The following is a 130,829-nucleotide window of genomic DNA, read 5'->3' as shown; positions in this document are numbered from 1 at the left end:
GCTGCCCGCAGGCTCGCGGGCGCGTAGGTGCCGGCTTATTTTTTTCTTTTCATTAGCATGAGGATTATTTTTCGCCCTCTTTTCTTAAAACCCGACGAATAAACCTTTGAGCAAAGCTACCTTCCCACCCCCCCCTTCTTGCCGTGTCCCCCCACACCACGCATTTCGGGATAAGCCCGGCACTGGCTGCGGCCGAGCTCCCCTCGCAGCTGCCCGGGGCTGGGGGCGGTGGCGGCGGCCGCGCACACCGGGGCCCGGCCCGGCCCCAGCCCCGCAGCGGCCCCGGGGAGCCGGCCTGGCCCGGGCACCCCCGCCGGGGAGCGGCACCCCGGCCGCGGGGTCCTGCCCTGGATTTACATAAAAGCTCGGTCTCTTTTGCATCATCCCTCATCTCGAAAGGGTGCTTGAAAAACTCGAGACACTCTGCGGTCCTAATTAGTGATTTTTGTCCTCTTGTTACGGGGCTCAGCATCTCATGCAAATGAACTCTTCATCGGCGGCACCATTACCCCTGCGCCAGAATTAACTGACTCTTATCTTTAATGATATGCCGCTGAACTTCTCGGAGCCCGGCTAGCTTTTTATCTTGATTACTCTAATCAATAAGAAATGATAGAGTAGAATTATAAACTCTATTGGCTTTTGAATGTTGCCGACAAGCCCTCTAGATGCGCTCCCCTTTCATTGTTATTTATTAAAATGATCTTCAGCTAACAGCGGATGCAAATAGGGAAATGAGCCAGCGAGGGGGGCCGGCACGGAGGGGTCCCCCCCCTTTAGGGAGCTCTGCCGGAGGTGGGCTCAGAGGGGAGCAGTGGGGCTTTGTAAACAAATGGCTCTTTTTTACGAGGAGCGCGAGTCAAACCCCCCCCCCCAAACAACAAACAACACCCCCTAGCTCTCCCTCTTCTCAACAAATTAGGACATAACCTTCTCCCTCCTCGAGGAGAAGGGGATGGGCAGGCACGGGTGGGAGCCGGGGGTGCTGCCCCTGGCCCGCCGCTTCCCGTGGCTTGGACGACACACTCACCCAAAGGGCCCGATCCGCGCCGGCCTCCCCACTCCCGAAGGAGGCAGGGGTGCAGCATGCGGTCCGACCTCCCGTCCCTCCCGCATAGGCAAGCAAACCCCCGTTCACCCCGCCGGGAACGGGCCGTCCATGTGAAACCGGCAGCCACTCAGGTCGCCGTGGCGGAGGCTTCTCCTCTGCCTGGCCCGTGCGGGGTGGCCGGGAACGCGCCCCGCACTCGCCGGCCCCGCTCCGGCCCCGCTCCGGCCCCGCTCCGACCCCGCTCCGGCCCCGCGATCCGCACGGAATCCCCTTTTCTTCTCTGCCATCTGCCATTAGGTATCCTTGCGGTGGCAGAGAGCTGCACGGCACCAGCACTTTCTCTCAGGGGGAAGGAATACGCGGGTATGCGCTCCCGCACAAACAGCGAGCGCCAATTCTGCCGCCGCCTTTTTTTTTTCTTTCTCCCCCCTCCCCTTTTTTGCCTAAAAGAGTGGGACTGAAGGGGAGAGCCCCGGGAGGGAAGCGGGGCACATTCCGGGCTGGCAGCGGGGAGCGTCTCCCCGCAGCCGTTCCCCCGTTCCGCCCCGCTCCCCGCTTTCCGCTTGCTGCCAGTGCGGGAAGTTGGACCTCAGCTGTTCGGTGGGTGCGAGGAGCGCGGTTTAGACGCAAATGTCCAAGGCTGTCGAACAGCAAAGGACGCATTTAGTTATCTGCACGAAAATGAAACCTCTCTTAAACGAAGTTCTAGGGAAGAAACACGTTGGCTAAAATAAGAGAGGTCTGGGGGCCATCACTTCGTCCCTCGGTGAGAGGCGAATTTCACAGCATTTCCAAACCGCGGGGCTGAAGTTATTTCAAATCCTCGACTCTCTGCGATCACCCATCGGAGAAACTCCATATTTCTTTCCCTCCCGAGTTTTTAAGCCTGTCCGGCAGCGTACCAGCTCCTGCGGCAAATCTTTCTTTCTTTTTTTTTTTTTTCTTCCCCCTAACAGTTTAATTACTTTTAATACTTTCAGTATAAACCCGTACTTATCTCTTAGGGAGATAATTAATCAAAGAAGAGAAACAGTCGCCGGATGCAAGATTGAAGTTGGACGGGAAAAATAAAATTAGAAATCCATGAGGGAAAAAATTGGTTTTTTACCCTTATATCGGGCACGCGGTTTTTTATATCCAGACGACACACAGACACATAAAATATGTAATTGGCGTATAATGGAGCAGCATACAGGATAAGACTAACAAAGTAGTCGTAAGCACGAAAATTGAAGTTGTGTGCCACAAAGGCAGACCCTTTCATGGGGGAAGGGCTGAATGTAGCAAAATCATGTAAAACCTCCGTTCTCAGTAACATCTCGTTATTAGGAATGATGACTAAACCTCCAGGATTATTCTGGACTGTAAGTTATCAAGAGCCCACTAATTTCACATTAAAACCCATTGACTGCAACAGCGTGATTGAAGGGTTTTTAACAATTAACATAATCAGAAAATGAGCGGAGATAATTTTTATTCAACTCATTACTTTTTAATCATGTATTTCTTTTAATTAATATCTGCTCCGTGAAAATAACAAAAAGCCGAGTCCCAGCGCAGCCCCGGGCAGGGGAGGCGACCCCGGCGGCGGGGCCAGGGAGAGCGGGGGGGCCGGGGGAGACGGGGCGGGAGGCCGGCATCCCTCCCAAAGCCACCGCCGGGGCCTCAAAACACCCCCCTCCCCATGCAAAAAATAAAACAAAACAAAAGCCCCACCCAGCACCCTCTCACCGGGGGGGCACACGGCCCGTGTCCGGCTCTCAGACTCCCCGAGCCCCCGTGCCCGGGGGGCGCAGGACAGCCTGGGCACACCCAGACCTCCTGCACGGCAGCCAGCCCCTGCCTGCGGCCCTGCCCTGCCCAGGAGAAAGGGGTGGGGTGTTTTTTTCGGGGGTGGAAAGCCCCCCCCAGCCGCGGGCAGGCTGCCGGGGGCAACAGGTTGCTGCTGCTGCCTCCGTTTTCTGGCTGCCCGCTGGCTCGGGCGGTGGGCCGCGTTCCCGCCTGCGGGACGCTCTGAGCTCCCTATCGGAGTGCGTGGGGGTGCGTGGGGGTGCGCGCGTACCCTCTGTGTCTGTGTGTGCTGGGTTTCATCGGCTCTTATCCTCTCCTGAGCTGTTGAAGCCTCCCCTATGACAAGTTCAGGGCTTGCGGCGACGAAGGGAGTACCTGTCTCAGCAAAAAAAGCCACTCAAATTGTCACGAATCTGCTCTCCACGTTTTCGTGCCCCGTGGGAACAAAATCACGGCAGCTCCCCAGAGGTCTGTGGGGGATTGAAGCCCCAGCACTGTCCTCCTCAAGACAGAGCCATGGGCGAGGGGCAGGGCACACCTGAAGTCTGCCCAGTCATCTGTCCGTCTGGGCACCCATCTACCCTCACCCCCTACCCGATGAGCGCGAGGGCTGCGGGAGGAGAGCGCCTGCACTCCCATGGGTGGGTGCTTCCACGCATGACGCTGGGACCCGGCACTACCAGGTGTAGGGGAAGGAGGGTTCTTATGGCTCATCTCCAGTTGTCAGACGGAGCTCACGGAAAGCGGATGCTGGCCCCAAGCCGGTGCTGGGGACTCACCGGTGCCGGCATGGTCCCCCTCTTTTTCCTGGGAGCAAAGGTGATGAAAAACCCATGGGAAATTCCCAGAATCACCCATTCCTTATTTTTTTTTTCTATCATTTGTGATCAAAGATAGACAGGCTCTGAATAGTTGGGAGATGGCAGCACATCAGTTCACATTAGACAGTCCAAGTAGGTTTTTATTCTGTTGTTGTCAGTTGTTTTTTTTGGGGGGGGATGACAACGCACTAACATGGGGTTTTTTTTGAATGAAAATACTCTAAATGGAAAAAAGAATTTGAAAAAGAAGCTATTAAAAATAAAACATCTGTAAATATCATCCCAGCAGTATAAGATGCATTCTCCACTACATGTGATATTTATATCTGAGATACTATTTGTGGTTTTTCTTTACTAAATTCCATGTGAACCCTTGCAAGAGGGGAAGTGACTGTCAGGTCACAGCAGAGGGCCCAGGACTGAAACACGGCAATGAACACTGCGAGGTGTGACGGCAACTTCTTACAAAACTTCATTGAGAGTCTTCAACTGCCTGTAGCCTTTTGGAAGTGCCTGTTGTCTCTTGCTAGCATAAGGAAAGCCATCTGGTATTCAAAATTATGTTTATAGCCCCTTGACCAGAGCGTGCTCCCTCTCTTGCACACACGCAACCTCGGTGAACTCCACTGAGCAGACTTGAAAATTCACAGTTGAGAAAGTTTGGCTCTTTGTGGAAACCACAATGGGCCAACGCTGGTGACACATCCCAAGCAGTAACAACCCTTGGCTCTTCCCAGGTCCCTCGAAGCTCCCAACAGACCCAGCCCGGCCAGCCCACAGCTTTCCTGCGGCCTGAGGCTCAGAGCCCCCGGCCCGTTTTGGGTGTGTGGGGGCTGCGGTTGGCCGAGGCTGCGTCGGAAGCAGCCATGGTGGACTTCACCCCCCGTGCTCCAGGCTGTCCCCTCCAGCCATGCCTCTGCTGACTCCTCGCCAGCAGGCACCTTGCTGTTCTAATAACCTGAAATTGTGCCAAAGGCTCTTTTTTGTTTTTTTCCCCCACGATTGATGTAGATAGAGTACTTCAGGTGAGATTGCAGCTATGCAGGATAGTTGGTCCTTACATCCTGAGGAGACCTTTACTGAAATAATCCGTCATGCTTAGGGCCACTCTGCTTTTATGGTTCATCTTGCTGTGATCCTCTATCCAGAGAGGAAAGGAAAAACTTTTACCAGGGAATTATATCAGTAAATAGATAATTTTCTACTACTAAGGGCAAAAGGAACTACCGAGGTGCAATGTAAAGAAGAGATGTGAAGCGAAGAACTCACCAGGACAGATAGATTTGGAGACCCCTGTCAAAATGTTCTCCCTTAGCACGGTTCAGATTAGTTCAGATGTTCACACCAGCTCCTGCACCATCGCTTCAGTCCCAGCCATGTGTGTGCAGGAGGGAAGGAATCCTGCTTCTGTGGGACTGATGAGGGGTGTCCTGCCCCCCACCCCATCCAGGGGGGCTGCAGTATAAGGAGCAGAACTCAATGGGTGCACAAGCGGATCCAACATCTGCCGAAGCCTGGCCTGTCATTTCTCTATGAGCCGTGTTTTAGACCTGTGCTTTGGGAAGTCGATGAAATTCAGTGGGGATATATGAGTAGCAAGAAAGAATCTGTGCAGAAGAGAAGACTGGTTTTGGGTTGCTTCCTTCTGAAGAGGAGACTGGGGCAATACCACACTGACACCAGAGTAACTAAAAGCAGAATGTGACTTACTGGGTGTTTCTGAGCGTGGAGAATCATCCGCACTTCAGTGAGCTGTAAAAAGAACGTACCTTTCATACTGTTTGTGTTGATCAAGAAGATATTTGTGATAATTTCACTATTATGCTGCTTCTAATGTTTCTGCTGTGTTTTAAACATCATTATCTTCAAAAGTCTTTTTTTTTCCCCCGCATACTTCCCTTCTTTTTCTATACATTAGCTATTTCAGTATCATCTTGTTTTACTGTCATGAAAGATAGCCAGTCTAACAGTCTAACAGCTCTTCCTTCATTTCATAACGAATGGCACAATTAAGACTTAATTAGACACATATGAGTAAGGAAATGGCATGCCACCCAAGACCTTAAATGTGATATCATTCTATTGCTCAAGTGCAGCATCCTAAAAAAAAAAAGACAGACACAAAATATCTCATAAACTTATTTCAAGCTGGATCTTTTCAGACTTGGATGATTGCCTACTGACAATTAATTGTTTTCTAGTCATGATTCTAAAAAGATAATGTACTTTTTTTTTCTTTTCCACAGCAAAAATTCTGACAGGTGCATAGAAATGACATTTCTCTGTGCATTGGATTAGCAGACACTATTATATGCAAACATTTAATGTCTAAGCAAAGATCATATGGCACTATCTATGATTTCTCAAGCTGTTATGCTGTTATATGCTTACTGAAAATAAAAGCCTTCCAGCAAAGATGTGGGGCTGTTTTCCTTCTTCAGAAGTGCAATGGTGGTAAATAGGGAAGAGAGTTAGCTGATGGATGGCCTGTGTCGGTGTTCTCTGTATATCTGGTTGGAAAGGCGAAAATTAATGCTGGCTTTGTGGCTCACCATCTCAGGTAGCTTCAGTTCTTTCTGATACTTTAGCCCCAGGGACAGGACAGTGTCCAGGACTCCTCCACCCAGCTTGTTCTGGCTGAGGAGGCCTGAGTATCCACCAGAGGCTCACAGCCATAGGCTTTGGGAGCGGGTGGCTATGGAGAAATGCAGATGGGTCCTGAGCACGTCTCCATGGACAGTAGTCATCAGAAAAGTAACCTCTGATCTCTTGGAGATGTCGGGTGCAGGTTTAGCCTCCCCGCCACATGAACCAGCTAGGTGTAAGGAGGAGTGGGATGTACTAGGTGGCATATAACTCTGATTAAACCTTACTCGGACAGGGAGGAGGTTCATGACTCTCCAAAATGGGAATGTGGTGGTTTGGATTAGGGCGAGCAAATTGGTTGCTCACAATTTGCCATATAATTGACCAAGAGAAATACATTGCAGATCCTGGTCGAGTTGGCTAGTCAGGCTCAGTAAATCTAGTCAACAGCTCTTTGGAAAACTTTGCTGCTATTAGTCCTTTCTCATTTCATTCGGTAATTTCAGGGAATAAACCCTGAATTTGCAGAACATTCTAAAAAAGTGTTCTGTATGAGGCACTGACACTCATTTTCTGAAAGTCTAAAATTCCTGAAGTTTTAGTTGGTGACAGCAGTTTCTTGTACTGACCCAGAGAATTATGTTCCTGAGTCTGTCTTCACATTTCAAGTGTCTGACCTTCCTTGATTCCCAAGTAGCTGATGCAGCATTATTGCTCCCAAGTGCTTGAGGCTGAAGGACGGGATTTGGCATCTGATTTGCATAGCCGCTGATAAATTTGGGGGTTCTTTTGAATTAAAGACTGAAATGATTGTAAATCAACTGCTTTTTTTTTCCCCCGAATTGTTATTTTGCTCATTCTTCGTGGTTTAGTGCGGATGTGACTCTGTCTTCTTGCCCTGAGTGAAAGGCTTTCATATTCTTTGCTACACACATAGAAGAATAATGCTCCAACAGGACAGCACTAACAGGCACAGTGACTCAGGCTGGTCAGAAATAGTGCAGCTAGCCAAGTGTTTGTCAGTCCTTTTTAAACAAAGCTCACATAATCTTTTGAAAATAAGAATTGGCTCAGACCATTGTACAGTATTGCTGGGATGATTTTAATTTGCAACTAACCAAAATGTGTCAACATGCTGATAGTTTAACATATTTATTTCCTCACAAGTTCATTTTCTTGGGTGTGATGGGGATGTGTGTGTGCCCTTACTTAGTTACTTATGTGCAACTGTCTTCTGGACCTCTTTCTGATGCTCTGTGGAGTCTGGAAAACAATCATTGAATTGGGTGACCCACGGTTGGGCTTCGACGTCAGCCATGACCAGCACACGAAGGAGCCAGCATTGGCCTCGTGAATTAATAGGGACACGCAGAACTGTAATGGAGATGGGGAAGAAAATCTTTCTGTAGGCAGGGGACAGTTGTGCAAGGAAGATATAATATGCTGATCCTTTGTTTATGTTGAACTTTGCCATCTTTGCAAGGAAATTAGTCAACATGAAAAAAAAATTTCCATTTCCACAACCCCAGAGACACCTCTCCGTGGACAGCCCTCACACCTCCCTGCTCTTGCCAGCCCCTATTTCAGATGATGAGCAGCCTGTCTCCTGGGCAGCAGTTTCGGCTGAGGAGGGAGAGCCCCTTCTCCCCTTTTCTCCTGCCCTCTGAGCTGCTGCCTGCTCTAGTCTCGCTTCCCGAGGCCGTCCCACTCCCCAGGCACCCAGCCTCCCAGTCGTCCCTGACTCCTTTCCCTCTTTAGTCCTTACATTCAGGTTGTCACTTAATTTTCTGGCACTGCCTCGACATTTATGGTCTGTCCCTCCTTTTCCAGCCCTTTGGTTAAAAGGCTTTATCCAAGCCATCATCCTTCAAAGGCAACAAGAAAACTTGAAAAAAGGGTTGAGTTCTCAGCTCACAGTGGCATAAATCAGGAGAAAGAGCACTGAAGGCAGCAGGGAGACAAACAGAGAGGAGAACCAGGTTCACAGCTTCAAACCGCTCATTCTCCCTGGTTCGTACTTGCCATCTCCACAGATCCAGCAAGATGGCACAGGAAATCAATGTTCATTCGCTGTGCTCCGTTCCTACACTGTTAACGTAAGACTCTTCCTTCTGCTGAACAATGCACACTTTTTCCTGTAGTCAGGGCAGGTTTCAAAGTACTTGGATGTGCTTTCAAGAATAATTGGGACTATATAACCATACAAGATTCAGGTATTCTCAGAGTTGTTTCTGAGATTTGCTGGTCAAGGCCAAATCCTGCCTGTTTCAGCCGTGAGTACAGCCCCTCTGATGAGATTGAGCACAAAGGTAATGGCACCACTTGTGTAAGAAAGTTAATCAACTTGACAGCTGAGTTGTCAGTTCGGGTAAATATCCAAATTACTCATAGTAATAAAATTCTCCTGTTCTCAGAGAAGAGACCTATGCCTTCTTCAGGCTCTGTTTCTGAATCCCAGCTGAAAAAGTTAGTGACTTTCTAATTTTGCTTTGTCATGTCATGTTTATTACTGATAAAAAGGAGAAATACTTAATGACTAGACATCTTCCTTACAGGTCTGCCGCAATGAATTTATTAATGCCAGAAACTTTTATATTCTGGTTATGCCTCAGAGATTTAATCTGAAACTCTTAAGCTTTTTTCTTTATTTACTTTTTCCTTTTTTTTCCTTTTTCTTTTCCCTTTTTTCTTTTTCTTTTTTCTTTGTTCTTTATTATTTTTCTTCTTTTTTCCTTCTCTTTTTTCCTTTTTTATTTTTCTCTATTTTTTGTTTCTAAATATTTTTCTTTTTTTCTCTATTTTCCTTTCCCCCCCCCCCCTTTCACCCCTCCCCCCTTTCGCCCCTCTCTCCCGCCCCCCGCCCCCGAGACCCGTTTCCCACCCGCAGGAGGAGCACATTCCCTCGCAGGAGACTATCCGACTCTCTCCAGCCGTGGGGAAACGCACCCCCTTGACCCGCCAAGGCGAAGACGCAGCCTGCCCTCCGCACCCTCGCCGGTCCTTTCCCGTGCCCATGCGGGCCCACGGGAGGCCGAGCCCCGGCGAGGATGGCGAGCGATTGCTCTGGGGCTCCTTGCCCTCGCTCCCCGGGGAGGCAGAGGCTGTCGGGGCGGTGCGGGGCGCGCGGAGGGCCCCTTCCAGCCCCTCGCCGCCCCTCGCTGGGGCGGTGCGCGGGAGTGCTGCTGCCCTCTCCTGGGGGGATACGGGCAGGCCGCGCCGCCCCTGCCCGCCCGCCCGCCGCCCAGCCCGGGGCTGCCCGCGGTGCTGCGGTGCGGGGCCACGCCGTCCCCGGCGCCGGGCAAAGGAGGCTTCGTGGCCGCCGGCTTGGGCCGCAGGTCGCTTAGGGGAGGCAAGCGGCCCCTCGTCCCCGTCTCAGGGCTGCGCTCCCCCGGAGCCACCGGCCGCACGCCTTAGCTTCAGGCTGCCCATGGCGGCGGCCTTGCCAGACGCCGTCCCCGAAGCAGCAGGAGCCGTGCGGGAGGGGCCTGCCGGGCCTCGGCCGACACCTCGGCAGGGCCTGCCTGCTCCGAGGCTGGGCAGCGGGGCCCGGGGAAGGTCCAGCACCCAAACCAGGGCCCTCACCCTGACCAGTTTACAAGTTCAGGCCACGTGGTACATTTTTGCCCACACGCTGTCATTCTGCTGCGTTGTACTCACAACACGGTTTTCATTTGTTTTCACTCCTTGCTCTGAAAGCCATTTCTTCAGAACTGCAGTATTCAGACCACTCAGAGAAGTCAGATGCTCTCTGTTGGGCGCTCTTTGCCTGCCCGGTGGCATCTTCATCATCACCGTTACTGTTGCGTTTTCTCCTGGCAGCACAAATCCATCCTGGACCTGGCAGCACAAATCCATCCTGGACCTTTCCATGCTGTGATGCTGTGACGTTTACTGCACAAGCCAATGCCAGGCGGGCCAGATGACATGGAGCTGGCGGGGCTGGGTACGGCTGGGCGCATGGGGAGCCGGTTCAAGCAGTGCTGAAATCCTTGCGGCTGCCACAGCCGTCACACCACCATCAGCCAGTGCTGCCTCCCATCGCCAGTGCCACGTGTGCAGTACGGAATGAGCTGCAAGACATGGATGGGGCCGTTCCCGCCCGGCTCTCTTATTCTCGAAGACACCACGGTATGGAGTTGCAGGGTTCTGCTCTGCCTCTCTGATGTGTATCTGACCACAGCACTAAGAAACCCAGACTCAGTCAAAAGCCCCTTGAGATGACTGGAGAGGGCTTTAGTGACGTGAGACTGGCACAGGGTCAAGGTCCTTCCAGACAGAGCAGTTATTAGACAGCCTGGCACTAGAGCCCCCGGTGAGGGGCTAACCTTGCTGCTCTGTGCACTCCTCCTGCTCTGGAAGAGTTTCCCTTTGGTGGCTGTGGTTTTATTGAGACGTGGCCATGGGAAAGTTTGGGGCCAGGTGCCAGCAAAGGTGTCCAGCTTGAGATAAAATGTGGGAGGTGCTCTGACTGCTCTGACTGTTCCTCCCTCATCAACTCTGTCTTTGGTTTGAGGATTTTTTTCTACTTGTTGCTGTATTTTCAGCATATTTCAAAGTCACTTCCCATATGACAGATACTTTTAAATCCCATTTTCAGACAAAAAGAGTGTTATCTGGTGTCCTGGTTTCGGCTGGGATAGAGTTAATTTTCTTCCTAGTAGCTGGTATAGGGCTGTGTTTTGGATTTAGGATGAGAACAACGTTGATAACACACTGATGTTTTAGTTGTTGCTGAGCAGTGTTTACACCAAGTCAAGGACTTTTCAGCTTCTCATGCTGGCCTGCCAGCAAGGAGGCTGGGGGGGCACAAGAAGCTGGGGTGGGGCACAGCCAGGACAGCTGAGCCCAACCGGCCAAAGGGATATTCCACACCATACGATGTCATGCTTATATATAAACTAGTGGGAAAGCTGGCCAGGGGCCACTGCTCGGGAGCTGGCTGGGCATCGTTTGGCAGGTGGTGAGCAACCACATTGTGCATCACTTATTATTATTATTACTAGTATTAATATTAGTATTGGTAGTAGTATTAGTAGTATTATTATTTCCTCTTCCCTTTCTGTCCTATTAAACTGTCTTTATCTCACTCCACAAATTTTACTTTTTTTCCCCAATTCTCTCCCTCATCCCACTGCGGGAGGCAGGGAGTGAACAAATGGTTGTGTGGTGTTTAGCTGCCTGCTGGGTTAAACCACAACAGTCCTTTTTGGCGCCCAACATAGGGCTCGAAGGGTTGGCATAATGACAGACCTGACCAGAGCATGTTAAAACAAATTTGTTATAAGCATTTGTTACATTTGTTTAATAGTCGCTCGTCACAACGTTGATTCATTTGCTCTCAGAGTTGATGTGCTTGTTCTCAGGGTTGTGTTATGGAACACCTTACTTGCTGTGTATGTTCCCTGTTGTGCTGTTTATCACCTCTGGGGCCTGGATTAATGTTATCATTCCACTGTATTGTGTAGCACTGGTTTATGCTATGACAAAAATTACTGGTAATGAGACTAATCCGGTGTTTGTACTCAGCATTGCCATCATCTCCATACTTTGGGAACCATCTCTCGGAAACTATTAATGATCACAGTCTTTACCTTTTCTCCTTGGAGAGCCAATCTATGGGGGAGACAAGGAGGGACACTTTCCCCTGCTTCTTCACCTTCCCCTTCTCCTCCAGGCTAGTTACAACAGCTCTTGAGAATTTTGAATATCCTTGGGATGTTCAAACCAGCATGTTCCTATTGCTATGTCTCCTGAATGTGTTTCAGGTCTTGTTTAAGGTTAAACAATTATTTAAGAATACCAGACAGAGATCTGCCCCGAGGCTGGATAGTTATGAGTGGCAGGGTGTGTGGGATAGTATGGGCAAGTACCTAGGAGACTGGGCATCTCCAATGTTTTGGAACTTCAACCTCTGAACAATTGCAGAATCCTGAAAAACTAGTAAAATATTTGGAAAAAGTATGCTGTCACCCTGGCAATTCCAGAGACACACAAATGATTGCAATGTGCTGGGGCCTGGCCCACGCCTACCAACCCCTGTTCAACACTATTCAGTACCCTCAAGGGAAAGAGAAGGTCCCTGGATCTGATGGCAAAATGACAGGAACTGACATTGGTCATTGGTCACTCCAACCCCTGTGACAGGCACTGTGGCTACTCCAACCCCCACAACAGGCACTGCGGTCACTCCAGCCCTGGCGACAGGCACTGCGGCTACTCAAACCCCTGCGACAGGCGCTGTGGTTGTAGCTGAACTGGAGAACCAAACTGTGCCACTGTGAGTCACCCCTATACGCAAGAAGAAATACTGGAAGTCAGCTCATTTAGTAAAGAAAGAAACTCTTCCCTTACTAAGGGAAGAAGTGGACAAGGCAGACTATTCCAAAGCAGGGCCATCATCAGAACAGGAGGAGGAAGAGGCAGAACTCACAAATGAGGTGGTGACCACCCGATCCCTATCCCTGAGTGAGCTGTGAGATAAGCAAAAAGACTTCAGCCATCATCCAGGTGAGTACATTATCACCTGGCTGCTCTGATGTTGAGATAATGGGGCCAGTAGCCTGGAAGTAGAGGGTAGGGAAGACAGGCAGCTGGGATCCCTTTCTAGGGAAATGGACATTGACAAAGCAATTGGAAAAGGGGCACAAGTCCTCAGTCTCTGGAGGCGACTCCTGTCAGGTGTGAAGGAAAGGCATTCCTTCAAGGAAGATGTTATATGTCGCCCAAGCAAGTGGACCACCATGGAGAGAGGTATCCAGTACCTGAAGGAATTAGCTGTGCTGGAAGCGATTTATGATGATCTGAACAATGAGCAGTTATCCAAAGACCCAGACAAAGTCCAGTGCGCATGACCCATGTGGTGAAAGTTTATATGGAATGCACCATCGTTGTATGCCAACTCATTGGCAGTAATGACTTGGAAAGACAGAGAGGCAGCAACGGTGGATAAATTGGCTGGTCAACTCCAGCGATACAGAAAAAGTCTCTCTTCCTCCCTATGGGCCTGCATCTCTGCTGTGGAGAAACTGTCCTGGGAGTTCCAGCAATTCAGAGAGCCCTGCTCCCCACTTGTATGGACCAGTATCAAGCTATTAGGAGTAAGCATTCCTCTGCTCAAGTGAGAGGATATAGGGGGTACACACCACGGGCCACCCTGCGGTTTTACCTGCATGACCACAGAGAGGACAGGAGGAAGTGAGATGGAAAATCTGCGTAGACCTTAGAGGCAAGGGTACATGAGTTGCAAGGAAAAACAATCACAAAAGGAGGTCTTTCAGGAAAATTGCTGCTCAGGTTTCCAGTGGGCAGTTCCCGAGACAGAACAGAAGGGCTAATCTTACTCCTGATCTTAATAAAGGGACTTCTGATTCGTATTTGCAAGAAGTGAGTAACAAATACTTATGACCAGGACTAGAGGGGCCCTGCCTCCATCCAGGCAGAGGAAGGGGACAACTGATTTTATTGGACTGTGTGGATTCAATGGCCTGGCACATCAGAGCCACAGGAGTATAAGGCTCTAGTCAACACTGGTGCGCAGCGGACCCTAATGCCATCAAGCTAGAAAGGGGCAGAACCCACCTGTATTTCTGGAGTGACAGGGGGATCCCAACAGCTGACTGTACTGGAGGCTGAAGTGAGCCTAACTGGGAATGAGTGGCAAAAGCACCCCATTGTGACTGGCCCAGAGGCTCCGTGCATCCTGGGCATAGACTGTCTCAGGAGAGGACACAGTCCCAAAAGGACACTGGTGGGCTTTTGGTATAGCTGCCTTGGAGACGGAGGAAATTAAACAGCTGTCCACCTTGCCCAGTCTCTCAGAGGACCCTTCTGTTGTGGGATTGCTGAAGGTTGAAGAACAACAGGTGCCGATCGCTACCACAACAGTGCACTGGCGGCAATATCGCACCAACAGAGAATCCCTGATCCCCATCCATAAGCTGATTCGTCAATTGGAAAGCCACGGAGTGATCAGCGAGACTTAGTCACCCTTTAACAGCCCCGTATGCCCAGTGCAAAAGTCTAATGGAGAGTGGAGACTGGCAGTAGACTATCGAGGCCTGAATGAAGTTACGCTGCCGCTGAGTGCTGCCGTGCCGGACATGCTACAATTCCAATATGAACTGGGATCAAAGGCAGCCAAGTGGTACGCCACAACTGACATCACTAACGCGTATTTCCTCAATCCCTTTGGCGGCGGAGTGCAGGCCACAGTTTGCTTTCACTTGGAGGGGTGTCCAGTATGCCTGGAACCGACCGCCCCAGGGGTGGAAACATGGCCCTACCAGTTGCCATGGGCTGATCCAGGCTGCACTGGAACAGGGTGAATCTCCGGAACACCTGCGATACATCGATGCCATCATCGTATGGGGCAACACAGCAGAAGAAGTGTTTGAGAAAGGGAAGAAAATAGTCCAAATCCGTCTGAAAGCTGGTTTTGCCAGAACACAAAGTAAGGTCAAGGGACCTGCACAGGAGAGCCAGTTTTAAGAATAAAATGGCAAGATGGACGTCATCAGATCCCAAGGGATGTGATCAACAAAATAACAGCTATGTCTCCACCAGCTAGCAAAAAGGAAACACAAGCTTTCTTAGGCGTTGTGGGTTCTTGGAGAATGTATCTTCCAAATTACAGGCTGATTGTAAGCCCTCTCTATCAAGTGACCCGGAAGAAGAACAATTTTAAATGGGGCCCTGAGCAGTGACAAACCTTTGAACAAATTAAACAGGAAATAGTTCATGCTGTAGCCCTTGGGCCAGCCCAGGCAGGACAAGGTGTTAAAAATGTGCCCTACACCACAGCTGGAGAGAACAGCCCAACCTGGAGCCTCTGGCAGAAAGCACCAGGGGAGACTGGAGGTCAACCCTTAGGGGTTTGGAGTTGGGGATATGGAGGATCCAAGGCCTGTCATACTCCAGCTGACAAAGAGATATTGGCAGCATATGAAGAAGTTTGAGCTGCCTCAGAAGTGGTTGGTACTGAAGCACAGCTCCCCCGGGCACCCCGACTGCCGGTGCTGGGCTGGGTGTTCAAAGGGAGGGTCCCCTCTACACATCATGCACCTGACGCCACGTGGAGTAAGTGGGTCACACTGATCACACAGCGGTCTCGAATAGGGAACCCCAATCACCCAGGAATTTTGGAAGTGATCATGGACTGGCCAGAAGGCAAAGACTTTGGAATATTGCCAGATGAGGAGGTATGCATGCGGAAGAGGCCCCACTGTATAATAAAGTACCAGAAAATGAAAAGCAATATGCCCTGTTCACTGATGAGCCCTGTCGTATTGCAGGAAAACATCAGAGGTGGAAGGCTGCTGCATGGAGTCCTATACGACGAGTTGCAGAAGCTGCTGAAGGACAAGGTGAATCAAGTCAGTTTGCAAAGGTGAAAGCCATCCAGCTGGCTTTAGATATTGCTGAATGAGAAATGGCCAGTACTTTATCTGTACGCTGATTCATGGATGGTGGCAAATGCCCTGTGGGGCTGGCTACAGCCATGGAAGAAGAGCAACTGGCCATGCAGGCATAAACCCATCTGCGTTGCCGCATCGTGGCAAGATATCACTGCCTGGGTAGAGAACCTAGTTGTAAAAGTACGTCGTGTAGATGCCCACGTACCCAAGAGTTCGCCACTGAAGAACATCAAAACAACCAGCAGGTAGATCACGGTGCTAATATTGAAGTGTCTCAGGTGGATCTGGACTGGCAATAAGGGTGAATAGTTTGTAGGTCGGTGGGCCCATGAGACCTCAGGACATCAAGGAAGACATGCAACATATAGATGGGCTCGTGATCGAGGGGTGGACTTGACCATGGACACTATTGCACAGGTTATCCATGAACGAGATACATGTGCTGCAATCAAGCAAGCCAAGCGGTTAAAGCCTCTCTGGTGTGGAGGACAATGGCTGAAATATCAATGTGGGGAGGCCTGGCAGATTGGCTGTTTCACACTCCCACAAACTCGCCAAGGCAAGCGCCATGTGCTCACAATGGTGGAAGCAACCACTCGATGGCTGGAAACATATTCCGTGCCCCATGCCACTGCCCGGAACACTATCCTGGGCCTTGAAAAACAAGACTTACGGCGACATGACACCCCAGAAGGAATCAAGTCAGATGACGGGACTTATTTCTGAAACTACCTCATAGGCACCTGGGCCAACGAGCACGGCATTGAGCAGGTGTATCGTATCCCCTGTCATGCACCAGCCTCTGGAAAAATCGAACGATACAGTGGACTGTTAAAGACTACACTGGGAGCAAAGGGCAGTGGGACATTCAAACGTTGGCATAAACATTTAGCAAAAGCCACCTGGTTAGTCAACCAGGGATCTGCTGGTCAGGCTGCTCCTGCCCAGTCAAGACTTTTACGTACTGTAGAAGGGGTTAAAGTCCCCGTGGTGCCCTGTTGTGCTTTAACCTGGCAGGCACCTAAACACCACACAGCTGTTTGCTCACTCCCCATCCCCATCAGCAGGATGGGGGAAGAGAATCGGGAAAAATGAGTAAAATTCATCGGTTGAGATAAAGACAGTTCAATAGGACAGAAAAAAAAAAGTAATAATGATAACATTAATGATAAAAGAATATACAAAGCAAGTGATGCACAGCTCATCACCAAGTGACTGATGCTCAGTCAGCTCCTGAGCCACAGCACCTCCCAGGCCAACTCCAGTATATAAACTCCTCCAGTTCATATACTGGGCATGACGTCATATGGCATGGCATACCCCTTTGGCCAGTTCGGGTCAGCTGTCCTGGCCGTGCCCTCTCCCAGCGCAGCCCCCGCCTCCTCGCTGGCAGGCCGGAGCATGGGAAGCTGGACACTCCTTGACTGCTCAGCAACAACTGAAAACATCAGTACGTTGTCAATATTACTTTCATCCCAAATCCAAACCGCAGCGCCATACCAGCTACCGGGAGGAAAATTAACTCCGGCCGGTTCGGTCGGGAGTGACCGAGCGGCTGTTTGGCGTTTAGGTGCCTGCCGCGTTAAACCACACCACCTGGCTGAAATGTATGGCATAGAAACTGCGCTCCCCATGGAGCAGAACGTGTCCCGAGCAGGTACGACCCCCGGGCAGTGCAACCCCGCACCCGCGCCCGAGGAGGCCCCAGCGCCACTCCCCGCCCGCCCTCGGGGCCGGCCCAGCGCCCCCTTCCCCGCCCCCTCCCCACCGAGACCAATGAGCGGCGGTGCCTCGTGGCGGAGGCGGGTCGTTTCCCGGCGCGGCGCTTCCGGTTTGTCGGCGCGGCTGCCATGGCGCCGCTGGCTGCTGTTGTTCTGCTGCTGCCCGCGCTGGCTCTCGCCTTTGGCCCCGCTGTCGGGGAGGCGCGCCGGCCCCTGGCGTTGGAAGCGCTGGGCGAGGCGGAGGAGTTGGCGGAGGAGCTGTGGGGCGCGGGGCTGCCCGGCGACCTGCCCGAGCTCGAGCCGGAGTGCCGCCGCCTCCTCGCCGCCTTCGCAGAGGGAAGCGCGGCGCTGACGGGCTGCCTGGGCCGCCGCGCCCGCCCGGTGCGGCTCTGCCAGGCCTGCCACCGCCACTACCGCCGCCTCCTCGCACAGTACGGCAACATCGCCCGCGCCGTCGGGGTGCGTCCGCGGGGCTGGGGCGGGGCTGGCCGGGCGGGCGAAGCGGGGCTGCGAGGCTGCCCGGGGCGGGGGCCCGGCCTGCGGCCCTCCCCACACCGGTGCCGGGTTGGGGGGCCCGGGCTGTTTCCTTAAGGCTTCCAGTCATGTGAGTTCTGTACCAGAGCACGGTCGGGCCCAGCGCCAGCGGGCGCCGGGCGCTGGGGAAGGCAGTTGGGTCTCGCCCCGAGACACCTGCTGCTTCACCCTGCCCTGCGGCCCGACAGCGAGTGTCTCGCCCGGCTCCGTGCGGAGAGCAAAGAGAGGCAGTGTCGGTTAGGCCAGGCCTGGGTGCGGCTGGTGGTGTGACCTCTGACACAACTGCGGTGAGCGAGCCACCTGTGTTTTGGGTAAGCGGGTCTCCACCCTGTGAAGGTCAGTTCCTATGCTCAAAGCCCCACTGGACGTGTAAGGTGGTTTAATGGAGGCTGGGAATGTTTGGGAAGCACTGCTGCTGGTGATGGCTGCCTTTTGCTGCCTGGTGTTGTGGCATGGTTAGGGGCAAGTAGCTCTACTTGGAGAAAAAAAAAATCTTTGCTGCTCTTTGCAAGTGGAAAAACTTGAGTTGTTCTTGCTGATGGAGCAATACCTAAAGCAGCATTCTGGCTTGCAAGGTCGTTGTTGTATAGCACTAATGAGGAACACTGACAGGGCTTAGTTGCCCAGCACTTCTTGGAAAATCGATGGTCTCTGAAGCTGTGGCGAGTGATGCATGTTATCTGTGGGGAGCCATATCACAGTGTTCTTGGCTCCAAATCTGGTAGGAGTGTGTGGCAGCAAGCTAGCAGTCCTGAGCGCTGCTCTGTCGACCCCACCAGTGGGAAACCTTGACTGAAACCTTGACTGAAACAGGGTCTTCTGTTTACATTCTCCAGACTCTTGATCATATTCTTTTTTGTTGTTTCTTAGTGTTGGAGGTGGTTCATTACTAGTATTGTGTGTTCTCATCCAGTTTATCCATTTGTAAAAGTTAGTCCCTGGGGTGACATGAGGATGACAGTAGTGGATCAGACCATAGGACCTTTGTCCATTCTCTGATGATGGCTAGAAGTGGGAGCCCTGGTAAGAGTACAGGCAGAGAGCAAGTTTATAGCAGTGCATCCCCTGCATTGTGCTTCCAGTCTTGGGATTTCTGAATCTGTATTTAGAATCGATACTGACAAGAAAAGTCTAGTGCTCTTTAAACCCAGATAAACTTCTGGTGCAGCAATGTTGTGCTGCAAACCATTTCACCATTTGGTTATCTGTTTTGTGAAATAGTATGACTTTCTGGTTTTGATGCGTTGACCACTCCAGTGCTTGTATTGGAAAAGTGCATGGATGTTCATTTGGTAATTGTCCTTTCCAGGGTGAACATCTAGACAGTGGTTTAATTTGTTTTAATTAACCAAATTTAATTTGGTTTAATTTTGTTTAATTTTCAAACCTGTAGTCTGTTTGTTTGTTTCTCATTATGGAAACTGTTTCATACCAGTGACTAAGTAATATGAAAGTGAGGAATTGAGCATGTAATTTTCTTGGGCACTTTCAGGATGATGTTTTGGCTAGGATTAGGTTGCCAAACATATCCCAGTACTTAGAATGTGTATGAACTCATTGCAGCTGCTGTTCTTGAGTACTGGCAGCCTGGGAGGGCTGGTCCAGTGTGTCATCTGGAAGACACATCTGTATTAGAGAGTGTTTGGCTTTCCTTCTGTGTGTGTATCAACTAACCAAGTAAATAAAGAAGGTGACTTCTTGCAACCTCAATCCATGATTGCAAGTAATCAGATGCCTGATGTTTTTATCTTTGCCGTCCTGCAATAGTTAAAGTGCAATGTGAAAGAAGCAGCCAAGTTAAGTTTTGGATATCTCTGAAATGTAAAATCCTCCTCATTAGGCTTACTAAGTTAGGCAAGCAAAGGAACGATACAGGTCTACTTGATTCAGTTTTGGATTTTAAATGCTTTTTTCCTACTTGTGAGCCCAGCTGGTGAGGAAGTTTCACAGTTAAAGGCCTTCATGAAGCAACCAGAGAGGTTCCCGCTTAAACAACTTTCTTGCATATCTGTTTGTAATTTAGTAGAAATGAAAGCGGGTGAATGTAGGAGTTACCAGATGTGGCAATATTCAACTTCTGCAGTTGAGTCTCCACTTCTTATTTAAAAAGTAAACTTGTTTTAACAGAGAAGCAGAAACTCGATCTCTCATAAAACTCTGTAAGGAACATGTTTCTCGTTAAAGAGATTATGTTCTCATATCTCCTGTGTCCCTTATCAAAGAGGCATTTGGCAACTTTGGTAATTTTGAGGAGTGCTTAAGTCAATTTAGCAGACAGAAACCAGGACCTAGCGCACAGGAGTCAGCTGACTGGACGTCATGGTTTCATATCTGGTTTGAGCAAAAAAATAAAGCTTTGAAGGAGAAAAACTGTTCTGAATTCTGATAGGGGTATTGCCTGTTTATTCTGTAACTGCTTTTATAGTTGCTCTGCATTTTTCTTTTTTTATTAACTTAGTCCAAGAATAAGTTGTTGTAAGAGTTGTGCCAGTGCCTGCTTTGAGGGCGGGGTGCATTGGGTGGCTTGCTAAGACAGGTGAGCTTGGTACCTACGTATGGGGAGGATGAGAGCCTGGCCTCATCACAGGCTCGGGGAAGTGGCTGCGGGCGCTGCTTTGCAGAGGACTGCGTTCCTGGTATTGCTGCATCGCGCGGAAGTTTGCTGCTGATACAGTACGTTGGTACAGTGGTTTTGGATGTTGTTTTCTGTTGTTTGGGTTTCTTTTGTTTTGAGGCCAGTTTATTGGTTCAACTCCCTCAAATTTTCCTTCAGCCTAATGTGAATGACCCTGTCCTCCTCTCTGGCTGCACGTGTCTGGAGCTGGCTCCTGGGGCCAGGATAAGTGGCCATGGATAAGTATGAGCTACCTGGTAGAGGAGGCCTTCTCTCTCTGCTTGCACTTTTTTTTTTTTTTTTGCAGTCATGTATTTTTGACTGACTTGCATGCAGCCCTAGAAGGTCTTCAAAGACCATGTACAGTAAACTGTGTTGCTCAGAGTATGAACTGGAGGATCAAGAGATTTTTATTGTTCTGTAAATTCTGCTCAGCCTATTCTAGAAAAAACGATGTGATGCATTGTGATTGTTTAGCTGTACTTGCCTAAAATACATTTAAATATTTTCTCATTGTTTTTAACACTTGATTTTTGTGTGTGTGTATGTTGTTGTTTCCTTTTTCTTCTAGAATTCCTCTGAGAGCCACAATTGTGCCAAAAGCATCTTGACCTCAGACAGGCTGCAGATAGTTGTGACACTTTCAGAGTTCTTTAATGAAACCTGGGAGGCAGCCAACTGTGCAAGTACGTGACTCATTCTGTAGCTTTCATGCTACTGTTATGACTTAGCCCCTAAAATTTGCATAGATCAGAAATGCATGTATTAGTTTAAATACAGTCAGTAGATAACACAAAAATCCTAAACTAGAGCCACTCCAATGAAAGGTACAAGAGCTTTTTATTCTGTAACGGACACTGCCAAAATCTGAGAGCAGTAGTCTTGTTGGAAAACTTAGTTGTTACATTTCTTTTAGCCTGTTCTTTCAAAAGGTAGTATTGCTGGTTTTCTTTGTGATCTACAGACCTTGCTGGAGACTTTCCTTAGCTTCATTGTGGTTTCTTCTGTTTTTCTGTCTTCCCACTTTTTAATAAACTTAGATAAGAACCTTTCCCTTGTTTGTTAATAAAGTCAGTAACTCTGGGATGTTTACACATTGAACAGTATCTACCTCCACAACCATGCTTTTGATTTCATTTTACGGGTGGAGGGTGTCGAAGTCTGTCCCTGTATCCCACATGCTGATGGTGCTGTGCCATGCTTACAGCTGAACTGTGGCTTTTTGCCATTCCCCTGGTGTGGGAAGTGGGACCCTACGTGAGTAGGTGCACTAGAAAACAGAGGGAATAGCACTATGGAGTTGAGTGTGAAAGATCCTGGGTTTGTTGCAGAGCCCCTTGAGATCCCAGAAAAGTTTGTTTTCATTTGTGAATCTGGGCTCTGTGAGGGCTGGAAAGGTGGTGCAGGAGGAGCTCTGTGGTCTGTGCTGTCCTGAGCTTGTACCCTGTGTGCTGCCTGCCCAGGGTCCAGCTGAACGCTTGCCCTCAGCACCGATGGTGCTTCCTTGTTTCAGGAGACTTTTCTAGGATGTTGGCTTGCTATCCCGGTGCTGTTGTTGAACATCTACATTCCCAAGCCACTGTTTTCAAGGGTCTGTCTGGTTAGAGCACCTGAAGTGGGGTGGGATGGACAGAAGCAGTAACATGGTAGGGTTGAGCCTATGACTGGGAAGAAAGCCCCAGAGCTCCCCTCAAAGCTGGTGAAATGGTCAGCTCTTTTCTTAAACGGTAATAACCTACACTCTGCTTCTGCTGTTGTGTTTGTGGTCTAGCTGTTTTGTGGATGCTCTGTTTCATCTCCATTGCTGATGCTTCTGCTTTCACATAATGGCTGTTACTGTTGCTGGGCAAAGCCAGGTTTGTAGGGTAGAAAATAAAAGTAATGCCTTGTTTTACCTTGAAGTCCAAAGATAATTCAGACCCCCTCTTCAGAAAGCTCTTGATGATAGTCTTCATCTTTCACTTAATCAAGGCCAATTAATTCTGAAAGACGTTCTCGATGAAGAGTTGTCTCAGACCTGCTGACCTATCAATGGCAGGCAGATAAGGAAACCACAGTGTTGACTAGACCTGTCTTTTATAGTTGAGAGCTCTTTTTGCAGGAGTGGAGTGTCTGGGGCTTATCAGCTATAGAAATGTTAGAAATTAGAATATCCTGATGTTTTTCTTTCTCTTTGACAGATTGTTTAAAGAACAGCAGTGAGGGATTGTCAAATTCTACTGTAGAATTCTTGGATTTATTCAATAAATCTCTGACATGTTTTGAACATAACCTTCAGGTATTTATACTGTATATTTAAGAGAAGCACTAAATCCTCTAATTGCTAGCAAAATCGTATTTATGCTGAATAAACTGCAGATATGTATTAGGCAAACAAACTGCGGGTGAGTTTGTGAATTTTAGGCAGATAAAGCAATGATCTGTAAAACACAGATGTCTACAGATTGAGAGCCTAAAATGAATTCTAATTGATATTCACCTTGACTTCATTTTGTATGTAATTGCGATGTTACTTCATGTCAGAATTTCTGAATTCACAATACTTGATAATTATATAGTAAGAAACATATCTGCATGCTGCAAGTCTCTTTCTACCTCTTTGGAGAACCGTTGTCTTCTGACTTAACAATTCGGTCTTTAAATAGCCTTTTGATAGTATAGACTAGTTCAGAAAGACCAGTACCTTAAATAATTGTAACAGTTCTTTTGACTAATAAAATTATGGGTAGATGAAGTTTGGCAATATTGCAAAGGCACTTAGTGAAATAAATGTGGTAATTGTCCTCAAAGAAAATGCCCTAAGTAGCCTAAGAAACTGCGCATATTTCATTTTCAGTTGGAAACTGGCCAAGTTCTGGGATCATTCAACGGTAAAAATGGGAAATGATGGGTATGAGACAATCTCTGAGGAAACAGTCTGCTTTTTTTATTATTAATGATTTCTAGAAAATGTGCCTTTATAAGCCCTGGCTGGGAGCAGTGTGGGCTGGCCTATTGATCAGTTCAAGTGCCTGGACTAGAACTTAACCCAGTGGTCAGTGGGTAGCTAATACAACCATTACTGGGATGAAATACCTTTAGAGATTGTAGTTTTGTTTTCAGGTGTGTTGTATTTGCATTCAGGGGTGGTGAAGGCCACAAAGGACAAGGATTACTTAGTATAGCAAAGTCTGTCCCTGTCAGTACAGCTCAGCAGTAACAACAGTTACTTGTTAGGTATGGGCAAATGAAAAACAAAACACAGTATTAAGGAACCTGATCTCTGGCTCCAGAATAACATTTAATTACTAGTAACTCTTTTTTTGTCCTTCTGGGAACTGGTACTTTAAAATTAAGTGTTTAAAAAAAAAAAAAAAAAGCTGCTAGTTCAGGGAACAGTTTGAGATGCATAATCTGCAGGAAGTGGATCCTGTCCCTAGTGAATTAGGGTTGGTCCCTTTTCCTCCTACATTCTTATGTGAGTTGTCTGTCTGGGCCTCTACTCAATCTAGGATGCTAGAAATCTGGATTTTGGTTCAAACTTGACTCTATTTTTACTTTTTTTTTTTATAATGCCTTAAGGCTTTGTATGAATGCTGTTTTATAACCCTAGGGACAAACCACCTATCTGTCACCAAATAACTACACAGAAGTGTGTAAAAACTGCAATGAAACCTACAAAATGTTGAATGACCTGTATAACGACTTGCAAAGGCTGAACAGGCAAGGTGGTGAGTCTGGGCACTCCGCGCACTTGTGTATCGATGTGGAAGATGCAGTAAGTATTTATTAATACTCACCAGGAAGACCTTATCATGGGGGTCTTTACTAATTCCCTAGTTACTTCCCTTTCGGTGTGGGACAGTATGGGCAGCAGTGCCTTTGGCAGGCTGATGTCCCATGGGGGGGAAGTTAGCTTGGTGAGGCTGTCTTGCTAGGTCCTGTGCTCAGTCAGTGCAGCAGGAGCGTGGCTGAAGCTCCTGATCACCCGAGTGTATTCCAGTTTGCGTAGCTGCACTTTAATTTCTTGTTACTGTGAAGGGGATGGATTTAAAAAAAACAAAAACCAAAAAACTCTTTATCTTCTGGCTTTTAATGTGAAGCTTTACTGCTATTATTCTAGCCAGTGTAATAATTGATTCCTTATTACAGCAGCTGTTTCCAGGGGTCCTCAGAATTGGCAACGTATGTTTGGAAAAAGCTGTGTTATATTGTGGGGTTTTAAGCGCTTGGGCAAAAAGACTTCTGTCAAAAGTATGGGATTAGCCCTGTCTCCACAGGCTGTCAGTGAGTTCTCTGGGAAACAGGCATATGGCAGTGTCTGCAGTGTATCTGAGTATGCTCTGTTTTTGAAGCTTGTAAAAGATTTGATGTGAAATCTTGGCTCCGTTTAAATGGCCTGTTTTTACATTTCCAGGGATTTGATTGCTTTTGGGGTGAGATCTGTTAAAGTGTTGTTTTCTGAGGTCATATTTGAACACTTGAATGTCTTGAGGCCTGAGTGTTTGCCATGCTGTAGAGCAAAAATGCACGTGCTTGCTTTCACGGCTTGCTTATGTTTTTGTTTTAGATGAACATCACTCGGAAGCTTTGGAGCAGGACTTTCAACTGTTCTGTTCCCTGCAGTGATACAGTCCCAGTGATTGCAGTTTCATCCTTTATCCTCTTCCTACCTATTGTTTTTTATCTTAGTAGCTTCCTCCACTCAAAGCAGAAGAAACGGATACTCATTTTGCGTAAGTGATGGTGCTGGCAATTTCACTGTTAGAGCTGGGTGATGCCAGGGACTTGCTTGGCTCTTGTGGGAGGGGGGGCCCGGCTAGATCTGCCTGCAGCTGTGCTGACGGCGCTAATAGCCACTATTAGTCTGCTGCTGTCCCCTGAAGAAGGATAGTAAAGAGCTTCAGCCATATCTTTTCATTAAAGTTTCTGGACGTGAACAGAAAGCTGTTTGCAAGTCTGTGTCGGATAAATAGTGGGAGTGGAGAGACTAGTTTTGTGGAATTCTTTGTGTTTAATTTTCATATAATTTTTCCCTTTCTAGCCAAGCGCATCCAGTCAAATGCCAGTCTTGTGAACATCCAAGAAAAATACAGCTGAGCTGCAAAACAAAACCTGAGAACTGCTGCTAGTATACAGTGGGTACAATTGTATTGGAATGAGGCCGGCACAAAAGAGGAGTTAATTATGGTTTAGTGTAATGATACAGAGCAACACAAGTTAAACAAAATGCAGTCTGACTTCTAAGCGAGGATATTAACAAACATGACAAGGCAGGGCTGTGTGACACTGTATGGACTCTGGTTTGGAAAAATCTGTGGGTTCTTTCAGTCTCAGGCTGAAGCTGGTGTTTTTCTGTTTCTAAGCTTTTGTACTTCTCATCAATAGAATAGCTACACTTTCCCTGCATGTTTTTTTTTTCCTCTTTGATTTATCGTATTTGTTTCACAGAAAACTGAGATTCTGAATCTTTTTGAGGTGACTTTCATAGACAGACAAAACTTGAAATAGTATTTGATGTTCTTGCTTGAAACATTATGTTTAATTCCACATAATATTCAGTTTTGCCAGACTTGGGATGGACAGGAAACGTTTAAAAAGAAAAGTTCACATCTTTCTGATACCTCTCTCTAAACTCCTGCTGCTGGTCTCTGGAATGAAAAACAAGGGCATGAAATATGCGGAGGAAGTGGTAATATATAATGTCCAAAGCCAGCAACAAAAGCAACAGAACTGCCAGTGCTAGACAAGAATAATAATCATTTATGACTACAGTATTCAGTTATCTTTGAAACAGGCAGCATATTTAGTCCTTTGCACACTTTAGCCACTAAAGTCACTGTTTTTCAAATGTTAAATTTTCAGAGCCTTATTTTAGATGTCTGTTTGGGTAACTGAATGCTTCGCTATTTGTTTATTGTGTTACTTCCTTTCCTTTTTAAGGATCAAGGGTATTTTTTGTTATTTTTTTCTTTTGTAAAGGAGAACTGAGGTAAAGTCAAGTCACTGGAGATGCTGAATTTCCTGGTTTAGAGCTTGCTATGGCTTAATGCAAAGGTCTTTATAGGAACTTTGTAGGGAAAAAGTTATCTTTTCTAGATAGTATGTATTTTAGCAGTAAATGAACCAGGGGGTTCTCTAACTTAAAAACTGTCCTGAAGGACAATGAAGGTACTGTGTTGGGAACTGATGGCTTTCAAGAACTAGTTTCCAAAACTAGGCCTGTGAAATACGTGAATGTAAACAAATTCAAACTTGCAGGTTTCCGAAGTGATTGGAGAAATTTGTACAATAACTGCGGGAATCAACAGTGCTACTGATGGGCTGTGGGCACAATTCAACAGCTGCAGCAATACCAACGGTTCAGTTTGGTTATGATAGCCTTGGTTTGGGAGAGTGGTGGGGTTGAAACGATTTATGGCTGTGCTTGAGGTTAATGAATGCCAGAGTCTTTGCTCCTATTTTTAAATGTGTTTACTAACCATGAGATAAAAATGAATGGCCATTACAGCTAAAAAATTAAATGCTTGGAGCCTGTGTGTCTGACATCTGTCAAAAAACCCTATGAAATAGTCTTATGTATTTGACTTACTTTGGAGCCTCAAATGTTAAATATTTTCTTTGCACTAAGGCTCAAATAAATATATAACACTGTAACAAAACAGTCCTAAAGTTCTTCAAGTCATTGGTTGTCTTGTTTTTCTTGTTATTTTTTGTGTGGGGTTTTTTTTGAGTTAGGACATACTGTCAGTTTTAAATTCAAGTTGATGGTATGTGTAATAATTAAGTAAAATACTAATATATATAATTAAGTTAGCGATTGGTCCAACCCACATGATTGCCTTTTTGTGTTTTATCAGTAGGAAGTATTTATCTCCCTCTGTTAAACATGTGAATTACCAGGTCAACAGTCACTTTCTTCTAGGTGGTTTACAACAGTAACTTAAAACTGTGTTCCTCTTGCTTATTACATGAAGTTACCTTCTTGCGGCTGGGAGAGGCATGCTGCCTTTAATAAAAAAAAAAAATGTTTTATATCTGTTATTCTTAAACTTCAACTTTCTGGGACTTATTCAGCTGCCTGCTCTAATAGCATTACATTGATTTGGGACATCATATGATTGAGAGCTGTTCAAAGCAATCTTTCATTCGTGCAGATAAAGCCAGTTTGTATGTGCAGCATTTCAGAATGACAGCTTTTATACTGTAAGCAGTGGCTTTTTGAGCACATTCATGTTAAGTAGGTCTGAAAGTCATTACTTTTGGATATGGTGGTTAAGCACTTTAAAAAAAAAAATTTTGTTAAAAATCAGCTTTTCTTATTTTCCTGGCTGTTAAGCCAAACGGAAATACTCATGTGACTTTTGTTTTTTATTTTAAAGCAGCAGTAAAGTTTACACTTGAGATTTTTAATGTTACATCTGCTGCTTTCTCCCCTCCCCTAACTTTATACTGCTAACTTTCTTTACACAGTGTTATATTTTTGGTGGGATATTTCATATATAAATTGATTGGATTCTCTTTATACTCTATTTCCTAGAGAAATGTGGAAGCGCAGTCTGTGTTGAAGGAGAACTAGAATTCTTTTTGCTGCTAGTCTTTCATCTTGGTTTATTTTTTTTCCTTTTTGGTATGTGTACTAAATAGGATGAACTTTGAAATACTAGTTGTTTGTATCTTTTTGTGCAAATAAAAATTTCTTACCGTCGGGTAGCACTTTGATTTGTATTTATACTTACTAGGAAACCTCTAAACACAGAAAGTCAGCTCTAATAAAGATTATCAATAAACAGTGAACAGTGTGGTTACTTAATTGCTCCATGTATAGTAGTTTTATACTCCTGCTGTTCTGAGTTTGTGTTCAAAAGCACCTGCTTATTATTTTCATTATGCCTTTTGCAGGAAAACAGCATCAGATAGATGTTTTCAAAGCAGTGCTGCACTGAATTACAGAACAAGTGAACTGCAACTGCTGAGAAAGGGTGGAGTTTCAGCTTGGCCAGAGCCTGCTGAAGTATATGGAAAGGCTCCTCTTCGTTGCAATGGAGTTTCTTGTGTGGGTGTGCGTGAGTAAGGCCAGGGGGGATAACTTGCTGTCTTTGCGGGGAGGCTTTTGGTTGCCTGTGCTGGCCACTTTTCAGCTTCAGCAGGCACAGTGTTGGATTGCTGTTGAGCTGGAAGATTTCCTTAAAAATGGCAGTGCAGTGCCTCACCATGGAGAGAGCTGGGTGTCTCGCCTGACGAGAGTAGCCTTGTGCACCAGTGGTAGGATGTGGGTGTCTTGAAGGCAAATTTAAATCTTAGCGTGTCACTTTCTGCTGGTTTGGCTGGGATGGAGTTAACTTCATAGCAGCTAGTGTGGGGCTATGTTTTGGATTTGTACTGAAAACAGCGTTAAATACAGGGATGTTTTTGTTGCTGAGCAGTGTTTTCACAGTCAAGGCCTTTTGTGCTTCTCACCCACCAGTGAGAAGGCTGGGGGCGCAGAAGATGTTGGGAGGGGACACGGCCAGGACAGATGACCTCAACTGACCAAAGGGGTATCCCATACCATTGATGTCATGCCCAGCATATAAAGTTGTGGGAAAGAAGAAGGAAGGAAGGAATGTTCAGAGTGATGGTGTCTGTCTTCCCAAGTAACCGTTACGCGTGATGCAGCCCTGCTTCCCTGAAGATGGCTGAACCCCTGCCTGCCCATGGGAAGCAGTGAATGGATTCCTTGTTTTGCTTTGCTTGCGTGCGCGGCTTTTGCTTTCCCTATTAGAATGTCTTTATCTCAACACACGAGTTTTCTCACTTTTACCCTTTCGATTCTCTCCCCCGCCCCACTGTGGGGGAGTGAGTGAGCGGCTGCGTGGGGGTTGGTTGCGGGTGGGGCTAAACAACAACAACACTTGCAAGGGACCTCCAGGGAGGCTGGGAAAGTTGTAATGCCAGGTGTGATGTGTGACTTCAGCTGCAGAACTAGGAAAGTTCCGGTTGCCTGTATGCTTGGGAGAGGGACTTGAAAGGGAGTAAGCACAGAAGGGCAAGAGGGAAGAGCAGGGGAGCTGGAAAGGGGAGGCTCCTTGGTGGAGGTGAAGTTTGGAGACTGGTAGCAGGGAGATGGAGAAGCTGAGCCCAGGTCCCCCACTGGTCTGGGATGGGACATGCAGGTGGGCTGCCTGTGCGGGTCAGGAACGGGAGCGAGTAGTGGGATGGCAACAGAGACTTGCTTCCAAGTTATGTAAAAGCAACTGCTTTCTTCTGGGAGGGTACTTGAACTGTGTGATGTGGTGGACAGTGTTGAAGTAATCCTGGTTCAAAGGCTCTTTACAAAGCTCCTGTTTTATTTCAGGCTGAGTGAGGGTTCCTGTTTAGCACTAAGTGGGATTTTTTTTTCTTTAAAACAAGCAAAAAATACTTGGGTTTTGTGTAATGGCTGCTTTTTTTTCCATCTTTATTAAATGCCTGCTATAATCACAAAATGTCTTCAGTTTCCTAATGTTTTGCTTCTGGTGCTTACTGTCCAGTTAATTGAGTACTGTCAAATCTTCCTATATTTCTGCTGATTTATACATTAGTTTTCATGCCCTGAATATAGAGTTTCTCTGGAATGATAAGCTGTATGATCAGCAAAGTCACCGCACTCCTAATCAGAACACATGGGTCACTTACCAATTCTTGTTCATATTTTATTATGAATTTTCCTTCTGGGACTGGTGTAAGTATTTTTAGTCTGATCTTCCTTAAGTTTGTGCAGTGTTGTGGTTTAGCCCCAGCCGGCAACTAAGCACCACGCAGCCGCTCACTCACTCCCCTCTCCCCCAGTGGGATGGGGGAGAGAATTGGGAAAAAACTCGTGGGTTGAGATAAAAACAGTTTAATAGGACAGCAAGAGCGATGGAAACAACAATGGTAACAAAAATAATAATACCGACAAAGGAATGTACAAGAACGAGTCATGCCCAGTGCAGCAATGGCTCACCACCCAGTGATCAATAGCCTGTCCCTGAGCAGTGATTTCTGCCCCCCGGCCAACTCCAGTTTATGTACTGGGCATGATGTTACACGGTATGGAATATCCCTTTGGCCAGCCTGGGTCAGCTGTCCTGCTGTGTCCCCTCCCAGCTCCCCGTGCACCCCCAGCCTGCTCGCTGGCAGGCCGGCACGAGAAGCTGGACTGTCCTTGACAGCTCGGCAACAACCCAAAACATCATCACTTTATCAACATTTTCTCATCCCAAATCCAAAACACAGCCTCATGCTAGCTTCTGTGAAAAAAATTAACTCTATCCTGGCTGAAACCAGGACATGCAGGATGCACCTTCTGTATTTCTGCCAGCGTAAAAAGTTACACATCGGAAGAGCAGAGCCAATGAATTCTGCAACTTCTCTGAAGCGTCGCTTCTCCCGTGATCAGTGTCTGTTGTTGCTTGCTGGAGTCAGCCAGGCTGATTTATCTGCAACTAGTAGCCTTGTGTTGTGCTGAGAGTTGAAAGGTGGTTGCTATCTTGGAGACCCTGGTCTAATCTAAGGCAAAAATAACGTTTAAAGGAAGAAAATGGGAGGTGATGTGATTGATGACCGGAGTAAGTTGTGTGATAACCTTTTCCAAGCGCGGGTGTTTAATGCAGAGATACCAGCATCTCTGCTGGCCATCAGCAGGGTTTCTGACATGGTCTGTACCCGGGACTGGGTGTGGGCTTAGGGAGCTGCCAGACCAGTGTCTTCTGCAAAGTCACACAGCCTCAACATTTTGCACCTGCTCTGCTTGAAAGGTGATGCTGGTCCAAACGGGTTTCCCCAGCATCTGCTTCGAGGCTGGAGGAGCCGCCTGGGACACTTCTGATTTGTGCTGGCTAAAGTGAGCGTGTGGGAGCACCCACGAGCACACACATGTCTCCAGAGGTGCAGTGACTTCTAAGATGGACCTTCCCACCTTGCACAGATTAGAGGTGAGGGAAGAGAGAGGGTTTGTTACTTTCAGCCTTACACAGAGAAGAAAAAGCTGCATTTTTTCCCACCCGATAAAACAACTTCCCCACCCCTGTTTCCCACTGAATCCTTGCTTTGATGTATTGGTGTATGATGTGTGGGATGGGAGCTTGTCTACTGCAAATGTCACTGGTGTTTTACAGGGGATGTCCCCTCTACATGGACACAGACAAATTGCTGAGGCTGAGTGGAGTTGCACCAGGGGAGGTTTAGATTGGATATTAGGAAAAATTTATTTACTGAAAGAGTGGCCAAACATTGGAACAGGCTGCCCAGGGAGGTGGTGGAGTCACCATCACTGGAGGTGTTCAAAAAATATGTAGGCATGGCACTTCAGGGCATGGTTTAGTGGGCTTGGTGGTGTTGGGTTGATGGTTGGACTTGATGATCTTAGAGGTCTTTTCCAACCTTAATGATCCTATGATTCTAGGGGAGGCCATCTGGCATTGGGGAGCACTTTGATTTTTCACCTAAGCCGTAACTGTGTGTCTTCTCCTGTCAGTCCTACTCTGAGACCCCTGGAAGTCAACTAGTCCAGGTCCCTGCTCAAGCAGGGCCATCTCCAAAGTTGAATCAAGTTGCTCCTACTCATTTCTCTAGGCTGTGGCAAGGATAGCGCCAGGGAACTGGCACTGCGGGGAAGGAATAGGGGAATACTCTACAGTATAGTATAGCTTTGGAAGGAGCCTACTGCTTGAAGTGTGAGCTAGGCTTGGGCTTCTTCGCTTCTGTGCATCTTCCTTGCAAAGGTGATAGGGCAGAATAGGGCTGACCGGGTGGCAGGACAGCAGGGACACTGTTGCAATGTTTTGCAGTGTCAGAGATGCAAAGTTACATCAAGTAAACTGCTAATTATTTTTAAAAAATAACTTAATGGGTTGTGGTGGAAACAAGTTAAATAGTTAAATGAACTCTGAAATCTTCCCCTACTCCCATCTGAGGTGAAAATATTGGAAAGCTCTTTCAAACATTTAATGAGAGATACTCACTACTAGCTTGGTTGAAGTTTTAACTTTTCATACTGAAAATTCCCCTCTGGTGCCAGCACAGTAAGTATCATGGATTGCTGCAATTAAACCACTGCCTTAAGTTATTCATAATACTCTTTCTGGGCAGCATTCCCACCTGCTTAATCTGTGCTATACAAGCGTTTATTAGAACTGACTGTTGAAAAACGCCAAGCTAAATTGGACACTTAAAAAAAAATAAAAATCAATATGATGCCCTAAACTGGTTTAATATGTCTTTCCTCTTCAATAATCCTACATGTTACTGATTTATTTGCTGTAATGAACATGCCATTCAACCGAAACAAGATTAGCTGCTTAAACCGCAGCATTAAGCACGGAGCAACTTTAATGCTGCTTTATGTTTCATTGTAATGCTCGGCACTTACAGTTGTGTCTCTTTCTTTCCTCTGCAATAAAGAGTTCGTGTGAGGATCACAAAGGGCTCCGGAGAGGTGTTTTGTTAAAGCATTCGAAGCAGTAAATTTGAGTTGGGGTTGCAACGCGGCACCTCCTTCATCCAAACCTAAGTGGAACCAAACTGGTGAGCAGGATTAATGCATGAATTTATATTCCCTGCAGGATTTTTCCGGGGTTAACCATGAAGTAAATGGCTTATGTCAAACTGATCTAGGTTAAGACAGAGAGAACAGCCACTGGCAATCAGAATATTCCTTTGGACTTCATTCAAAAAAAATTTTTTTTTCAAACGTTTGAAACAGTAGCAATTTACTGTGCTGCAGGAAAAACAGGCTGCAGGAAGCAGGTGTCTTGGTTTTGCAAGGAAGAGTCCTAAGATAGAGGTGGTAAAGACTGAAGGTTTTCGAAGGACTCTATAGAAGGGGGCAGGGAAATATGAGTGATAGAGGTATTTTATACCTGCCCGGTATTGTATAGATTGTTTGTATAATCTATTGTATAATAGAAAGCCTGTTCTATTGCATAATACTGGCCAGGTCTGAAAAGTTGAAGCTCTCCGGTTTCCAGGTAAAACTGTGTGGTGTTCTCTTCCGTCTACAGGGGCAAGCCTCAAGCTGGGAGTCTCTAAAGTGGGTTTCAGTTACTGTTTTTGTTCTTTCCCTCTGTCATGAAAAGACTGCTTTAGATAATTACCTTCCATTCTCGCTGATTAAGAAGCAAGTTGTATTTGTTAGGGCATCTGTATGTTCTCCATAGTTCTAAAAATTGCAATGCGTTTTCTGCTTCAGTACAACGTTATATTTCTTTTTCTTTGGAAGACTATGATGAGTTGCCGATATATATTTTGGCGTCTTCTTAAGGTCCTGGAGTCAAACTTAGTATATACTAAAACCAGAGTGATGAGCTTCAAAGTATGGCAGAAGTCTGCTGAGTTGGAAGCAATTACTCAACCATGTAGAAATGGGGGAAAAAAATGTCGCAAGTAGCGCGTTTGCACTGTGCTGGAGCAGGTTTTCAAACGGAGGTGGTGGTTCTAACTCTGGCAAACGCCTGTTTCTTCTGGTGAATGCTGCTTTTCTGCAGGTGATCAAAAGAGAGGCTCGAAAGTGATCTGGCAAAGGGAGAGTCGAGGGGTTGAAGGCAGCTATTTCTGGCGGAGGAAATGCCCTCGGGAAGTCTGTTAGGAGGAGCAGCCTTACTTTGCATCGCTCCACTGGAAAAAAAAACATAGCCTGAAGATGCTTTCAGAACGAAGGGTGAGTGCTGGGATGCAAAGAGAGGGCTGGTGAGTGTTGGCAGAGAGATCAGTTTGCCACTTATATGACACTTCTTCCTAGAAAAACAGAATCTCAGAGTGAATGGGATGGAGTGCCCTGAGAGGAGCATGCATGCTTCAAGGGGAAAATGATGTCCTCAACAGCTGGTTCAAAGTTGGTAAGGGGATGAACAGAAACAGTCACGTTACTTCCATGAAACATGCATGCGGTGCGGTTTTTTTCTCAGTTGTCAGGAGCCCCCTCAGCACCGATGGCTGCTGTTGCCCAGACCGCCCAGCTCTAAGCGATGCTTGCACCTAGCCCCCGGTCCGATGGCTCTGCGTCACGGCAGGCCGTGTCCCTAGCGCGCAATATGCTTTTTTCTGTTGCACAGATAAGCAGCATATGAGGAGCTGCCTTTATTGCAGCCACTGACGTGAGTTACCTTAAGTCCACTCATAAGCTCCCACGGTCATGTTTTATTTAAAGAACAAGTGATTTGTGTGATCTAAATGATAGTGATGGAAGCACTTGGACCAACCTGTCTGGTGCCCAAGCAAGCATCAGGAGAAGGGACGGTGAGAAGGAAAGAGTGAGGGAGCAACAGCGAAACCGAGCAAGAGAAAGCAGGATTGAATAGTTCTGGGAAAGCCTCTGCCTTGGGTTGTATAACGGGGGCTTATACAACACGTAACCCAATCTGACCCTGACCCTGCCAGTGCTCAGGGACTATATTTTTACTAAGATTAAGCTTTTCTTTTCTTTCTTTTTCCTGGAACAATTTCCTTGGCTTTTAGCTTGCTGGCTGGCTGGCACAGCCAAGGCAACCCCACCTGTTTATGGCTATGATATTTAGCCAGCTGCAGCCCAGCTGTGCCCAGCTTCCCCTGTGAAGTCCCACAGCAGCGTCTCACCAGGGAAGGCCACTGGCAGGAGGTTCAGCTCCCACCAGCCATGGTGTCTGTTCTCTGCTGGTAACAGCGCTGTTGGGGAAGGAAAGAAAAACGCGGCAAGCGTAACAACACCCTTCAGTTTAGCAAAAGCAACTGTAAACTTCCTAAAGAAAATGGAAGAAAAATAAAATGGTCTCGCTGCTCAAAAGGCTACAGGACCTGCCAGAGCTCAGTTTCTCCAGGCAGCTCGGGGCTTTGTGCCGTTTGGATTTTCATTCACGGTAACGTGAGGGACTGGAGCCTCTCTGGCCTCCGCCTGCCGTCAGCAGCGCTGCCGCATCGTTGTGCGCTGGAGTCCGACCCGCTGACAGGCCCTGCCAAAGCCCAGCAGCCGGGTTTTACACTTGCAGCTTTAAAGCACCTTTCCCTGTGACTGTCCCCACCTCTGTGGTATCCACGGGGGAAGAGGTAGGGACTTCTGAGGGGGAAAAACAATAACGGTTTCCCCATTAGTGACTTGGGAGTCCAAATCCAGCCTTCAGAAGTGTGGTCAAACCCACTGGCCCACAGTGCAGCGTAGCATCCCAACAGCCAAGCTAATTTGAAAGCAGGACTTGGGCTCCTATGTGACTTACTATTTCTGAATAACATTCCTTCTTTTTCAGCTGTAAGGTATTTTTAAAATACTTCATCAAGTTCAGCATTCAAATGGTCTTCAGTTCATGATTGTCAACCTTATTTTAATTGATAGTCTCCTGTTTTTTCACTACTGGGGCTTTATCATAGAATGGTTTGGGTTGGAAGGGACCTTTAAAGGCCATCTAGTCCAACCCCCCTGCAGTGAGCAGGGACATCTTCAACTCGATCAGGTTGCTCAGAGCCCCGTCCAACCTGACCTGGAATGTTTCCAGGGATGGGGCAGCTGCCACTTCTCTGGGCAACCTGTGCCAGTGTTTCACCACCCTCATGGAAAATTTCTTCCTTCTATCTAGTCTAAATCTGCCCTCTTTAAGTTTAAAACCGTTACCCCTTGTCCTATCGCAATACGCCCTGCTAAAAAGTCTGCTCCCGTCTTTCTTCTAAACCCCCTTTAAGTACCGAAAGGCTGCAATAAGGTCTCCCTGGAGCCTTCTCTTCTCCAGCCTGAACAACCCCGGCTCTCTCAGCCTGTCCTCACAGGAGAGGTGCTCCATCCCTCTGAGCATTTTTGTGGCCCTCCTCTGGACCCGCTCCAACAGGTCCCTGTCTTTCCTGTACTGAGGGCTCCAGAGCTGGACGCAGGACTCCAGGTGGGGTCTCACCAGAGCAGAGTTGAGGGGCAGAATCACCTCCCTCGACCTGCTGGCCACGCTGCTTTTGGTGCAGCCCAGGATACAGTTGGCCTTCTGGCTGCGAGCGCACATTGCCGGGTCATGTCCGGCTTTTCACCCACCATCCCCAAGTCCTTCTCGGCAGGGCTGCTCTCCATCCCCTCATCCCCCAGCCTGTACTGATGCCGGGGGTTGCCCTGACCCCAGAGGCTGCTCCTGCACGCCCGTGGGGCACAGGGCTGATGACAGAAAAGCTGCCCACAACACTAGTAAGCAAACTTCAAGGAGGCAGTTCCTGAGCAGAGAGCAGGGAGGCTCCTTTCTCCTGCCTGGTGTTGGTTTAGAGGCTGAAGCCGTACTGACAGGTTCCTTTTCTCTGCAGAACCACCCGGCCTCCCTTTGCAGTTCACCTGGCCATAGGCTCCTTTCCCCGGAACGGCTGCGGTCAGGGACCTGCAGCCTTGCTGCTGTTGGGGCCGGCAGCGACGCTCCTGCTGCCCGTCCCTTAAGGAGGGTCACGGGCGCCAGGCGTCCATCGTGGGCTGTGCAGCACGTGGCGTAACGAGGTTCCGGTATGGAAGTAGATGTCCAGGGCGCTGATGACAACAGTAATCGTTGCCTTTACGTCTCTGCGCGGAGGCTTGGAGAGTCCCGAGGAGCAGTGCCACCAGCGCGCGCCGTACCTGCGTCCCCAAAGAGCCGCGTAGCGGAGGCTGCTTTGACCCCGCGCCTCGCTGTGCAGCAGCCGGCGGCTTTGCGTACAGGCAGGTAACCGCAAGAAAAAAAGCAGAGCGTATACAGACGTGCTCTGCCTCTGCCTGATCTCTCCTCTCCTCAGGGTTTTTGCTGCTGCCATGTCTAGAAGCCTGTAAGGTCACACCACGGGGGTTCGGATGCGTGGCCGCTCTGCACGGGGATGCGAGGATGTCACCCACCTGCCCTGTGCTTGAGCTAACTGTTCTGAATCAGCTGTTAAGATCTCGAAGGAGCTTAAGCTGGGCAAAACCGTGTTTTCTTCTCTGCTATGGTTTGTATTTATGAACATTGCAATTCAAGATCTGCACTTTTTGTTTTTCCTGAAAATTTATGTTGGCCCCGCTGTGAGTGCTGAGTAAAGGAACAGCACCATCTTTTATGTGAGTGGGACAGAAATTAAGCTCTATGTTATCTTAATGGTCTGACACTACAAAACTCTTATATTTTTACAATAGAAACTCATTCCAAGGGGACAACAAGCATAAGACAACATGGGTGGGTAGAGAAGTGACAGGTAAAATTGCCTAAAATAGGTTTTAAAATACATGTATGTGTTTCTTTTTCTGTTAAGTGCATCATCTTGATTTCAGAGTGTATTACTTCTTAGCTCCTGTACCATGAGTTAGACAATCTGTGAAATGGGGTTGCACAGACTGTCTAACGTACTCACTTCCAGCATCTGAGAGGGAAGGTGAGGGAAAAGGGGACAAAAAAGTAATGCTTATTAGACCTAAGACTAAGAGACCCCATCTTACTCATTGGTAGAAAAAAAACATACATGCTGCTAAAAGGGGAGAAAAAGAGCGTAAATTCCAGTCAGATGTGCCTCTCGTGAAAAATGACTAATTAAATGACATCGGTAGCTTAAAAATAGACCTGGCTTTAATAGGAAAATATTTTAGAGGTCACTTAAAAAGAAATGGAGAAAACAGGAAAGATGAAGAGGGTATGACTGCCTGCCTGGCTTTTGTTATTTCTTAGAAGTAAATCTCATTTTGGGGGCAGCTTTTGAGGGCAGCAGTAAAGCCTGGCACACATACAATAGCTATGCTCATCCAAACAAGTTCCATCCCGGGCCCACAAAGGGGCCGCAGAGGTCAGAAAACATGTGCTGAGCGGTGGGTAGAATGAATTCAGCCTCTCCCGACCCTCAGGCAAACCCTCCTGTTTCGGAGGGACCCACCCAAGGTTTGCCCTTGCAGAAGCAGGAGCCTTTTCTGCCCTCGCCCCTGCTCGGAGGACGCTCCGGGAGGAGGACGGCCGCAGGCACCGGCGGACCCACGCCTGCCCAAGCCTGCCGTGGGCCCAGGAGCGGGCAGGCAGGGACCCGGCCAGCATTGCAGCTAACGAAACCGGGCAGCTTCAATTCTTGTGTTGTTGCAACACATGTCCTGGGCACCCGCAGCTCCACAGGGATGAGCTTTGGGGTGGCAGCTGGGGTGAGCAACCTGCTCTAGTTGGAGATGTCCCTGCTCATTGCGCGGGGGTTGGACTAGATGGCCTTTAGAGGTCCCTTCCACCCCAAAGTGCTCTGTGATTCCAACTGCGTAAGAGCAATGCCAACTGAAGAACATAAGAGCTGCCATAGTGGGGCATCTCTAGTCCAGGAGCCTGTCTCTAATGTGCTTGCCACTTCTAGCGTGATGGGTAGGACTCATCCTTTTCCGTTCATGTTCTCCATGATTTCATAAACCTCTGCCTTTTCTTTTCTGCCGTTGCCCCAGTAGCACATATGCCCCGAATATCTATTTCTCAAACCATGTGCCTGAACACCTGCAGAATGAGTTTTGTTTAAAAATCAGTTTATATACTGAAAACATGAAAAGAATTAATGCAAAGGGGAAATGTTTGATCTCTTTCACCAAATAACCATATCAAAAGCTCTTTTCAACGTCTTTTGTTGAAACATATAAAAGTCATGAACTCCTCGGCTGCTAGCCAAATACATCAGAGCATATGGGCCAAACTGTTGCCCAGTGTAAGCTAATGTCCCTCTGCTGATCTCCAGGGACGTGAACTGACTTTTGCCGTGCCTGGATTCAGCTTCTGGGGATTAACAAGGTGTTTGTATGACTGATAATGCTGTATGTTCTGCAAAGAAATGGGATGTGTTTGAAAAATCTGTGAATGTATTTGAGAAGAAAAGCTATCTCCTGAAAATACAACACATACTATCTCCAAGAGAAAGAGACTGACAGACTGTCTGTCTTTGAGATGATTAACAGGAAAAAACTAAACGTATCTTTTCTCAAAACCTGGGAAACTCACTTTGCTCTGAATATTCTGATTTTGACTTCCTGGTGTTCGCCAGGGAAGGTTGCTCCCTGGTAAATAAGAAGTTCCCTTCAGGTCTCATTATAATAACAACAAAGCTTGATTATGGGAAATTCTCCCTCTCCTCACCTGAACTGATGGTTCAAAGAGAAAGGAAGAGGCTTCCTACTTAATTTTTCACCCTGTATTTTACTTCAGAGCTTTTCTGGCTAATTTGGAGGGGTACTGAAAAAGGCAAAGTTGAAATTACGAGGCTGCTTTGCAGCTGCAGTGATGTTTATTACCGGGAGCAGGGCTGGCACGAACGCTTGGTGAACACCAAGGAAGCTCCAGGGTGCAGCCAGGAGGAGCTGGTGGGAGAGGTTAACACCAGGGGTTTTACAGGTCCCCAGAACAATCACAGCCACTCACCACGGTTGGGGCCTCACTGACCAGGAACCAGCAGGGAGCTGTGATGCCAAGGAAATCGCTGCCGAAACGGGCAGGCACGTGGAGGAGAAGCAGGAGCTCAGAGTGGTGTGTGGGTCGCTTAGGGTTGGGTGTCCCAGCAGTGGTCCACCTCTTCACGGATGTGTGCCCAGAGCAGGACAGCTGGCACAGCTCTTGGAGTCCACAGGCTGGAAGAAACTCCTCACTGTGTCCTGTAAGTGGCTGCTTCTGCCTGCTTTTCACACAACAAGTCCTTGGTTCTTCCCCCAAGTGCTTCCTTGCAGCATTTCAGGACGTCCGCAAGCAGCCCTCTACTTGCTGCCAGTATGTGAGCCTGCAGGGGTGGCTTTGAAAATTCATCCATCATCACTCCAATGGTGGTTTGATTCCAGAATCATAGTCCTTACTTCATGCAAGCTATGAAATGAATCCACATCTCAGTATTGTTATATACGTCAAATACACGCTGGTCTACCTCACAGTATCATAGAACCACACAATGGTTGAGGGGGGAAGGGACCTCTGGAGGTCATCTGATCCAACCCCACTGCTCAAGCAGGGCCACCCAGAGACAGTTGCCCCAAGGTGAGTCTATGCTGAACTTCTCAGTTACCCACTCTCGCAGAGGCACCTCTGGAAGTGAACCCAGTGGCTCCAGAAAGATGCTGAGAAAGGGCTGCTGGGCATTGGACTCCGTGCCCAGCTCCTTGCTGGGGCAGGATGGTGTCCAACATCATCCTACAAAAATCTCTTCTTGGCCACCCTGTGTCCTCCAGGGGCTGTGGCTCCTTCTCCTGATGCCGTGGCTGTCCTATGGTGTGCTTCTGGTGGCACCTGACCCCAAACACAGGTGTCTCCAGGAGGAACGTTCTGTGGATTTGGTATCTAAGCTCCTGCTGTGGTCCCTGGAGGTCAGGGTGGTCCCCATCAGATGTGGGAGCCCCCCATCAGATGTGGGAGCCCCCCATCTGTGCCAGGGTGAGCCGAACAGCTCCTTAAATGCTGCTGAGCCCAATCTAGGGTGAACACGAGGGCACCTGCATGGCAGAACTCGCCCATTTTGGGGCCAGCCCTAACCCGAGTTTTGACTCAGCTTGCTGTTTTAAATGGTGTTCATTCCATCAGTCTCTGATTTATCACCACATAATAAAAAAGAGACAATAGCAAACCATTCCCGGCTTGTCTGTGCCCCGTCTGTGACACAGCCCACCACTTTTGGCTCTCTGTGATCTTGGACTGTGAGAACTAAATATGCATTTCTGTCCCCATTCCTGCCATCCTCTCTTCTCAGGTCTTTTGAGGTCACTTAACCATGGGAGAACCTGCCGCTGCTATTGCTGCCGCTGTGTGACACTCGATGCCTGTGGGATGGTTAACGTGGGATGGTTAAAAGTGTGTTCTCAACACGGTGTTTAAAAACAACCCTCAGTGAGCAAGAGGGCAAGCACATTTCTGAGCTTGGCTTCCTGGGGAAAGCAAGCTTGCGTGCTCACGGGGTGTGGATGCAGATTACACCCTCTCAGCTTTTGAATCTCTTGGCAAATCTTAATCAAAGTGGACCTGGGGGGAGAAGACACAAAGAGAAATGAGTTTCTACGAGTTTCATGATAAGGGTAGCTGAGAAGAGGAAAGAAATTACCTAGAAATAACCCCCAGAAAGGCTGCAGCCTGACCTCACTGTCGGTTAGATATGACAAAATCCCATATGATGGAGCCTGTGCAAGTCCCAGCTGCAGGGGAAGCATTGGTCAGACTTTGCATCGTCCTGGGCACCACAATCAACTGGCCACGGGGCACAAAGGTGGCTTCATTAGTTGCAGTCCGCGGGGGCTACCTACGCCAGCCTGACGGTTCTGGTTTACGCCCCGGTCTTTCTGCGTGCTGGGGCCCTCCTGGCCCTGGTGTGAGGGCGAAACAACCAGCCCGAGGCAGTGGTGGAACCACCTGTGTTCAGTGGGACCTCGGAAAGGTGCGGTCCAGCAGAAATGTATGTGCCCACAGTGCTGACTACTGTTGTGTTTCTCGAATACAAGAGGATTTTCTTTCCCCTTGGTACCAAGGATTTTTATGCTGAGTTGACTGAATAAGACTTTCCAGCAGAATAATTTCCCTGGAAGATTAGGAAAGTCAAATATTTCTTAGGATCTCTATCATGTCCTAAATCTCTTTATCCTGCATATGAATTGCTGTTTTCCTTTTAAACTGACAAACACACTAAAGCTGAACCCAATGCTTTCCCTCAAACTGTTGCTGTTTAGCTGCTCCCCTCTCTAAATAAAACCTTTTAATTTTTTTTTTTTTTTTTTTTTAAGGCAAGAGCCTGAGAGAGGTCAGCTGGAGCACAAGTGCTCTGCTTTTCCCTTTCATTAGCACAAGTGATGGCTACCCACAGATTTCAAATTTGTTTCAGCTCTTACTGGGAGCTCTTTGCAACCTGAAGCGGGGACTGATTGTTGGTGAAGAGGCTCTGCGGTAACAAAGGCAGAAGTCAGGCAGGGAAGGTCTGACACGTGAGCTGTCAGAGGTGGTGTCACCGCCAGCTGACCCATCATAAGACCTCTGGGGAAAGCCAACGGGCGCCCTGCTCGGGAGGTTCTAGTGCCCTGCTCCCCGCTAGTTTGTGCTTGGAAACAGATTGACTAACATAATAGAGTGATTTTGTAATCTGTCATAATACCATAAGCTACAGATCCACAGACTTTGACCCCTCGCAGGTATAATGAGCTCCTTTATTCAGCTGCACATGCTCTCTCGATGGGGGAGAAAGAGGGGGGCTTTTTCTAATTATATATCCAAAGCATATGTTTTGCCCAGAAACAAAGCATTATATTCATTAGTAAAATCCTATAAGCTAGGCTCTTTTTATTAGCCAGTTAACTAATTGACAGTTAAGAACATGTATTAATATCATGGTGTAACCATGCAGTCACTTAATCTGACAGCTTTCTTAAAATCATAGCATTGCTCCTCTAAGTTGCTACAGTGAAAGGCTGTAGCATTTGCATTAGAAACCCTGGTGTTTGGAAATATATAGCTCAGCTTAAAAAAAGTCAATATAACTTCATACAAAGTCTCAGCCTAGACGCGGTCTCTCTTAATCCTTTGACAGAGTTGGAGAAGAGCGCTCAAGGTCCTTGCGTTGGCCTTTAAAAACCTGCTCAAGCAATTTTAAGTAGGTTTTAGGAGCACACAAAAACATATATTAGTACTTTTTCCTTTTTCCTTACTAAATCAGAAAATGATCTCGTAGCAAAATGCACCTCTGAAAGAATAATCACAGAAGCGTTACGGTTGGAAAAGACTTAAGATCATCAAGTCCAACCATCAACCCAACACCATCATTCCCACTAAACCATGTCCTAACGTGAAACGCCCAGTGCAGTTTGGGCAGGGGGTGTGTGCTACGCCAGGGAGAAAGGGGAGCCCAAGTACAGCTGCAGATCGGCCACTGAACTTCCATTTGCTATGGTAGTTTAAAAAGGTACATGACCTGTATATGGAAATCTTAGAAAATAAATACTGGTAATGGAATCAATGTCATCATGGTACAATGACATTGTACAAATCAATCTTACATCCCCACCTAAGTAATAGCTCTCTATAGAAGCCCATGTTTGAAAAGGTTGCGGTCACAGATTTATGTCACAAAGTACACTGCTTTCATGAGGAATCATTATAAAAGCTCTACAGAATTACATTATTCCCTTCATTATGCATGCACAGCCTCTGCATTTGGTTTACAGATCTTTATCACCTGGTGCCTGACTTATAAGATGGAGAATTCAATATGACTTTGTGTTTGTCAGCCTGAGTTGAAGAGAGGAGAAAAAAAGGCAAACTGGAAATCAGTGGAGGAAAAATAAATATGAAAACATGTAATGGTGTTTTTACAGGTTTTTACTTTGTCCAGATTGGCAGATATCAACGTTAAAAAAAAAAAAGTTTTAAAATACACCTCCACTGAGCAACAAAGCCGCCCGTTGTCTGGGCATGCCGTCCCCATTGCAGCTGTGAGAGTTGTGTTTAGCTGGGCTGAAGCTATTTGGTATCTGCTGACCTGGTGTGAATCACTAGGTGGCCAGGACCTCCTGGAGCGATGGCCTGGCTCTCTCCATAGCAGAGGTGCGCATGTCCCTGTCCTGCCTAGGTTAGGCTAAATCCCTCCGATTCAAACATTTACCTGTGCTCCCTGCCTTCTGTGCCTGACTCTCTGTCCTGTTTTCAGCCAGGACAGAGTTGATTTTCTTCACAAAAGCTGGTGTGAGGCTGTGTTTTGGATTTGGGATGAGAAAGTGTTGATAACGTGCTGATGTTTTGAGTTGTTGCTGAGCAGCCAAGGACAGTCCAGCTCCTCACGCTGGGCTGCCAGCGAGCAGGCTGGGGGTGCACGGGGAGCTGGGAGGGGACACAGCCAAGACAGCTGACCCAGGCTGGCCAAAGGGATATTCCATACCGTATGGCATCATGCTCCGTATATAAAGCTGGGACGAAGAAGAAGGAAGGGGTGGAGGGACGTTTGGAGTGATGGTGTCTGTCTTCCCAAGTAACCGTTACGCGTGATGCAGCCCTGCTTCCCTGGAGATGGCTGAACCCCTGCCTGCCCATGGGGAGTGGTGAATGGATTCCTTGTTTTGCTTTGCTTGCGTGCATGGATTTTGCTTTCCCTATTAAACTGTCTTGATTTCAACTCACGAGTTTCCTCACTTTTACTCTTCTGATTCTCTCCCCCGCCCCACCGCGGGGGAGTGAGCGAGCGGCCTGCGTGGGGCTTGGTTGCCGGCTGGGGCTAAACCACGACACTCTCCCACGATGGTTATTTTAGCTCACCGAGCAGGAGATCAGAGTCTAGCACCAAAGGCTGTCTTGGCCCTGATGCTCTGAGTACACAATTCAGTTTGTTTTTCTTTTTCACGAGCTGTCCCACCTCCTCACCAGTGAAGCTTTGGAGTGTCACAGGCTGGGCTGCTGCTGTGATGCTCCAGGACAGTTTCAGATCGCTCCCTGGCTCCACCGCTTACAAAAGAAGCTTCACTCACGTTTTCATTTATTGCAGACTTCCTACCTCTTACCACAGGCAGCATTGAAGTACGTGTCATGGACCTGTGTGGCCAGGCTCATCCTGCAGCCAATTCCAGTTGCATGAAAGGTCTCAGCTGGGATGGTTGGAGCCAAGTGGAAATCACCTTGGGTTGGGCAGCTCTGACGCAGAAGCGGAAAGGTCAATGTGTCCTCAGGAGGTTGTTGATTACACTGCAGACAAGAACACTGTTCATGAAAAAAAGCAGCTGTTTGAAACAAAGGAACCTCTCTACCAGAGGGAGGGGGCTGAAGTCAGTGGGTATGCGTGAATATAAGCACGCGTCTTGCTGCTTTCACCGGGCAGAGGCCATAGGAGAGGCTATCCAGTGGGAGCAGGTGAGCCTAACCCCCTCCCTATAGCCCACTGACCCCTTTCTCTGCTGTGTCTAGCGTGGCTGTGCGAGGGTTGTTCAGGGGAACGTGCTGGCTTAGTCCTTTCAGTATCCATCCATGGACCTATTGTCCATCTAATCCCCTTATCAACTTGCCGATACCGTCTGACTCCCCCAGGCTTGCGTAGCTGCCAGCAACAGAAGTTCGCTACCGCCTGTATAAAGAATGTCTCTTTTAAACCAACCTTCTGCTAGTTTCCTCCCGTTTCCCCAACGCTGCTGCTGCAACACTTGCGAGCAGCTCTTCCGCTTGGCCGTTGTTGCCAAAGCTTTGTAAACCTCCAACACCTCCTTTCTCGGCCACCTCCTCTGCAGAGCGCCGGCCTGCCTCCCTGCTGCCTGTAAGACAACCATAAGAGCTCCTTGGTCATTTCAGTCGCCCTTCCCTGCGCCTCTCGCTCCGCTTTCTATAGAAAGGTATATACCAACAAGCGCCTGCTTTAGCCACAAATGTGAGGTGTAGGTCAGTTCAGCCAGTAGATACTGTTTTTAAAGTTCCTTTATTTTTGCTATGACTTCTCTTTCATATTAATTGCTTTTTAATCTTAATGAAAAACAGTGTTTATCCTTTGCCTTCTGACACTTTAATGTAAACTCAGACACTCTTTTCCCTTAAAAATAAGCAGAGGACAAAGCAAACCAGAGAACTGTAGTTAATCACAAATTGTTAATGAAAGCTGATAAAAGCTCCCTGGAAGACAGCACAAGCCCCTGTGCGTAACGTTGCATTCGTGGTTTTGCAACTATTATTTCTTGGGCAAATCTTGCATCGGTGTCAGCCGGGCAATGGTGTCAATGGGAATTTCGCCTGATCAGTGGCAGCATGATTGAGATTATTGAGGAACAAATAAAATGTCAGGGAAAGCCCTTCTTAAACATTCAAACAATATTGGTTAACAAAGCCCAGCCACGGTGAACAGACGGCAGCGTTATGCTGTGCTAAGCTGCTGTACCTTGGAGCAGGCTTGTGGAGTGGACCATAATATCACACTTCCTGAGCATTTTCTGAGCAGCAGAGGAGTAAACAATACCTCTAATGCGAAATCAGAGGTAAAATGAATTAGGTGGTGATAACCCTTTAAAAAGAAAAGGTATTTTGTGAGTTTCTGTGCAAAGACCATTTGAGCTCTAAGCTTCATAATCAGCTTGGAAAACAGTTTAACCCACAGGAATCTTTGTGACTTGCTTCTGTCTTCCCCAGTTTGCAAGGTCAACTATCAAAACAGATATTGTTTGAAGAGCTCTGAAGGCCAAGTAGTAAGCATAATTTACAAATTATTTCCTGTTCCTACTGGCAGTGCTGTTGCATCATTTTTAGGCCATGTTTAAAATGATGCCATCGCTAATTTAAACAAAAATGGGAAACCCGGAGGAAAAAAGCAGGGGAAGGACTTTTCAGATAATCCACTTACTGCATCTTTGTTGTGCCTATCCTCATAATACCCCCGAGTCCCAGTTGCTGGATTTAACCACAACACTTACTAATTTCCAGAGAAGCAGCAGCCGCACTCCAGCTTTGGTCGTTGGTATTCCCGACATGAGTGCTCTCTTGTGGTGCCTGTGAAGCCCTGCGGCAAAGCTTGCACTTCCTCCACGGCAAAACCCTCGCTGCTGCTCCCTGTGTGAGGCTGAGGGAAAGGTAGAGAAAAGGAGAAAGAAGAGCAAGAGAGAAAGAAAGAGAGGAAGAGAGAAACATGAGAAAAGAGAAAGAGGAGAAAGACAGAAAGGAGAGAAAAAAGAGAAAGAGAGAAGGCATTTATATTCACCAAGGACCTAGAAAGACTGGAGAGAGACCTCCCTTGGACAACGTGCTACAGATCAGCATTTTGGACCTAGGTCAGTGGAAACCCTCAACCCCTAAAGCACTGCTCAGCTTCAGTATTGCATCCCCACAATTCCTCCCTTGCACCCAACAGGAAAGAAGAATGTAGGCCAAAATGCCAACTGCATTGAGTAACTCAATCGTCATTTCTTCTGCTAAGAGTAAAACTCTGGGGAATCACAGCCCAAACGCCACAGATGAGCTTACGAGGTGCATAAGCCCTTCCCGCTCTCCTGGCTCTTCTGGCACCGCACTTTGTTCAGGAGCGTTGTGGGGTTTTGAGCTGCCATTAACTTCTGCACAACTGAGATACAAGCTGACAGCAGCTTGCTCCAGTCCCTTTTTCCTCAATTTGTCACCTCTCAGCAGGAAAACCCCTCAATTTCCTGGCACCTGTAACTACTCACCGCATGAAGTTCTGCAGCACTCAGCACACTGCCCAGGAAAGCTCCATTTCCCCATCCTGCAGAGTTCCCCATCCTCCCACTGCTCTTCGGTGCTTCTCCCCTACCTCCCCTGTCCCATTGCTATCGGTCTGGCCCAATCCTTGTGCCTAGTCAGGAATGGATCTACAGAAGTTTTTGTGGAAATTGCACCAAAGTGTTAAGAAGTATGCCAAGGAAGATACGATACATATTTTTTTTCACCCCTGTTTGGAAGCAAATTGGACATCGGAGGATGCAAGAGTGTGGTAAAGCCAACCAGAGGGAATTACACTCTTGTGGGCACCCCAAGAAAAGGTTAAAACATAGGACCTTTCTTCCTTGTATGCTCAAGTTAGATGTGTTGTACAGCTCAACTCCTCTATGGTCCTGGGAAACTGCTAGTTTTATTCCCATCAAAACCAACATGCAAATCTGAAGAAGACAGGTCCACTGTGGTCCCTGGGTGGATCACTGGGCCATCAATTTGAATCTGGCTTCTCTGTCAGAGAAAAATAAAATAGCAGCAATAAAAAGCACTAGCAAGAAGGGTAGTGGTGTTTGCAGGGAAGTGGGTGTGAGCACCCACCTGCCCTAGTGGAACTAGCTGCAGGCACCTCCCCTCCCATACTGTATTTCTCTTCATGAGAGTCTTTTTTCGGTTCACGGCTCTTCAGGTTGATCACACGATTCTTTTGCAGACGGGAATTAATAGAATGGACCATCTTGTGTCACAAGACACACACAGAGGAAGAAGGTTTCTAAAATAGCTGGGCCAAACACAAAGGCTCCTGTGTGACACTGCCTGCAGAGTGGACCAGGAGCAGAACAAAGGCAGGGATCTGGCTGGGCACCCAACACCACCGGGCAGCCTGAGGTGGATCCCAGCTACACACACAGTGCAGATCCTGCTGCCTTTCTCATGCCTGTGTCTTTTCCATGGCCACAGGTGCTTCTGAAGCTCTTACAAAGAGCTGTTTTGTTAGCCATGCCCACTTCAGTGAAATATGCCACGCAAACCTGTTATCTTCTTTCACACCTACACACACTAAGAACCTTCTTCCTTTGTTGGTTTAATGACCCAGATATGCTAGACATTATATAAGTCACATTGCATTTTGCTGGAAACTAATACACCTATAAAACTGGCAAATTGTTGGAAATCCATCACCTTCTTATCAGACTTGTTTGGCAGCGTTGTGAGCTGGAGAACTTCCCAGGGCTGTGTTGGGTTGCCATTGCTGCAGAAAAAGTTGAAACTTGGCACTAGCAGCTTAAACATTAATAGCTAGAGTAGACAAAGCCTATAGATTGTGGTATATGAACTGACACAGCCATATTACGACATGCCAAATAACTGATTACAGAACCAGCCAAAACCGACCTAAGAGGGTGTGAAACAGGATATAGAACCACTGTATATCGTATAAGAAGATGACCACGTAGCAACCTCTTAGTAACAAACCAGAAGGAAATCAAACCACTAAAAAGCAAGATGACCCCAGGCCTTAATATGCCTGTTGTGTGAAGGGTGGGGAACTTAGATCATAAGGGTATAATTGCCCAGGGACTTCTTTGTTTGGGGTCCCTCTTTGGAGGCACTCAGCTTGAGTTGTAGCTCTATTAATAAAAGGGACTTTGTAGAAGAATCTCTTTTCGGCTTATTGATTCAGAGGAAACCTAGAGTGAAACCCTGTTATGATGGCTGGTATGCGTAATTTCCGTAAGAGTTTGGCGACCCAGATGGGACTCTAGGCAACCACCACTGGATGTTGGACCCTCTCATCTCCAAATGTCCAGCTGCCGGCAACGGGTGAATTCACCTGGGAATTTTGGGGACAGCAGACGCCAACTGGTGAGTGTTAAAATTCCGCTACTAAGTTCTGGATATTCTTGGTTTGAGTGGGTTCAAGTCCTATATAAGAAGTGCATGAGGAGATGTGTGTGTGGCCTGATCGGTGTAAGGCACACAAACTTGGCATATAGCAATGGGGAACGTACCCAACATAGAGAGGGGGATGCCCTCAGCCAAGGTACTAGAAAATTGGGGAAAAACAGATGGCACTGCAAGACTATAAAGAAAACAAGCAACAGCATTGTGCCAGGTGGAATGGCTGATGGTGACTGGATTGGAGGGGTGGCCCCATGAAGGAACCTTTGACCAAAAGAAATTAACTTTACTCCAACATATTCTGGAAGATGAAAAACCTTATCAAATGGATTTTTGGTATGTATGGGACAATTGTGCATATGACTACCATGAAGAAGGTGGTTGGAGAAGTTCACAGAGAACCTGCGTTACGACTCCAGCTGCAGCAGTCGCAAGGGAGCCAACAGATATGCTTGAGGAATCTGCTGCATCCTGTGCACCCCCCTCTTCTAACCCATCTTTTGCTACTGCTTATGCTAATGTTCTTCCAAATCCAGCTGTGATGCAGCCTGTAGTGGGGACAGCTAACGCTCTTTCTCCAGTATTGCATGTATTTACTAATCAACCCTGGAATCCAGCAGATTTAGCTGTGTCGGGGCGTAAAATGCCTAGACTGAGGGAAGATGTGGATCGGTGTGCCCAATTATTTTCAAACATTTGTATGGGATATAATCCATCATGGGCGTATACTCAATTATTATTGAAGGAGTTATTTCAATCTGATGAAAGGGATAAAATAATTGAAAAGAATGCAGAATTGATGCAACAGGCTGGGAGAAACAGGAATCCTTGTCTGGCAAATGATCCAAATCGGGATTATAATAATGCAGGAGACAGAGCCAACTGTCAGAGAGTGATTTGGAATTTAGTGGAAGCTATTACAACTTGTGGAGAATTGGGAGTGAACTGGACGAAAGTACAGGAATGTAGGCAGAGGCTAGATGAACACCCTAGTGACTACTGGGGACAATTATGGCGGGCTTTATTAAAACATGGAGGAGTGACCATGCAGAACTTCAACAATGACCTAGCGGCAAGTGTATGTGTTGGTCAAGGCGCCCCAGGTATACGGAAATATTTTAAAGAACGTATGCCTGGGTAGCAAGGGAAGACATTACGAAAGATCATAAGTGTAATGGTGTTTATGTTCAACAGACAGGAGGCAAAATATAGAGCTGAACTCACAAAGGAAAAGAAACAGGAAAAGCAACAAGAAGCTAGTCTTTTAGCAGCAGCACTGGCACAGAGTTTACACCTAAGAGGGTGAGAGAGGGGATTTCCCCCTCCAAGAGAACAAAACGGGGGACAAGGTAGTCAGACCAGACGTTTGAAAGAGGAATGAGAAGGCTTAGAAATAACTGGGGGAAAGTGTCATTGCTGTGGGAAACTTGGTCATTGGCAAAGAGAATGCTCGCTTCATCCGAGGGCGCCTCGAAGGGAGCTGGACATGGGAGGTGTAAGACAGGAATCAAGAAGTAACCTGCAATGACTGGAGACAGGGGACTCAGAAGATTCTGTGGAAACTGGAGTCTACGGGATGTGGGAAGCTCAGCTGAATCATAAGGGACATATAATTGGGAAAACAGAAGGAAAGAAAGTTGAATTTTTAGTCGACACAGGAGCAATGCTATCACTTGTAAATTTTGTACCAAAGGTATCTGTATGACAGAATAACGTATTAATTCAAGGGGTAATGGGAAAAAGAGAACATGTTTTAAGTAAGTAAACCATTACTATTACCAATAGGAAATAAAGGGGTGTGGGGAGGATTTGTAATAGCAGAAGAGTCCCCAGCTTGTTTATTGGGAAGAGGTCTCCTCCAAACACATGTACAACGACATCTGTCACCCAGGGGTACTGATTTGATAATCGCGGGGGTATGCGTAATATCTGAAGTTCAGGATCCCGCCCTAGAGATACCAGAACCCCTGGAAGCGACGCCCAGGGAATTGTGGCGTCGGTGGGGAGCTGACGTCGGACCGCTGAGCTCAGCACAACCGATACACGTAAACACGAAGGGAGGCGCGCCCCCTGCTGTAGAGCAGTACGCTAGCCCCGGGGAGCGGAGGAAAGTTGGAAAACAAGTAGGAATCTTCAAAGTGTGCGAATCCCCACAGGATACCCCAATGTCACCAGTAAGAAAAAACCCAGCTTGGCTAAAGATGGGGATCCTGAGTGTCGATTTGTTCACGATTCGAGAGCAAATAACAAGCACGTTACTGTCCCACACCCCGTAGCGCCAGACTCCTCTACTGTGCTCTTCCAAATAGTGCACCGGGCTAAGCGTGGTACTGCGACTGATTTGACCATGGCTTTCTTCAGTATCGCCCTAGATGAAGAAAGCCAACCCTTGTTTGCTATCACTTGGAAGGGACAACAGTTGACATGGACTCACCTTCCATGGGGGTTTACTGGGTCTCCCACTGTATTTTCTCAGATCTTAAAAGAAGATTTAAAGGATATTGAGTTACCTGGCAGATCAGTTTTAGTGCAATACATAGAGGATTTACTAATAGCTAGTAGAAATTGTAATGGTTATTGAAAAGATACTATACATTTATGTACTGCCTTCAGTGACCAAGGGACATCATGCATCTCCATCCAAGCTCCAGTGGTGTCAAAAGGAAGTAAAAGATCTGGGATTCATTTTAAAGGAAGGACAGTGGGTAATAGATCCAGAAAGAGTAAAAGCTGTAATTGAAATTCCTTGGCCAGTTACAAAAAAACAGCTACAAGGGTTCTTAGGTGCGGTTGGGTTTTGCCAACCATGGATACAAGGATTTGGGTAACTAACCAAACCTCTGACAGAGGCAACAAAAAATGGAGAAACAGAACCCACTTCATGGGGGCCAGAATGGGAAAAAGCCTTTAGAGCTATAAAAGGGGCCTTGGCTTCGGCTCCAGCTTTAGGACTTCCAGGCTACACAAAACCTTTTGATCTGTATATACATGAATGAAAAGGGGTGGCTAGTGGAGTGTAAATGCAGAAATTAGGACCTCATCAAAGACCTGTGCCATATTAATCTGTTCAACTGGATCCAGTGGTGGCTGGAGCTCAAACATGCATTAGATCAGTGGCAGCTACAACAGTGGAAAAAAAGTCAATCCTTAGTATTAGGGCACCCAATTACGATCTGTGTGTCACATGAAGTTGAATTACTTCTCAAGCAATATGCGACACAAAGAAGCCTTGTCTCCCCTATGTGCACATAAATACCAACTAACTCTTTTAAATGTAGATAATATGACTCTAAAAAGGTGTAATACATTGAACCTGGCAACACTACTACCAAGACCTGGAGAAGTGGAAGAACATCACCAATGTGACATGCTAATCCAGACTATTAGTAAACCACAAGCAGATCTCACAGACCTCTCCTTACAAAACTCACATCTTGTTTTATTCACAGGTGGATCGTCCTACTATTTACATGGGCAATGAAAGACCGGCTAGGCAATTATAGACCAATGGCAGGTTGTAGACACCAGACCCCTCCATCAATGGTTAGTGCTCAAGGGGCAGAGTTGCATTAGCCCAAGCAGCTGGCCTGGGAAGCGGAAGGTGAGTAACCATCCACGCAGATTCAAGGTGTGCTTTTGGTGTATGCCATGCAGTAGGCATACTGTGGAAAGAAGGAGGATTTCTCACCTCCTCAGGAAAATCTGTGGCTAATGGAGCAGAAGTTTGGGACTTGCTGGACACAATTCAACTTCCCAGAGAGATTGCTGTGGTTCACTGTCCAGCCCAGGCAAAGGACGCTACCATAACCAGCAAAGGGAATGCCATCGGTGATGCAGTGGTGACAGCCATGGCTCATCAACCTGTGGTGAGGATTATGGCAGAGGATTGTGTAATTTCCATACCACTACTTGCCGGCCAGTCACCACCTCTGGAAACGCCTGCTCTCCAGACTCCACCGGCTGCGGGAAGGCAGGCCACCATCTCTCAGAAGATCGGGAAGGTCATGACATCTGGGACAAAAGTTCCCACAGCTGTAGGCGTATCTGCTAGAGCTCATTTCACAATCATAAAATCTTCCATTCTGTTTGGAAACTACATACCTGTTACAGCTGAAATGTTCTAAATCTCACTGCTCCTATCCGCTGACTGTCCAGCCTGACTGTCACCTTTGGTACATTACCAGGTTTGTCATTGCTTTTCCTCCCCAGAGATTATGGGATCTTGCCAAAGCACTCTTTCTCCTGCCAGTCATTTGGGTCTCTGTGTGGTTAGGAATTAAGGCAGGATTGAACTCAGTAGGCTGCATTTTTGTAACATTCCCTTGATAGACGACTGAAGGTGCACACTTGGTAGAGGTGGTCAGCAGCTGATTATCTCTCATGAGATTGGAAACATCACCCGCAAGAGAGATGCTGGTGACCATGAAACCACTGTGCAAACGACCACATGCATAACACTGCACAATTTGAACCTGGTGCCGGGTACTGAAGGGAAGCCAGGTGGACTGCAGAAGTCCAATAGAAAATCCATAGCTGGGCTCCAAAACATTAAGAAGCAGTCTCATGCTCTGCAATATGTGTGATGCCTGCTTTCCTCCTGTTCTGGCTCCTGTGGTAGAGATTTTCTACAGGGCACTGTCCCACACTGTCTCCCATGTGGATTTTACAGTGTTTGGTAAGATCTTAGCTCACCCACTGCTAGTCCTTCAAGCTGGTGCACCCACCAGCCTTCCTCACCTAACAGGTTGCTTTCACAAAACAGCTGTAGGAACTTAATCACCTTTCCAAGCTCTGCCCCTTCATCTGACTTAAGTAACAGACTCAGCAGATGAACACAGTTGCAGAAAGAGCATTTCCTCTGCTTACAAAACGGGACTAAGTACATGCATAGGTTTTTACCTGTCTTGCATCTTTTTTACTAGACAGCAGCTTTTCACTGCCTCAGTGTGAAACATGAAGAATTAGAAACCCACAGAGGGAGGTGAGTTTCATGCAATCAGGTATCTTCCAAAACAGCTACTGCAAGGATTGTTGTCAATGCAGAGGGTGTACAACACTCAAAGGCAGTGTATAAAGCAAATGACATAGAAGGAAATACCTTAAACTTTTCCTATGAACCCTACAAGGATCTAACTGGGAACAATTACAAAGAGTATCAATGAAAAAAAGAAATTTTTTTTTTTGAAACATTTTAATTAACACAAAATCCTTTCCCAGAAAAATTGTCTTTAAAGATTTCTTCCATCTATGGATTACTGTATCGTGGCATCAGGACATATGGTGCTGCTCTTGTGTCGCTATTACCTTTCTCTCCACTTGCCACGTCAGTTGTCTTTAATGTTGGGACAGCACTTCTTTCTCACTAAGGCATGCCTAATGCTTCCCTGGCATGTGAAGCCATCACTACCACTGTGTCATGTTTTCCCATAGTCTGAATTTACAAGTACTGAAACTGTGAGATATTTATGAGATCACATTTATGAGGGGCTTTACACTGGACTGTGAAGCTAGGGGCTTTACACTCTACTGTGAAGTAGAGATGGCCATATTTTCATGAATGGGTATGATTAGCAATCTTTTCTACTTCAAAGAGGTAACTTGTCATTAATGGTGTGATGAATGCCAACACAGTATCTGCCTTTTGATTTCACACCTTTAGGGTCACGTGGTCTCGTACAGTATGATCATTCCTGCAACTAAATTCAGAATTAGACACAAATTTAATTGTTTGCCCTCACATGGCTGGCCAGGGTCCACCCTCCAAATCCTGAGGGCTTCATATGTCTGAACTACTTTCCTCATGCAAGTTCTTACACATCTTAAGAACACTGTGCGTTCTGGTCCCTTATTTACTCCCTGAATTCTGCTTCCCGGCTTCTATCCTCATTGCCTTCCTCTCTTCCCTAGCCCTGTTCCTGCAGCCTTCCCCACTCCCGACCCTGTCACAGACCTCGCTGCCTCATGCCGACCGCAAACCACAGCTGCTCCCGCAGAGCAGCCCAGCCTCAACCGCATTGGGGATAAAACCAGCACTGGCCCCCAGCAGCACCTCTGCACACCGCAAAACCCTGGTCGCGGTCTCAAGGCTCCAGCAATTCCACGGGGACACCCATTTCGCGCGGGGATGAGGGCAGGGAACAGCAAGAGGCAGCCGGGCGCTACCCCGGGGCAGGGGCGCCATCTTGCGGGGAAGAGGCAGCGGCCCGGGGGCAAGGTGGGGGTCAGCACTCGGCTTCCCGCAGGCTACCGCTTTCGCCCATCCGCCCGCGGGAGCCGGCCGGGTCACAACGTCCCTCGGAACAGGGACGGGGTCGAGGACGTGAGGGGAACGGACGGAACTTCAACGGGACCGCCACCCCACCCCTCCCCCAGCTCGCCTCAGACGGCCCTCACGGCGCGGCGGAAGGCGACGGGCGGGGCTTTCGGCAAGCCAATCAGCGACCGGGTGGGGGTGGGGGTGCGCGCGCGCCGCCCGTGACGCCACATTGGCTATGGTGGCTGCACAGTGACACGTCTCCTTCCGCGGCGGCGCCCGGGAGGGGGCGGGGGAGCGCCCGTTCTCGCGGGATCCCGGAGCGTCTGGCTCGGCCCCGCGCGAGCCGGGACGGCGAGACCGGGCCGCCGGCGGAGACGCCAGCGGCAGGGGTAGGCGGTTCGACGCGGCGGTGAGCGGCCATGGCGGGGCAGCAGTTCCAGTACGACGACAGCGGCAACACGTTCTTCTACTTCCTCACCAGCTTCGTGGGGCTCATTGTCATCCCCGCCACCTACTACCTGTGGCCGCGGGACCAGCACGCCGGTGAGCGGCCCTGCCCCGGGCCTGGCCTGCGCCTCCGCCTGCCGCCGCCGGCGCCCGCACCTCCGCGCCGCGGCAGAGCGGGGCCGGGCCGTGCCTCCCGCCGGGCCGTGCCGGGCCCGGCCCGCACTGTCGCCGCTCCGCCCGGCCTGGGGCGCCCGGCCGACCCTGCGGAGCGCGACCCCGGGGGCTGCCGCTTCTGGAGGGCACCGGGCTGGCGGTGTAGTCGCTGTCAGCCATTTGGCGGTCCCGGGGGGCAGACGGCAAACGGGAGGGTCCGAGCCCGCCTCCCCGAAAGCGCGCTCGGCTCCGCGCCTCTGCTCCTGCAGAGTCATTGCTGCGCTGGGGTCTAATGCCTGGGTTTGGGTTTATTTTTCCCCCTTGTCTTCCCGGGGTGCTTCAGGGCGGATGACCTAAATTTTCATCGTGGGAGAGACATAAACTATTGAACGTTGTTCTGGAGTTGAGGCCAAAGAGGCGAAGTTACCAGGCTCTGCTTTTGTATGCCGTAAGGTCACAGCGAGCGTGAAAATGGGGCTTTCCTTTTTCCCATTGCAAGTCACAGTTAAGTGTCCTAAGTGCTAGGTTTCTGCTCTGCCTCTTGGGATGATGTTTTGTCGCCCGAACAATGTTACAAAGTTTCTCTGAATACTTCTGCATTTCATTTCCATAGTCATTTCCCTCTTTGTCTTTCCTGCATCCCCCTATTCTTGGAGGGAGCAGGCGTTTTGGTATATAGGCTGCCAGGAACACATTTTTAACTGCAGTTTTGAGATGAAAAAGGCTGTAGAAATTGTCTTTAAAGGCAGGATAATAAATGCTCAGTAGAACGGGGATGCTTGATGCTGATTCCTATCGCTGGAACAACTGACCTTTTAAGAACACTTGTGCTTTGCAATCTGAGAAAAATCCCTTTCGTTCACTGCATCTTTTTATGTTCAACATCTGGTGGGTATTTAGTGGTTTTGTATGCCGTTTTAAATGGCTTGCGTGGTTCTGTTTAACTTAGTTTTATATACAAAAGAAATAATCAACGATGAAATCTTACTCCTACATCTCCTAGTAGGAAGTAAGTAGAAAAAAAAAGATAGAACAAATGCTGTTTTGGTGCTAAATCATAGCTGTTAACAATCTTGGTTGCTGACAAACATGTCTGGGGCTTCTGACTAGAGATCCTCTTTGGAGGATTGATCTCTGCCCTCCAGGTACTACCTGTTGTATGGCTGAGGAGTGTTCTTTCTGTTTGGAAAGAAAGGTTTCTCCGCTTTGTCTTGCGGAGTGCTGACTGTTGCAAGAGCAAGAGCGAGAGGCATTACTGTTGTTGTGAAGACATTTTGTAATCTTTGGATTGTTTTTAAGGAATGAGGGATCAGAGAGAAAAGATAACTCTGTAACCTTTCTCCAAAACTCAAGGTTTTTTTGTTCTGGTGAAGGGTGGGAGGCAGAGAAAATTATTCTTTCTCTTGAATAATGTTTTACTTCCTCAGTGGTTTTTAGCAGATGCTTCTTGGGAAAACTGATGTGACTGGGTTGAGAAGTTGCGCAGAATACCGTGACTGGCAGTGACACTCGCTGCTTTTGACTTCACAGTTTCAAGGGGCTGACAGCAGCAGCAAAAGCCATAAGAATGCTGTCAAATTTGGAAGCACTTTAGTAGCTTTACAGAATGACAGAAAAATAAAAAAGTGAATTTGGAACATGGCTACATGGCTGTATGGATCATACTCAATTTCCAAGTAGGCCTGCCATTAAACATGACTCATTTCTTTCCCTCTAGCCAGTGTTGTGTGTGTGGAGGGCCTGCTGTATATCGTTCTGCAATTAGTACTGGTTTCAAACCATACTTTCCAAAACACAAGGTAAATTTTATTATGCTGTTGGTACAGAAATGAATCAACTAAGTGAAAGTCACCAGGCATGGCAGTGAACGGAAATGAAAAAATTATTTCTGCTTCATAATTGTCTTAATGGATTTTAAGATGTGAGTATAGTCCAATTTTTAGCATATGGTTTAATAGCGTGCCTACAGTCTCCTGCTGAGTTCTGTTCTGCAGACTCGTTTTGAATAAAGAGTTGAGGTGGTGTGCCGGTCACGTTCAGGACTACTGGGGGTCTCCCAGGATTCATTGTGGTGTTCTAGTTGTTCAAGCGTATGGCTGCTCTTGTGCAACTCTTAGGAGCAAAATCCTCTAAATAGTCTTCACACAACTTCGTGTGTATTCAACTGTACCTGTTCCAGCATTTGAACAAGATTTCAGGAATAAATTAAAACCTTGTGATGATGCAAAGCACCAATTGTTTAGCTATGACTTCTTGTTTTCAGAATAGTTCGCTAAAAAAACCTCGAACCAAAACACATACATAGTTTTGGAAGCTAAGAGAAGACCTGTGTCTTCAGGAGATAAATTTTCCAGCACTGCCAGCTTCTGCTTCCTGTAATGAGCAGGAATATCTATACGTTGATAAGAGATGTTTATTTTGAGACTAAATTAGATCAGGTTTTCCAACCAGTGAGGCACAGTACAGGGCCAAACTGAATAAGCTCTGCCAGGACCTCTGTTCTCTCTGTGTAGGACCAACTAACATTTTTGTTCTGGAATTGTGTTTTGTCCTACCTGTGTTATAGTCCAGTCTAGAGATGTGTTTGTGGCCCCGGGCAGAGTTGGTGAGGTCCAGAAGGACTAGCTGTCTGTTTCAGCCTGCCAGGTCTGAGAAGACGGGATCAGAGGGAACTTTTGTGAAGCAAATCACAAGTCTGTCCTCCTCACTTCAGGAACCATTTACAATGAGAACCAGAGCATCCAAAAGACCCAGAGCAGACTCCTTTTTTGGTACAGACTAGGTTGGAAGATGTGCTTCAGCCACATTGGTTTGTGAGAGAGGACTAGAGGTACTCTGAAGCAAGACAGAAATGCTTGTAGCATGGACGTTGAGCCTTCAGTGCCTGCTGCTTGCATCTACAAACGCGCTGCTATAGATTGTTGGTACTTGACACAGTGGAGCGTGCCGGCAGAGCGAGAGGAATGAGGGCAAAGCATTTCACAGCTCTCTTCAAGTGAGATTTAGCACCAAAAATCTGGAAATTGCTGATGGTCCATAGGACTTGTAGGATTTGGTCTGTGCTGTTGTTTTGTAGTAAATGTCCATAATGTAAATTAAAGAAAAAAAAATACAAAACCAGTGTGTGTTTTTGCCATGGTGAAGATTGGAATGTAATACTATATCTGTATTGCTTTGCTACTTTGAGAAAACTCACTATGTGTTACATAATGTCAAATTTTTAGCAGAACAGGTTTTTTTGCCAAGCCATTCAGATTTTGCTCTTAGTTCTTTTTAAAATAAACTTTTGAAAGACCTTTTCAATACTACTGTCTTGAAGAACAGCATGATTTATCTTTTTGTCTCTCTCAAGTCCGGAGTAGAATTTGAGCTGCTTTTATTTACTGGATGTCTAAACCTGCTTTCTCCAGGCATTCTGAGAGAGTCCATATGAAGTGTTGCGACAACCTGCAGCAGGGATTAATATTTATATTTGGGAGGGCCTTGCTGTGATGTGGTGGTCACCTTGTGAACTGTCCTATAATTTCATTACCTCAGCTTTGATAAACCAAACAAACCAGTAATTGACTTTGTAAAACAGATTTGTCAATGACTTTATTTCCTCAGAGTTTGTTGTAGAGCTAATAAGGGTTTTATAAAAGGTTAATTATTCAGCTTTGTGTCTTGGGCTGCAGTTTCGTAACTGCTTCAAGGTAGCAATGCTCTAACAGAGCAAGTATTGTATTTCTCCCCCTCCCTTATGCCAAATGGAGCACCTGAGCAGTGTGAGGGACTGGAAGAAATTAATTTGAGATAAAACTAATTTTTGGCACTTTTTTCATGTGTACCTTTTAATGTGTATTAGTTTCTGGGTAGGATTCACTTTGTGGATATCTGGGATGGTGCAGGATGTGACTGTGAGCTGCGAGGGGAGGAGGCTGATTCTTTGGCTGGAGGTGATGCTGAAACTGCCATGTTGTTTATCCTTGACATGTATCTTTAAAACATATGTTTGTGTTTTATTTAAAAAAAAAAACCTCACACTTCATACTCTTTGTGGATTACATGTGTTTTGGGTAAATATTGGTGTAACTTACATAATTATTGTGAGGAAAAATATTGCAAGGACTGTTCTTGATTTGGAACAAAAATATAGTGGCAAAAAAATTACTCTGGTGCAGATTAATTTCTTAACTAAAAAGTATTTTCTGAAATGAGAATTTTTAAGTTGTTTTTGAAAAAGTTAATTGTGAGAGTTAAAGAAAAGATGGTTTTCCTCAGCACTTGGGGATGGATAAGTGCCCATCAAAGTATCTTTGTGTTGTTGGACTTGATTTGAACCAGTTTCACTGTAGGCTTGTATGCATGAAACATCAGTGTCTAGAAGGGAAATGGACAGCAGGAGATGAATTAATTCAGTTGGATAATGCACCAGTTGCACAATACTGATGTGTTTGCTGAACTTTGTACTTTTAGACTTATACTTGTGCTGCTGAATTGAGACACGTAATTATAAAGCTGTGCTGAAACAGGTGGTCATAGATTGTGATGTGCTTCATAGCTAAGTACGTGTATCTGTGAAAGCTTGTAATTTCATCCAATTTTTGAGTTGATTTAGGTCTACATAAAATAAATTATCCTGTTTTAGGGCACTACGTATTCATAATGTGTTACAAAGCTGGAAAGAATAAAAGTCTCTACCCTGAGTCTTAGAGTAACTTAAACAAAACAAAATATTGAAAACAGTTCAAAACCCTAAAGAATAATCGCTGCGAATGCAGGCATAATGTTAATGAAAGTTTTCTCTTGCAGTCTCTTCTCTGAGAGAAAAGAGGCTGTAGGAGCTATTCTGCTTGGAACACAGATCTTCCTCCTTGAAGTGTAAGAACAACAAAATCTACTGTAGGAATGGAAAAAAAATTAGCTGCTGCATTTTTGTATCGAGGAAAAAATATTAATATGAAATGGGTAGAAGTTGTTCAGTTTACTTCTGTTGTGATAGAAAATCATATAAAGTATGTAGGTGTTTTTATGTCGATCGCTACCACCCCCAGAGTATATGTTGTCCTGTTGTTCACTAAGCTTTTTCCCTTGCACCCTACCCTCTCAAATGTTTCTGCTTCTGACATGTAGCTAAAGTTTTCCTGAAAAACACTGGGCTAGTACAAAGAAAAGCTTTAAAAAATCTGGTTAAAGGAGGCTATTCCCTGCTAATCTTTGAGGATGCTGTGCCTCTAGGAAGTAGTGTAGGCAGTTTGAGAATCCCCATTCTAGTCCAGCCCTTTTGCATTGGGGCCGGGCAAAGTACAGAAATACTTAAAAAATATAGCTTACTAGGTGATTGTTAAGGCAGAATGGAATATAATGGTGATACTTAATACTATTTTGTTAATTTTTTACTCTATTGCTGTTTTGAAGCAGTAGGGGTTTTTGCATACTACTGTAGATAGGTAGTACTTGGCAGCCACATTCAAAACCTTGAATAGAAGTCCTAAGAAAGTCCTTCTGTAAAGATTTACTGTATTAGGAACCACACTTCTCTGTGTATCTGCCCACTATACTGGATGTCCCTATGCAGTAGAGTAAATGTGAAGGTTTCTTTGTAACTTTTTTTGTGCATTTTTCATCTGTAGATCTCGAGGCTGTCTTCAGAGATCTGTATGAATCCCCTCCTTTAAGACAGAAGTAGAAGAACTGAGGTTATAAGTTTAAAGTTTACTTGGCCCTTTAAGGACAAACAGTGAGTCTGCAACTGGACATGACTCAAACCAACGTAGCGAACATGGGCAGCATTTCTTCTGTTTTATTTGTAATGAAGTAGTGAACACTTGCACCTCATAGCAGCTGGGGTAGAGGAAGAGCGTCTTGGGATTACCTAATACTGCTGCTCCCACTCCAGGGCTAAATTCTGTGCGGCTTCTAATCCTCTGGTGAGATAAGATTGGTTGGAGTGGGTTAACTGTGACCCCGTCCTTTCTCACAGCTCAGTGAAATCTCTTTAACCATGCCTCAGAAGTATTTCGCAGCATTTTGGTATTTGGTAGTACAGGATGGAAGTACAGGATGCTGGTAGAGGACAGGATAAAAACAGAGGATGCCATACTTGTTGCTAATGCTTATGTGGTGGATGAGCATGGGTGTGAAAACTTGATATCTGTGAATATAAGCATTTCATGCCCATAAGTGCGTGTGCTTATCCTTTCCTGTTAATATAACCTTTGAGCATTGTGTCAGGAAGTGGGAGGAGAGTCAGTAAAACTCAGTTATGCATTTAAAAACTGTTATTACATATAAATTGAATTTTTGGAGGTATTGAGAGATTGAGTGTACTATGGTAAACTTAAACCATTTCAAATCCAGAAAAATACAGCTTATTAGGTGAACATTAAAAGGAGGGAGAACAGAATATAGTGGTGATACTTAATAGAATGGATTAACTATTTTGTTAAATTTTTTTTTTACGATATTGCTATTTTGATGCAGTAGGGTTTTTTTTTTCAGAAACATTTGAAGAAAGGGCAAACATCATGAGATGTCATTAGCAATGCCTAGCAATTATCTCTAAAAATACTTTTCAAAACAAAGTTTTTAGACAGAGTTATCTAAACTCCTCTGTTATTTGGATAAAAGGCATGTCTTTTGATTTTTTTTTAAGTATTGTAATCTTATTATAAGCATCGTAGCCTCCTAGCAGTAAAGTAAAATTAATAACCCTGTATTAGAGATTAGTTGAGTAGTTTCAAGATTGTCCAGAACACTTAACTCTGAAATGCTTTTTGTTGCAAGATAAAGATCAAGCTATTACAAGAACTTTATCTCTCATTACATGTACATGAAAATAAAGCTGTTTCTATTTTTTTTACATTCAACCTTTGTTATAGAAGCTTATGAAAATAGCATTGTGAAAGTTTTACTATATGCCTTGTTCATTTTCTACTTGCTGCAGTGATATCTTGACTGCTCATGTAGATGACACTGAACTACAGGATGTACAGGCTAAGTATTAGAGAAGTCAAGTTAGTGGTATTTAACCTGCTATATTCAAGGGTAAAGTGTCATGTTCAGTTATGGTTTCATGAGCAGCTAAACCATTTCTGCAGTAGGAGCGGGAACTTGAGAGAGGAGCAAGGTAAATGGTAATGAGTGGTCTCAACCGCAATTCCAAAGTGAGGATTTGGGTTTTGCTTCATGCCTGTGAAGAAGGGTGCAGATCTGCAGCAATTAGAACAAGTCTAGACTGGGGCTGCTGTGTCCTTTGGTTGTGTGGTGCTGCCTTCTCCCACTGCGGGAGTTGGAGGCCTTTCCCTCAGTTGTTAGCCAGGACCCAAGACACATGGGCCTCCATTGCATGGTGAGAGAGGTTGTGCTGGCTGGACCATATCAGGAGTGGGGAGAAGCCCAAAATAGATACTTCATTTCCTTCCTTAGGAAAAAGATTTGTGTCTGCACCAGTTTTTAAAGAAGTGTACAATTTAGAAGATTGAAGAGGTGTTTCCAGATTTTCACTTAGTATTTCCCTTGTACAGAAAATTACTTACGAGCGTTCTAAATATAATATCTGTTTGAAGTGACGCATTTTAGATTCAAAAGATGCTTGGTTTATCTTGCTTGGCTGGTTGAACTATTTCAAAATGAGATATTTGCTAGCATTGTGACTTCTACAATGGCTCACCAATGAAGTTTCAAATAGTGTCAGGTTGGTTTTTTTGTGTGGGCTGTGTTTTTGTTTTTAAGAAATAAAAGAGTGGATATACTAGGTCAGGTCAGATGTCGTCTTTACATGGTATTACAAAACTGTATGCTTTAAAGAGAGAATAACAGGACAAGCGTAAATGATGCTTCCTTTGCATATTCTCCCAGTTTCCAGTGGTTTCTGACTTTCTTTTAGCAGACCATCTATGGCAAGGAGCTCACCAGCTCTGCTGTCCACACAGCAAATAATCACCTTTGTTTTGCATCTGCTTTTGATTTTTATTTGATGATCCTTATTTGCTCTACTGGAAGAGGTAGTAAACATTCAATCCTGTCTGTTCTAGCTGTCACTTAGTTGTTTTTTTGTTTGTTTGTTTTCAGCTTTCCATTGCCTCTCCTTGCACTCCTGTCTCTCCCAACCAAAAGATTTGTAGCTTATATTTTGGACATAAATCTTCTCATATGTTCAAGGGCCCTTGTTCACCTTAATTGAATATTTTCTAGTTGCCCCTCTTTGAGAGGTGGGGACTGGGACACTGCATCATACTCAAGGCTGTACATACCTTAAGCTTACATGGTAGAATAATGTTCACTTCCTTTCCTCACAGGAATGCTCTAAACATTTGCTTTGCTTTTTATCACTAATAAACATTCATCTGAGGTTTTCATAGAACATTTTTTTCACAACATCAAGTTCATGTTCCCGAGAGATGTAATGGTCAGCCCCAAGCTCATCCTTATATGTATATAAAATTAGGATAGTCTCCATTGCTCATTACATTCTCATACCCTGAATTCCATGTGCCAGTCTGTAGTCTGCTTGCTTCATCTTTGCAATTCTCCTGGATACCCTTGCCCTTGTTACTCAGAAAAAGTTAATATTGTCCAGAAGCTTTATTTTACTGCTCGCCCCTTTACCCAGGTACTTGTTAGTGGAATGTGAGTGTTGTAGTTCCAACACAGATTCCTGCAGAACTCCTGGCAATTTTCTTCTGCTGTGAGAATTGGCCATTCACTCAGTCTTCTAGTCACATATTTATTTTTGCGATAGTTAGATGGTTGTCCTGAAAGACTATTAAGGGGAACCTTTCAAAAGCCTTTTGGAAACCACAGAGTGCATCAGTAGGATCTCCTCCTGCATACGTTTGCTTCCTTTAGAGCACTCAAGTTTGTAAAGCTCACTTTCCCTTTACAAAAGCCGCACTGATGACAAAAGGATGTATGGTACTATGCCTGTGTCCACTAACTCTTTTATTACAGTTTCTTCAAGGTGTGCATCAGAACAATACTGATTACAGGTGTTTTTAGTGATTAGTGGTATGCTAAGTGTCTTTTGTCTACATTTGTTTTGGATTGAATGTGTTGTGGTTTCCTCCCCACACCACATTCATAAAATAATGCTAATAATTAAGAATGTGTAAGTCTTTGAGGCCAATGTTGTTGTTGATTTAACCTAAAATTATTACCTTTGACCTGTGTGGGTGTCATTAAAATGGCCAGTTTTCTGATTCTTCTTGGACTTTTATTATAAAGTTTTGCTGATGCAACTGTAGGTCCATCCCTATTATAAACTTGATAATTTAGGTGCTGTTGCTTTGAAGTTGGTATATAGTTAGTCCCACTAACAGTTCTGTCAGCAGAATGAGACAGTAAACTTATAGGAAGGAGAAGGTTTGGAAATGGCTTGATTAGGAGTAATGTAATGTGGAACTGTACACCGAGACCAGTGAGGCTGGCTGAACAGAAAGTGAAAGTAAACTGAAAAGAAGTTAACTTTCAAGGTGTTGAATCACCTTATGTTGCAATTTGTTAAAGTCATTAGTAAGAAATGTTATCTTTTGGTCATTGAATATGTGTGGAACAGTATGTGAATGAAAAGTTAGGTTATATTTTGTTCCTTTTACACTTAATCTAGTCATTGCAAAACATGCCTTAGAAAAGAAGCTGCCTTGGTGTTGAGGTCTTTCACAGGACTTTCTGTAGTTTATGAATTGCTTGGAGTTTTAATAGTTAACAACAACAACATGCTACTCAAAACACTTGTTTTTTTAATTTCTTCTATGAATATTTACTAGACAGAAAAAATATCTTTGAAAACAAATAGGGTCAGATTATTGAGCTATGAATGTTTTAGTGAAGAGGCGAACTTTATAGATAAACTCAGGGTAATGGAGACAATTCTCAGAATAAGAGACAAGAAAATTGGAAAGGATCTATTTGGATTACGTTAATTTTTCACTGATATGATCAGTTCAAAGTCTTTCACCAGCATTTTGTGTAACTTTTCTCCTGAAACATGCTTTCCAGTTTAAAAAACAAAGATCTTAACTGAAACACTAGTGGTCATTTGAAGGCTTTTGGATTTAAGCAACTGCATATTAGAAAGCTTTTAAAATCAATTTAATTTGCTTCATGCCTCATAACTCGGGGCTTTATACTAGAATTCAATCCTATTGTTATAAGGTTTTTCAATTATTTAGCACTTCAAAGGAGTTGTTGACTTTGAGTTTGAATCTTGCCTCTTAGTTGCTGGGGATGGCTTACTGGTTTAAAACATCATTGTTGGTGTTTGTCGGTGTTGTCTTTTGAAAGCAAGTGCAGCATTTTTTCCTAATCCTGTGATTTTTTTTTTTTTTTTAAATTATTCCTGGATACCATACTATATCCATGTGGGGAGCCTATTTTATAAAAAGTATCAAGGAAAATGCCAATAGAGGTAAGCTAAAATGGCCTAGTAAGGCAGCAGGGTAGCGTTTTCATACTTGTATTCATCACCTGTTATGTGAAAAATAGTTCTGTGATTAAAAAAGCAAATTTGTTCAGAGTGCCCCTGTTCAAGACCTTAGTAAATAAATTGTCTGTAACAGTGCTTAATTTCTGTGATTACTGAAGTAGGAAAAACTCCCAAGACTTCATCCTTTGCATATGTATGTGTATACGTAGTGTATATATGCACATATATGTAGCTGTTGAAAGAAAACAGGAACCTTTTTAGTGCACAGTTTAGAGGACTAAAACTGTAGAACTCTGAATTAAAACCAGCAAAATCAGAAACTCAAGAGCAGTGTTTCTGCTGAGCCTTGTTACCCTCAGTTTTAATGGAATGAGTTTAATGCCTAGAGCCATGGTATCCTTGGGTCATAATTTTTACTCAAGACTTGCATGCTATGTGTATTACTTGCATCTCTCGGTGTATTCCACAGGTACAAATTTCCAAGGCAGGGGTAGAGAGGGGATGACGTGCTGCAAATAAGTTTTGTGGAAGTCTGTCTTTTAAGCGTGCTTGGTGTTTCTTAGGCCCTAACTCTGTCACTCTGTGTTCCTTGCTGAAAGAAGTCCTTTTCTTTCAAAACCATGCAGCGTTTCCCTTTGGGTGAATTGTCTGCATCTGGTGTGTAGGATGTTTCATATGCATCTCCTCATATTTCTTTTTCTGATTTCTTTTTCTGAGTCCACTGGAGCTGTATTTTAGACTTGCTGCCTTTGCTTTTCTTACTAGTCTGAAGGCAGAAAGGATGCAGGAGGCTAGGACATACTTCTTCCCTACTCTTTGAGGTAGAATGATGGAAAACCTGTGGCTTCCATTTATTCTCAGTAATAGGGTTTTTCCTTGTTAGTTTTTGGCTGTCCTAAAAATTGACTGTATAATTTTTTAAACTCACATGCTTTAGATACAAAGTAAGACTATTGGCATTACTACCCATGGTATTTTTTTCCTAAAACTGACCTGGTTTTGGCATCTGAAATGAGATTCTGGTCATTAAAACTTTTCTCTACAATTCCAGATGTATCTCCTCCCTCTGTTCCAGAGTTGCCCCTCTCCAATAAGTATGTAATGCTGTCTCTTTCTTCAAGAAGACATGAAAAATGAAAAAGCATGTCCCTTAGTTTTTTTTTTTTGGAGCACTTGTTGGATCCCCTAGGAACTGAGACAAAAAGCTTTGGTCTTGGTTGGCATCATTTATCAAGCATTCCTAGGGATAAAATGGATCCCCCTGTATCTTCAGAAACAAAAAGAACTTTTCAAGTACTTTCAATAGTAGAACAGTGAAGACTGCTTCTGCTTCATTGTCAGATAGGAGTAGGGCAGAAATTATTTCTGAAGTGACAGCTAGGTTAGGTTATCCGACACATGTTACTAAAAATGAAGCAAAACTCTTGCAGTGCTGCTGTATTTGTACTGCTTCATGGTGTTCACCTGAAAATGACTTGGATTCCAGATCTTTCATTTCATGACTTGGCACAGCTCAGTTATCTGGTGCTCTTGTCATTGCCCACTGAAGTGGTTCATTCTTTCTGTGGTACTTTTCTTACCCTATTTCATGCCAACATGCATGTCAGATTCTTCTGGCAATAGAAGCACTTGTGTTCCCGAGCTGCCTGGCAGCACCGATGTTGCCAGCGTCCTTTGTCTTCCCCATGACTAGTGAAGCAGACATGCTTCTGTCAGCACATCAGCAGTACTACCAAGGTGGCGACTGGAGTGTGGTAAAACAATATGCTGTTGCTGCGTTTTATAAAGGCCTCGGTTTTTGAAGACAATATTTGTATGAGAAGCCAAAGGCTTTGCGTTCTTATGATGGAGGGGCGGGGGAGAAGTGCAGGAAGGCAGTGTGTGTGCCAGTAAGTAAGGTATGGGTGAACATCAAAACTAAACTTAAGTCAGGCATGGTTGAGGTGTAGGCCACAGGTTGTATGTAACCTATGGAAACAGTGAACCCAACCTGTGATCAGCTTCCTTCCGTGTTTGTTTGCCTTGTGTTCCTCACCCATTCTGTGACGGATAAATGAACAGATGTTGAGATGTTGAGATAGACAATGAGAAAGATTTTTTTTTTTTTTTTTTTTACCCTGTGGGGATGATCAAACACTAAAGAAGTTGCTCAGAGACACTGTGGGGTCTCTGTCCTTGAAGATACTCAAAGATCTAGAGTCAGAGCAACCTGCTGCTTTGACCCTTCTCTGAGCAGCAGGGTTGTATTAGATGATCTCCCGAGGTCTTTCCAACCTCAGATGTTCAGCTGTTCTGTGATATCCAAGAACTGTGTGGTTGGGGTTAGCCACTCAGAAAAAGCAGACACCTCTGGCTTATTCATCCTAAAATTGCTGTCTCTGTATACCTGGATATTCAAGAGGCATATATAAGTTCTGGCAAAGAGGAGTCAGTTGTTTACTTAAGCATTCTCTACTGATAACCATATCGTTGCCTGGAATACAAAGGGAGAAAACCTTCAGTTGCCAAATAAGAGAAATAAAGATCAAAGACTGTCTCTTCCCCCCCCCTCCTTTTTTAATAATTGGTTTGAGCTTCTCATTCAGATGTTGCATACCTTTTTGGATTCAACATGAACTTGACTAAATCTCAAATTTACAAATCAGTGATCTTTAGTCATTCTGTAGTTAAGGTATGTAGCCAGATGGACAGCGACCTTTAAGGAATTCTAAAATACTTGTTATTTTTTTTTTTCCAAAAGTAGTAAGCAGATTAATGTACAAATGAACTTTTTTTCATTTAGTTATTAATAGCTGCGGCAGGTGGTTGAGTTTATTTTCATTTGTCTAAAAGCTTTAAACAATGTTGGGTCAGTTGATTAAAATACCTGTTAGTATCACTGGAGGACATGACTAGCCCTTTCCGAATAACTGGAAGGGATGGCACTCAGGTTTCCTTTTGTACTAGTAGTTGTGTTATTTCTTGAGAACTTAGAGTGTATTAAGATGTAGTTTTGGCTGGATATTCGCATACATTACAATAGGCACCTCGTGCTATAATAGGCACACTCGTACTATTAAGTAAGAGAGTTGTATTGATGAAAGGTTGTTTGTCAGTCTCAGGAACTTTGGATGCATTCAGACAATTTTGGGGGAAATGGAGGAAGCATGGGATGCTTCCCCAGTTTATTTCCAGAAATGAACTGGCCCTCTACATCCTCATCTGATAGGGGTGCTTTAGCAAAAGCTTTGCTTTTAGGATAGCTTTGACAATATCTTGATGCATGGATTATTGTTAGCGAGATTAATTCAAAAGCCCAAGGATGCTTTACACCTTTGCTTTTCAAGGCTGTTTAATACCTGTTTTAAAAACCATAGGAGAGATTCACTACTGTTAAGGGTTTTACCCGTCAAATCAGAAGTTCTTTTGACTTAAGAGGAAAAGCATTCCCTCCCCTTGTCTCCCTGTAATCCCATATCAAAGGATGGTGTCTGAAGTGCTCTTATGCTTTAATGGGGAGCCACGATCTGGAGCAAGCAGTCTGCTTCTCAGACTCTGAATCTATTTCCCTGACAAAGCGAGGATTCCAGAGCTAAAATCCAAAGAAGGTACAACTGCTGTTTTACTGCAAAGCTTTACCCTGAGCAGCATGTAATGTATTTACTCCTGCGTGCTCGGGGTCTGCAGGATATTGCAGGGGCAGGGTGCCAGTTCTGTGGCACTGCAAATCCACTTGTGTGAAAATAAGCTCCTTGGGTGAGAAAGGCAAATCAAAAAAGGACCTGATCTATCCACAGCTTGCTCATTAGGAATACATTGCTGCTTTTGTTAGGCACAGTAATTATCTGGTATTCTGGCTCTTGCTAGCCTTTTTTCTCCAGTCCTGTCCCGCCCCTTGTCGTGTCGGTTCCACACACCCCCCATACCCCCCCCCCCCGCTGTCTTCCTAACAAGATATGTATTTTCTTTGCAATGCATACTTTGTCTGTAAATAAACTGGAAGTCTGGTTTTCTTGGATACAGTGGGAATATTGCTTTCTTACTCAGGGTGATGTTTTGCCTAAGCTGGGAGTAATGCTGTCTGTACTCCTTTCTATGAAGTAGCTGCCTGTTTTTGAATTCCACAAGTTAATGTGTGTTAATGATGACATGTGACAGAGGAAGTGCCTCAGGATAGCTCTGAATAATTTGAATAGTCTGGATTTTAGCCTCAATTTGGGAAGGATTTGATTCTCTCATGTTCTGGACAGAAACCTATAAACAATCATTCATCTTTTTAGCGCCCAGTTTCCCTTTTGGGGTTGCTAATCAAATAAGACCATTGCCATCCCAAGATCAGAGAGATATTAATGAGGTGCATTTGCTTTGATATGGTTTAATCAACTGTAATTAGATTTGATCCAGAGTTGTTCAGATGCGTTGATCCAGATGTTCAGAAAAAACATTTTTTCAGATGTAAAAATGTGGTGGCTGCTTAGCATCGTGTCTTAGTTTGGTATTCGTCCGAAGAGGTCCCCCTGTGCAGCATAGCTGTTCCAGGACACTGTTGCCAGGCAATCCTTAGCTGTCTTAGGTGTGTGGTGTTTACCTATCCAAAGGGCTTAATTTTTGCTCACACCAGTTGCCTCTTTCTTGTTTTTTTTTTTTCCTTGGTGCTATTGTCATACTGTTCACAAAATGTGACTCCTGCGGCTGTTAGTGGAAGGTTGTTCCAAAATCTCAGTTCTCTGGTTATTGCAAAACACCTTTAGTTTCTAGCCTTGTTTTCCCCCATGATTGGTTTTTATTTGACTTTAAGCCAACTTTTTAATTTACCTTGCACAACTTTTTTTTTTTTTCTTTCCACGGTGCCTTCCCCTAAGGGCCTTTTGAAGCTTTTTGGCATGATAAGGTGAAGGGTTTTGGCTGCTCTTGCAGGGAGGATGCAGAGTGAGGAGAGAGTCATCTGGCACTTGGGGAGCTGGAGAGTAGGCAGGTTTGAGAACTGGGGCATTGTTCACTCTATTCACAGGGTGGCACAGATTTTTTTAAAGACGAGGCACAGCAGCTTGTTAAAAGCATCCTAGCAAAAACACTAAAAGGAGTCATATCCTGTTAGGCTTAGTTTTTCGGGATTAAGTAAACCAAGTTCTCCGTCACCCTCTTGTTTCTCCAAGAGCACTGGTAATCCATTTTCATGTTAGGTTTAGGTATTTCTGCAAGCAGTGGGATCAGTTAAGACAGTTGCCAAACAGCACTGCCCCTCGGTTGTGCTGCAGAAATGGCTGTGGGGCTGTGATACAGACTGGATCAGGTAGCTGATTTGGGTTGGCGTGGTTGAACAGTTGGTGTCATCTTGTATTAAGACACCCAACACGTCTTCTGTGAGGCTTGTCATGCCTGATTTGTTCAAGTATCATCGGTGACTTTTTCATAGAAGCATCACATTGTGGCTCAGACTTGTCCAACAACTGTTTGAAACGCCCAGAACACTTTCCTCCCTGTTGCTCTTCAGTGCCTGTTGTTTAACTTAATCATCTGTCTAGTCTTTAATGCCATCAGCTTTTTCAATATGCAAGTTCTGTGTGCTGATAATGTATCTTAGCTTTGCGTTAAAAATTTCAGTTTAATTTTAAGTAACAAGTAGCTTACAATTAGTTGTGGTGGATCTAGTTCCGAAGCAGTGGAGTTCTCCGACAATTTTTATCTTAAAAGAAAAAAAAAATTTCAAAGAGGAAAATGCCAGATTAGCTTGCATTCTACCAGTAGGGAGTCAATGTTGCATTTTAACTCTGTTTGCATTGCCTTCTGAAGTTTTCCTTTGCAATGTGTTCTAAAGCCTTACATAACTGAGGTGAAACTAGGTGGGCAGTTGCTTAACCAAATGTTAGTCATTTCCTTTTTGTTTAGAAAGTGTCACCCGTTTTAAGTATGTGAACAATCTTTGCGTTTCAGAACTGCAAAATACCTGTGTGGTTTACCTGTTGCACAAAATTGTGAGACAAGTTTAGAAGCTTATGTTGAAGTCCTACAAGAGTTGAATCAGATGCAAGGAATTAAATTATTCTCCCTTTTCTCCATATCTTCCTTTTTGGGGGTGATGGGGCTGTTTAACTAATCTTCTCAAGGAATCCCATCAGGCTGTTCAGTGTCATATTGAGTTTGAGGGAGGGTATACTGTATAGAATCAAGTAGCTCAGAATGAGTTGATCCACTTTTTCCTGTTCTGGTACCTTGTCTCTGCAAGCTTTAATATATGTCTGCTTTACTAGCTTGTGGATGTTCATTTATCATCTGTGTTTCTACTCTTTATTTCTGCCAAACAGCCAGACTTTGAAATACTGTCTTGTGCTCATATATGATTCACATTAAATCTGAACTCGTGGTTGATCTGGTGTACAATATTGGCATTTTATGGTCATATTTCTCTGGCCTCAGATAGTTTGAGAATTGAAGTTTCTAGATATTTAATCTGAATTGCATGCTTACGAATTCGAGTAGATTACTGTGTGCCGTGTCTACACGCTTTCACACACACGGTATCGTCAGAATAACTAAACAGAGGTCATCATTGCCTTTCACAATCGCCTTTTAGGAATTTGCCAGAGAAGGATGTTTCCATGTATCATAACTGCTATTTTAGTTAAGATGAGGGCATCACCTTGTTAAAAGTGCTGAGTTCAGATTTAAGACCTTTTTTAGGATGTAGTTGATGTGTGCATTAGATCAAAGTTGTTAGTCTAATTCCTGCATCTAGACAATTCACAAACTTCTTTCAAAATGGCAAATGTAGTTACTTTATGTTCACCAGCAATATCTAAATGTATTGAGACCGGATGAAGATTATTTTCATTCTTTTTCTTTTAGTCTGAAAAGGGCCAAGTGGTGTTTTACCCTTTTGCTGGTAAGGTAATTACAGGGACCTCCTCACCTCGGAAGTGTTGCAGGGCAGACTGCATAGTCTGTGGATGGACATGTTACTTAAAAGTTACAAAGTGACCTCAATCCTGTTTATAGTTTCAGTGCTTGCAGAAATTCTGTATGAGCTATTTGCTTTCCACCATACTTTCCTTAGCATAAAAGACTTCTTTGACCAAGACTAACTTGGTCTTGATTAACTTTGAAATACAACTGAAACTCTTAGAGAGAGCTTCCATGCCTTGTCATGGTAATGTTGACAGTATAAATACAATTTCCTTCCAGCCCCATCCTATCCTGAAAGGACATGGGAGGCAATCTTGTTGGCTAGTTTGTTGTTAATGTATATACTTGCTTGCCAAGGGCACATATTACTGAGCTACATGGCTCACAAATAACTATTATCTTACTCTTCCTTTTCCCCTTCAACAGGAAAAACATAAATGAAAACAACTTAGGAAAGGCAGATGTTGCAAATAGGAGGAAAATGCATCATATTGAGGAAGCAGCTTTTGCTCTAACTGAACTTTTTAGTTGTACACAAACAGTTTTGCATGTGTGGGTTTTTTCTTTCTTTTTGTTCTGAACACAGTAGTTGACATGCTGAAATGGGACACTTGTTGGATTTGAGTATGAAATGGCAGAAGCAAAGTTTACAGATGCACATTAGCCGGGCAAAGGCTGGGCTCACAAGTGATGGTTGCTATGTGGCATATGGAAAATGGAATGGATTCCATTTAGGTGGTGGAGAATAATCTGAGCAACTTCTTATGGTTATGGATGTGCGGTGTCACTTAAATGGGTAAAAACCCCATACTTTCCTCTAATATTGCTGGATCTTTTGTTAGTCCTTCAACTGACCTTGTACTGCCTACTCCAGGATGAAGTGAGCAAGTTTGTTCTGCTTTTTGTCAGCTTTTTGTCAGATTGGTTAATCACAATATTTCTCTCTCTTTTTATAGAGCAAATTCGATTAAAGAATATAAGAAATGTATATGGAAGATGCTTGTGGTATCGTTTACGACTGTTAAAACCACAACAAAACATAATTCCTACAGTAAAGTAAGTACGTTTCATTTGCATGACTTTCCATTAAAGCAATTCCTACATTTTTATTTTTATAAAAATACCTTTTTTTGGTAATCACAGCAGCTGGAATTAGTTATATAATAATGGCTTTCATGTCACAGAAGAGACATTTGCTGTAATTGAATAATTAATAGTTAATCATTATTATCTAGTAGGGCTTGAAATCAAGATGGATGCTGTTTGTCCTTCATAAAATACCTGCTAAATGAAACCAGTGAACCTCAGCACTAAGAAATAAGTAAACAATGCATTTTTGTTTCAAAAAATAATCCTTCCTCACTGCAATTAGTGGCGGTAGTGATGTATTTTGATTTAAATATTTAATGTGTAAACACAGACATAGTAATAATTTGTATGTTAAAAGTTGGTGGTTTTATATCCTTCAGTTGTTTATTACTCCCACGCTCAAAATATTTTGCTGTCTGTTATGTGTATGTTTCAGCTTTTTGTGTTTTTAACATTGACTTTGTCTAGAATCAGGTCAAAGTCATCCTTTGAAAATAGGAAATACTACTGTTTACCTGCAGAGGACAGACAGTTAAAGAATGGAAAGACTCTTTGTTGATAGTGGGTTGCCTCTTTAATATAAAAATAAAAAAAGAGAAAAGAAATTAATTAAAAGTCAGAGTGGCTTGTCTTATCTGTGTCAAAGGTGGTTTTATAACTGAAATACTCGTACCTGCTTTAAAATTGCTTTAATTTTTCTTGCTATTTTAATATCATGTCTTGAAGACTGCTATCAAATGGCTTCTTATGTTATTTGTATTATTTGAGTTATAGTAGCAGTAGTGTATTTGTACATTTAAAAAATTCTTTCTTCCAAACAGGAAAATAGTCCTCCTTGCTGGCTGGGCATTATTTTTGTTTCTTGCATACAAAGTTTCCAAAACGGACCGAGAGTATCAAGAATACAACCCCTATGAGGTTTTACATTTGGATCCTGTGAGTAACAGCATCTTTTACTAATCTCTACGACTATAATGGTATATTCTATGTCTAGATGTAAAATTTAAGACTTCCTTTTTAAACAAAAGTAGTGAACTTCAGTGAATATATCTAGTGGTTTTGTTCTTTTTTGACATCTGAAAGTTACTGCTTCTTAAGTCAGTTGTTAGATATTCTTTGCCTATATCTGTGCTAATTTATAACTTACGTGTCTAACCATCAAAATTCTAATGACTTTCTTAATATAGTGATTTATGTAGTAGATTTTTGTAATGTATTTTGGATCTTACTGTGGTGTTGTTTTCCTTGCTTGGTACTGGAAAAAAAAAGAAGTCATTCTGCCTTTTATGCCCTGTGAAAATAGCCTCAATAGCCATTTTTAGGGATGCTGCTGAATTGACTGTATAAACAAGAACATATGCTCATTTGATGGACAGTGATTGTACGGCAATATTCCTCTTGTAAATGAAAGGTTTCACTGAAGGGTGTTGGTGATGCATATTTTGATGTAGTAAAGGTTACCTTGAATCTCAGTTGCATCTGTGAATACAAACAACAAACTCTAAATAGTGATACCAGCCAATTGGTTTATTAAACTGGCAAAAAAAAAGACATAGTGTTTATCTAGAAAACAGATGCAGTGCTTTATTTATATTGAAACTCTGATTCTAAATGGGTATAAAAAGTTGTATATGCCCAGGAGACAAATAGACCTTCTGGACATCTCTTAAACTCTTATTTAGTCTTGTCAAAGTCTTTTCTTCATCTTAACCGCAATACCTCAGGCAAATTCTCTGCTTTTGGTAATTATTTCCTGATACGAAGCTCCTCTTCCGAGTAACAGAAGTGTAATCTTTTCAGTTCTGAAGTCTGAGGTACGTTTTCACCTCCGGTCAAAGGAAGTACACTGTGGGTACAGCTCAACACGAGAATATGGAAGAACTTTCGACATTACCCATTTTGATTAAAACTGATGTGTATTGTTGGCGTGGGAGAACTTAGTATGTACATGAACGTTAACAAATACATCTCTTGCTGTTGGCGAGGTGGCTTGTCAGCATATAGATAGGCATGACTGGTACTGCCTCTCTGTGCTAAGAAAGCCATTACAGCAGATAGATGACTCCAGCCTGTTTCTCGCTAGACGGGTAGAACAAGACCTGCCCGTCATGTGCGGCGGCAAGTTATTTTAATTCAGCCTCTGCTCATTTCCTCTGTGAATGACTGATTGTTGACTTGCCTTCTCTCACTGACGCACAGGAAAAAGATAAATTGTTACTGTTGAATGGTATCTGTTGGAGCTGTGTGGTTTAAATGTTCATGTATCGGGGTTAACCTTGGTTAAACAAATCAGGCTAGGGGTTAGGTCATCAGAGGATTTTCTTTTGTCATCTTTGGCAGATTTCTGCAAGTAACAACCCTGAGGGGAAACAAGTACGTGTGTGGTGAATAACTTGATGTTTGTGAATGAAAACTTGTACACGCGCTTAAGACGCATGCGACTTATCCAGGCAAAGAAACCAATACGGGAATGCTCCAAGAACTGATGGAGGGATGGAGCATATTGTCATAAGGACAAACTGAATTAAAGTCAGAGGTGTCAGAAGGGGGATGAAGAGATGGGTGTGAAGATAGATGAGTTGAAGTAGGGCTCAAAGTAGAGCAGAAGATTCCAGAGCGTGTTTGGTTTTATTTCTGTGCTATCAGATGATGTCTGTTAAATCCCCTTGAAAACCTTCTAGTTCAGACTGCATGAAGATCAACAGCTTTCTTCTGTTGCCATTCAGGTAGAACCCACAGAGTTGTTGCCAGCCTTGCTGATGTGGAAGTCATACAGATGTTGAAGTGGTGTTAGATAATGGAAATGCTGTTGCTGTTAACCCCCCCCACCCACCCAATAAAAAAACTCCAACAAAAAATCCCCAAAACAAAACCCCCAAATTAAAAAAAAAAAAAAAGAAAAGGTTGCAGATGTAAGCACTTGGAAGTTTTGGTACACAATAATTCATTTGCTTCTTTGCATTCACACCATGGCTAAGACTATATATTTTTTTATCTTGTGTTAGTATATCGGCTTGTAACAAGAGGCTTTTTTCTCCAGAGGAGAACCACAACATGGAGAAAGTTCAGATAATGTACATGCACCTTTTTTTATATATAATATCAGCACTTTGAATATAGAATAGCTCTTTTTGGAGCACATCACTTAAATTCACTAATATATAAGTCTTACTGATTTATTGACAAAGTATCCTTACTGCCATTTTACAGCTGGGATCCAAGGCAGAAAGATGAAGCTCAAAACTGGTTATAATTTTGGATTCTTTAAGTAAGACAATTGGGGCCTTAATTTTTTTTAAGTAGTTAATACAGGGAAACTGTGTTCCAAGCAGAGAGCAGCCTGGGACAGTTGGTGTCAGGCAGCAAAGCATTTCTGTAACTCAGGGCTAACCTCTGCAGCCTGACATTTGAAAATGAGTAGTAATCAATTAATGAGAGATGAAAAATTTGTCATCAGCGTATCAGGGATTACATGCAACCGCTGTGGCCGAGAGAGAAGAAATGGGGATTTCTTCTTTTATGGGCAGCATTCGTCTGAGCTGTGAAAACCTACCTCTTCCCCAGCAACCTGATTCCCTCCCCCCACTTTCCAGCTTCTGCTACTCATCTGGCATTCTTCATTTAGTCTTGAAATAGCTGTTTTTACTTGAAGTCTAATATATTATGGAGTAAATTCATCCTGTGCATTAAATGAGGCAGGCATGCTGTTGAAAAATAGTGTTGGAAACTGATGGATACATTGTATAGAGAGAGATAAAGTGCAAATGAAGCCTCAGGGTAATTTCTGGTTTAAATTTATTGAAACAGTACCATCATTTTTAAATAACTTCCTGTGTGTTTATTATGCAGTTAAGGTCAGCATGCTAGGCCTCTCTACCACAAAATGTTGACAAGTCCCATGGTAATGGTTCTGTGAAATTTAGCAGATAGTAAGCACAGATAAAGTTTTTCTAGTATACTATTAAGTTTTATCTGTTTTCTTGAGTAGCGAAGTTTACAGTCTGACCTGAAAGTGAGTGCACAAGGGGTTATGTTGGTGTTGGTGGCATTTGACAACATGCTGTAGTAGAATAAAAATTGATCTCTTTCTCAGGTATAGGTAATGTATTCCCTTTGTTCAAGAAGTTTGAAATAATTTATGGGTAGGATGATTCTAGTCAAAGGCATTCTTAAGTGGCAGGGCAATCCGCTGTTCGTGGTGACTGACAGATTTATTTCTGCCTACAAGCTGCAAGTGAACCATCATACTTGATCTATGAACTCTTTGCTTAAAAAGTATATCGCAAGTGAGAATTCCTCATATTCATGAATATGTTTAGGAAAATATAAGATCTGTCAAACAGAGAAGGCGGCCTTACATATTTTTTTCTATGAATGGATAAACATAGTAATCCAGGAAAAAATACCCAGCCATCTGACTGTCTTTTTGTTAGAGTATGACTTCTAACTTGTTTTAAAAATACTACGGTGGTTAAAATATTTTTTGAAAAATAATCATGTTTCCATGAAATGCATCTGTAGTTTCATGATTATATCGTATTAGAAGATAATTCTTCAGTTCAATTAATGGTTCAGACAAATATTGCACAATGTGCTTTAGAATATAGATATAGAAGAGTGGATTTGATTTCAGGTATTTATTCATAACTCAGAACTTTCCTTTTTAAGGGAGCAAGTATATTGGAAATTAAGAAACAATACCGTGCACTATCGCTAAAATACCATCCAGATAAAGGAGGAGATGAAGTTATGTTCATGAGGATTGCTAAGGCCTATGCAGCGTAAGTTTCTTTTTTTGCCTACAAAATATGGGAACTTGATATTATGGGGAGGGAAGCCTCTAAGGTAATAAATAGCAGGGATGACCTAAGCAGCCAGGGGAAATGTGTTCGTATATGTAACAAAAGTCCAAACATGTTTCAGTTCGGTTCATACTTGTTCTGTACAAGTTAGGAAGGATAACTTAATTGTTTAGCAACTGTCAGAATACTGTAAGGTGTTAGGTCTTTGTATTAAACTGCCATGTCAGCTAGGAAAAATGTTTCCAGTGTGATTACATATTAAATTTCAAAGATGACAAAGAACAAAATGGATGTTGCAGTTTTTAACCAACCAACCCTGTCACAGCAATTCTGAAGTGTTGCTTAGAAAATAAATATACTGTTCATTTCACCTGGTCATAAAGCCAAAGAGTAAGAGACGGTATTTTAACTCTGTTCCCATCTAGCAATAAATGTTTCATTCTGTTTCTCACTCAGTTTTGTCTCTGTGACTGTTTCATATAACCTATCTAGTTCTTAAAAGTTGAATCTTCAAATTCTCTTTTCCTCCAGAGTATTTTTTTGTCCTTACCTCTGCTCATAGCTTTTTTTTGGTTTTGTGTTGGTTTTTTTTTCTTAATCTGAGCGATGATGTCTAATATTAGAGTTCAGTATAAAGGAAATCCTTTTTTTATTGAATTTTTCCATAATCAAGATGTGGGTTGAGGTTTTGTAATGCTGTTCATACATGGAATGTTAATACACCTTTGTATTCTTTTGTACTCTTAATGATCATCTGTCAGAGTCCAATGCTCTCTGACCAGGTTCTTTTAGATATTCCATGTGTGGACCATGTAGTGTTTAATATCAAATTTGCTTATCTGAAGACCATTGATGTTACACTTGATTTCTGATTTGCTGGAGTGATACATTGTGTTTTTAGTATATTTTGTTAGTTAAGACTTAGCAAAATGCAGGAATTTCAATACACAGATCAATCACAATACTGATGTGATTCCCATTACCAGTCTCTCTAATAAAGTCACTGTCATGATGGTGGGTGTCCCCAGCTGCCAGGAAGGCATGCGTGGGTTGAAACCAGCTCAAGCCCGTTGTTCTCCTCAAAATCCTTTTGTTAGTTGTCTAGTTTTTATACTCGGTTGGACTGAGCTAGGTGTGCACTCTCCCCATCCTGGTCTTGCAAATCCGAGGAGACATTCATACTTTTTTAGTGCACTTGAGGAGAAATGTTTACACCACCAGTTGATCCACTCAGCTGTTGATAGGTGTTTATCTAAAGCAAAGGCCACCCTCCAGTCTGCTTTGTGTTGAGACAAGAGTCAGCCAGCTTCTTTGCAGTAGCTATGGTGACTCACTATGGTCAGTCTGACCTTCATATCACATTGCCCTTGCCCATCTCCTCTGAGCCTTCTTCCATTGTAGGGATTTATTGGGTCAGAACCTATCAAGTTCGTGGTTTCAGCTTTTAAGTCAGTTGTCTATGTGGTTGACCTTACTGACTGAGAGTCCTGTTTGGGGTAAGTTGAGAAGGAGAACCAACGCTATACTCACTTGAGCAGTTTTGGTATCCTACTTTCTGCTGAAACACATCTGCATCACTATGAAAGTCCCTTCAATGGGATATTGTAGTCTTGCTTTCTGAACTCCTGAAACATCTTGTTTCTTTGCTTTGCAACCTGGCACACAAATGCTTGGTGATACAGTTTGATATTTCAAATGCTAGTGCAAGGGCTGTGGTGGAGGCATATCTTGAAGTAAATGACAGTGAAGTTCCTCAGCCATGCTGCCTTGAAAGAATATAAAAGTTACCCATTCAGTGAGTCTGCTTGTTAACGAGTGTGAGATTTAGAAATGATCAGAAGACGTCTGACTCGCTGGGTTTCTCCTGTGAGACAAAATCTTGCATACAGTGAATGCGTGATGTTCTGTTTCCTAAAGCAGTATTCTCCCCGTTACTACAGGGATTCTGTTTGAGGTGCTATATTATTGCCAAGAAACTGTCATTATGGAACAGGCATAGAAACTGTAAGATTTAGGAGGTGGTGTCTTAATTTATTTCTCTCTTAAATATGAAACTAGGGAGTTCCAGGGGAAAAAAAACAACCAAACACATGCCATCAAAAGCTAAAAGTCTAGAATAAGAGAATTAAAAGCCCATATGGACAACTTCTGCTGTATCAATTCATCTTGCATATTCATCTTCCTTCCAAAAAAAGATAATGTTTTCAACCTCTGTCTTTCAAAATTTGTTGCACGGTAACCTGGCATTGAAAAGTGCCCTTTGTTGGTGGGTACAGAGTCACTCTCATGAAAGGGAGGTGTGATTGTTCCATTCCCCGTACAATGGTGCACCTTCTGTGTCTGATTTCTTTTGCTGGCAGGGTGCTAAAAGAATTCCCCTGTGTATCGTGAAGGAATACAGCAGTATTGTTTCATGTCAGATTTCATACAAACAATAGCTGAAGTTGTTTAGCTTGCCAAACCATCTCTGAAGGATAGTATAAATGCCACATTTTAAAGTTTCTGTATGTTAATGATTTAAAGAGAAATTTCTTCTGTATTAACTTAATATCTCTTCTTGAAACTAGTTTAACTGATGAAGAATCACGAAAAAATTGGGAAGAATTTGGTAATCCAGATGGACCACAAGGTAACAATTCTGAATGACAGAAATCCTGTACATTGAGCTGTGTAATATCTGATCATTTGAGAAGCATTCTGATCTTAATGTATATAACTTTCTCCTGTGATTTGAAGCAATGCATCTGATCAATTCTTTGCTTGTGAAACTGGCACTGGTGTGATGGTCGGAGGGCAAGGCAGGACAGAGTTTGCTTTCACATTGCTCAGATTTCTTATTAGGAAAAAAAGAGAAGGGTATTTTTTAATTAGTCAGCTTCAGTAGGTATCTAGAGAGACTTGCCCATATTAAAAGGAGGTATAAGCAAAAAATAGAATAATACTCATCAGAAACTTGTCAATTTTAAACTTTTCTTAGTATTTATGATCAGATACTATAAACGTATATTGAAAAATTAACAACTAGCTATAATGCAATAAACACTTTGAAGGGATGTACATGAGGATATGTATGCCTTCTGTTTTCTGGAAGCAGTACTGTTCGCAGTACTGTTGGAGTGTAGCTCTATGCCACCTTCATGGTGAGGAGTCCTGATGATTATCACTATGCTGGTAGATTGTTCTTGGGCAGGTAGCTACATGGAAATAATTCTGATGATGGTGCATTAAAATTTTACAGTAGATGATCCAAACTAAAACCATTTGAGACTGAAAGCTGATAGATTCCCCCCCCTCCTATTTGCAGTTGCTTGAGTTGCTTGCATAACATCTTTGTGACGTTTAAGTGGACTAGTTGTGAGAAAGAATATTGTATATTTCTATCTGCTTCTGATACTTATTCCAAGCAAAAAGGAAATCTGCCATCTGTTAGGACAGGCCTCCGTAGATCTCTGCTTGTTGATGCCCAAACTGATGCAGCTTGCAGGACTAAGTTATACTACACATCTATGTGGAATGAGTTATGGCCAGCTCCAGTAATAAATGGAATTTGTAACTTAATTGTGAACTTACAGGATGATGTGAGGGAACTCTGTGCGGGGAAATTCTTCTTCTGAATTATATCCATCCAACATAGGAAATAAATTTTAAAGGGGAAAAAAAGCCTCGGAAGCAATGTTTCAAATAAACAATCTTCCCTCTCCCCTCAAAAAAACAACTGTGCCAACTAAATCATAGTCTGACAAAGGCATTTCTGGACTAAGGTGGTGGTTCAGTTTCTTTAACTACCGTGTTTTATAGCATAGCAAATTTCTTTCAGCTCCTAGCTTCTCTTGGTTTCCTAGCCAGGCAAGTAGGAGGACTCTGTCCCTCTTGATGCAAAATACAAATAAAGTCTTGCTTCAGAAATGCTGTCGCAATATCAGCAAAATGGTACCATAAATTTTCGTCTGGTATAAGCACAAATAGCTTTCCTGATGCTAAACTGTTTTTTTGTATCCACAAGCTACTAGCTTAGTGTTGCCAAGGCATAGGATTTCAAATTAGGCAGAATGTCAATGCCCTTGAATGGACCTGAAGCTGTGACTTCAAAAGAAAACTCAACCAAAAGCTGAGAATTTACAAGCATTCTTAAAACTTAATGTCGTAAATTCACTAGGTGTTATTCTGTTGAATTCCTAAGCTTGAGGTGTGGTCAGGTTGATCAGATGTTTAATTTGAGTCTCAACAAATAATAATAGTTACCAGCTTAACTGCATAGAAGTCATGTTAGGCTTGTGCATAACAACTGGTTGTCTGAACTGATGGCTATCACAATCTGTTGGAGACAGAATAGTATCTAAGTACATAGGGGATCCTAGTCTGTCCTTATTTAAATCAATAATCCTCATTGATACCTGCTAGTACTGAGGAAAGCATGTTTTTGAGGTTTGTTTTTTTTAAGCAGGCCCTAGACATTTGTAAAGTCTTTTTTCTTTGTTTCCTAGTACTTTTAGTGTTGGCATAGGTAGCCTTTGCAAAGTTCAATTTACTACAGCTAAAGTGTCCGAAGACAAGCTGTTTTATGCTAGTCTGTATTCGGATCTGCGTACTGTAGATGTTACTGTTAGAGAATCATGTCTTCTATTTTATGCAGCCTAACTCCTTTTGAGTTGAAGTGTTCCTTTCTCGTTCTTACCAATCACACAGAAATTTGAACTGGCAGAGGGTTTTGTTTTTACAATTTACAGTCTTAGAACACTTTCCTAAAGTTACAAACTAATAGAACTTTTTCCATAGAATTCATTTGCTCAGTTTTCTTGCAGTTAATTTATTTACTGAGTTATATGTATTTAAACTGCTGAAAACTCTGCAAGGCAAAGCTCATAAATCCTTCCATCTGTGAAATCTTTCTCTCGTTTTTTGTATATTAATAAATCTTGTGTATATTTCACTGCAATATGTTAAGCTAAACTCTTTGGTATTTCAGATGTTGCGTTTAAGTCTTGCTATTTTATTGCATATAGGAGTGTATTTCAAATTTGTTTTTTGATTTTGCTAAATTTGTTATAATTTTGCTTATTGAAGTGATTAATGAGGATTTTTTGTGGGTTGGTAGTTTTGTTTGGTTGGTTTGCTTGTTAGACTTAATGCAACTTTAAAACAATTCCTTAATGTTTTATACTGAATTCCTTTTCTTTCATCCTACAGCCACAAGCTTTGGTATAGCCTTGCCAGCTTGGATTGTGGATCAGAAAAATTCAATTTTGGTGAGTCAACTTACTTAGCTCAAGATTTTAACGTGAACTTTTAAGTGTTCACCTTAAAATATTTGTGCTTAATGCAAACATGTACTTAATAATATTTTGGTCCAAATGCATGTCTTTGAAGCAAATTTCAGGAGTCACAAGCATGAGAGTAGCTTAAATCTAACCTTTGAGAGCAAAGTATTAATATACTTGGAAGGATCTCATTGCAGTGATAATGAGGTTGTACTGTGGTCACCCGTGCTACAAAGCTGTTGCAAGGAAAAACATATAGAACTGTTTGCTGGATCTCTGTAGTCTGTTTGGTTTGCCAGTGATGCTGTAATCATACAGTGTCTAAATGTTTGTTGCATTTGTTGCTGCAAGGTATTTGGCTTACCTGCTTGATATATTTTAATGTAGTAATCATCTCTGTCCGCTGCATCACAGTTTAGCTGACAACTCTTTAATAGTTAAAGAAACCTACCTGAGACAATGCAGGGATGATTTAAAAGTTTACTTACACTAAACTGATACTCCTTATTTAAATCCTACCCAACTGACTATATTACTTGTAAGTTATTCTTCAGAAATAATGACAGGTATCATGCATAAGCTTACATTAATTTGTAGTAGGCTTGTGGTAATACTACTTTACTGTATTTTAGAATAAAGATTAAACGAGTGGTATTAACTGAAGTATCTAATGCAGTATGTTTCATATTTTTCTCTAGGTTTTGCTTGTATATGGATTAGCGTTTATGGTTATTCTTCCAGTTGTTGTGGTAAGTATTATCTAATTAATATTCTACCCTCTGTAACCAAGTGTAAACAAAGCTATCTTAGACATAAGTAGAGTTCCTCATTCTTGCCTTTCACGGAGAGAGTGAGCAAGTGAGGGTGTTTTTTTTTTAATGTGGGTGTTTTATTATGGAAGAAGTGTAGTTGCTGTAGAGTTTCCAGAAAAATGCAGGGCCGTGATAGAGAGAGGGCTGTAGGGAAAATACTAGATATCACAAGAGTTAGACTGAGTTATGTAATTTGTCTTGTACCTTCTGTCATTCATCACATGAAAAATTAATATGATGTGATGAACTCAAGAATATTTTCAGTGATGTTACTGTAGAGCCAAGAATGAGATGTCTGTAGCTGGTGCTACTAGAATGATTACTGCATGTGGAACAGGTTGTTGATTTGGTTTCTCCTGGCTGCCTTTGTTTTCATAACTTCAATTTTTATTGATCTTCTGTACACCATGAGATGTCTGCCCTTGAGATTTCTGTGTGTGAGGAATCAGTTGCTAGATGAGTGGTATTTCAGGACTTGGGTTTGCCCTATGGTACTGCTTGTGAACAATGTGCCTTATCAAGTAATTGTGCATTTAGGGTATGGCATTAAGAAAGACTCAGAAAATTGACACCCAGAAACTTTCATGCTCTTGAGAAGAAGATTTTGAGTGTCCTGGGGTCTGAGCAACTGCTTGCATCTCTGTGTGCAGAGGCTCAGCCAGGCATTATCCCTTCTCTTTGAGAGTCTTTCTGTATAATTGAAGATGTAGTATAGAAAATTAGATGTGGAGATTTCAACAAGTTGTTGAATAAGAAGTCTATAATCCAGTGTACAATGTCTACATATTTTCTCTTGTCGTTCTGTTTAGGTTTCATTTGGTGTCTGTTGATGCATTTTTGTATACATGTACTTTTAGTGATTTATACCAGGCTTATCATGGCTCAAATGAAAGTAAACATCCTTTCTGTTGTTACAAAGAAATGTCCTTAGCAGAGAAAAAAATAATCTGCCTTTCCTTGCCCTTATACCAGATGTAGACTTCTGCATTCAGACTTGTCACTGTAAATTTCTTTTATAGTCAGTGAAGAGGAATAGTCATTTTTATGGAGCAAGTTATTTTATCATTTCATTCTAAGTAGACATACAAGATGATTCATGCCTTTAATGGGCCTATTTCTCTTTTATGAATCAATAAAGAAGCCAAAGTTAACTACAGTGTAGTCATCCTATATCTGAGATAGGCATCTAAAATAAAGGAAGGCTAGTTCCACCCTTTGAATCCAGATCAACAAAGGAAAATACTGGTATGTAGTTCTTCCTAGACCTCCACTGACCTAAATAAAGTTCTGTACATGAGGTGAGAGAAATGAAGTGTATCTGCAAAAGCAGTTAGGGCAGCCTCTTTCATGTAGATTTGGCCTGGCTGTGTTATATTTTTCTTTCAGTACTTATGCTTAGACAAAAATGTGGTAGTTACAGGATTATAGTCTAAATTTTTCTGCATAAAAGCTTTAAAAAAAGCTGTGCATTATTTTGTGTCAGGGTTCATCTATTCATGGAAGAATCAAACCTTTTTATTAATCAAACCTATTTTAAAAAACCCCAAACTTTTTGGAGAGCCAGTCCTAGAGTATTTCCCAAATAATTAAGTAAATTGCAGAATTCTTGTTGTAGCAGGGGAATTTACACTGTTGCCTATTAAATTTATAGTAGAAAGCATCACTTACTACTTTAATGCTTGTTACTTTTAACTTGTGATAAAGTTTACAATAGATTGAGAAAAAAACATTTAGTTTTTTCATGTTAGTGAGCTTTGCTTACAAGGAGAAGTTTAATGAACAGACCGCAGTTTATAACCCAGCACACAATTTTTCTTAAAATATATTATAGAGAACAATTCTGTACAGTGAGTTTCATAATTTGAAGTCACTGGTGTAATGCTAATTGAGGGGATTATTGGAGTGTTTCTGAAGGTTTGGAAAACTTCTTCTGTCAATCTGAAGGCATATGTCTAAATTCTGAAAATCTGCAGTAAGGGCACTGGGCCACCTCCAGATCCCCATCTAAAAAGCATTTCTGATTAGGTGACTTAAATTATTTTTTGCATACTTTCTTATAATGAAGTAAATCTTATTGGTTCTTGCTTTGCCCTTAGTCTGTCTAAAAGGAATTTGATTTTAATGCTGTGTTGCACAATAAGGAGTTACCATGTATATAGAAAGTGGTAAATCCAGTGGGCTTAATGTTTAGTGGATTCACTAAAACAAAAATAAACAAAGCAGTGTATATGTGTGTGTGCATGTGTTGGGGGGAATTCTATAGGCTAGAGATCATCTAAAAACTTTCACCATCATATTCAGATGAATATATTGGTGTGTTTTTAAAATTTGTGTGAGCAAATATTTTTTGTTTCCCTCTCCTTTCTGAAATTCAGTTGACCTTAAGATAGGTAAAATCAATTGCACTCAGTTACCTGGTTGTGAACAGACTTGAAGTGATCCAGCAGAGCTGTTTCGATACTTCGTCATAGCTGATGTCAGTTTGTTCTTGTTAAATGTCCCAGGGTTCCTGGTGGTACCGATCAATACGATATAGTGGAGATCAGATTCTCATTCGGACAACTCAAATATATACATATTTTGTCTATAAAACACGGAACATGGACATGAAACGTAAGTACAAAGCATCTCAAAATGTTAATGTGTTCATCTGGAAATATCCATCTGCTGATGTTAAAATGCTTCTGCTTTATAAGCCTTTGTTAGGTTAAAATAATGTTTCTGTTTCTTTTAGAGTGTTTGTAAAGACGTAATTTTGTTGCAGGTGAAGAGTACTCTGAAAGAATACTTAAGTATTCGGGAGAGGGAATTACAGAGATCTATATTTATGTCTGTCTGTCTATACATTAAAAAAAGAAAGAAAAAAGGATATTGTATGTTGAGAAAAACATGGAGACCTGCCTGTAGTCCTGAGTTACTATGTGGCCACTAGGAGTGCAGCCTATATCTGTGTGGTTTCTTCTGTGTTTGTAACAAAAATAGGTGTTGGGAATTTTCTAGGGGCTGTCATAAAACTACTGTACCACCAAAGAATGAAATAGCATTTCTGGTTTTCTATTCTTGTTATGTTATAGCTAAATTTCTGTTTAAAATTTTTGCTCCCTCTCAATTTCATGTTGCTTGTTTATAATTTTTGATATACTTGTTTTTCTTGTCTGCTCATTTTTAAAGGAATAAAAAAAACCTTTTTCTGGGGAAATCTGTAGATGCATTATGTTGGTGCAGAATTGGATCTTTCGGTTTGGAGGCTGGCATGGGCCGAAGAATTAGCATGGTACTAATTAGTTCCAGATTGGATTTTACTAGATTGCATGCTCAGAGCAATTGAAAAGCAGGATAAACAAAGCCCCCAAAACCCTCTTGAAAGGGTTCATAAATACATTCTCTTACTCCTTTGAATTGCACTGTTGTTCAGCTTTAGATTTACTGGAAGATTGCTGGAATCATCAGCTCTTGATAACAGCCTTTTCCTACCGAAGTGCTTCACATATAATACCAGAGGTCTAGGAGATAAGAGTATGGAAATACGTTAGCTTTCTAGTCACAGCACACATGGATTTGTGTGTGGGATTAATTCAGACCAGTTATGCTCTCCACCTTGTAATACTCTTATGCTTTTTCCCCTTCTCTTAAACAGCTAGGTGAGAAAGGAGGAATGGGAGAGTAGGTGAGACTTGTTTAGAAGTTTAGGAAGATCATTGCAAACCTGCCTGCCTTTTTTCTCCAAACTTTTTGTCAGCAGCAGATTATTTCATGTTGAACCTTGCTCAGAACCATAGCTTTGAGGCTTGCCTTGTGTCTCCTACAGATTGATTAAAAAGTTAACTCTAGGTTTAGGTGGCCTTATTTAAGGACTTAACACTTTCAGGGTATCCTGGAGGCAGAGGCAGGTAATTTTTTTTTCCCCTGAGGTCTGTGTGTAATCTGAATGAAAAATGAGGTGCGGCTGAGGTGGCTTAGACAAACCACAGAGTGATAAGGTAAGGCTTTTGCTTGGTTGTGAGTTCCACAGTGGTGAGGTACCAGTGCCAAAACTCAAGGCTTAAGCTTGGGCAAGTGTAATCAAACCAGGCTAGGGAAATGGTGAGACAAATCTGCATGACTTGCCTTGTTTTAGATACTTTATTAGGCTTCAGGATGAAAAAGTTTTTTAAACTTCCTTTCTTGAAGATCCACAGTTGTTGATCTTATAGGAAAGTATTTATAGCTGTCTGAAATGCTTTGATATGCTCTGCTCAGGAAGTAAATAGATAATCGAGAACGGAAATGAAAATTGATGCTAGGGGAACTTAACTAGTTGTTAGTAGGTGGAATTCACTGAGCATTGCAACTAGGCAAAAATAACTTTGACTTGCTTGGTAAACTTGCTCAAAATTTAAGAATGAAGCTTGAGTAACTTGCTGAAAAAGTTACTTTAACTGGAGCAAATGATGGGGTGAGCTTTCTTTTATTATCTATGGCTGAGGCGTCTTTTATGTTCGTGAGCAGAAAGAAGGCTAAAATATTCCGTTGTGTAGGTTTTTCATCTTAATTACAGAACAGAATATTTTGAGGTAGTACGGATTTTTCTAATCACATTAGGAAAAGAGCAGTCCACCATCTTCATGGGATTTGTTGGAGGGGTATTTATTGAACTGCTTTTCTAATAATTAAAAGAATTTTTGGGGGGTGAATTTTCAATGCTGATTGAAGAGAAAAATGAGTTTAAATTTATCCTTCTTGCCTTCCCCTCCAGTACACACATTGTGATTGTGCTGCAGGCATGTGAATTGTTGAGAGGAATGGTTCTGTGAGCATGCAGAAGTAGTCAAACAGCTGTCCAGTGACATCTGCCAGTCCTAAAGAAGCCTAACTATGTTTTTGTGAAGACATTTAGAGTTAAATGCTGGACTTGATGCCATGCAAAATGGAGCCTTGAGCGATCTCTTTTGTCTTGTGTCAGGCGTTGGTTCTTGACTCCTTTGCCCTGCGGCAGTAGGAACTGATCCACTAAGGAGCGAACAGGGATATTCACGGTTGTTGGAGGAAGAGTGGGAATAAGTTTTGTGGCTGAGGGTTCTGAAGAAATCATTGAGTGGCATAGGATGTTGCTGACTTTTTCTCTGTTTGTGTCCAATTATCTTTGCAGGGCTTATCATGGTTTTAGCAGGGGCATCCGAATTTGACCCTCAGTACAATAAAGATGCTACGAGCAGACCAGCAGACAACATTCAGATACCACAGGTTAGTTATGTCAAGAGTTGTTTTATAAATAACTGACCCTTTTAAGGGAAGAGGGAGATGTTGCTTCTAGGTGAACAGCTGACAATTCAAGTTCAACACATTAATTTTATTGAGATGCAACTGTATCCCTTCAGAAGTAGGAATTAGAAGCTAGACTTGATTTAATTTTTTAAAGAAAAGTTAACATTAATTGGAGATAATGCTTAGCTTAAATGGAACCAGTTTAATATATAGACTGCTGGGTTGGGTTTTTGGGGAGGGATAAATACATAGGGAGTATCAGTCCTTATAAATTTTGAGTATTGGTATAAGGGAGTGATCACCATTTGATAAAGTTCTTTAAAATCATTAACACAGATCTGGTTAAATATGCTGAAATAAAATTGTTATTTGATGTCTGAATTAATAATGTCTTTAAATATTAGAAAGATTCTTCCATGAATGTCTGTTCCCCTCTGGTTGCCTCTTATTTTCATTTGCACTTAAGTCTTCCCAGCAGAGGTGCCATAATGCATACTGTGGCAAATAATTATTGCTATCAGTGTTTTAGGAAGTCTTATTTATCAGAAACTAAAACTTTATTTTTAAGAAAATACTCCAATGAAAATGTTTCAAATTTGCAAAGTGAGGGGGAGTAGTTTCACAAATTTACATGCACGTAATTGAATTTTCAAGTCATAAACATACTTTCATGTCATAAACATAAAGAAAATAGACTGAGATACCTCTTTACTTAATTGCCTCTTTTACAAATTCTTTATCAGAGAGGGAGCTGGAATTGTAGTTAGGTGAGCTTTTTCAACAGTGGGAGCACATGACTGGAAAACATCACCTTGATCATCGGTTCTTCTCCCGTGCTGTTGCAAGTGTTGGCATTGTGCAAGCCCTTTATATTTAATCATCCTTTATTTAAAAGGCACTCAAGCCTCCTGTAACCATATCCTACAGAGAAGCTGTTCCAGAATGTGCTGTTCTAGTGGTTAGGGGTCTTGTTTGTGATCAATTTATAGACATGTTTTTTGTCGTCATTATTCTTGGATCTGACTGATTCTTGCTAGACAGAAGCAATAACCCCTTTGTTCTCTTTGTGTCTTTATGTTGCTAAACTAGACAAGCTGCTGTCTTTTAATCCTGTCTTTCCCAAAAGGCTCTTCATTTCCCTCATCCTGCTACATACTGAATGGGGTACTGTTCCCAGTTGATATATTTCTAAATTTTACATTATTTTTTATCTGCTCAGAATTGTCCAAAGCATTCCATGTTAAGTCTTAGCAGTGCCTTAGTTGGTGGCACTACGATTCCTGTATTTCTGCAGGGAATAACTTTCAGCATACTGTTTTCCACAACTGTTTCATATGGTAGTTTAATACCAAATAGCCCAACTAGTGTGAGATTACTAAGTTTTTTTTGATTTCTCTTGTCTTATATAGCTGTTTTCCAGCTAACAAGCTTCCATCTTTGAGCTGCAGTTCTTTTTAGTATGCAAGTGCATGATCTTGCATTTTATACGGTTGGATTTTGTTCCATTTCTAAAGGTCCAGTAATCAGTGTCATCTGTGTTGTGGTTTTTTTCCCTGAGTGTATGGCAGTACAAGTCTCTGAAGCATCAATACAGAAGAGTATTGCTAATAATTTTCGTTAGTGTATCCAGCTTTTAGGGCCATGATCATTGTTCCCATTTTTATTTCACTGTTTTACCGTACAGCCAGTATTGATACTTCTGATAAGGTTTTCTTATCAAAGTTTTACTCTTCTTTGTCTGGTGTTATACCAGGATGTGCTTCTAAGGAACTTCTCGTCAGAAGGTCTTTTTTTCAGCTGTAGGGAAAGACTGGTCAAAGGTCAGTGTAGCCTGGCTGTTGATGTCCTGACTTCACTTTGTATCTGGAGATTGTGGAACGTCAGTCTCTCCTAAAAAGTGAGACTTCTGGGCCATGTATTGATTCTTATAAACTATGAGCTTCTGTTACTCATTTTTGCAGCCTCTCCAGGGTCTTCAACAAACTCAGGCAAGAGACCTGTTTGAACTGTGTATCTTGGTCTAGTTAGAGGTCATCCTGATGAAAGAACACCACACTTTTTTCAAGTTGGTGCTGTTTATAAATAAGTCAAAATACTTGATCTTCAGCCTACCAGGGAGTTAGGTTTATAACCCTCCTTCCTGTGATGCCTGAGACTTACTTCTGAGAAAGCTGGTTGGGTCTTAGATGGGTGAAAGGTCTCAAGGTGATGCTGTTGCTAGTGCATATTGAGTCTGACATAAATACTTGAGAAATATGGTTGAATCCAGTAAACCTTGGCAATAAAATCAGATTTTTAAGGTATTTATCTATTAATACCAATTTCTTCAATGCTGTTCAAGGCAAGTTTTTTTGTCTGCAGATCTTTACTTCCCCCCTCACTCCCACATTGAAACAAGGTGTTTAAAGACACTTTTTGATTTTTTGGAGATGGGTTTTGAGTAAAAATAGCTAATGTTCATTTCTACAGAACTTTCCAGGGAAAAGTTACTTAAAGTCTTGCTTTTGTGAATGTAACTTTCTTCTTGTAAACTGTTCTCCTCCTGTATTTGTTTCTCTTTAGCACCAAAATAGCTATTTGTGTTTAACTATTTTATTTTAGCTAATCAGAGAAATTGGTGGCATAAATTTAAAGAAGAATGAGCCTCCGCTCACCTGCCCTTACAGCCTGAAAGCCAGAGTTCTGCTGTTGACTCATCTTGCCAGGATGAAAGTTCCTGAGGTTCTTGAAGAAGGTAATGGTTTCTCCCCTGATGAGATATTGTTGGAAACAGAGCAACACATTGCATGCCACAGTAGTCATAATTCTTTTCCATTAAAGAGTTGCATGGATCTATCCTCAATAATCTCTATGCAGTGTACTTAGTTTTTCAACTTTACTGACTCTTTAAAACATTGACTTAGCTTTTACTCATTCTCTTGACAGCCCTGTAATACTGATATCCTACTTTTAAATGTTTTTTTGGCTGCAAATGTGATAATAATGACTTTGGTATTTTTTTTCTCTTTGTAATAGAATTAAAAGTTAAACATGTGAAGTAGATCTGCTTTTCAGAGTAAAGAAATCAAAGATAAGCGTTCTCTATTTTTGCATTCTATATATTGCTTTCTCTAACACTTCCACACACGGTTATTTTTGGAGTTTTTGGGCCCACTATGTGAAGCAAAGATGACAAGGTTAGAACCTTAAATATCAGCTACATGTGAACTTCAGTTTGTGTTTTGCAATTTTTCATACTTGTAAAAATACAAACTGAAATGTTTTTAAAGTTAGTTCTTAAGTTTCAGCCATGAAGTTCACGATTTTTTAAGCTGACCAGCAAACTTGATGTTCTATATTTTAATGTGGATTAAACCAAACAAACAACAGTCGAGTGAAGGTGCTTTGGTTCAAATTTTCCAGTTTCTTTCAAAAGAAAATTGATCACTTTTAAATAGTCACTAAAAACCTCTCATCTTCCTTGCCACTTAGTTAACTGTTTCAACTTACAGCTTCACAGACTATATTCAAAAGTAGTTAGTGCTTTACAAATAATGTTTCCCCCCAAACTGTTTTTTCACTTAAAATTAAAAATCCTTTTTTTCAACCTAGGTGGTTACCTACAGAATTCATGCTATTTTAATAAGACTGGTAAATTGTCTGTGCCATCCTGTTTCTTTTCTTAGATGTGTCTAATATGTACTTCTTCATTTGGTGTGGAAGCTGCTTGTCTGGTATACAAAATTTGTGTTCCCTTTTAGCACTTGTTCTTTACTTTTTTGTTAGGGAATGCTACAGATGGATGTGTCAATGAGAATAAAGTGGTATTTTCAATAATGCAAGAATGAATAGGAATGAAGACCACACCATTAAATGTCCAGTTCATGCAAACTGTCTCCTTTTTTTCCTAATAGAAGTGCAGCATAATTGCAGCCAGTTATGTCTTGCAGATCAGCAGTTCATCCTGAAAAAGAGTCCTGCACTACTTCAAGAAATGATTAATGTGATCTGCCAACTAATAATCATGGCTCGAAGCCGGGAAGGTAAGAAAAGAAACTGTATAATTTAGACTAGTAAATACGATTCTTCATTGCAGTGCTTCAGAAGGTCTTTGGTTTTTGTGGGAAACTTAATCTGTGATATTTAGAAATGCCTAAATGCACTTTTTCTCTTTTTACTGTAATTGGAGAGCTCTCAATTTTGAGGATTGAAATGCTGCTGCTGTCAAGCTCTACTCTGAAATCTTGAGTATGTGTGTTCAGCTTGTAATTTTGCAATTAAAAGTTTTGCCTTAAATGTAATTGAAAATCTTTTCTTAAAGGTCTGGTCCGTTTTCAGTAGCAAAGCACTTAGTGTAAGACAAATTAAACCTTGTGTTCATCCATCTTTTAAGTTGCGCTTTTACAGTTCTTCCCCTCCTGTCATGAGTGTCACTTTTTTTGATCATTTCTTTTTCATCATTTCTTTGTATGTTGCTCATATTTCTCCATTTCGGGATCCTATGCTGTTTGGCCTGTTGTGTAAGTTTTTTCTGAACTTGTAGGGTCAGATGCTTTGCTGTAATTGCCATAGAAATTACAGTTTAATTGAAATGTAATATTTAAGCATTTTGTATTCTTACTGTAAAAAGGCAGTTAGGCTGAACGTGGTTGCTTGCAGTGTAAAGACACAAAGGCTTGGATCTTGTTCCTTTATTGCAACAAACATAGGCAAGGCAATTTTTTTAATACCAAACTGGTGAACATTTTGTTTGCTATCAAATAATACTTACTGGTTGATCTTTACTAGACCAAAACCCCTTTGACCCCCTTGATACCCTCCTAACAAGAATGGTTTTGGGGAAGATCTTTCCCAGCACTATTGGAAGTGGTGCTGGAAATCATGGTCCACAACCAAATGAAGTATGAGAGTAGAGGGAACGTGAGCAGATAAGTATGTCACATGCTGGCTTACATGTCCTATTTTAGAAAGAAATATTGATTAAGTATGGTTTTAGTTCTATTTTAAACCCTATTTTTACTAGTCTCTGAGACTGCCAGGGAGAAAACTTGAAACCTGGAAGTAAACAGTAGCCATATTTTTCATTATAGAAGTAATCTCCACCTAACATTAGATTATATTTATTAATGAGTATCATATTAAGAGCTTAGCTGTGCATATGTTTTTGTGAATATTGTCCAGACTAGTACTATAACAAAGTTGCAAAGATATGCTGTGAAACTTTAATAGTTTATTTTATAAAAAGCTAAGTAGCTGTTTTGGAGGTTTAGGTTTGTGGGATTTTTTTTGTGTGTTAAAATTTTGCTAGCTCAGCCAGTCCAAGTCCACATATTATAGCTAATTATGAAAAGCACTTGAATGAAGACATCATTTTACTTGTTCATAAGCCCTTGCATATGCCAAATGTAGGTATGTCTTTTTTTTTTAATCTGGATAGGTTTTTTTAATAAAAATACTTCAAACCTCTGAAAGATGTCTTTTAAGATGGACTATGTATATATTAGTCAACTAGCAAATACTTGTTTTCTCTTGTGCAAAATGAAACCAAAATAATACAGCTGGAAGTTTTTTTTTTAATGCAACAGAACTGGGAGCCTTTGAAAAATGAACACCTATAGCTCTTCTTGTAAAAGCTGAAAAAGATACTTAACAGAGTACATGATATACTTTACAACTTGAATGACCTCCAAGTAGCTGTATTCTTCTCTGGTTCTGTATGTACATGGAGATACCTTTTTAATTTCACATAAAATGTTTATTTATAGATGCAGTGTATTTAATAAACTGCTTTGAAGTTGCAGAAAAGTTAGATTTGAGCTTAAATTAAAATAAAAAAAAATCAAACAGTACTTTAGAAGGCAGTAATGTAAACTAATTTTCTGTTTGCATGGAAACTACTAACAATTTCTAGATATTATCATGATCCCTTCCAACCTCAGTGAGTCTGTGAAAGTGGATGAGAATTTATAGCTGTCATTATGTATGGTAGAAGTTACTTCCATAGATTTGGAAAAAAAGAAGGGTATCATAGGTATAGTTGAGGATTTGTTTGGTATTTCTTTAGCAGGTTCTCTCAAAATTATTTCAGAAGTTTAAAAATGGCTGTATTCAGAAATTTGCACCAAACATTTCCTCTCACTTCTATACTAGTGCTCTCAGCACAAAGCATTAAAGGGAAGGCGATGCTGAAGAGTTGCCCATCAGGCCAACTATAAGGAATTTGAGGACTTGGAGGTAAACTGTTTAGAATTTTGGTGTTTTTTCTAAAGGAAAAATCACCATTTTTGCTACTTATCGCTTAGGAAATTTAAAATGTTGACCCTGTTTTTGGTGACCGTACAGGTAGAAAGAATTCTGTCCCCCTGCTGACTGTTGTTGGGGAAACAAATGGAAATTGATAAAAGTGTCATTGTTGGCTTTTTTTTGTTAAAGATATGAATAAAATTAAAGTTAGATATTGAAATTTTTGAGAGACTGTTTTGTTTAAGTTTGTGTATTTGTCATCTTAACATGATTTGAAGTTAGATGAGATGAGCCTAGGGGTGGCCTGCCAGAGTTGAAATCGATAGCCCAGCTCAAGTGCATCTACACCAGTGCACGCAGCATGGGCACCAAACAGGAGGAACTGGAAGCCATTGTGCAGCGGGACAGCTATGATGTAGTTGCCATCACAGAAACATGGTGGGATGCTTCTCATGACTGGAGTGCTGCAATGGATGGCTATAAGCTCTTCCGAAGGGATAGAATGGGAAGGAGAGGTGGTGGGGTGGCTCTGTATGTTAGGGAGTGTTTTGATTGCATAGAAATCGATGATTGTGAAGACCAAGTAGAGTGCTTGTGGGTAAGGATGAGGGGGAAGGCCAATGAGGCAGATATCCTGCTGGGAGTCTGTTACAGACCACCCAACCAGGATGAAGAGACAGATGAGACATTCTATAAGCGACTGGCAGAAGTCTCGCATTCGCTGGCCCTTGTTCTTGTGGGGGACTTCAACCTACCGGACATCTGCTGGAAGTATAACATGGCAGAGAGGAAACAATCTGGGAGGTTCCTGGAGTGTGTGGAGGGTAACTTCCTGACACAGCTCGTGAGTGAGCCCACCAGGGGAGGTGCCTTGCTGGACCTGCTGTTTACAAACAGAGAAGGACTGGTGAGAGATGTGGTGGTCGGAGGCCGTCTTGGGCTTAGCGACCATGACATGATAGAATTCTCAGTTGTGAGTGAAATAAGGAGAGGGGTCAGCAAAACTGCTACCATGGACTTCCGGAGGGCAGACTTTGGCCTGTTCAGGTCACTTATTGAGAGAGTCCCTTGGGAGACAGTCCTGAAGGACAAAGGGGTCCAGGAAGGCTGGACAGCCTTCAAGAAGGAAATCTTAAAGGCGCAGGAGCGGGCGGTCCCCATGTGCTGTAAGAAGAGCTGGCGGGGAAGGCGACCGGCCTGGCTGAACAGGGAGATTTTGCTGGGACTCAGGGAAAAGAGGAGAGTTTATTACCTCTGGAAGAAGGGGCAGGCAACTCAGGAAGAGTACAAGGATCTCGTTAGGTCAAGCAGGGACAAAATTAGAAAGGCAAAAGCCCAGCTAGAGCTCAGTCTGGCCACGGTCGCAAAGGATAATAAAAAGTGTTTTTACAAATATATTAACAACAAAAAGAGAGGCAAGGAGAATCTCCATCCCCTACTGGATATGGCGGGGAACATTGTCTCCAAGGACGAGGACAAGGCTGAGGTACTTAATGCCTTCTTCGCCTCAGTCTTTAATAGCCAGTCCAGGTATCCACAGGGTATTCAGCCCCTGAGCTGGAAGATGGGGATGGAGAGCACAATGTACTCCTCATAATCCAGGAGGAAGCAGTCAAGGACATGCTAAACCACCTGGACACCCACAAGTCTATGGGGCCTGACGGGATCCACCCGAGAGTACTGAGAGAGCTGGCGGAGGAGCTTTCCAAGCCACTCTCCATCATTTATCAGCAGTCCTGGTTAACAGGGGAGGTCCCAGACGACTGGAGGCTTGCCAATGTGACACCCTACAAGAAAGGCTGGAAGGAGGATCCTGGGAACTACAAGCCTGTCAGCCTGACCTCTGTACCAGGGAAGATTATGGAGCGGTTGGTCTTGAGAGTGCTCACAGGGCATGTGCAGGACAACCAAGGGCTCAGGCCCAGCCAGCATGGGTTCATGAAAGGCAGGTCCTGCTTGACCAACCTGATCTCCTTCTATGACCAGGTGACCCACCTAGTGGATGAGGGAAAGGCTGTGGACGTTGTCTACCTGGACTTTAGTAAAGCCTTTGACAGCGTCTCCCACAGCATTCTCCTGGAGAAACTGGCGGCTCGTGGCTTAGACGGGTTTACTCTTCGCTGGGTGAGGAACTGGCTGGATGGCCGAGCCCAGAGAGTTGTGGTGAATGGTGTTAAATCCGGCTGGCGGCCGGTCACAAGCGGTGTTCCCCAGGGCTCGGTTCTGGGACCGGTCTTGTTCAATATCTTTATAGATGATCTGGATGAGGGAATTGAGTGCTCCCTCAGTAAGTTTGCAGATGACACCAAGTTGGGTGGGAGTGTTGATCTGCTGGAGGGTAGGAGGGCTCTGCAGAGGGATCTGGACAGGCTGGATCGATGGGCAGAGGTCAACTGTATGAGGTTTAATAAGGCCAAGTACCGGGTCCTGCACTTCGGCCACAACAACCCCACGCAACGCTACAGGCTTGGGGAGGAGTGGCTAGAGAGCAGCCTGGCGGAAAGGGACCTGGGGGTGCTGGTTGACAGCCGGCTGAACATGAGCCGGCAGTGTGCCCAGGTGGCCAAGAAGGCCAACAGCGTCCTGGCCTGTATCAGGAATAGTGTGGCCAGCAGGAGTAGGGAAGTGATCATGCCTCTGTATTCAGCACTGGTGAAGCCGCACCTTGAATCCTGTGTTCAGTGTTGGGCCTCTCACTACAAGAAGGATGTTGAGGTGCTGGAGCATGTCCAGAGAAGGGCAACGAAGCTGGTGAGGGGTCTGGAGCACGTGTCTTATGAGGAGCGGCTGAGGGAACTGGGGTTGTTTAGTCTGAAGAAGAGGAGGCTGAGAGGAGACCTTATCGGTCTCTACAACTACCTGAAAGGGGGTTGTGGCGACAAGGGTGTTGGTCTCTTCTCCCAAGTAACTAGTGATAGGTCAAGAGGAAATGGCCTCAAGTTGCGCCAGGGGAGGTTTAGATTGGATATTAGGAAAAATTTCTTCACTGAGAGGGTGGTCAGGCATTGGAACAGGCTGCCCGGGGAGGTGGTGGAGTCGCCATCTCTGGAAGTGTTTCAAAAACGTGTGGATGTGGCACTTCAGGACATGGTTTAGGGGACATGGTGGTGCTAGATTAATGGTTGGACTTGATGATCTTGAAGGTCCTTTCCAACCTAGTGATTCTGTGAAGTAGCTTAAAACTTAACTACAGATGTTTTGGGGTCTAGTTCTACTTTTAACTTAAATCAGCCTTCACATGGTACATAAAATTATCGCATGCTATAATTAGCCGTAAATGTTCAACAATCCTATCTGTGAAAATACGAAGATGATGGCATGCGTTAATATTATCTAAAGAAATATTTTGGGGACAAGTGTTATTTTGTGAAACCTAAATTGACGGTGGGATGAGGAGTCTCATTTTGTGCTGCATTCATTAATGTCTTTCAAATATCCTTAAGCAGCATAATAATCTTAAAAATATCTGTAACCATTTATGCATACTTTGTAATCAAGTCTTTCGAAGAAAAGCACCATGGATGAATCTTGAGAATCTTGGCACTTAGTTATCCTAGTTGTTTTTAAAAATGTTCGTACAGCTTTCAACTATTGGTCCAGTACAATCTGTTCTCAAAGGAGGTGTAAGAAAGACTAGAAGCACTAAGAACAGCACATCACAGAATGAGATTTATGAAGTTCTGCTGTCTGAGCCCTTCATAGGGACAAGCATCCTGCCTTCCCAGATAGCAAAAAGTGGTGCTTCAAGCTGCTTGTGCATCCCCATAAAAGCCATGGACACTGCCTTTCATGTCAAACCCCATTAGAAACAGTCTGTCACAAAAGGATGAGTGTAGGGTTGGCATAAAAATCATTTAATCGTGGTCACTTCTTAACAGAGCTCTCATTCTCAGCAGATGAGTTTGGATTCGTTATTATTTGGATTTGTTATTTACAAGGAACAGATTTAATTTGCTTTCATAAAAATACTATTTTCGTTTCAGTCCAGTCAGTTTTTAATTACTGCTAAGCTTTTTCCAGCCTGGTGGAAAATGTGGCAATTGTGAGCTACCTTTAGATAAAATGTCTTGTTCTCTCTTACCTGATTTCTGCATCGTCTGTGAGACTTTCTTTTTACATCCCTGAAAATACGCTTTGCTCTGTGGCATCCCTTGTTTGCATCCATTGTTTTGTAACGATTTAACTGGTTGTTGATAATCAGCAGCTCTAAATTACCTTAAGGATGATCTCAAAGAAGCCATTGGGTATCATAAGTAGATGGCTGCCCTGCCAAGCCAGGTGTTTGCTGCCAAAACCATGGCGTGAGCTCTAGTAACTGTGCAGAAAGGTTACGCATCACTTCAGCTGTCCAGGCAAAGTGCATTTCTCAATTCAGGTTGGAAGCTGCCGTATAACATAGAGGTTGTGTTTTGACCCAGGTGTATACCATTCCTGCACAAGCAAGTCTGATTTGCATTTAAACTTGTGATTGACTACTTTAATGTCATATGTTTTGGATGACTTTATGACCTTAGATTAAAGGTAGTCTTGTCTTGTGCACTTTGACAAGCAGAAGCTGTCAAAGTATGTGCAGTAATGGCATTCATTTTATGGTGGGGGCAGTTGGGTGTTGTTAAATGCTGTACTGTCATCAAATCCACTCTCAGGGAATACAAATTCCTGTGTTATTTTCAGGAAGCCAAAATATATTCTCCAACTTGTAAAATATTTTTCTACTGCAATATGGATGATGAGTTAATGCTTTAAGAAAGAGAAGAATTTCTACTCTGACTCGTGCTTTGTGGTCTCAAACCTCTAGGTGACTTTCCTGCAATAGTCAAGTTTGTCAGAGAATTTTAGGACTCTCTTATTAACTTGGTTTGCAGTGGGGGTTTTTAATTAAAAAAAAATCCTGTGAATTTCCTTAGCAGCAGCCATAAAAATTATAGGGGAGGTGAGAGATAGGTAAGGTGGAAAGTAAATTTTGTGCTATTTAGTTGGGAGATTAATCTTTCCATTACTTTTTTAAAGGTAGAAGTTACATCTTTGTTACTTATCAGCATGTCTAGCCAGATAGTTCCATTAATGTGTTATTTTTCTCTTTGCATTGCATATAATCTCCACAGTATTTATTAATATACTGGATTAAAAAAAAAGTCCTGCCATATAATTTGATAGCTGATGACATTTAAAGGTCCCTTCCAACCCAAAGATTCTATGATTCTGTGATTATATTTATAGCTTCATGTAACTGATGAAGAAACAGGCCATTTGAACGGAGAGGGGAAGGTGATAGCAGAGATGGTGGAGTGATCTTTTGTGTACATTTAACGTGCTCTAGTCGCAGCTTATAAATTTGCAGCAAGGTTGTGATGTAAAGGAAGGAGAAAACACACTGAAGACACGCTGGTTTTTTTGGTCAGATTTGTTTTTCATATTTCCTATGTAAACTTTTAAAATTAATTTAAACTTGCTTTTTAACAAAATACATGGCCATTGGCACTTAAATAAACTTTCAGCAATTTTTGGCCTCGGTACCCTTTTGGTCAGGTGCAGGTTACAGCATGTCTGCCTTCTCATCCAGGTGTAAGTAAATCTGCTTTATCCACATCTGTAGTTGCCTTGATAGTGTGGTAAGCTGGGTCACACAGCCCCAGCAGAGTGGCCGTATTCCTTCTGACGATCTGTTGAAAGATGCCTCTATGCCCCTGTTGCAGTGTCCCAAACATACCAGCCAAATGTGTCCAGACCAAATTTATGTATTTGTGTATTTGTGTATGTATGCACACAGATATTTGTATTCATACTTATTTTTATATGTTTATATGCAGAATATACCTATAACAGTCAAGGTAATCAAAGGTTGATTGTTTCTCAGAAAAGGTTTTAAAGCATAGGAATAAATAAAATGGTAGGCATTATAAATTACAGGTGCTTTCTGTAATACATGTTTGAAATTGCCTTTAGTTCTTTCATATGCCACATGCAAGTTCAGAAAAAGATTTAAGTTGCTTAAATTCCTCTTGGCTCTCTGAAAGGATCTAACTTACTTTTCTGTTTCACAGTAAAGTATATATAGAGCGACCTGAACATTGCCAGTTCCAGACTTGCAGCAGCTCTTGAGCTGCAGGGGAATTCTGAATTGAGTTTTCTAAACAGGGTTTTGGGAAGTCTTATTTATGAATGGATGGTTGTCTAACAAAGTTAAATAGCAGTATGTGGAAATCTGTCTGCTTTGCTTTTTCATTTCTTTGCAGACATGACGAAAAGTATTAAACGACTATTTCTTTTTTCTTTTGCTTTGTTCTGGTTAAGACTTTTCCCTTGACTATCTTATAATAATTTTAATTATGTAGAGTGTATGCCTTTTAATACTTTACCTATAATTCCTTTAATATTTTAATTTCTAAAAGTCAAATAGATGTTTGCATAGACACACCTTTTAACCTTTAGGTGTACTTACAAAAGCCATGCCTTTTGATATTTTTACAGCTATTCTTACTGCCTTCTAACAAAATAATATGCTTTGCTTAGCTTCAATTATACCTACAGTTTTTTCTTGCATGTAATAGACTGCTACCTTTATGTTCATATCTCAGGATGAAAATCTTATAAATAATGTATTGTGTTGTAAAAGATTAATGTTTAATGATAAATTATATTTAGTGATATGCTTACAAAGAGCTAAACATGTTATATGCACATATACATATAAAATAAATTAAAACAAGTTGGTTTTCATGCTGCCTTTTTTTTTTTTTAAACTTAAGTGGTGGCATTTTTTACTATAATAATTGTGTAGATACATTGTGCTGTTGTTCCCTGAGACAATGTTAGATGGAAGTATTTCCCTTTCTTGGTGTTCAGCTGTGATAGCCTAAATATGGGAAGAAAATATCTGCTGGGCTATTTGACTGCAGTAAGAGTAAAAAGGCTGCCTGGTTTATTATGCTGAACATTTTAAGATGCCTCTTTCATTTGCTTAGTTGACTGAAAACAAGGTTTTCTGTAGTGTGTAGTACAAGAATACATTGTAAAAGTGTAAGAAGAAAAAAATTTTAAAATGATGTTGTCTGTTTCATTCTCCTCAAGAAAGGGAGTTCCGTGCTCCATCTTTGGGATCTTTGGAAAATTGCATGAAGCTTTCCCAGATGACTGTCCAGGGACTTCAACAGTTCAAGTCTCCCCTTTTGCAGCTGCCTCACATTGAAGAGGACAATCTTAGGCGAGTCTCCAATCATAAAAAGGTATAAAACTACAAATGATACTTGGTAACTTCTTAAAACACTTTCTGCTACTTCTTTTACCTACTTGCCTATAAGGAAGTAAGGTCACGAATTAACTAAGAGAATTAAAATATGTTTATTTTTCAGGATTTCAGTACAACACTTCCTAAATGATCTGTGTGCTTTTTGTTTCTTTAAAATCCATCTCAGTTAGGAGATGGGAAATAAGATCAGATCTGATAAAGTGTAAAAGAATGTAAAAGATGAGTCTAGGTTGACCTCGCAAACAGAAGAAACTTTTTTCTTATTACAGAGTACTATCTCCTGTTTAATATCTTTCCAGCATGTGTCTGGAATATCTTACTGGGACTTAACTTTTTTTGGGGGGGCGTTTACATCATTCTTAATTTCATTTGATAGAAAATGTATTTGGAAGGTAACACAGATGAGTTCCTAAAAGGAAAAAAATTATCAGTTACTGTGGGACCTTTTTTCAGATTTTGTGACCCTTTATGTATGAAAGAGGATGCTTTATAAAGCTCTTACTATGTAGCTGTAGTTGGGTAAGTGTTGGTATTTTTAGAATTTAGTGACAAAAAAGAATAGGCTTATCTGAATACCTGCATACGTTTCTTCACTCTGTTTCACTGACTCTCTGTATTCAAACCTGCTTGTTTGATTGTACTATATCTTCTAGGAATGCCTGGTTAGAAACAAGCAGTTATCTTCTAGTAGAACCTATTGACTTTTTGAGTCTTTTTACAATGATGATTTGGATCAATCTTAAAAATATTCTTTTTATTTAATGGAAATTTTGTTTAGCTTTAACTATAGCCTTAGGTGGCATTTAAATGCTTCTGTGTTACTGTGAAGATAAGAATTCTTAAGTACTGTATTTTTTTAATCACCTTTGAACATGCTTGTTCATCAAATAATCAAGTAGTCTTTTCCTTTGGATAAAGTAAAAGAATCATTTTCTTATCAGTATCATCAAACACTTACTTTTCTTAATCCAGGCCTAAACTACAGGGAGCATACAAAAAAGTTTGCAATTTTAGATGTATTTTTTGACATGTGCAGTGTAACTAAGTAAAAAAATCAAGAATTTGGCTATCCCATAATCCCACCTGTCCTTCCCCTGAAAGAGGGAAGAGACCAATTTGCTAGGCTTGTTTGTACAGGATTCCCATGCGTTGAGCTCTTCAAAAATACGGTCCCTTAGATTGGAGATGAGATCAGTCTACCTGGCTGCATGAAGTTGTTTTTAGTAAAATACGTAGATTTATAATGGTGAGGTAATCAAGTGTTCAGACAAATCTGTGTTTCTTTTATCCTTTTTGCTCTGCAAATCTTAAAAGGAATGGTTTTAGATTTGTTTGCAGTTCAGTATAAAAAAAAAAGTAACTTGTACTTAGTTGTTCTTGCTAATATAAATCTCAAAGCACTGAAGTACTCTAAATAAAGAACTGATTAGTACGATTCCTTGGCTCAGCTTTCTGAAAAAGCTGGCTGAAATAATAGTTTTATAAGTAATGTATCCAGTTTCTAAGGGGTGACATGCTAAGGAATGCACCAATGTTCAAAGCAGTGCTGTTTAGTAGGTTTGTTTGAATTCAGCCTCTTAGTTTTATTGTTTCTCAAAACATATGCTTGCTAGTTTCCTAAAATACGGTGTTGTTATAAGAACAAATCAAATGGTGTGTATGTATCAGTAACACGGGGACACAAATGGTATATTCTCAAGAGTTTTCGTGGACTATCTTCTCTGCTACCATGTGACTTCCTTTCTTTTTTTTTTTTTTTGTTTTAATTCAGTATAAAATCAAAAGTATTCAGGATTTGGTGAGTTTGAAAGGTTCTGATCGTCGCAATTTACTGCACTTCCTAGAAGATAAGAAATACGATGAAGTTATGGCTGTCCTTGGCAGCTTTCCGTATGTCACTATGGATATTAAACCACAGGGTGAGTGGGAGGTCCTTTTGTTCTGTATATGTTGCTCTTCTGACATTTTGATAGTTTGTTGGCAGTAAGCTTTTGGAGGATGCTGAAACACAACTCTCTCTTATTTATGTGGCCTGGAAATTACATACTTTTTTGAGTGGCGGCCTCTTGTACATGAGATTTATAGTGTGAGGAGACAAAGTACGTTGAAACATTTCACAGATTCCCAAGCCAGCAGTAGTTTCTCCTACAGGAGCTTGTCTGGTATTTCATCTGTTGATTTAATTTTTCATGAGCAATGTGAATTCTGGTCGAAATACCACTTTTATTAGCTATCTTAAAAAGTTGGTGCTTATTCCAGAATTTATGTTCAACTTACTGCAGCGTGGAGAGTCCTTTGTGAGATTTTGAGTTGGAGACCCTGATGACTAAATATTCATGTGGTCCTTTGTGATAATCCTTGTACAGTTTTTATATCTGACAGTTTGTCCATGCTAGGCTTAGCTACCTTTTGTGTGTACTGTTTTAATGAATGTATAATGCTCTTCCCCTCTGAAGGTTAGGTATATTGTTAAGCAGTTCCTGTTAGGCAGCCTTTCGGTGGACAGTGAATTGGTTCTGCAGTCTCCTTTCCTTCATAGAAGATCAGTGCTAGTAAATGTGAGATATTTGAAAGGTTGTTCTAACACTTGTTTCTAATTTATATCGTTACTGTGGTTGCAATGATCAAATTTAAAATGTGATGTGTTTTGTTTGGGTAGCCCAATTTGTAATTTGGCATATGCATAGTCCTCTGTGAGAAGCAAATGTTAATGGAAATATCAGTTAAGGAAGCAAATGTCTGTTAATCTTGGTATTTCTAAATGTTGTTTGTGTTTTTTTAAAAAACAAACAAAAGACTTTATCTTATTGTACCACAGGATTGTACACAGTTCTGTTAATCTGCTTAAAATTCAGTCTTGGGGTACCTTCCCATATTTTGGCAAGCAGCCCTTTTCTGCCTGTAGTCTTTATTTGTCACACAGCTGTACTCAGGTGTGGTATGGAGGATTAAACAATGCATATGCTTCCCTGTTTAGCTCAGTGTTACCATTATATAAAATATATATGTAAAACTAGTGGATAGTAAAACTGCTTTCTCAGGGTGAGGGTCAGGGGTAATAAATAAAATTTCTACACTGGGATATAACTCTGTTCCTCCCCAACCTGGGACAGTCTCCAGTTCATAGATTGGAGATATAAACTCTGCAGTGGCTTTCCTGTGGGTTTTATGTTTTAGTTAAAATAATCATTGCTGTTCTTTTATTTTCCTTTGCCTTCTACTTAAAAAGACAATTAAATGCATGATTGTTAATGTGGCATTGAAATTGAGTTGTTAATCATATGAAAGTCAGGAAAATCAAAGTTATGATTCCCAGAACAAATATAACAGGGTCCCTTTGGTCATGTGTAGTATTTCATGTTTCTGAAGTTTTATGCTTTAATATATAATGCACAATGTTACAGAGTTATGGTTCCCACAGCAGCTATAACTATGAATTTTCTAACTTTCATGCAATTAAAATTTTAAACTCTGTTACTGGTTTATAGTTTGCTGAATTACCAGCCCTCATCCTGATAGTATATTTGAGGTTGTAAGAGACTTATTAAATATTTTGAAATTAAATTTTGTTCAAAATTCTGGAATTTGTATGCTTATATGTAGACATAGCAGAAACAATGTTTAGTGGAAAAAAAGGCTTTAGAGAAGTTTAACTGATGTGTTGCTCTTTTTTTTACGCTAGTTTTGGATGATGAAGACAGCAACAATATTACAGTAGGTTCTCTTGTCACTGTTCTGGTCACACTAACAAGACAGACCATGGCAGTAAGTACTAAGAATACTTGTTCTTTCAGGGTAATTGCAAGTGTATGCTAATAAACAGGCATTTTGTCTTTGCAAGCTAACAGTGTTTTGTAAATATAACTGTGAAATTAAGACTTGAAATTGAGAACTTCCTGATGTTGATCCTCCCTTATGTTTTTGTTTCTGAATGAGAAAGTTTTCCTGGAATCAAACCAAAGTTCAGTCTGACCCGTTGCAGTTGTCTAGGGAACAGTAAAAGAACATGGCAAGTGATACTGCCCTGAGGTTTGTAAATAACAGGAAAAGAGACATTCAGAAACTTAGTTCTTGGACTAGAATAACGTATTCACTCAAGACCTTAGGACAGTGTTTGATTTCACTTTTTGTGGGCTCATAATGTTACAAATCCCTTGGGTGTTATAGACACTTTTGCGAAAGAAACTCAATCCAGCAGAATGCAGAATATACATGGCAATATAAAGGAGGTACACCAGTGCCACATGAAGAAAGAGGACTGCTGGATGGGTAGCAATGTGGCTTAACCAAAATACTACTATACCCTGGTAGTTAAACTTCTGATTTGTGCTTATTTTTTAGCTTAAAATGTAGTAAAATGACTTTCTTTGAACAAAAAATGCAATGCACAAAAACTAAACAAAACAAAGTTTTACGTAACAAATCCTACAGTGTCAATTTTCGCATCTGTACTATTCAGATAATTATCTTAAGTAAACACAAAGTCTGAGTTATGCCTCTAAGGTAAGGCATACGAGCATGAGTATTACTGTTGAACATCAGACTAGCCATTGAAGCCAGTTCAGCAGAAAGCAATCTGTATATATAAAGTGCCATGTGTTCATGCTATGGAATTTCAGAATGCATCACCTCAATGATAACTGAGGATGCAGTATGTAGAAAGTAAAAGCACCATATCACTATGCTGGATCTTAAAAACGAAGGAAACTGAAAATTGTGAGCATATTGAACTGTACTTAGAAATTAATTTAAATGTCTGACAGCATACAGAAGAATTACTGAAGATGTTTTCTGTGTCAGCTCCACTAGGCAGTCTGGCATTGAGATACATGACCTAAAAACTAGAGCTAGCCTTTTCTGTGATGCTTTTTTGTGGTGATCTCTCGTATTTGCCATCTTTGTATGATGACAACTCCTTATGACTGAATATTTGGTTTTTTTTAAATGGCATATAGTATGTTTTGAAGAAAGAAATGCATGAAAAAATTCCATTTGCATAGAGATGTTCTAGTCTACATAATACTAACATTGTGTTTTGTCTTAATGTTTCGTATTTCTGATTTGATTTTTTGTCCTGTGTCCCTGAGTAGCAGTGCAGCTGTTGAAGTTTTTAATGCTTTGGCAACTGGAGCAGAATTTGCATTTTACTACTGCTTGCTTTTGTGATACAGGATTTCTATGCTTTATAAAACAAGTAGGTTTTTGGAACAAGATGACATGTTGTTACTAAATTTCTTTATAATGCTAGTGATGGAAAAATCCTAGACCAAATGTTCAAAATAGCGTTTAATTTTGATCTGTTAATCCCCTGTTGTGTTTGTCACTGATAAAAGAATTTGCCATAGTGTGTAAAACCTTCAGACCTGATTAAGGTGATTCAGTCTAAGTTCAAATATAAAAAATAATAATTTGCTCTTTTGGTACATCTTTTTCTAACCAGGAAGTATTTGAAAAGGAACAGTCTATATGTGCAGCAGAGGAGCAACCAGCAGAAGATGGGGTAAGCGAAGAATGAATGTTCCTCTTGCTAGCTAAAGAGAACTTTCTTTCAGATACTGAGTTGCTAATTGTGTGCTTCTTCAGCATTTTTTTCCAGAAATGCCCAAATGTCTCTTGAGCTATGCTTTCTAACTTTGGTTCTCAGCTTAGAATGCTGAAAGTACAGTGAATGCCTGAAATCTAATGAACAGAACAAATATTTGAAATACTGTTTTCCTACAGCAAGGAGATGTCAACAAAGTTAAGAGCAAAGGATGGCAACAAAAGAATAAAGGAACCAAGAAAACTTCAAAATCAAAGAAAAAGAAGCCGTTGAAAAAGAAACCTGTGCCACCTTCATTGCAGCCACCGAAACAGCAGAAGCAAAAACAAGCTAATGGGGTAGCTCATAGATTCATTGATATTTTAGTAGTTTGTTCAGTTCATCACTCCTAGTCTGATTGTTCTTTTGTATCTGTCTGTTAGTTTCATTCTGTGCTTTTGTAATGCGTATCTCCTAAAACAGCATTTTTTTTTACATTTAAAAATTACTGGTAAAATAGTCAGGGAACCACCACAGGGACGTTTCCAATGGCCTGCTGAAAGTTGTGCCTAACTACTTTAGTAGTCTGGCTTCGTAGTCCCTTCTTGTTGGTTCTTGCTGTGTTCTGGGAGGTGAATTGTTCTGTACCTTCTACTTTTCCTTTTAAAGGAGAAAAATGAAGTGATACTGCCTTCTGTTAAATTAAGTAGCTGTAGTACCTTTATGCTCCCACTGCTTGGTGCTTTCTCCACCTCATAGGCTATGTTGTAGGAACTTTCTTATATTCTCTCTGATTTTCTTATGACTTTTTGAAATGCGATCCCAGAATCAAATACTGTTTTCTCCTATTTGTGTTGTGAGTGCCATATGGAGAGGGAAAATTGCTTCCCTATTCCTCTTAGCACATGAGGTGAAAAGGATTAATCTTCACTGCAGACATACTCCGTGACACAAGAAGAGTGTAGATCAAAATAGGAAATAAGGGCTATGACCTTAAGACAGGTGTTGTGAATGCTGTGTACTACAATAATGCAGACAAACTAAGTTAGAGGTTTTTGTTTGTTGTTTTTTTCTTTCCCATTAGGAAGTAGTTGTGAAGGAAGAAGAGGAGGAGATCTCTGATAAAGGAAGTGAATCTGAAGAAGAAGAAACAAACAGGGACTCTCAAAGTGAAAAAGATGATGGAAGTGACAGAGACTCTGAAAGAGAACAAGATGAGAAGCAAAACAAAGATGATGAAGCTGTAAGCCTTACTTTTTCTTGAAGGGTAATGTTGCCTCTGAGGTTGAGGCAAAATGGGTTTTAATCCTCTAGCATCCCCTCAGGCTAGGCAACAGTAGGATGAAGGAGTAATACCAGTTCTCCAGAGGTTTTGAGACCTCATTCTGGCATAAGAGCTTTGTCATTGCCAGTCTGTTTCAGAAAGAGCAGTGAAGGGTCTTTGCAGCATAGACAGAAAACTTAAAAATGACATGAGAAAAATAGCTTAACTTCAGGGAAAGATTGTAACGTTTCTTTCAGCTTGACTTGGTTACTAGCTGCTGCAGATTTTGTGAGATAAAGTCTCTCCTTTGAACTTTGTTTTTTACATGCAGTGGCTGTTGCATACTGCATAATGCATACTGTAAGCACACAGTAGTTGAACGAACTTGTACATGTGCTTACTAAACTCTATTAACTGTTAATAATTAAGTTAGATGTTCGAAACTGTAGTTGTAATTAAGAACGAGGCATTGTGGTGGTAGATGAGTTCTGCACCACAGGTCTTACAGTGGAAGACTTAAGAGTGACAGCTGGAAGTGCCATACAAGATGAGAATAAGCTTCTGATGGGAAAAGAATCATCAAGATTGTAAAAAGGACTCTTACAGCTCAGCCAGTGAGTGTTTATAGGTAGTGCTGTAGAAGTGAGTTTTGAAGAATGTGTGCAAGCCCGGCAGATTTGTGTTTTGGGTTTTTTGGTGTTTTTTTTAATATTTATGTGAGTGGTCTCTCAAGTTTTACTGTTGCTTGATTTTTTTTTTTTCTTTTAATCATACTGTATAACGATCTTTACATGCCTCTCCCTTTTATAATGTGTAGTGTAGCACAAGAACTTGTCGTATGTATTATTTCCATGGGGTAGTATGTCTGTCTTTTTTTTAAATGCCAAAGATGCCTAATGCACAGTAATTCTTTGAACTTGTCTTTGACAGGAGTGGCAAGAACTACAGCAAAGTATACAGAGGAAGGAACGAGCGCTTCTTGAAACGAAGTCAAAGATAACACATCCCGTTTACAGTCTTTTTTTTCCTGAGGTCAGTGATAGAAAACATTGTAGCTGTGAAACATGAGAGTTAATATAATAGAAATTAATTGCTATTTTTATATTTTTACTGTAAATACTGGGCTTATCAAGTATTAGACTTTTTGGAAAAATTGCTAATCTTCATTTTAAAAAAGTCTTTTAATTCATAAAATCCTCTCAAACTTTCAGATGTTTTTCTAAAAACTTTTAATGTATTACTCTTTCTGTCCAGTTCCCAGAGACTTGCAAACTTGTATAGAATTTAAGGTTCCTTTTTGATGGCAATAATGCTAAAGTTTTTTTTTTTTTTTCCCTGCTGATCTGCTACATATATATTCAGAATGCAACATTTCATATATATAGGGATCTAATTTATAGTCCTTTTCTTCTCTCTTTTTTTTTTTCTCTGGAAGGTGAAAGCACAGCACTGGCTCTAATCTAGAGTTAGAGTATTGCTTGCTCTTTATCTAACTGCAAGCACCTGTGAGCAGCAGAGGTCCTGACCCCTCCTGTGTTAACAGTAATGACAGGAGAGTTTGGGGGTCATTTGGATCAGCAGATTGTTTTGGTGTGCTGCTTGACTTCAAGACTGAACGCAGCAGCATGGTGGCAACACAGCGTGCAGCTGTGGAAGGTGGAGAGGGTTGGCAAAGCTGTTTCTTTCTACCACAGCGTAGTCTGGAAGTGACAGAAGCCAATTGTGGAACAGTCTTTCCTGCAGAGCTCAAAAATACGAGATCAGGTGTGGATGAGTATCAGAGAAAGGCATGTATCTGAGAGTGGTTACTCAGTATAGTTGACAGACTGGGGTGTCTCTGCAGCAGCCTTTGGTGTTGAAAGCATGTTCTGATACATCGGTTGTTACTTACACAAACAGCTAACCACTCAATAGGTGTCTGAAAACCCATTACAGCAATGAAACCTTGAAAAAGATGGGATTTTTTCAAAGTGCAGGTTTTGTGTTCTAAGTTAGGTCTTTGGGAGGCAACCAGATTGGAACCAGGAGGAAGGAGTATTTGGCCACACTTTCTTTCCAGACTAGTGGTTTCAGAAGGTTTCCTTTGCTTCCCTGCTGTTTGACTAGGGAACTAATCTAGGATCTCTTCTCTCTCATTGTGCTATCTCCAATAACAGGGAGGTGGGATGCAAGGCTTATTCTTCTTGTGGTTTAAAGGAGACAACTGAGATGGGGAAGAACAGAAAAACATGAGAAAAAAGAAAGTCACTGTGTATATTTGCTCCATCTTTTCAGTCCCCAAGGCCCTGTACAGCTTGTTGCGTGTGCAAAACATACTCTGTTGTCCCCATGCTTGTGATCATACTGTTCCTCCTGTTTTTACCTAATATTGCCATCATTAGACAGCAAAGTGTGGGAAGCAAGACCTGTTGCTAAGGAGCCAGACAAGATAAACAAACCAAAGAAATTGTTTTCCTGAAGGCCTTAGCTGAGAGTTGTGTGGCCTCATGACATCTAGTTTTGTAGTGGCTGATCTTAACGCTTTATTTTCCTGACACTGTTAGGTACCCTCCCATCTCTCAATACAACTTCCAGCAGTACCTCAGCATAATAGAAAAAGATGTAGTGGCATTCTGCTCTTCTGGCTACCTTAGATCATGTCAAATATGCAGCAGAGTCTTAATATGTCCTTGCTGCGAAGGCAGCTGGCTTTGGTCATCAGTCTAAGCTCAGACAGTGAGTATGTGCTATGCCCAGTGCCACAGAGGCACTGACTATTCTTATTTATTTTTTACTGCACTGAAGGTTCCTTCAGAGACTTTGCTTATGCTTACTCTGTACAAAGCTGCTTAAGCTTCACCTGTGTGTAACCAAGCTGCGGATGGGTTTTATGATAAAACCTAAATACAGTACTACACTAAAAAAATAATCCAGGGCTGAACTGAATGCTTGAACTTGAAAGATGCATGTGTATTATCTCATGGTACCGCAGTTGTAAATTTTCCAACCTCTCTTCACTGATTTCCTGAAAGTTTGAATGCAGCTGTACTTAGTGCTGTAGCTGCAGTTGGAGCATGTTCAGATAGAGTTGATTTGCAATGTCTGAAGAACAAAATCATCGTACTTTCTGAGTGTTTTTTATCTGTGATTTAGAGTATTAAATGTATTGTGGTCATGGCCAGTTCATAGAGGCAGAGTTAAGGATGAAATGCTGTAGTTGCGTGAATCTCTATTTCCAGATGTTTGAGTATAACTGAGCCCAATATACTTGTTCTCAGGAGGTAGCCTTAACACTGTTTCATCTAAGTTTTGGGGCAGCTGATTACTCTGCCAGAGAGGCGCGTCGTTAATCTATGCAGGTTCCTACATAATTATCTTCTGCTCCTGCACTTGTGGATCCAGAAACTGCACAGATTGTAGTTTTGACATTTTTAGGTAGAAACTGGCCCTAGTGTTCCAATTTCATGAACATACTGGTTCTCTGGCATGCCAAGCCTTGCACCCATCTGTTAAAGGGCATTTTGCCCGCTTGCCAGTTAGCTTGCCAGATTCTCACAGGCATAAACTTTAAATTCCACCCAATAAGAGGGAGGAAAATGACACTCCTGCACAGTTGTCCTTTGTATAAAAAAGCAGTGGCACTTTGGGGTCAGGAGCTTTACTTCCAAAGAGTTTACTCCTATAGATTCCTTTGAGCATTAAATCAATGAAAGTCACTTGTTCTGGTATTTTTTTTTTCCCCCCTTGGCTGTTATTTTTACCAGTTTTTGTGAAAATCCAGTTGACAGTTTTGATCTTTATTCTAAAAGAAAAAATACATTCCTTGCCATTGAGAGTGATGGAAACATGCACAATGTGTAGTAAGTCAGCACAGTGTTTTGGTAACATAAAAAATAATGTATTGATACAAATGCAGATCCTTTTTTTTCTATGGTCAGAGTCCTTATAGGCCCAAAATGACGAGTAGCCAATTCTGTAATGGATCTAGCTTCTGTAGTTTTTGTTCATCTGTACTTTTTATACTGTTTATCCTTCTATTCCTAGAGGCCCCTTGGCTAGAAATTAAACACTTTGACTGCATAAGATGATTCTATCTTACAGCTGTCAAGCAGATTGACAATATATTTATTGTTGAAACTTACAGATAAAATAACTTATGCCTTGTAATCACATGGGATGGTTTTTCGTACAGAAAATCACTTGGAATAGTTGTAAAAAGGAATTCTTACAATTCTACAAATTCTGGTCTTAAATAGTAGATGAATAGATTTTTGTTCTGTTCTCAGTGCCTGTTCTAAATATGCGTGTTGTGGTTTAGCCCCAGCCGGCAACCAAGCCCCACGCAGCCGCTCGCTCACTCCCCCACAGTGGGACAGGGGAGAGAATCAGAAGGGTAAAAGTGAGAAAACTCATGGGTTGAGATCAAGATGGTTCAATAGGGAAAGCAAAATCCGCACACACAAACAAAGCAAAACAAGGAATCCATTCACCACTCCCCATGGGCAGGCAGGTGTTCAGCCATCTCCAGGGAAGCAGGGCTGCATCACGCGTAACGGTTACTTGGGCAGACAGACACCATCACTCCAAACGTCCCTCCACCCCTTCCTTCTTCTTCGTCCCAACTTTATATACGGAGCATGACGTTATATGGTATGGAATATCCCTTTGGCCAGCCTGGGTCAGCTGTCCTGGCTGTGTCCCCTCCCAGCTCCCCGTGCACCCCCAGCCTGCTCGCTGGCTGGCCAGCGTGAGGAGCTGGACTGTCCTTGGCTGCTCAGCAACAACTCAAAACATCAGCACGTTATCAACGCTTTCTCATCCCAAATCCAAAACACAGCCTTATACTGGCTTCTATGACGAAAATTAACTCTATCCCAGCTGAAACCAGGACAACACAAAGGAATGCTGTTGCTTTACTGTGATGCATTTGTTTTTGCTTTTACACACTGTAAAATGGGCATTAATATATTCAGTTAATTCTACATTCCTTTGCTCTGGGACTCAACAGCACTAATCAGGGCGTTTTGGTTGCTGGTGTGAGTGCCTTGCTGTTGTAAATCTGTAGTTTGTTAATTTAATATTTCAGTGAGACGGTGACAATTATTACTAGCATAACAATTAGTCACTTCAAAAGAGAAAAGAAGTTAATTTAGCTTTTGTAACTTTTAAACCTGCATTATTTAAATTTCAGATCACCAAATATTGGCTTCTGAAGTGTTTAAAAAAACAAAAACAACAACACTAAAACTACTGAACTTTTGACTCTTTCAGTAGAGATAAAGATTCTTCAAATGCTACATATTAACAGCATTTGCTTCCCACCTGTGGAATTTGGAAGGGTCTCAGTGGTAGTGTTAAAGTCAACTGTATCCTTTCATTCAGTCCTTCTAATATTGTTAGATTAAAAAAGAAACAAAACAACCACTTCCATGCGGCACTGAAGCAACTACCTGATTGTTGTTGGTGTAAATATATAAAAATTGTCCTCAAGTTTTGGAGCTTGACTTCTAACTGTTGTAAGATGCACTGTTTAGGGCTCCAGTCTGTTATAAATATGATCAGTTACCAGACCATTGGGGTGGGTAAAAGTAGTTTTGGAACACAGTTCAGCAGTCTAACACTTGGGTTGTTTAAAAGGTGTGGGTTTTTCCCCCTTTTTCCCCTAGGGGTAAGATTATGCTGTTACAACTTTTACCTGTCTATTAAGAGACTTCTTCATAAACACGAAGAAGACTTCCCTTCTTCCCCCTGCCCCCTTCTCACTTTCTTAAGAAAAGACTTAAGGAGGTGAAGTAACAGAAACTTGCTTTGCAGTGCTAAACTAACTTCTTTGCAATAGAAAGATTTTGGCTTCTGTTAAAACAAAGTGGATGTAGCTTAAAATGTGTGCCAGAGGGTTAACCGAAAAGGAATGGTGGTTAAACAAAGAACAGTTGATGCTGAAGAACTATAGTCTTTCCCATTTGAGAGTGGTTGTCTGCTGCTGAACTGTACCACACTCTTAAAAACCTGACTCCAACTGAGGGATAAACTATTATTTTTTTTTATAGCGTTGCTGCCTTTTTATGAAGGACTGCACTCATTTAACTTCATTTAGTTTAGGAACTCTGCTTTAGTGCCTGCAGTGGCAAGACCTTTGAGACCTGTAGGTATTTTGAAAGCTGTGTGTGATAGGCAGCAGTTGTTGGGTGTTGATATTTCCTTTAGACATATCAATATTGGCTGTGGTTCATGCTTCCTTGAAGTAAAATCTCTGTATGTTCAAATTCCAATTTTCAGCACATTCCCATTTTTTGGAGGGCAAGAGAAGAGGGGCAATGCATACTTTCCTGAAAAAAATTGTTTACTGGGAAGAGTACTATATCTGCCTCTTGGCATGCCTTGCTTTATATGCTGGCCTTCTTATCCAGGCTGGATTTCTGTTGAAGGACCTAAGGTAGTATTGTATTGCATGAAGTTGCTGGTTAGTCCTCAGTGGACACAATTCTTCAGAATGGTTCTGTGTCTCACATGGTAGCTTCGGGTGAATATACAGAATGAAGCCTTTGGAGACCAACAGATACTTGGATAATCTGTTTGCTTTCAGAGTGCAGTATATATACTGTGTGTATATATATGCACTATGTATTTTATTTGTACACATCCAAGAGTTAAAAAAATAAACAAACAAACAAGAAAACCACCCCAAACAAACCACCTTGTTTCTATCTGTATTATAAGGACTAGTGAACCATAATTACCTGTTATAAAGTGTAGGGGCATCATTTCATATGACTTCAATAATCCTGTTGGTGTGGTTTTTTTTCTTTTATGAAAGGAAAAACAAGAATGGTGGTGGCTATATATTGCAGATCGGAAGGAGCAGATGCTAATATGCATGCCATATCACGTTTGTACACTAAAAGATAAAGAAGAGGTAAAGTACTTGGAAGAGTTTTCTTTTGGGGTGTTACAGAACTGTACTAAAGTGTCTTATGGTATTCACATACATTTAGATTTTAATGTTTTCATATTTATCTCACGAGGGAAAACAAATTTTACTCTCCTGATAAAAGTAGAGAGGAGCCTTCTAACTGTGAAAATTGATGATGGAGAAGGAAAAAATAATTTAAGAAGGCTTTCAAGTTTCTTTGCAGAATATGTTTTTTTCCCTGATATGAAAAGCTGATGAAAACCAGTATTCATACACAATGATCATTCTTAAAGAAAGTTATTCAAATGTGTGAGAAATACTGAGTGTTCTTTTTCTGTAGAGCAGAGGCTGTGACAAATTAATTAGCCTCGGCTCATATGAACATTTCTGAGACTGTAACCTTTGGCTGTGTTCTTTGCTTTTCTGAAAAAGGGAGATTTGATGTATTTTGTTATTTCGAACTAGATTTTGTATCCAATTTCGAGTAACAGTAGAGTTAAGTTAATACTTTCAGGAGACTAGATGTTTTAACCTGTTTTGGTTTTTGAGATTTAGGAAGCATGCCACAGGGTGAAATTGTGTATTTAATGTAGAGTTACTTGGTCTAATTCAGCAAATGTGACTCGATTATTCATCTTTCATGGAAGGTATTGTGCTCAGGTATTCTGTCTCTCTTCTGCAGGTATTTTATTATGTAGAGATTTTCAAATAAGTGTCACTTCTAAGAAATGGAAACTTTTTAAGGGAAAAAAAAGTCTTTAATACTATTTATGACTCATTAGCATACTCAGGTATTTGTTCTAATGTGTCACTCAAAAGCAGTAAGAACTCATGGCATGAATTCTGTTTTGTAGGTGGAACTGAAGTTCCCAGCACCAGGCAAGCCTGGAAACTATCAGTACACAGTTTATTTAAGATCGGATTCATATATGGGATTGGACCAGATTAAACCATTGAAGGTGATGTTTACTTGTGTTACATATTTGTATTCTATCGAAAGCTACTTCATATGGCTATTAAAACTCCCAAAGTCTTGTTATCTTTAAGAATTCAAGCTGTCCTACTTTTAAACCAGTGGCAAGGAGTGACTTACAGGTGGTTTCTTCCTGATGCCAGTAGAGGCAATTTTATGATAGATTAAATGGAACTAAAGTTTGTGATGCTTTCTTGTGCCTGTGTATTTTAAAACATGTTTTCTCTCACTTACTCAATTTCTGCAGTATGGTTGGCTCTGGCTTTACACCTTGAGGTCTGCCATGCCGTTTTCCTGCCCTTAGTCCTAGACACATCTAGTTAATGAGAAAAATCTGGCATGCCTTATTTCTGGAAGCAGTTGCTGGTTTTGTTTTGGGGTTTATGTGGTGGATCTTTTTTTTTGTTGTTATTGTTTGTTTTTTAAAGTACTAATTCTGTGTGGTGTCATTTGTTTTTGGTGTGTATACACAAATTGGTGTGTATTGTCTGTAACCCTTTTTTTTCTCCCCCTTTTCTTTGTTTTTCTTTATCAAATTACAGCTGGAAGTTCATGAAGCAAAACCAGTGCCAGAAAATCATCCACAATGGGATACAGCAATAGAAGGTGATGAGGACCAGGAAGACAGTGAGGGCTTTGAAGACAGTTTTGAGGAGGAAGAGGAAGAGGAGGAAGATGATGATTAAACAATGCTATTGATTGACTAGAATATCTGCACACACTGCAAACTCTTGGTCTGTCTGTGGAACTGTACAATAACCAAGAAACACAGTACGGAAGCTTTGAGAAGGCTGAGTTTAATTTTTCTTTACCAATTAAGAGTGCATTATGTAACTTCTCAGTGGAGGTGAAACAAATCTGTTGCCATTGATACACCTTGGAATATGCTTATGGCTCATTATAGCCTTCAAGTGCAGGATGGTGCATTTGTTTCAATTGAAAATAAAAGCTTTTTTATTATAAATGTCTGAAAGTGTGGGCTATGTATTGTCTGATCAGTTTAGGGTCCAATTTAAATAAAAGGTACTATTAGCTAGGAGCAAACTTTAAATCAATTTTTCTGCATTAGGAATTTATTTTAGAAAACATTTTGGTATATTTGATGTTACAAATCTCTGTTGATTGCACCAACATCTGCTCAACTTTCAAACTTGATTGGTTCTGTGGGATTCATTAAATATTTTGCCGTGATACTGCTCACGTCATTCATAGCTTTAAAAATCTGTTTTACTTAACTTGGTCATTATAAATTGGCATCATATCGATTGCCACTTTCCATGTATTCCGGAGGGCTGCTTTTTTAGGACTGTTGCCTTTGTATGCCCAAGATTATAATGGAAATCATAAACTTTCTTGACTCTACAATAGGATACTTATTAATGGCTTAAAACATTTTTAAGCCTTTATTTCATCAGATCAGCAGAAGATCTGAGTCTTTTGATAAACAAAATCTCTGAAAGCAATTTTGGGACCACGTGTTGTGTAAGTTAGTGGCTTTTGTGTAATACCTTTATAAAGGTACATGCTGAAAGCCGAAGTATATTCTTAACTCTGAATTTACCTGACACTGTTGGAAACATTTTAAGGGTAAAATACAACATGCAAAGAGGGCATGTTTTGTATCAATTTTGAATTCCCATCAATAAACTGGACAATTTGATGGCTGTTTGCATTTGTAATAGTGTGCATCTCTTTGAATTTTTTTTACCTCAGTTTCCTGCAGGGGTGTAAACAAGACAGTGATTCTATCCCTACTCCTGTTTTAAAAAAAACAAACAAGTCTAGACAACAAATTCAGGGAGGAGAGAGACCTGAGAAAAGCCATAGATGGATTCTTCCTTCCTTTTCTTCCTCTCAATAAAACAAATGAAAGTGATTAATTAGAAGTTGTATTTCTGTATTTCAGAAACACATTGGTGTGTTCTGCAAGTAGGAACAGATGTATTTCTGTTCCTATGTATGGAACTATGAAAATGCAGTGCTGTAAAACATGACAAATTGTCGTGCAGGAAAATTTCCATCCTATGAAAATTGCCCAAAGCCAGAACAGGTGCACACTAATTTCTGACCTTGTTTATTAGAAAGGGTTGTCACTTTAAATGCAAATTTACATTGTTATAGTCTTTGTAGTTGCAGTAGTTGCAAATAAAATTTGAAAATATTCTAAGTGAGATCATGGTATCTTTCAAAGTACATCTGAAGTGCATATTGTGCAGGAAAAACTTGTAAAGCATAAGCAGTGTCAGGTGTTCAAACTCAAGAGTGAAGACTAGGTTTAATTTAAGTGGCTTCTATACTTGGTGCCTTTTAACTCCAGTTTTTATTTGCAAAACACAGTAAGGAAATAATAAAAAAAGCACTAGTTGCATTCCATAAGCTTTCAAGCTGCATATTGCACCGATGAGAGAAATGCTTGAGGAAGAGACACCAGACTGATTATCAAGTAGGCAAAATGAATGCTCAACTTGCATCGTTCTGCCAGAATAATTCATAGTGAACTTCTGTGGTGGTTAAATGTTGGGACGTGATTACGGTTAGGAGAGATAACTGATAATGAGAGCGGGCAGGGTGGTTGGGGAGTGCTCTGACTACTGATCCCTAAATTTTACTATTAAAAGTCAAGGTACATGCTTGCAAGTTGTGAATGCATTGAAGTGATTTTAAAAAAAGAAGAAAGAATCATGTCCCTGCTCTGAACACTGAAGTATTTTCTTCTTTAAATATTGAAGCGACAGCTGGGATTACACTGAAGGTCTGCATACCAAGGCTAATTCTGTTGAGCTAAGAAAGGCTAAATCTAATACTTCTTCAAATGTCTGTCTCCTGTATAGTCAAGGTAAGTTAATAGAAGATATGAGGAAAAGAATTGCAGTGGTAGTGGAAATCTTCATAACGTGAAGAAAGCATGCCGATATCTTCTTTCCTAAAAATATCAGCTACATGGTTGTGCATCATTTTATAACACCTTCTGAGACGGACGCAAAAAAAGGGCCGAGGAGGTATTTGAGAGCTTCACACAGTTAAAAACAACGGCTGGAGATGCACCACTCTTCAATAATGCAGTAACACTCATAATTGTTGGTTGGTCTAGCAGGTAGTGTGTCCATTAATAACCATTTTTAAATAACAACTTGAATTATCATTCAAAGATTGACTAACTCTCTCTTGAATAACAGTTACCAGGGTGGGTGAAACTTCACAGGACAAGCAGTATTTTGTGCTTACTGTTGTATATGCCTACCTTTTTGATAGGGTTTAGGAATGAATTCAGCAAGTTGTACCCCAACTCTTCTGAAACTCTGGGCTAGTAACTGCAGAGTAAAAAAGGTTCTGGAAATAAAATTTGCTTTGGTGCTGTACCCCTGTGCAAAAGTGGCCCAAGCATAATTTGGAAGCATCTAGTATCGTTTCAGTGTGAATAGATTTGCTTCTGCCCTTCTGCTGTCACACTCCGTTTCGTAGCCTCTTGTTCTAGATCAGAATAGGCATGTGCACAGCCGGACCGTCCACCCAAGCAGAGATGCTGCAAATACCTTCAGGGCTTGCAGAAGCCGCTCCCAGGGGTGAAAAAGAATTGGACTTGGCAAGAGTAGGCAGGAGGGTGATGCAGCACAACTGGCCCTGCTCCTCCCAGCCCAGTGTTGTGGTCTAACCCCAGCTGGCAGCCAAGCCCCCCTGGTGGGACGGGGGAGAGAATCGGAAGGGTAAAAGTGAGAAAACTCCTGGGTTGAGATCAAGACGGTTCAATAGGGAAAGCAAAATCCGCACACACAAAGCAAAACAAAGAATCCATTCACCACTCCCCATGGGCAGGCAGGTGTTCAGCCATCTCCAGGGAAGCAGGGCTGCATCACGCGTAACGGTTACTTGGGAAGACAGACACCATCACTCCGACCGTCCCCCTTTCCTTCTTCCCCCCAGCTTTATACATTGGGCATGATGCCATACGGTATGGAATACCTCTTTGGCCAGCCTGGGTCAGCTGTCCTGGCCGTGTCCCCTCCCAGCTCCCCGTGCACCCCCAGCCTGCTCGCTGGCAGCCCAGCGTGAGGAGCTGGACTGTCCTTGGCTGCTCAGCAGCAACTCAAAACATCAGCACGTTATCAACGCTTTCTCATCCCAAATCCAAAACACAGCCTCATGCTGGCTTCTGTGAAGAAAATTAACTCTCTCCCAGTTGAAACCAGGACACCCAGCTTGCATATTGATACAGGGAGCCCTAACTTGCAATTAGTAGAAGGAAGCACCGTGAATCAGATTTAGGGCAGATAAACACTGCTTGTTGAAATATGGGATAAATTTGAAGTAGATATGTGTAGGTAAAAGGGACAAGTTATAAAAACGGGATTTTTTTTTGTTTGTGTAAAATGAAAAATGTTGCCAGTGGTTTATTCATATTAAAGGAAATGTCACATTTTTCTAGTCTGATGCTGGGTGACTAGAAGGCTACGCTGGTGCAAAAAACCTGATAAACCCTCTCCAAATCGCAAATATCTTGTGAGTGGGAAAACCCTTCAGCTGCAGCGGGAAGCGCGGGTGCTTAGCTCCAGGCCGTCCTCCAGCAGAGGGAGGCAGGGGCTTGGATTTCTTCAGGAAACCCTGGCATCGATCCGGGGGATCCCTGGTGCATTTTGAGCTCTTGGTTTGGTTTTGTTTTCCCCCTTTCTGGAGGGGGAAGGCAGCGATGGAGGTTTCTTTTCTCTATTTCTTTTGTTTTAAACAATCTCTACCGTTGGATGTGCATTCCCCCCATTTTTGTGTCTGTTTATCTGTGGGGTTTTCTCCCCGTCCAACTCCTTGCTGACTCTTAATTTAAAAACTGCTGAAGGAAGCCCATTTTACAATTGGAATTACCAAAATTATCATTGTTATTATTTAATTATTTGAAAATAAAAACCTGGCAGAGCTTCCTTTTGTAGCAAGAATCGGGGTGTTAATTTCAAGCCTTAAATGTTGCTTTGCATTAGTTTTTGGAGAAGTATTTGCGTAAGGTGGACATCGGGAAGGTCTCTCCAGTTCAGCTGTATTTTCAGCTCTGCCAAGTGAGATGCGTTAGGTCATTCTGCCATGAGGATGCCCGTACCTGGAAGAACTGATTTATGGGGTACCTGGGGTGTCCTGTGGGCATCTGCAGCGTGCCGCGGCCACTGGAGTTTTACATTCTGTGCAGAGACGCGTATAAAAATGCCCTGGGAGTTTTGCCTTTAAAATCTGGATTAGAGGTCGAGTGCGCGCTTAAGCTCATTTCCAGTCAGTAAGGTAAGCAGGTGCCTCGTTGGCTGTCCTACGTCGGGGCCTTGGCAAGTCAGGAACGAAACGGAAGAGAGAACATTGGGGAACTCTTGTTCCATATTGACCTCTAGACGGGATACCAAATGTGTACACACTGTACATGTGGGTGACGTTCACGGCTTGCACTTAATTTCTTTCATGACAATGTTTTGTTTTAAGATGCAATTTGAGCCCACACAGACACTATTTCTGCCAAAAATGTTTATATTTATCATTCAGTTAAATAACAGAACTGTTACCGGCAATGAAACCTATTAATAAATCTAATTAGCACAATTAGATTGTAAAGCTAATGATAATATTTTAAAGCCAACTTGTGTACACTCTACGTGGAAATGAATTTCAAATATGTGCTGAATCAGGAAGCATTTTCAACCTTTCGCTGTGTATAAGCCTTCTTATCTGCTCTAATATAAACAGGGAAGACATTACGATTACATTGTGCTGGTGGAATTTAACCACAGAATCACAGAATCACTAAGGTTGGAAAAGACCTTTAAGATCATCAAGTCCAACCATCAACTCAACACCACCGTGCCCACTAAACCGTGTCCTGAGGTGCCACGTCTACACATTTTTTGAACACTTCCAGTGATGGTGACTCCACCACCTCCCTGGGCAGCCTGTTCCAATGCTTGACCACTCTCTCAGTACAGAAATTTTTCCTAATATCTAGTCTAATCGCACAAATGAGACTGCATGGACCACCTTGAGCAATTGTTTTTAATTTGACCACCTTTATTTTAAAACAAGGTGTGTGCTTTCCTTTTTATGCAAGCAACATAGCTAGATGCTTCATGGCACAAAGCTGGAGGCATTCTGGGGAGAAAACCTAGAAAAGCTGGACATCTTGTGGGTAGCTCCTGCAGGGCAGTCCCCAAGCCAGGAGAGCCCTGATGCTGCGGGGGCATTCCTGGTCCCACACAAGCAAAGCACTCGGGCATTGCTTTTGGCTTTGCTTGGGCACGGTTATGAGATGTTCCAAAAGCCAGGCTGGTATGAGGCCACCTTTAATTTAAGGTGGCTGAAGATGAAAAGCTGTCCTTGCTGTGAAAGGTTTTCTGGCTTTTAGGCATGACTTTCCACCACTGGAGTTTTTCACGTGTATGCCTCAGGGACAGCATCTTTTGTAGCCTTAATACCCCGTACCATTATGCCCTATCAACCCACCCTGCTCTCTCTGATGGATACACACCCCAAACGTGCGCGGGGACCAGCATGAGGCCATACTCACCAATATGCCGGGCTGATGTTTCCCGCAGCTGGGAAATGGGATATCAGTGGCAGCGGGGACTTTGCCTTCATACCGCCAAGCATCCGAACTGAGATGCCCGGATTTATTTGCGTGCCATCCTCCCACCAAGGAGACCCTTCAGGAGAGCGGGAGCTGTGGGAAGCCGGTGGTGTATTGCTTATTGGGCGTTTTATTTTTCCATTCCTGGCACACAACCCTTTTTCCGTGCCCAGATCACAGCTATGGAATTTGTGCTTCCTAATGTATGCATGTGCAGTAAATTAAACTCAAATTGAATGACCAATTTCCTTACAGCTGAAGCTCCATTAATTACTATGTGTAAATCACGTTAGCTGAGATTAGGTTATAATGGCTGTAAAATGTATGCTGTCCATGACAGGGTGGTGATATGTGGAGGCCCAGGTGACAATCACTTCGGCCGCTTGCCATGCGCGGCTGAAACGCGGTAGCTCTTTCTTCACTTTGCACCGGGCATTCGGTCTGTCCGCGCCGCCCAGCCGTGCGGGCCCCTCCAAGCCAACGCAGACGCAGGGGCCTGTTCCTCTCTTGTCCTCTCTCGCTCCCGCGTACAGCGCGCCGGGGCAGCTTCCCGTCGCCAGGCCGTTTGAGCAACCTCATTTACGTCGTTAGCTTCTCTTAAACGCCACGCGGCAGACGGCACTGCTGCCTACAGGTACTTCTTCCTTCAGCTGTGAGGATTTACTCTTCGCAGTTAACTTCCTCACATAAGGTTTTATCTTGACTCTATCTTTTTACGGTTCCCTCCTGACGTAGATTTGTTAGGTGTGTTTGATTTCTTTTTTTTTTTTCCCCCCTCCTTCATGGCAATCAGGGCTGAATAGTTCATTCAGCTGAGGAAAAGCTGCCCCATCATGTTTTACATTCAAATTCGCGTTTAATATACGGCGTGTACGCTAAAAGTTACTGGGGATTTAAAATACGGAGACTTCTACGTGCAGGCTCTTGGTTTCTTGGCAGAAACCGCCTTTAAAACGCCTGTCCCACCCCTCAGCAAGCTTATAAGACGCAGAGGCCATCAGGCAGGGCAGCTGGGGCTCCAGTGGCCCATGTCACCTGCTGTCCCCCGCCCTCTGCCCCCCGGAGACCCTCTGCCCCTGGGTCCCAGCGTGGGGGTCGGGCTGTTTTGGACGAACAAAGAACCTCTTCTCCCGTCGGCGTTTCCGCCTGGTAGAAGTCAGGACGATGGCCCCCCACCCCGCGAAGAGCTGCCGCCTTCGGAAAGAGGGTGTTGGGGGGGTGGCTGAGTGCTGCTGCTCCTCGGCGGTGACTTTGTCCCCGCTGCGGGGACACCAGAGCCGGCTCTGCCGGGCACACAGCAGCAGGCAGGGTGCTGCATCGAGCCCTTCGGAAGCAAGGAGACAAGCCAAGCACTAAGAGCGGGAGAGGGTTGGGCGGCGAGGCCAGGGAGACCGTCTGCACGGGCTCAAGGGGCTTAGAAGAGAAATAGCCGACTTGGGTTGTCCAGCCCGCCGCCTCCTCGCAGCACCAATGCCGAAGCCAGCCCTGCCTGGCGTGTCTCCAACCTTTTCCTCCAAAGGGCCGTTGGCGGAGGTGCCTGGAGCGGTGCCCGCGGGGCGTCAGCGGGCAGCAGCGGCGGGTCAGCGCGCGCCGCCCGGCCAGCCCTGCCCGGCGCCGCGGCTTCCGCGCTCGCTGCTAAAAGCCAATTAAAACAAAAAATGGAGCGATATTGTTCAAAACCCGGTGTCTTTTAGAAGGGAAGCAGGGCCCTCTGGGTCAAATGTGAGCCGGGGAGAGTCTCGGGAATGATAGCAATTAATCACCACGCTGCTTTGAATCTTTATGTAAGTGCTCGGTGTTAAATATTACAAGGGCACCAATGTGGAGGCTGACACCGGCTTTTGTGATCCAGGTCTCTGTAGACGCGAGGTTGTAGGCTAGGCAATAATAAAATAATTCAGCTTGTTAGACGCAGGCACGGCTTTTTGGTATGCACAGCATGCCAGCCTCAAAAATGTTGGAAGTGTCAAAATAGCACGGGAGGGAAAACGTAAGGAAAACCCTCAAATCAAGCCTTTTCTTTTAAAAATATCACCACTAAAATTACTTAAGTTTTATTATAAGCACAATATAATTTCTGAAGTTTAGCATGTGAGCAATTATTCACCTAGCTCAGATAACGATCGGGAAGTGTCTTTTGGTTCCGGATTTTTTTGTTTTCCTTTTTTCTGTTGGCAGCTATTCCACAGCTGGGAAGAAAATTTGTCCCATCTCTGGCATAGAGCAGAGGCCACTTGCAAAGTTTACACCTCCTTTGCTAGGTCAGCTAATTGCTTGCCTGTGACAGGATTGACAAGTCATTAAAGGGTCACACGTGGATGAAGGACAACAAGTCCTTCAAGTTTCACGTGACTTTGGGGTACTTTGGGGCTAAGCTATACCAAAGTACTTCCCCCACCACCAGTAAAATAAAGTCCAGATACAGATCATCCTCAGAAGCTAAACGCCTGTCCCACGTGCCCATCCTTCAGGTTTTTGGGAAGTGGAGCGCCGCATTTACGTTCTTAAATCCACGCTCATCACTGAAGCACCCTCTTCCACCCACCCCCCTTCCTCCAAGCGAAGAGCCATGGCGTTTGAGCCCTCGGATCACGATTACCCTTCAACAGGCTCTGAAACTGTACCAGGGTTTGGCTGCCGGGGAGGGTCTGCCCCTCCTCAGTTGTACAAGCAGATGCTCTGTGGGGAAGTTTCTCGACTGAGTTTGTATGCAAACAACATACAGCTCCTGGCTGCTGATGGCTATCCAACTCCCCGGCTAATTAAAATCTATAAACTACGCTGGCATATGTAATTTAAAAAATAGCTATGACATAGTATGACTATGCATGCATATTGACTAAAAATAGCACTTGCCAAGATAAAAGAAGAGTTAATCACAGTGAATTTGGATAGTGACTGATTTTATTTTTTCTGTTGAATTAAGGAAAAGGAGTAGGCAAAGATAGCTTATATAGAAACATATATCTTTACTGCTCGTTTAGCTATGGAGAAAAATCAAGTCTACTGGACTTGGACATTGGTATAAAACTTCGTTGTAGGCAATGGCTCTTAATGGCTTTCTCTTCGGTGAGTTTTGCTTGAGAGCGGCAGCTGAGCCCACCCCAGCTGGCGAGACGCAGCGCTCCTCTTGCAGGAGTCAGGAGATGGCACCACCGCACCTCCTGGCCCGTGTTTCTGGTGCGTGAGCAAGCGTTCAGTCTGAGGAAGAGAGGCTTTCCGTGTCGCTTGGCCGTGCCGTGGCTGCTGGGGAGGCCCTGCGGTGGAAGCAAGGTTTTCTCCCTGCTGCAGACAATATATGTTTGGAGACCAAAATTTTGGGACTGAACCCTTGGCTGGGAAGGGCTTTCTTGGCCTTCAACCCCCTCAGGTGTGACACGCATCAGCTGTTATCGCTGCCCTGCCTAGCATCTGCAGTGCTATTTCCCCCGTGTTTTCTCCACTAACATGCTCTCAGGAGCGCCGTATTTTTCAGGATGGGAATAACATCTGCTTTCCCAGTGCCAGAGCAGTTTTCCAAGCCCAAGGGAGGAGAGGAGGAAGCCGGGGAGGGTGCGATCCTACCCTGGTCCAAGGATGAAGGGCCCCCACAAGGACATGGCATGCACTGTGGTGGCTGCTGGGGAGGGAGAAGAGCCCCGTTTGATACCCCCCCTCTGTTATCATTTCATTAAACTATTCATTGAATTTATTATTGTACTATGATATTATATTTGTTAAAATAGATTCCTTGCATTTGTCAGATGATAACACTTCCCAACTCACAACCCCTTATTATACAAAAGCCAAAACTGAAGAGATAAGATGCTGGTGAATCAACTCCTGGAAGTTTCCCAGAATCAGGAGCACCCCCATTTAGAAAAGGTACCCTTTTTGGAAAGGTACCCTAATCACTGTTTAAACCATTATTCTTTCCACAATGGTAAACGGACAATTGAATTTTATTGTGTAAAAGCAGCGGGCAAGCCTCTGGGACTCTGCAAAAGGTACAAGGTGCTGTAAGACATGCGCCCAAATTGCACCCAAGCCCCCTGCTCCACCCCACGAGCGTCACTGCGAGGAAAGTACCTTTCATGCCATGCCCTGAGCTCCAGGCATGGGAGGGAAATGGGCTGCGTCTGCTGCAAGGTCCCCCCTGGGTCTGCCCCGGCCGGCCCGAGGGGGGCACGGTGCTGGTTATGCATGAAAACCTTCTGCCCGTGTATTATTGCGGTTCTTACAAGAAAAAGCTAATGTTTCAGTGCATCGCCGCACAGGTAACAGTTCTGGTGCGTACTCAGCAAAGAGTTTCTAATTCAGCCTTTCGATGCCTTACCCTTGTCAGGCAGCTCTCATTAGCAGCAGAAAGTCACGCAAAAAATAATCCTGACTCTTCCTTCATCTTTCTGTGGAATGAGACGCAGTAATTGCCATCCATCTCAGCATTCCTGGAGCAAGCCCTTCTGCCCAGCATCTGCCGAGTTTGTGCCGACTGAAGATGCTGGGCTGTGCCATGCTGCGGCGGCCCGTTCTGGGAACAGCCTCCGGAGACGCCAATTCGGGAGCCAGCTACACCTCCGTCAGCCGTACAGAGGTGTTCGCCAACGCAGAGGCCCAAGGCTGGCACCGCGTCCCTGTGGGGCCGTCCCTCTGCCGCTTCTGCCCCTTCACAGGAGGGTTTGCCGGGTTGCCGACACCGAGGATGAAGCCTCCAGCTGCACCCAGGTGCTGAACGGCGAGGCTGTTATCCCACAGGGCGACACGCACAAGGCTGGAAGCGGGGCCAGGGGCCAGAGAGGAGAGCGGGGCACCTTCCCTTGCACCCCTCAGCTTCTCCCTGCGCCAGCACCAGAGCCACCTCTCCGAGGGACACAGATGCCGCACCGGGGCAGTGCCATGCGTCTGGAGCAGGCGCCGGCTGCGTGCTGGGGGTGGGAGCCCGGCAGCCCGGCCGCTTCGGCTCTGCCCCAGCACGTTGCTGTACGCTGGGTCTCAAGGGAGTCTCGCTGGAAGATACTTGCAGATAAGCAAGTTAGTGCGTTACAGCCCAGCCGGCATCAATCAACCTCCTTGTGCTGGACCTGCATCACTGTTTCAGCATCACTGCTGGCACGGGACAGACAGGGGTGGTCTGTGGTGGCCAGTCAAATCAGTCATATAAACCAACATACAAAAAAATGACCACGTGTGTCAAGCACCTTAACCAAGGGGAATGAATAAGCTTGCTGTGTTTCTTTGCTGCAGCAGATTGCTTTGGTGCTCCAGAATTTTGGCTATGGCTTATTACACCTTACTCCACCTGCCCAGTTGGGTGCAGGGATTTTGCCCAGGCACTCGGCCTTTCGGATGAAGTCGCT

At 43.0% G+C, this 130,829-nt stretch overlaps 2 protein-coding genes across 2 annotated transcripts; both read left to right on the top strand.

Annotated features, from left to right (window-relative positions):
* Nucleotides 1–17,244: 17,244 nt before the first annotated feature.
* On the top strand, nucleotides 17,245–25,610 carry OSTM1 (osteoclastogenesis associated transmembrane protein 1; the record flags this gene model as incomplete). The annotated part of the gene is made up of 6 exons (XM_081997258.1): nucleotides 17,245–17,842; nucleotides 21,103–21,217; nucleotides 22,712–22,809; nucleotides 24,124–24,288; nucleotides 25,081–25,246; nucleotides 25,555–25,610. Exons 1-6 carry the CDS (start codon nucleotides 17,513–17,515, stop codon nucleotides 25,608–25,610), a joined length of 930 nt encoding a protein of 309 aa, XP_081853384.1. The 5' UTR covers nucleotides 17,245–17,512.
* A 30,091-nt stretch (nucleotides 25,611–55,701) lies between these two features.
* On the top strand, nucleotides 55,702–119,831 carry SEC63 (SEC63 homolog, protein translocation regulator). The gene is made up of 21 exons (XM_081997878.1): nucleotides 55,702–56,237; nucleotides 74,538–74,637; nucleotides 75,492–75,606; nucleotides 79,339–79,451; nucleotides 82,040–82,101; nucleotides 84,660–84,718; nucleotides 85,429–85,479; nucleotides 88,047–88,155; nucleotides 90,671–90,765; nucleotides 93,388–93,520; nucleotides 94,716–94,808; nucleotides 104,080–104,234; nucleotides 106,029–106,176; nucleotides 107,940–108,022; nucleotides 109,698–109,757; nucleotides 109,979–110,149; nucleotides 110,863–111,021; nucleotides 111,973–112,074; nucleotides 117,839–117,937; nucleotides 118,789–118,893; nucleotides 119,450–119,831. Exons 1-21 carry the CDS (start codon nucleotides 56,114–56,116, stop codon nucleotides 119,591–119,593), a joined length of 2,280 nt encoding a protein of 759 aa, XP_081854004.1. The 5' UTR covers nucleotides 55,702–56,113; the 3' UTR covers nucleotides 119,594–119,831.
* The last annotated feature ends 10,998 nt before the right edge of the window (nucleotides 119,832–130,829 follow it).

This window comes from Phaethon aethereus (assembly GCF_964289735.1).
Source record: "Phaethon aethereus genome assembly, chromosome: 3".
Classification (NCBI taxonomy): domain Eukaryota; kingdom Metazoa; phylum Chordata; class Aves; order Phaethontiformes; family Phaethontidae; genus Phaethon; species Phaethon aethereus.
Note: the sequence above shows the minus strand (reverse complement) of the source record. Positions and strands in the feature narration are given on the sequence as shown.

Bases quoted from the DNA above. Each gene is read 5' to 3' on its own strand.
- SEC63 (XM_081997878.1), top strand. From the start codon at position 56,114: ATGGCGGGGCAGCAGTTCCAGTACGACGACAGCGGCAACACGTTCTTC. The intron at 79,452-82,039 runs GTAAGTTTCTTT...TCTTGAAACTAG, and splicing joins ATTGCTAAGGCCTATGCAGC to TTTAACTGATGAAGAATCAC. The intron at 82,102-84,659 runs GTAACAATTCTG...TTCATCCTACAG, and splicing joins TAATCCAGATGGACCACAAG to CCACAAGCTTTGGTATAGCC.